We start from the raw sequence: 144179 nt of genomic DNA, 5'->3' as shown, positions 1-144179 counted from the left end.
TGGATGAGCATCTGGTCACGGGATGAAGACATCTCAGAGCCCCAGAGCATCCTGGCTGCTGAGAGAACGCTAGCATGTGTACAGAATGGACTTCTAGAAAAGATAACACTAAAGGTGAAGAACGAGCTCAAGGAGACCTCCAAGGCCACCTGCAAACCTGGGGCCTTTGGGCTGCCCATCCCCATGGCCCATCTGGATGGCCAAACCATGTGCTATTGGGCTCTGACCAGGTGCGGTTGCTGGCACACCTGCTGGGAGAGAAGTGGGTGGGCCCCGTGCCTCCAGCCACGACTGCCAGACTTGAAGGATGGCCAGGGGGAGCAAAACGATTAGAATTAAAAAGCAGGGGCGCCTGGGTGGCTCAGTTGGTTAAGCAACTGCCTTCAGCTCAGGTCATGATCCTGGAGTCCCAGGATCGAGTCCCGCATCGGGCTCCCTGCTCGGCAGGGAGTCTGCTTCTCCCTCTGGCCCTCCTCCCTCTCATGCTCTCTGTCTCTCATTCTTTCTCTCAAATAAATAAAATTTAAAAAAGAATTAAAAAGCAGACACTATTCGCTTACCTTCCTCCACTGTGCAACACTAGGACTCTGGTTTCTCTGTCTGATAAAGATTCCCCTCTGTCCCGGGGCGGGGTGGGGGGGTGACGGGGTGGGGGTGCTGCGTGACACATCATCTGCCTCTAGTCTCATGGCTGCTCTTAATTCCCATGGCTCACAAGTGCGTTTCAAGAGCCCCGAATAAACCTGCTGCCATCAAGGAAGGAAGGAAGGAAATAAATTACATGTATGAATAGCTTCAAGTTTATTTTCTATTTGTTTTCTTAATTATTCCCTTTATTGATATCTTTCATATTTATGTCAAATATTCTGTTTGTCTACTATCGTACATACATAATCTGTACACTCACCTATATGTACATACTACATGTATAAATATATATAAACACGAATGCACCCACATAATGTATGTATACATCATATATATGGCAGTGAACCTACGTTGCTAATATTTTCCATTGTTGAAATTGCTTTTAACCTTTTTCATGGTGCTTTTCATATTATACTGACTTGCTGACCATTAGTTGCCTTTTTTTTTTTTTAAGATTTTATTTATTTATTTATTTGAGAGAGCGAGAATGAGAGACAGAGAGCATGAGAGGGGGGAGGGCCAGAGGGAGAAGCAGACTCCCTGCCGAGCAGGGAGCCCGATGCGGGACTCGATCCCGGGACTCCAGGATCATGACCTGAGCCGAAGGCAGTCGCTTAACCAACTGAGCCACCCAGGCGCCCCCATTAGTTGCTTTTGATCATACTTTAATCTCCAGTCTTTAAAATATTCCCAACATTTTATCAAACTTTTCTTTTTTTTTTTTTTAAGATTTTATTTATTTATTTTTTGAGAGAGAATGAGAGACAGAGAGCAGGAGAGGGAGGAGGGTCAGAGGGAGAAGCAGACTCCCCGCCGAGCAGGGAGCCCGATGTGGGACTCGATCCCGGGACTCCAGGATCATGACCTGAGCCGAAGGCAGTTGCTTAACCAACTGAGCCACCCAGGCGCCCTCAAACTTTTCTGATGTCTAACATTTCAATAATATATTCTTTCTACTAAAAGATTGTATACTTAGCAACATAACAAAAATATTGCTCCTTTATATATGTTTTGTTGCCCATGGTTGACAGTTTGTGAATAGTCTTCCAATTTTTTCATGTTATATACAAATGATTTATTTTCTTCTTTAAAAAAACTTGTGTGTATAGTATTGCAATTTTAAGATCCCTGTCTTTCTTTTCCTTTATATTATTTGTTTTATGAGACTTGGAGCCTTACAAGTCATTCCCACACACAGAAGTGGTTCTTAAAGAGTCTCCTGTGTTGGCTTTGCTATTTAAATTAAATGAACTGATTTTTGTGTGTACCAGTAAATGGAGCCAGTTGTCCCAGGACCATTTATTGAAAAATTCATTTCTCATTGATCTGCATAGCTTTATCACACAGCCAGTTTCCATGTGTTTGTGATTCTGTGTCTGCATTCTCTTCCCTGTTCCTTTATTGGCCTATCCCTGGACCAGTACAATACTTTCATAATTACTAAGACATAATTATTTAATAATTACCATGTTGATGCCTGGTAAAATATGTCTTAATTTTGTTCCTCTTCTCCAGAAGTGCCTTGATTCTTCTTGGCGTTTTGTTCTTCAGCTTATCTTAATGCCATTAAAATAATGTCTTTGGGGATTTTATTGGGATTACACTGAAGCCATAATTTTAATTGGCACGTTTGCTATATTGAGTGTTCCCATGCATGCCTATGGTGTCTTTTTGCATTTATAAAGGTATTCCTTAATACCTTCCCCTAAATACCTGATTTCTTCACAATACATATTCATTTTAGATTAATTCCTAGCTATTTAATATTTTTGATGCAATTGTAAAATTTTCACTTTTTTTAATACACAATGTTGCTGATGAATACACGATGAATAGGCAATGTTGATACACAATGTTACATTAGTTTCAAGTATACAACATAGTGATTGGATAAGTCTATATGTTACGCTGTGCTCATCCCAAGTGTAGCTATCATCTGTCACCATACAGCACTATTCCAATACCATTGACTATATTCTCTGTGCTGTACCTTTTATTCCTGTGCCTTACTCATTGTATAACTGGAAGCCTGTATCTCCCACTCCCCTTCACCCATTTTGCCCATTCCCCCAACCCTTTCCCCTCTGGCAACCATCAATTCTCTGTATGAGTCTGTTTCTGCTTTTTTTTTTTTTTTCATTTTTCCGTTTTTGTTTTTTAGATTCCACATAAAAGTGAAATACGGTATTTTTCTTTCTCTGACTTATTTCACTTGGCATAATACCCTCTAGGTCCATCCATGTTGTTGCAAATGGCAAGATCTCATACTCTTTTTTTTTTTTTTTAATAGCAGAGTAATGTTCCATTTGTATGTGTGTAATATATATATCACATCTTTATTGATGGACAATTGGGTTGCTTCCCTATTGGCTACTGTAAATAATGCTGCAATAAACAGAGGTAAAAGTTTCACTTTTTAGAGGCGCTTGGGTGGCTCAGTTGGTTAAGCGACTGCCTTCGGCTCAGGTCATGATTCCGGAGTCCTGGGATTGAGCCCCACATCGGGCTCCCTGCTCCTCGGGGAGCCTGCTTCTCTCTCTCCCTCTGCCTGCCCCTCCCCCTGCCTGTGCTCGCTCGCTCTCTGTCTGTGTCAAATAAATAAATAAAATCTTAAAAAAAAAAGTTTCACTTTTTAAACATTGTAAATTTTTTTGTTAGTTGCTCACACATTGATAGACACTACACACATATATTTTACAGTAATGTTGCTAAACTCTGGTGCCTGGGTGGCTCAGTCGGTTAAGCATCTGCCTTCGGCTCAGGTCATGATCCCAGGATCCTGGGAGCAAGTCCCACATCTGCTTCTCCCTTTTCCCCTCCTTTCACTAGTTCTCTTAATCAATCTCTCTTAAATAAATGATCTTTTAAAAGATAAAAGCATAGAAATAAAAATACCCTCAAGATTTTACCTGGATTCTTGAGTTTTCTAAAAGACAATTACGGGGGTGCCTGGGTGGCTCAGTCGTTAAGCGTCTGCCTTCGGCTCAGGTCGTGATCCCAGGGTCCTGGGATCGAGCCCCACATCGGGCTCCCTGCACTGCGGGGAAGCCTGCTTCTCCCTCTCCCCCTCCCCCTCCCCCTGCTTGTGTTCCCTCTCTCGCTGTCTCTCTCTCTGTCAAATAAATAAATAAAATCTTAAAAAAAAAAGACAATTACGTTTTTGCAGATGATACCTTCGTTTCCTTTCAGTGGTTAAGACGTTTTCAGCATCACCTTACTGAGCTGGTTCCAGCCTCTATAACTGAGCTGTCAGGCTGTCACCACCCTAACCCACTGACCAATCATAGCATCACTAAAGCAGAACAATTAGATATTGTGTGTACACTCATTTGATGTTTTTTGGACATTGCATCACCTCTGAATTGTTCTTGCAAAATTTGGATCTGAATTCAACAAACCTTGGCAGCTACCTTTTAGTTGATAGCAAATACATGGAGTAGAGGGGGAATAAGCTAAATAAAATAAAAATATTGCCTTAAAATAGTGTTTGTCTTCGTTACTTTTTTTTTTGTCACCCCCTTAAATTTTTCACCTAGGGTGAGTCCCTCCTTTTCCTCCGCCTGGTCCCAGCTCTGCAACTCAGCACAGAGATCAGAGCTGGAACTATGGCTCGAGAGCAGTGATTCTGGACACATCAGAAGCTTTTTTTTAAATTGTAATACCTTGAGTTTGGTTGGGTTGGGCTGAGAACTCTGATATGTTCTGCCCATTGCTCCTGGTAAATTCATTCACATAGAGGCTGAAAACAGATCTGCATTTCCTTTTCTTTTTTTTTTTTACCCAAGATTTTATTTATTTGACAGAGAAACAGTGAGAAAGGGAACACAGCACGGGGAGGGGCAGAGGGAGAAGTAGGCTCTCACTGACTAAGGAGCCCGATGCAGGACCCGATCCCAGGACCCTGGGATCATGACCTGGGCCTAAGGCAGACGCTTAACGACTGAGTCACCCAGGCGCCCAACAGATCTGCATTTCTAACCCCGGTCTTCCAGATCTCATAAATCCCAGGTAGGCATCTTAGTTAATTATTCATCAAGCAGACTTTTTATGAGCTCTCACTAGATGGGAGGCACTGAGTTAGAAGCCTAGATGCAAAGATCCCTTTTGGCGTCCCCACCATCAGAGAACTCACAGTCCAGAGAACAAAGACAATGTGGACTGAGGATTTCCTCCATGTGGATGGCTGTGTCCAATCAAGGAATAAAATAAAGATTTTCCTGGCAGAGGGATGGTTTGGCGTTACTGGCGCCTGCCCTGGGACTTGCTGAGGGTCATCTTCACCCAGCCTCCCAGAAATTGCTCGCTGGATGTGTATTTGGGGTTTTCCAGCAGGTCTCTTGTGAAGACTATATTGCTGGGCTTTTTGCCCTTTTATCCTGGTTGCATGTTATTCTAATAGCCCCAGGTCCTGCCTCCACAAAGATAAGACAGATCTATGATGTGAGTAAAAAGAAGCCTGGAGGGGCGCCTGGGTGGCTCAGTTGGTTAAGCGACTGCCTTCGGCTCAGGTCATGATCCTGGAGTCCCGGGATCGAGTCCCGCATCGGGCTCCCTGCTCGGCAGGGAGTCTGCTTCTCCCTCTGACCCTCCCTCCTCTCATGTACTCACTCTCTCTCATTCTCTCTCTCTCTCAAATAAATAAATAAATAAATCTTAAAAAAAAAAAAAAACTTAAAAAAAAAAAAAAAAGAAGCCTGGAGAACAGGTATCCATCATGGAAGGAGACCTTTCCTGGAGGCTTGGGTCCTGGGATCTTGCCCAGAGTCAGGCTCCCTCTCAGTGGGGAGCCTGCTTCTCCCTCTCTCTCTGCCTCTTCCACCACACCCCCTCCCCCCACTTGCACTCACTCTCTCTCATGCTCTCTCTCACTCTCTCAAATAAATAAAATCTTTAAGAAAAAAAAAAGAAAATGCTCTTTGTTCAAAACAAAGGTTTTCCTTAATGAGCAAAACAAACACCTGGATTGTAGCAATTTTCCAGGCAACATTAACTAGATTAATTTGTTGTGAAAATGTAAAAGAATTAGAATACTATAAATAGATTTTGTAAAAAAAAAAAAATTCACTTGTTAATTTGTTAACTTAGGACACACTGAAAAGCAAATTGCTCTCACTCCTCAGGTCACCAGGCCTCCTCATTCCTCTCCAGCATGACCATTTCTAAGTGTTTACTGTACCTTCCAGAAAAATCCTATTCATATACATATACAAGCCTAAACACCGTTTTATGTTGCTTTGGTTAATTATACAATATGAGCATGCTATATGCAGTGTTCTGCACTTTGCTTTTTACACTTAGCTGTGTCTAGAGGGTTTTTTTCATATCCACATTATAGATCCATTTTGTCTATTGCTTTTCTTAAAAAAAGATTATTGATTTATTTTAGAGAGAGAAAGAGAGCACGGGGAAGGGCAGAGGGAGAGGGAAAGAGAGAATTCTCAAGCAGACTCCCCACTGAGCACGGAGCCAGATGTGAGGCTTGATCCCAGGACCCTGAGATCATGACCTGAGCCGAAATCCAGAGTCTGCTACTTAACTGACTGAGCCACCACAGGCACCCCTCATCTATTGCTTTTAGTAGTCATTGCTTCTTCAGTGTAAAACCTGAGATATATTTGATTAATATCAGTTTTTGTGGAGAACCAGTAGTATATTCCTTTCTTGGTTTGTAAAGATTTTTCTTTTAGGATTGCAAAGAAATTATACTAAATTACTGTACCTTTCCCATGAGAAATGGAAATAATAAATACAATATTATAGGTAATTATGGGGAATAAAAGGGTCCAAAAACTATTTCTCAGTAGTTGGAAAACACAAATCCACTATGCTTCCTGGGATCAGAACATCCCAAGAATTGTGATTATACAATATTCCAAGTATTGTTTTGACCACTGCACATGGGAATAATTGACCTCCATTCAAAGTTTTTTCTGATTTTGAGACGGATGATGCCAGATATGCACTAAGATGTAAGAAGAGACTTAAAATTTACACAGTGGGGGATCTGTAGGAAAGCAGGGCTTCAGAGAGCAAGAAAAAGGGATTGGCTTGGAGTTTTTTTTAAAAAAAGATTTTATTTATTTAATTTATCAGATAGAGATAGAGAGCACGCACACAGGCAAGGGGAGCTGCAAGCAGAGGGAGAAGCAGGCTCCCCACTGAGCAAGAAGCCCAATGCGGGGCTCGATCCCAGGACCCAGAATCTTGACCTGAGTTGAAGGCAGATGGTTAACCGACTGAGCCACCCAGGCGCCCATGGCTTGGAGTTTTTATTGTGGTAGGGGTGTGGGGCCAGGGTGGGGTTCCCTGACCAGGAATGGATTTGCATGGTTTGAACATCCTGCCTGCACCAAAAGGGGGAGCAGCTGGGCTTTCATATCAGAGTGCCGAGTTGTGGGGCCAAGGGGAAAGAGGGAGGAGTGAGGGTGAAAAGCTGTCAGCAAACACTTATAAAATGGAATCAGACTCTCATTGTTCACCCCTGATATTTATGTGTTGGTTTGATGTATCATATTTCATTTCAATGAATTTGAGCTTGTTTAAATAAGCCATTATGTTCTGTTTGGGGCAGGCATTTTTTGTCCCATTGGGAGATGAATGTTCCATCAAATGCCATATCGAGGAGCCCAGCATTGTGTATTCGGAGACGTGGAATGAGTCCTCAGACACGATTAGGAATGTCTGGAACTCCGGGGGATGAGGAGTATTCCAGTGAGTCTTGTATTCTGCCCTTAGTATATGCAGAGATGTGTGTACCCATGACTAATATTTTGTGTATCTGTGAGGTAAGAGTTCCTTACCTAAAGGGGAAAACTTTAGGAAATTTCCCTAGAGTCTGTAAAAATGTGTGTTTTGGGCTGATTGTTGGTCAGGGCCCCCAGTGCTAAGAGACTGCCTGAAGTTCCATAAATTATACTGACCCTTGGGTCCTGTCATTTATCAGGACCATCCTGGTAAAGAAATGAAAAGCATCAAAGCTCCACTGAGTTCATCATAGTATGACAGTGGTCCATACACTATAGGAACTCCCACTGCTATTCACTCAGGTAATTCCAAGAAGCTTCCCAACTACCCAAGGGTTCTAGGAATTCAGGGACCTCCTTCAGTACCACAGCATATGGCTAAGGATTGAGAAGACGGAAGGCCCCCCCGCGCCACCCCCCGCCGGAAGGCCATGCCAGAGGTTCCAAGTTGGGCTCCATCCAGTAGCAAGCAGGCCTTGGGAGCCATGCCAGCCTGGTGGGGGTGCTGAGCCCAAAATCCAAGGCATACTGAGCAGTTGGGTATGGAGGGTTATAGACTGAGGGACTATAGGAGCCTCTGTTTCCAGGGAGATCCCTGCACATGGCTAATGGCAATGGCATAAAGCTAAGCAGGTCTTGCATCAGGAGCTCAGGGCCAATCTATGGTCACCTTCATGGTCCAGAAATCCAAGAAGCATGAGAGGAAGTTGCCGAAGCCTCTATAGTAAAGATGTCTCTGGTGGTACTAATAGGAATGTCTAATGTATTCCAATTTAGAGAAATATTAGAGCCTTTTCTTAGAGGCGCCCCATCAAAGGTGGGCTGATTTGTAAGGGGCAAGGACTTAATTTAATTTTAATTTATTCCACATCAATTTAGAGGAACCGTGCCTTTTCAGGATATTTTAGGGCAATGTATGTTACACTCATGGGAATTTAGGCAGGATAGCAGTTCTGATGGTTAAGACGAGGCATAGCTCTTTCGACCTCTATTTTATGTTCAGTAACATTACTAAGATTTAAGGGGCATCTTGATTAAATTATTGGGATCCTTGGGTATGACTAATTTGAAGCTCAGCACTGATTAAGCTCATGAAAATTTTATAAAAGGTACATTTTGGCAGATGCCTAACTTAAAACTACATCCAGGTGGTAGAGGCCAAAAGCCAATCAGTGCCCTTTAATCTTTTTTTGTTGTATGAATTCTTTTAGTAAATTTTGAATTTCTAATTGGGTCAAATTACAGACCTCTGCTCCAGTTTTTCTTCCCTTCCAGTGAATTCAGCTCACTTTTTTCTTCCTTCCTGCCTTCCTGCCTTCCTTCCCTCTTTCCATCTCTCTCTCCTTCCTTCTTTCCCTCCCTCCCTCCCTTCCTCTTCTCCTTTCTTTTTTCCTTCTTTCCTCCCTATATCCCTCCATTTCCCCCCCTCCTTTATTCTTTTTTTTTCGATTTGAGGACACTGGACATTTGAGGACATTGGATATACTTCATGAGATGGTCCTCTCTTCCCTGCTCATATTTATAAGTTTTTCACTCAGAAAACCTCAAATTTGTATGATCAAAATTTAAGTCCCCCATGGCTATGCTTGGCTTCTAGAGTTTAAGGACCCTGGGCTTAGGGGCGCCTGGGTGGCTCCGTCGTTAAGCGTCTGCCTTCACTCAGGTCATGATCCCAGGGTCCTGGGATCGAGCCCCACACATCAAGCCCTGCACGGGGCTCTCTGCTCAGCAGGGAGTCTGCTTCTCCCTCTCTCTCTCTGCCCACCCCTCCCCGCCAGCTTGCGCTCGCTCTCTCTTGCTCTCTCTCTCTTTCTTGCTTTTTATCTCAAATAAATAAATAAAAGTCTTAAAAAGAAAAAAAGGACCGTGGGTTTAATTAAGGCTAGTGTGCCTTCCTATGCCACAAGGGGTGCCTTGGGTGTTTTGCCTTGTAACCTTGAAGATTAGGATCTTTGTTTTGACTAAGACAAAGGCAGCAGTGGCAGAAGCAGCAAAAACGTTTTATAGAGTCTTTTTTTTTTATAATCTTTTTTTTTTTTTAAGATTTTATTTATTTATTCATGAGAGACACAGAGAGAGAGGCAGAGGGAGAAGCAGGCTCCCAAGGAGCAGAGAGCCCGATGCGGGACTCGATCCCAGGACCCTGGGATCATGACCTGAGCCGAAGGCAGTCGCTTAACCAACTGAGCCACCCAGGCACCCCGTTTTATAGAGTCTTAGTGAGCTATCTGCTTTGGGAGCATGGAGCTCAGTAATTCAAATCTTCATATAACGATGGTTATTTACATAGTGACCGCCCTGGCCCCACACATGTGCCTGCTCAGCATCCGGGATATCATGGAGGGAGCGTCTTTACCGGGAGTGCTCTACGGAACAGGAGCCAATATCTAGTGAGACATTCAACCAATCAGTCACAGGTTAGAGACTTTCCCCTGAAACTACACGGGTCACAGCTGATGCCAGAATCTAGACACACAATTCATTCTAAGACCTGCAGATGGGTCGAGACTGAGACACATGACCCAGAGCCGCATTACAGAAGAGCTCAATCCTTACTTTTTTTTTTTTTTTTAAGATTTTATTTATTTGTATGACAGAGAGAGACACAGCGAGAGAGGGAACACAAGCAGGGGGAGTGGGAGACGGAGAAGCAGGCTTCCCGCGGAGCAGGGAGCCCGATGCGGGGCTCGATCCCAGGACCCCGGGATCATGACCTGAGCCGAAGGCAGACGCTTAACGACTGAGCCACCCAGGTGCCCCTCAATCCTTACTTTTATCCCTAAACGCCAATGATTATGAAAACATCTGACACAGGACAGTTAAATCTAGAAGTGGGCCTCAATAAAACCCAGAAAATGCAGCACAGAAGAAAGTTCGTGCCTGCCTCTAACAACAGAGCCAGTGGTTACAAGCCAAAGGAAGAGGAGACGTTGCTGGTCCTGGCGCTCGGTATCTCCATGATCCTGCTCCCAACACCAACTGTTGGGACCCGCTTGCATAGCTATGCTGGACCCCCACCCAAAATTTGGTTCAGGGTTCGCCTGGCTGGCTCAGTTGGTAGAGCATGTGACTCTTGATCTCTTGATTTCGGGGTCGTGAGTTTGAGCCCCATGCTGGCCATAGAGCTTACCTAAAAAATTTTTCTTTCAAACGTCAATGCTGATAATGCCCCCTCCCCACACACAACCCGGATGAGTATGAAAAGGTTTATTCCTCACATAATGAGGCTGTATGAGAGGAGGAGGCAGGCCACCAGAGTAGGTCCCCAAATGACTCCAGGAAATAGGAAGAAGAGACCAGCGAGGGGTGTTATGAAACTTGGATTTCCCACCTCATTTCAGCGTCTTCAACCCGCTTCTGCAGGGGCCCGGTGTAGCTTCGGAGCTGCTTCCCGTGGCCGGCTGCAGCTTGCTCCACGGGCGTCAGGGGGTGGCCCCGGTGGCCGCAGGACACCTTGCACTGCGGACACAGCAGCTCCAGGTCCTTCTCACGGACCAGGGCCAGAGCCTGACTGTGCCGCTCGCACGGGGCTTTCTCCTCCCGCAGCCTCCTCCTTGCTCCTCCCGGCGGGAAGCCACGCCACAAGAGCAGTCATGTGACCTAACTGCATGGCCCTCTTTTTTTTTTTTAAAGATTTTATTTTTTATCTGAGAGAGTGAGAATGAGAGAGAGAGCGCACATGAGAGGGGGGAGGGTCAGAGGGAGAAGCAGGCTCCCTGCCGAGCAGGGAGCCCGATGCGGGACTCGATCCCGGGACTCCGGGATCATGACCTGAGCCGAAGGCAGTCGCTTAACCAACTGAGCCACCCAGGTGCCCCTGCATGTCCCTCTTGAGGTTCCTGTCGGGACGGTGGTGGAGGCCCACGGGACAGGGGAGGATGTCCTGTGGGTCTTCCCGGCACTGGTGGATGCAGGAGCCACAGAAGCTGTGCCCACAGTCCGTGGTCACTGGGTCTCTCAGGGAATCCAGGCAGACGGGGCAGCGGGCCTCGGCTTGGAGCTCAGCCGGGGAGGTTGCAAAGGGCATTGTGTACTCAGGGTTTCTAGGTGAGGAGATTCCCTTTAGTAAGTGTGATCCAAGTGGAACTAGGAAAGGTGAGAAACTGATGTCTCCTCAGTGTTCACTTTCCTGAAGAAAGCCTGAAGTCTTCTAGGGTCCCAGGAAGCCAGAACCCCACAAGCCTGTTTCTGCTTCCCTTCCTTCAGCTCTAGAAGAAGCTGCCAGGAGGAGGCAACCACGGATCCCCTAGCTCCGGATCACCTTGACTCAAATTCATCTTGGCTTCTCAGTCCTCTTTGTCAGGAGAGAGACACAGCTTCAAGAAGTGATGGAATTTGATGACCATGGAGAGAATCTCAGACTGTGGGATACTTGACAGAACAACTGACCCGATTTCTTCAACATAAAATAGCAAGGGATAAAATGTATCTACATAAAAATAATGACAGGCATGTATATCAGTGACAAAGATTTACCTAATTTATTTTCCTGGTGCAAATACATATACTCTAAAAGAAACAAACAAAAATACTGATAAGTCAGGTGGGATAGTGGAAATCTCCTTATTTAAAAAACTCTTAATTATTGGGGCGCCTGGGTGGCTCAGTGCTTAAGCAACTGCCTTCGGCTCAGGTCATGATCCTGGAGTCCCGGGATTGAGTCCCACATCGGGCTCCCTGCTCGGCTGGGGGTCTGCTTTTCCCTCTGACTCTCTTCCCTCTCATGCTCGCTGTCTCTCATTCTCTCTCTCTCAAATAAATAAATAAAATCTTAAAAAAAAAAACAAAACCCCCCCCCAAAACCCCTCTTAATTATTAATGACATTATGACCTTGCTAGTAAAAAGAGGTTCTGCCCATTAGACATCACAATGCAGGATTTATTTATTTTTTAAAAGATTTTATTTATTTATTTGACAGAGAGAGAGCACATGCTCAAGCAGGGGAGGGGCAGAGGGAGCAGGCTCCCCGCTGAGCAGGGAGCCCAATGTGGGGCTCGATCCCAGGACCCCAGGATCATGACCTGAGCCAAAGGCAGACGCTTAACCGACTGAGCCACCCAGGTGCCCCACAATGCAGGATTTATACAGAAACTAATATGTGGTCTGGGGTTTCCTTCATAATATTGAGGGACAGATGGATTTGGGACATAATTTTATAGGTAGATACATAGGGTTTATTGTACTATGTTCTCTACTTTTTTATATACTTAAAATATTGTCTAGGGGTGCCTGGGTGGCTCAGTCATTTAAGCATCTGCCTTCCACTTGGGTCATGATCTTAGGGTCCTGGGAATGAGCCTCACATCGGCTTCCTGCTCGGAGGGATGTTACATCTCCAAGGCCCACGTGGTGCCTCCCCCACAATCAACACAGCACTGAGAGCATCTCCTCTTCCTGTGAATCAGTCGCATCTTGCCGATCCTCAGAACGCCGCACATCACAACCTCTCTGTTTACCACCAAGCTCTTCATCTGTTTCCTTTTATCCTCATAATCCTCTAGGGAGTTTCCTTTCCTTGTGCTGTTGGACAGATTCCAGATGCAATCAGCATCAGAGAAATGACAGGCCCCTGATGACGTTTCCCATCTTCCTCTCTGCATCTTCTGCACAGGGGCGTGGGCCGGGCATGGAGGGTGGGGAAGATTTGACTCACTGTCCCATGTTCCCACTTCCTACTACTTCTCCAGTGAAACCCCCTTAATTTAATCAGCGGTCTGATTTCTGGGTCCATTGAGAACTTTGAAGAGACTTCATCTTCTCTTTCTCAAGCAGGCAGATGCAGGGCTTGCCTTCGCTTGTTCTTTCCCAGGCAGTTTTAATCCTTCTCAGGCAGTTTTTAATTCCTTCTGCTCTTTAAAGAAGGTGTTTGCGGTGTGAGTCCTTGCCTGTTTTCTGGATTCACAAACTCATTCTATCCTCACACCTAGCCGATGAGCTCCTGGGAGCAACATCTCCCCTTCCCCTGCTCCTTCTGGAGGTGGGGGCTTTGGAGAGGTGTTGGGAAGGTGGGGGAGGGGCTGATGCCCGGATAGTGCCAAAGGCGCTATAGGAGCAGACCTCGCTAGGTGGACCTAATCAGGATTTTGCTCTGAAAGGCTTGGGCATAGAGATTAAATAAGTCCTCCTGGGTGACTCTGGCATTTTGTAATATCTTTGGTAATCTCATCCGCACCACGTTTTTCCAGCTACTGCCTATGACAACCTACCCCTTCAGACTGAGTATCTGTCAGTATGTTGTCATTAATATGTACAACATCTACCTGACATCCTATTCACTGACAGCTCATTCACTCGTTCAACAAACTTGTTGAGTGCTCACTATGCGTGGACTCTGACCAGCCATCTGGAACCCAAGGATAACCGAACATTTCCCACCAGCAAGGAGCTACAGTGCAGATGGGAGAGAGATGAGCCACAGAATGAAGGTTCTGTCTCTTCTTCATGAGGATGGCCAACTCCTGAGAGGAGAGCATAAGGATTTTCCTTTGTCAAAGGGACAAATGCCTGGACTATAGAACCAGCTGCTGTTATGGTTTTCAAGAAGTAAAGTGATATCCTGTGTATGATAAAAAAGTCTCACATGGCAGAATGGAGTAATTTCCCACCTCTATTTGCCTTTCTAGAGTTATTTGCTGTTAATGGCTTCTTGTTGAAACTTCCCATTAATCTCTGCTTATACAAGAAAAGTTATATGAGTAAGAGTATATATGTATACAACAATCCCTTTGTTTATCTCCAAAACAAGAGTAACCTATGTATTCTATTCTACAATTGCCCATTTGTCATTTATTATTTATTTTTATTTATTTATTTATTTATTTATATTTTTTATTTTTTTAAAGATTTTATTTATTTATTTGAGAGAGAGAGAATGAGAGACAGAGAGCACGAGAGGGAAGAGGGCAGAGGGAGAAGCAGACCCCCTGCTGAGCAGGGAGCCTGATGCGGGACTCGATTCCGGGACTCCAGGATCATGACCTGAGCCGAAGGCCGTCGCTTAACCAACTGAGCCACCCAGGCGCCCTATTTATTTATTTTTAAAGATTTTATTTATTTATTTGAGAGAGAATGAGATAGAGAGAGAGCATGAGAGGGGGGAGGGTCAGAGGGAGAAGCAGACTCCCTGCCGAGCAGGGAGCCCGATGCGGGACTTGATCCTGGGACTCCAGGATCATGACCTGAGCTGAAGACAGTTGCTTAACCAACTGAGCCACCCAGGTGCCACCCATTTGTCATTTATTTTTGTCCTATATCACCATATATACTTCACGCTACTTTAAAATATGTTGCCAAGGGACATGCCTGGGTGGCTCAGTCAATTAAGCATCTGCCTTCAGCTCAGGTCATGATGCCAGGGTCCTGGGATCGAGCCCCACATCGGGCTCCCTGCTCACTGGGAAGCCTGCTTGTCCTTCTCCTGCTCCCCCTGCTTGTGCTCTCTCTGTCTGTCAAATAAATAAAATCTTTAAAAAAATTTTTAAATAGAAAATATGTTGCCAAATTTAAGGAAGTTTGAATGGGAAATATTATAAATAAGATGGGTATTTTTTGAAGAACCTGTAGGCTCTCCATTCTTCAAGATTAGTGTTTCCCACAGTATATATGGCCCTCTGGTTTGTTCCTCAAGAATAGCTCTCATCTGTTTAATTATTAACCATGCAATATGCACTGTGTGAAGTGCTTCATCTAAACATCTAATTGAATTTCCTCTTCACATCTGAGAGATAGTGACTATTACTTCCCATTTAAAGAAGTGGAAAATGATCGCTAGTATGGGTAATTCATCCAAAGTCACAGAATCCCTTCTCTGCGTTCCCACAGCACCTTTTATATTCTTTCGTATAGGATTGGGATTTTTCATATTGGGATTTTTTATTGTATTGGCAACTAAATCGGCAATTTTATATTTAAGATTACACCCCAAATTAATACTGTAATTCTGTTAGATTTTTTTCAAAGAATATATAACTTTTGTATTTAAGAAAAACTTTAAGCTATATTTAAATTTTTAAAATTTATTTTTATTATGGTAAAAAACACATAACATTAAATTTACCATTGTAAACATTTTAAAATGTACAGTTCAGTTGTAGTAAATATATTCACATAGTTGTGCAATGGGTCTCTAGTATTTTTTCATTTTGCAACATTGAAACTCTACATCCAATAAACACTAATTCCCCATCCTTCCTCCCCTTAGCCCTTGGTAACCACCTTTCTACTTTCTGTTTCTACGATTCTGTAATTTTGACTGTATATTTCATATGAGTGGAATCATAAAATATTTGTTCTTCTGTAACTGACTTCCTTTGCTTTAGCATGACATCCTCGAGATTCATCCATGCTGTAGCACGTGAAGGAATTTCTGTTTTGGACCTGTGCATCTGGAGATGCATTAGAAATCCGAGCGGATGCTTCCATTAGATGTTGCATACAGAAGACTGATGGTACAGAAACGGGACAAGCTGCAGAAAAATTTTGAGCCATCAGCACAAAGGTGTCTTAAATAGTGCTAAGAAGTGATGATACTTAGGGAGAGAAGTTAAAGATATAAAAAGAGGGCTCTCCAGACAATGCCTAAAGAAATACAAATTAATGAGTGGACAGATACTGACACTTAGTGGCAATCAGGGAAAACAACTAATTCAAATGCACATTTCTCCCATCAGATTAACAAAAATTGAAAAAGATCCTAAAAATCCAGTTGGCAAGAATTGTGAGAAAAATCATAAACTGTCAGTAGAAATGCTATGGGTTCAGACTTTCTTCTTTAAACTTTTTAAAAATGGAAGTAAAATGTCCATGCAGTTAAAAGTTTACTTTGGGTACATGCAACATGACGGACTTAATACAGCAATTGTTAATATTTCTCAATAGAAATTCTCAGGACATTTGACTCAGTAATTCAATTTCTAAGATTTATAGAAATACTACAGAGAGGGTTGCATAAGCTGCCATTAATAACAGACTACTTAGGGGCTCCTGGGTGGCTTAGTCGTTAAGCGTCTGCCTTCGGCTCAGGTCATGATCCCAGGGTCCTGGGATCGAGACCCGCATCGGGCTCCCTGCTCAACGGGAAGCCTGCTTCTCCCTCTCCCACTCCCCCTGCTTGTGTTCCCTCTCTCGCTGTGTCTCTCTCTGTCAAATCAATAAATAAAATCTTAAAGAAAAAATAAAAAGAAAATCCACATATAACTTTTGCCTCCCCTAAAACTTACCAATAGACTACTGTTGATGAGAAGCCTTACCGACAATATAAAGAGTAGATTGATTAATGTAGATTTTGTAGGTTATATGTATTATATACCATATTCTTACAATAAAGTAAGCTAGAGAAAATGTTAAGAAAATCATAAGGAAGAGAAAATACATTTAGAGTGCCTTATTGTATTTATTGAAAAAAAATTCACATACATAAGCATAGCATAATGTGTAGGCTTGTCGAATCGTTATGCTGTACACCTGAAACTAATGTGTCAACTATACTTCAAAAAAAAAAATCCATGTGTAAGTGGACCCACGAGTTCAAACCCATGTTGTTCAAGGGCCAACTGTATACTGCATAAAAATTAATTTAAATTTATTTTATATTGGTCCCTGATTTTTATTTACGGGGCTTCACGTATTATTTTTTTTAATTTTAGATTTTTAAAAATATTTATTTATTTTCTTCAGAGAGAGAGAGAGAGCAGAAGGAGGGGCAGAGGGAGAGGGAGAGGGAGAGGGAAAGAATCTTGAGCAGACTCCTTGCTGGGCATGGAAGCCTATGCAGGGCTCGATCTCACACCCTGAGATCATGACCTGAGATGAAATCAAGAGTCAGATGCTCAACTGACTGAGCCACCCAGGCGCCTCACTGGTCTTAATTATATACAGTATTGGTGTACTATATATATATATAATACACAGTCTATTGGTATCCTTTTCCAGAATGTCCCATACTTGGAATCATACAGTATGTAACCTTCTCAGAAATGACTGCCTTCACTCAGTAATATGCATTTAAGATTCCTCCGTGTCTCTTCATAGCTCGGTAGCTCACTTCTTCTTAGCACTGAATAATATTCCATTCTCCAGATGTATCACAATTTATTTACCCATGCACCTACTGAAGGACATCTTGGTTACTTCCAAACATTAGCAATTGTGAATAAAGCTGCTGTAAACATGTGTGTACAGGTTTTTGTGTGGACGTCAGTTTTCAACTCCTTTGGGTAAAATACCAAAGAGTATGCTTGCTGGACTGTATGCTAAGAGTAAGTTTAATTTTGTAAAAAGCCAGAAGTCAAAAAATTTGATATCAGAAAAAATGACGGTTTTACTTTAATGTACTAAGAACACTTAACATGAGATCTACCCTCTTAACCAATTGTTGGGTGCACAATACTGTTTTGGTAAGGTAGACATAACGTTGTACAGCAGATCTCTTTAGAACTTACTCATTTTGCATAGCTGAAGCTTTATACTCATCGAGGAATAACTCCACATTTCTCCCTCCTCCCAGCCCCTGGAAACCGCCATTCTACTCCCTGCTCTTATGAGTTTGTCTATTTTAGATACTTCTTTTTTTTTTTTTAAAGATTTTATTTATTTATTTGACAGAGAGAGACACAGCAAGAGAGGGAATATAAGCAGGGGAGGTGGGAGAGGGAGAAGCAGGCTTCCCGCCGAGCAGGGAGCCCGATGCGGGGCTCGATCCCAGGACCTGGGATCATGACCTGAGCCGAAGGCAGACACTTAACGGCTGAGCCACCCAGGTGCCCCTAGATACTTCTTATATATGGGATCATGTAATACTTGTTTTTTTGCAACTGGCTTATTTCACTTAGCTTGACATCCTCATGGTTCATCCTGTTGTCAAAGATGGCAGAATTTCCTTCTTCTTTTTCTTCTTCTTTAAGGCTCAATAATTTCCACTGTGTGTACCCACATTTTCCTTACCCATCTATCCATTGATGGTTATTTCTACATCTTGGGTGTTACTACAATTCCATAATGGCTGCAACAAACTGATTTTTAAGGTGATTCTCAGAGTAGACTGAAAGCATAATTCCAAGGATGAATTTAAGTGAAGCCAACAAGACTTTGGGGATTGAGAGGTGTTGGGGAAGTTTACCTGAAAAGAATGACGTGAAACAAATCAAGCTATGGTACCAAAAGCCCATTTTCTGAAGGTAAGCACTTTGTAATAGGTGATATGGCTCAGAGGTTTAGGATCTGGATTCTGGCACCAGACTCTCTCTACCGCTTATTGGCAATATAACTCTGGGACCTTCACATCCCATTCTTTACCTCAGTTTGCTAAGCTATAAATTACAAAGTAAACTAGCATTTATCTCACAGGAGTTGACGTGAAGATTACATTAAATACAAGAGCACTAGACACAGCAGCATTTTTATCACCCAGGGGTAAGACCCTGAATATCTACATTGACACTTCCCGGTGGGTTGTTTGGCATCTCCAGGGGCTATGTGGATATTGTAGGGTTGTTATGTGTCATTTGGGCGCACTGCCCATTACATCTAGAAATCCTGAGATAGATGGATATAGATACATGTTTGATGTAGGCACAAGTGTTGGTAATGGTAGAGATGTAGGTACAGGTAGAGATACGGATGTACATGTACTTTAAGTGGCACAGATCAAGAAACTCCAAGAGCATGTTGAATGAGCTTGCCAGAGGTTAGAATTGATCAGGTGAGGAGGCCCATGAGGCAGCTGTTTCGTTTTCAAACAAGCCTGATCTTTTTCTTTTTTTTAGAGACTTTTTTTTTTAATTTAAAGATTTTATTTATTTGTCAGAGAAAGAGTGAGAGAGAGAGCGCACAAGCGGGGGGAGCGGCAGGCAGAGGGAGAAGCAGGCTCCTCGCTGAGCAAATGTGTGACCCCGGGATCATGACCTGAGCCAAAGGCAGACGCTTAACAACTGAGCCACTCAGGTGTCCCCAAGCCAGCCTGATCTTCTAAAGCCACGGTGGCAGTTGGGACCATTGTACAGTGGAACTTGAGTGAATGGTGGCTGCACCGTTGTCCTAAGGGAGTAACAAGGAATGAGTTCACTCCCAGCCATAGTCACCACAAATGACAATCTTGAGCTCTAGAGGGTCAGAAGTCCCTCAAGTGAATATTTAAATTTGATGTGCTTCTAATCAAAAGTTTCTAAGAACTCTGATGAACTGATACTGAAGTCTCTGTGGAAAAGTAATTGTCCAAGAAACATCAAGAGAATTCTAAACAAAAAAGATCAGGGACAGATGGTAGACTTCCTGTAGTTGACATCAACTTGTTATAAAAACTTATTATTGGCCTAAGAATAGATATACCATTGAAACAAATTGAAAAGCCCAGAAAACACATCTATTCTTATTTAGGACACAAACTCACCATTTCCACTGTTATGTCTTCAGTACAAGCTACCTAATTTCTTGCTTAAAATACTGCACTAACTTCCTATTGGCCTCCTCACTTCCATTTCTGCCTTCTTACCATCTGTCCTACACACTACAGGAATGATCATTTTTAAAAAGCTTATCAAATCATGTCACTTTTCTACTTAAAACTCTGATGGTTGCTAAGTGCACAAATGTTCAGTTATACTTGGCATTGCCAAGTTTTAAAACAAAACTGTTCTTTTTTAAAGATTTATTTATTTATTTTAGAGAAAGAGAGAGGGTGGGGGAGGGGCAGAGGGAGACGGAGAGAGAGCAGACTCTGGGCTGAACACAGAACGCTACTCGGGCCTTAATCTCGTGACTGTGAGATCATGACCTGAGCTGAAATCAAGAGGCAGACGTTTAACTGACTGAGCCACCCAGGTGCCCCTAAAACAACATTTACAAAGTTGTTGAACCAATTCGCTCTCCCTTTTTCCAGCTATATTGCCTCTTCTCTGTGTTCTCAGAGGAACTGTGCCTTTGTCTAAACTGTATCAACACACCTATGGATCTAGATACTGATGACATTTTTTCTGTGAGTCTACATTTGAAAATATATTCCAGTATTGCATCAAGAAAAGGAATAAATGAATGATACTATCTCCTTTTAAAAGTGATGTTTATTTTTCCTTTTTAATAAATTGAACAAATATTTTAAAAATGCAATAATAACTTCTTTTTTAAAAGATTTTATTTATTTATTTGAGATGGAGAGAGAGAGCTCGCATGAGTGGGGGGAGGGGCAAGGGAGAGGGAGAAGCAGACTCCCCAATGATCAGGGAGCCCGAGGTGGGGCTCAATCCCAGGATGCCAGAAGCATGACCTGAGCTGAAGGTAGCCAAAAGCAGCCTATTAACTGAGCCACCCAGGCACCCGCTTGATGAAGTATCACAAAGAGAACATTCCCCCTGTAAACATTTCCCCTATCGAAAAATAGAATCTCTGGGCCCCAGAAGCCCCCTCGTGTCTATTCTCAAACATTACCCCTACACTCCTCCCCCAAAGAAAACCAACTGTTCTAACTTCTCACACTACAGATTAATTTTGCATATTTTTGACCTTTATACAAAGAAAATTTATGCATTATGTTCTCGCTTCTACAACTCATTATGTGTGGGAGATTCTTACAGACTTTTGTGTTTAACAGTTCACTTTTCTTGCTGAATGGTAGCCCATTATCTGGACAGACATCTGGGTTGTTTCTCTGCTTGTTTATTAAGAATAATATTACTACATGGGCACCTGGGTAGTGCAGTCGGTTAAGCATCTGACTCTTGGTTTCAGCTCAGGTCATGATTTCAGGGTGCTGGGATTGAGCCCCAAGTCAGGCTCCCCCCTCAGCTTGGATTTTCTCTCCCTCTCCCTCTGCCCCTCCCCACTGCTCTCTAAAATAAAAATAAAATAAATAAATCTAAAAAAATTATTACCAAAAATAATAATAACATTACTACAATAATTCTTGTACATGTGTTTTGATGGACATTAGTAAACATTTCCATTGGTTAAATACCTAGAGTGGAATCCCCGAGTCATAGGGTATGTCCACATTCAACTTAGCAGGTTGTACCAAAAAGGTTCTCAAGGTGATTGTAACAATATCTATTCCCATCTGCAAGGAGGGGTCTGTTTTTGACAAAGCTTCCCAGAAGATTCTTTTCTGAAGACCAATTTGGGAAACATGGTTCTCACTGTCCTTTACGTGGAGTGTGGGGTGAGGCCATAAGAAGATGACTAGAGCTAGCAAGGGCCTCCTTCTTACCTGGCATCCAGGTTAGTCCTCACCATAACCTGCCACTTGCTGAAGAACAGACTGAGGGTCAAAGACATTAAGTTAACCCAACATTACATGCCTTAAAAACACATCTCAGGAATGTAGCACTTTAATCTACATAGACATTCAACACCTATTTAGTGAGGACCTACTATGAGGTACATTGTGACAATGTACAAAGAAATGGGAAATACCACCTGGGTTAAGTGTCACCACCACCAAATATAAACATGGAGAAATGACTATTCTGGAATGTCAGAGAAGACCTCCCATGGGAAGTGTAACCTGACAAGGGCAGGGGTGGTGATATGGGCAGGTTTGTATTTTGGCTAGAGAGTGGGGAACAGATTAGCAGGCTTGGGTCAGCTTTTATACGAGAGCTCAGTGGTTGCAGTGAGATCTGAGAAAAGAAAGGGGTTCCTAGGCTGGTGGATGCGCAGTAAAGAACTAAGCTTGCCCAAAGAAAGTCCTTTGCTTCTGACTCCTGGGAGGTAACCTCTAAATCTTTCTGATGATTGGAGCCTTAATCATGTGGGGCTGAAGCTGTAATGGGTGAAGTATCAGTGGTCACTCATATACGCCAGGGGATGCGGGTGTTTGGTCATTTTTGGTCATGTGTGTTCATGATGTGCATGTTTTGTCTGTATTCAGATCCAGTAAGAGTAGTCTTGTTTTCGTCTTTATCCGTCAGAGTCACAGAGTGGCCCTGTCTGATGTTGCTGTTCTGTGAAGCTATTTCTGTTCAAAGGAAACAGCCAGACCTAGCTGAGAGTGCTAGACCAGCTCCCATAATGCCAGTGGGGGCCGGGGGGCTTGGAGGGGCATTTCCCTGTCCAGTTACCACACTCCTGAAGCTCACACAACAGAGAAGGAGAAGCATATATCCTCTGCTGAATACCAGCCCGTGGGGACAGAAAACAGTTGGAGAGCCACTGATAGGGAGGGAAGAGGGTGTTGAGGGGAAGCCCCAGGGTCCACAGGCACGGAAGACCAGAAAAGGAAAGCAAATGTGAAGCAGCCATTGAGAGAGCACAGAGACTGGTGGACAAAGTTCAGTTCCCAAGTCTGCAGGTAATAAAGTGGTCAATGGATTTGGAAAGACAACCATCATGAAGAACCATTTGAGTAGGAAGGCAGGATTGAAAGCTTGATGATGTTAAACGTTGTTTTTTTAAATGTAGGCTCCATACCCAATGTGGGACTTGAACTCAGGACCCTGAGATCAAGAGTTGCGTGCTCTACTGACTGAGCCCACCAGGTGCCCCTGAAACCTTGATGATGGAGATTGATTGTAGGGAGTTCGACTGATAGCTGGAACTCTCAGAGCCACCCATCCTCCTAGGAGGCCACCAATCCTCAGAGAACTCACCCCCTCCTAGGAGGCCACCCCCTCCTTCTGGATTGTGCCCTCAAAATGTCCCGGGGAATGACCGCCAGCAGGGATTTAGAGACCAATTAAGTGAGGGACCTTATCTTGAAAAATGAACTAGAAATGTATTTCTAATTGTGTGAACACTGGGAGGGAACGTCTCGCCTGCTGTGTTCAACATGTAACACTGATTTGTTGTTTTGGTAAAAGACAAGAAACTGGAAGAAATGACACTTAGAGAATTCAAAAGGTTATATGTGACCCCCTGTTACTGCATACCAGTGGTTCTGAATATACAGTCTCCTGACCAACATCATTAGCACCACTTGGGAGCTTACTAAAAATGCAGCTTCTAGAAAGAAAGAAAGAAAGGAAGGAAGGAAGGAAGGAAGGAAGGAAGGAAGGAAGGAAGGAAGGAAAAAAAGAAAGAAAGAAAGAAAGAAAGAAAGAAAGAAAGAAAGAAAGGAAGGAAGGAAGGAAGGAAGGAAGGAGGAAGGAAGGAAGGAAGAAGAGGAAAGAAAAGAAAGAATGAAAGAAAGAAAGAAAGAAAGAAAGAAAAGAAAGAAGGAAGGAGGAAGGAAGGAAGAAGAGGAAAGAAAAAAAGAAAAAGAAAGAAAGAAAAGAAAGGAAGTAAGGAAGGGAGGAGGAAGGAAGGAAGAAGAGGAAAGAAAAGAAAGAAAGAAAAGAAGGAAGGAAGGAAGGAAGGAAGGAAGGAAGGACGGAAGGAAAGAAGGAAGGAAGAAAGGAAGGGAGAAATGCAGCTTCTTGCTCCTTCTCCCCAAGAAATTACTGAATCAGAAACCCTGGGGGTGGGGCCAAGCAATCTGTGTATTAATAAGCACTCCCATTAATTCTGATGCCTGTTAAAATTTAAAAGTGCTGTACTTTCTACTTGCTCTCTCTCACTTGTGAGGCCACAGTTAGCACGTATGTCCTGAAGATTCTTAACTCTGCAGCTCTAGTTCAGATAGTTCTCTCAAGCCCTGAGCCAGGATCCAATTGCCTTTTGGTATTTCTAGATGCTTCTTCCCAAATCATCAATACTTAGCTCTGCCTCTCATTGAATTCAATTTCTCCCAAGCGTGTTAAATTTACACCGTTCCCTATTTTAGTGAGTGGTTCCTCCATCCACAATGGTCCAAACTACTTTTCCTCAATTCTATTTCATATCCAAATCAGGGCGACAGCGGCTCTCGCCTGGATCACTGTTCTGTTTTCCTAACTGACCCATTTATTGCTCCCCTGCCCCTCTCCCACCATCATTCTGTTCTCTGTCATGCACTGTTCTTTTCCTTTTTTTCCAATAAAAAAAATATTTTTGAGGGGCACCTGGGTGGCTCAGTCGGTTAAGCATCTGCCTTCGGCTCAGGTCACGATCCCAGAGTCCTGGGATCGAGCCCTCCATCGGGCTCCCTGCTCGATGGGAAGCCTGCTTCTCCCTCTCCCACTCCCCCGGCTTGTGTTCCTGCTCTCGCTAACTCTCTCTCTGTTTCAAATAAATAAATAAAATCTTAAAAAAAAAAGATCTCTCTGCATTTTAGAGATCAGATTATGGAGTTGGGTGGATGAGGTAGGGTAAAATGCAGGTGTCAGATTGGATGGTTAGGAGGCTCTTGCTAGAAATCGTGGTGTCCTGAAGCAGGGTGCTGGAATGAGATTAGATGGGGACGTCGACTGAGATGGGGAAATGATGGGATCTGGGGGGAGGGGAAGGAGCCCCGGTCGCCAGTCACTGAAATAACAAGCACCAGGTGAGAGCAGGATTGAATGGCAAGGGAACTTCAGTTTTTTAATATAATGAGTGTTTGGTGCCATTAAAAAAGGGAAATGTCTTGTTTACAGTTGGATCATGTGTACATTCAATCAAATTTCAAAATTTGACAGGAAAATGTCAAATCAGATGTACTGATTTGACATTTAGGGAAGAAGTTTAAAGTAAAAGCACTGACTTGAGACCCTTTAAAAGAGATAAAGTAGTTGAAGTCTTGAGTGGCTGACATTTGACAGAGTCGATCGAGAATAAGGCCTCTGAGTTCTTTGATGTGCATTTATTTCCTTGCTCTTAACTCTGAAAAATAACTCCATTCTAGAATACTCAGTTTTCAGAGAGTTCTCTCTCTCGGTGTGCAAGCAGGGCACTGGGGGTAGAGGTGGGGAGGGACTTAGTTTCTCTTTTAACACAGGATTCTCCTCTCTTTTTTGTGGGTATCATTTCCTTTATCATTGTATGGGGCTTCATTCAGATAGAATCATTCGATAGGGTGGGGAAAGAATTGTTTGCTTTGAATATATTAGGGGAGGCAAAACTTATCCTCAACCGAACTTGGTTTTCAGCTGGGAGTTTTTAAACAAAAAGAGACGGGGCGCCTCGGTGGCTCAGTCAGTTAAGCATCTGACTTCAGCTCAGGTCCTGATCTCTGGGTCCTGGGATTGAGCCTGGAGTCAGGCTCCCTGCTCAGCGGGGAGTCTGCTTGCCCCTCTGCCCCCTCCCCTCCTTCACCCACCCCTTGCTCTCTCTCAAATAAATAAATAAAATCTTTAAAGTTTTTTTAATTTATTCATTTGAGAGAGAGAGAGAGCACGATCAGGGGTGGGGTGGGGGGAAACAGAGGGAGAGGGAGAAGCAGACTCCCCGCTGAGCAGGGAGCCAGATGACCTGGGGCTGGAGATCCCAGGACCTGGAGATCATGACCCAAGCTAAAGGCAGACGCTTAACCGTCTGAGCCACCCAGGCACCTCAATAAATAAAGTGTTATAAAAAAATAAACAAAAAGATTAGTAAGAGAAAAACAGTTTATTAAAGCATGCTGCATCCTGCTAGTTGGAGAAACCTAAAGGAAAAGTAAACATGGTGGCTTAAATTCCAGCTGATGTGGTATCTTCAACAAAGAACAGTTCATTTGTAGAGAAATGAGAGCACAAAAGAAAGTAGTTTGAGGTTTCCTAGGGTTGCAATATGTGGGAAGTTAAGTATGGAAGGGAATTAATGGAGTAGAGTTTGTTTGCAGATTCCTCTAGTGTCCTCTTTGAGCTGATAAGCATCTGTCTCAGTAAAAGAATTTATATACCATCTTTAGGCAGAGAAAAGGAGCCCTTCTGGATTTGTGACTTCTTAATTGTCTTCAGCTCAAAATAACTTTTATGTCAAGGAGGCATATTTTGGGGTGACATATTCTAGCTTCCTTCAGATGCAATTTCCAGATGAAAGGTTCTCAAGCTTTAGGATGCACTGGAATCACCTGATAGGCTTTTAATAACACAGGCTGATTTCTGTAGCAGCTGCTTTTAGGCAAACAGGCTTGGGCGATGGAATGCAGAAACGGCCCAGAGTGACCCAACTGGCTGAATACAGGCAGGCCCATCAAGCGACCCACCTCAAAATAGCCACAGGCCCTAACCTGACCGATGGGCTACTTACAACTAGGCAGTTATCAAAAAAGGAAGATTCCATTCATTCCCCCCACCACCTCTTCATCTTCCCCCTTTAAAAACAGCCCCACCCACTGCCTCGTTCCAGATGACTCTCCTCTGCTGTCCTGCCCGCCACTCCCTTGTGGTGCATTCAATAAATTTCTCTGTTCTGCCTCGGGTGGATTCTTTCACCTCCTGCCACCAGTTTCCACCTGATCATCACCCCACATTTGGGGGCCCTCATCTGACTGGGAGAGACACCCCATTTAGACGTCACAATTCCTGCGCTCCACAGGAGCCTGATTCATTTCTGATTCATTAAGTTTGAGGTGGGGCTCAAGAATTTGTATTTTTCATAAATTCCTTTGTGGCTGTAATCATCCAGACAGTATGGTACTGGCACAAAAACAGACACATAGATCAATGGAACAGAATACAGAGCCCAGAAATGGACCCTCAACTCTATGGTCAACTCATCTTTGACAAAGCAGGAAAAAACGTCCAATGGAAAAAAGACAGTCTCTTCAACAAATGGTGTTGGGAAAATTGGACAGTCGCATGCAGAAGAATGAAACCGGACCATTTCCTTACATCACACACAAAAATAGACTCAAAATGGATGAAAGACCTAAAGACAAGAATCCATCAAAATCCTTGAGAACACAGGCAGTAACCTCTTTGATCTCAGCCGCAGCAACTTCTTCCTGGACACATCACCAAAGGCAAGGGAAGCAAGGGCAAAAATGAATTACTGGGACTTCATCAAGATAAAAAGCTTGTGCACAGCAAAAGAAATAGTTGACAAAACGAAAAGACAACCGACAGAATGGGAGAAGATATTTGCAAATGACATATCAGATAAAGGGCTAGTATCCAAAATCTATAAAGAACTTATCAAACTCAACACCCAAAGAACAAATAATCCAATCAAGAAATGGGCAGAAGACATGAACAGACATTTCTGCAAAGAAGACATCCAAATGGCCAACAGACACATGAAAAAGTGCTCAGTATCACTTGGCATCAGGGAAATCCAAATCAAAACCTCAATGAGATACCACCTCACACCAGTCAGAATGGCTAAAATTAACAAGCCAGGAAACGACAGATATTGGAGGGGAAGCAGAGAAAGGGGAACCCTCCTACACTGTTGGTGGGAATGCAAGCTGGTACAGCCACTCTGGAAAACAGTATGGAGGTTCCTCAAAAAGTTGAAAATAGAGCTACCGTACAACCCAGCAATTGCACTACTGGGTGTTTACCCCAAAGATACAAATGTAGTGATCTGAAGGGGCACATGCACCCCAAAGTTTATAGCAGCAATGTCCACAATAGCCAAACTACGGAAAGAGCCTAGATGTCCATCAACAGATGAATGGATAAAGAAGGTGTGGTATATATATACAATGGAATAATATGAAGCCATCAAAAAAATGAAATCTTGCCATTTGCAATGACATGGATGGAACTAGAGGGTATTATGCTAAGTGAAATAAGTCAGTCAGAGAGACAATTATCATACGATCTCGCTGATATGTGGAATTTGAAAACAAGGCAGAGAGGGGAAAAAATGAAACAAGATGAAACCAGAGAGGGAGACAAACCATAAGAGACTCTTAATCTCAGGAAACAAACTGAGGGTTGCTGGAGTGGTGGGGGGTGGGAGGGATGGGGTGGCTGGGTGATGGACATTGGGGAGGGTATGTGCTATGGTGAGCACTGTGAATTGTGTAAGACTGATGAATCACAGACCTGTACCCCTGAAACAAATAATACATTATGTATTAATACATTATATTTTTTTAATAAAAAAAATAAAAAAAATAAATTCCTTTGTGGTCCTGATGCTGTTGTTCCAGAGAGCACACTTTGAGAATCACTGTCGCAGACCACAGCTTGAAGATCTACATTGTGTCTTCTTCACACTTTCATCCCCCACTCCACTAGGAATTTTTTTAGAGGGGGGAGGGACAGGGGGAGAGGGAGATAGAGAATCCCAAGCAGACTCCCTGCTGAATTCAGAGCCCATGGGGCCCTATCCCACAATCCTCAGATCATGACCTGATCTGAAATCAGGAGCTGGACACTCAACCAGCTGAGCCAGCAGGCACCCTGAGTGTGAGAGAGAATCTTAAGCAGGCTCCACGCCTAGCACGGAGCCCAGCTTGGGGCTCAATCTCATGACCCTGAGATCATGACCTGAGCCAAAATCAAGAGTCAGACACTTAACTGACTGAGCCACCCAGGCATCCCCAGGATTGTTCTTATTACTTTCATCAAAGATCCAGGTTTCCAAACCCATCCAGGTTTACTGCTTCCTCTTGGTCTGTTTAATGTTAGGAGACAATTCTCTGTGGGTCTTTTGGGTTTCTGCAGATCTTGTGAGCAGAGCTACTGACTGCCTTTTGGTTCTGGACTATCTTTTCAAGGGTGTGTGCAGGAGAAAGTGCTTAGGAAGACAGATATAGAATTGCCCTCCAGAGAGGGAGGTATGATTGCTGTACGATATAATAAAGATGATATAATAAAGATGATCACCCTGTGGGGTGAAGTTTGGGCAGGTTTGCTTGCAGCCTATTAGAGAAGACTGGGAGGTTCCTTGAAGTTGAACCTGAGGTCCTTTGACTAACATGCAAATTCACTGTGTGCACATCATTCATCTAGGTCCACCCCATGGGATGGGGGAATAAGGGGCAAAGGGACACCGATGCTAATGTAAAACTTAGCATGAATAAGAATGTACTTTATGTCTGATCCAAGGTGATGGTGTCTTCTGCGGGCATCCATGAAAGAGGGGCAGGCTAAATTGTTAGCTCAAAAATAAGGTGAAATCTCAGATCCTTCATAGTTTTTTTTTTTTTAATCTTCATAGATCTTAAAATGTACACCCTCAAAGGTTTTACATTGAACATTTAAAAAGGTTTACTCCCAGGGCTCCTGGCTGGCTTAGTTGGTAGAGCATGCAACTCTTGATATTGGGGTCATGAGTTCGAGCCTCACATTGGGTGTAGAGTCTACTTAAAAAAAAAAAACAGTTTATTCCTTTAGGGCTTGATTTTTAAATGTCCTTCACCAATGAAAGGAAGCAGGGTGTCATGGAGAAATGGCTAATTCTAGATGGGTATCAGGGAAGGGCAAGATAAGACTGAAGTCTCTTGTGTCAGAGCAAGACTAGTTATTATTATTATTTTTTAAAGATTTTATTTATTTATTTGACAGAGAGACAGAGAGCACAAGCAGGGGGAACGGCAGGCAGAGGCAGAGGGAGAAGCAGGCTCCCCACTGAGCAGGGAGCCTGACGCGGGGCTCGATCCCATGACCCTGGGATCATGACCCGAGCCGAAGGCAGACACTCAACCATCTGAGCCACCCAGGCGCCCCAGAGCAAGACTAGTTATAAGGACACAAAGTCAGTGTAAAGGGGCTCAACTGGCCAAATGTGGAAGACTTTGAGACTCAGAAAGAAAAGTAATGGATTATAACACATTAGATAGAAAAACAATTCATGAATCCAAAGGGTTACTTTAAAGAGGTAGGGGGAGAGTCTGGGAAGTTAAATAAACTCTTCTTTTATTTTATTTTTAAAGGTTTATTTATTTATTTGACAGAGAGAGTCACAGTGAGAGAGGGAACACAAGCAGGGGGAGTGGGAGAGGGAGAAGCAGGCTTCCCGTGGAGCAGGGAGCCTGATGCAGGGCTTGATCCCAGGACCCTGGGATCATGACCTGAGCCGAAGGCAGATGCTTAACGACTGAGCCACCCAGGCGCCCCTAAACTTTTCTTTAGAGAAGAATGCCAGCAAGTAAGTGTAGAAGCACAGAAGTTAGAGCGCAGCCATTTGCTGTGCACAATGTGATCACTGATTTAAGCAAGAATCATCACTGGTTAAAGCCTTTCGGGAAACGTTTTTAGGGAAAGGGTATCCCCATTCCACAAACTATTTTTTATTTTATTTTATTTTATTTTATTTTATTTTTTAAAGATTTTATTTATTTATTTGACCGAGAGAGACACAGTGAGAGAGGGAACACAAGTGTGGGGAGTGGGGGAGGGAGAAGCAGGCCTCCCCCCGAGCAGGGAGCCCGATGCGGGGGTCGATCCCAGGACCCCGGGATCATGACCTGAGCCGAAGGCAGACGATTAACGACTGAGCCACCCAGGCACCACTATTTTTTTTTAAGACTTTATTTATTTGTCTCAGAGAGAGAGAGAAAGAACACAAGCAGGGGAAGTGGCAGGCCGAGGGAGAAGCAGGCTCCCCACTAAGCAGGGACCCTGGTGTGGGGCTCGATCCCAGGACCCTGGGATCATGACCTGAGCTGAAGGCAGAGGCTTAACTGACTGAACCACTGAAGTGTCCATCGACAAACTACTTTTTTTTTTTTTTTAAGATTTTTATTTATTTTTTGACAGGGAGAGAGACAGCGAGAGAGGGAACACAAGCAGGGAGAGCGGGAGAGGGAGAAGCAGGCTCCCTGCTCAGCAGGGAGCCCGATGCAGGGCTCGATCCCAGGACCCCGGGATCATGACCTGAGCCGAAGGCAGACATTAAATGACTGAGACACCCAGGCATCCCCACAAACTACTTTTAATTATGAAGGGAAAGGGATCTTTATCATGGAGACATTTGCAGACACCACCTGAACCAAGTGATCAAACTGACCTTGTGTGTCTGCCAGCTATGTAATATTCTGCCAAAGAAGTTTAACCTGAATCTAATCATGAGGCAACAATTAGGCTAATCTGGAATGTGGAACATTCAACGGGACGATTGGCCTGGGTCTTCATAAAAATCACGAGAAAAGGAGCACCTGGCTGGCTCAGTTGGTTAAGCATCTGACTCTTTCAGCTCAGGTCATGATCTCAGGATCATGAGATCGAGCCCCATGTCTGGCTCAGCACTGGGCATGGAATCTGCTTAAGATTCTCTCTCTCTGGGGCACCTGGGTGGCTCAGTCGTTAAGCGACTGCCTTCGGCTCAGGTCACGATCCCAGGGTCCTGGGATCGAGCCCCGCATCGGGCTCCCTGCTCCGCGGGAAGCCTGCTTCTCCTTCTCCCACTCCCCCTGCTTGTGTTCCCTCTCTCGCTGTGTCTCTCTCTGTCAAATAAATAAAAATAAAATCTTTTAAAATAAAAAAAAAAAGATTCTCTCTTTCCCTCAGCCCCTCCCCTCCTGTGCATGTACACACGTGCGTGTGCTCTCTAAAAAAAGAGTCATGAGAAAAAAAGGGAGGGAGGACAGGACAGACAAGAGCACCATTCTAGATTAAAGATAATTTAGGGGGTGATGAGGACTTTCATTATCTCGATGATGCTGATGCTTTCACAGCTTATGCATGTCAGTACCCATGAAATCGTGCACATTGGTTTGAAGCTTATTGTTTGTCGATTATACCTCAATAAACTTGTTTTTAAAAAAGTCAAGAATTGGGGCCCCTGGGTGGCTCAGTTGGTTAAATGTCTGCCTTCAGCTCGGGTCATGATCTCAGGGTCCTGGGATTGAGCCCTACATCAGGCTCTCTGCACAGCGGGGAATCTGCCTCTCCCTCTCCCTCTGATCTTACCCCTCCTCTGTGCTCTCTCGCTGTCTGTCTCAAATAAGTAAATAAAATCTTAAAAAAAAAAAAAAAGCCAAGGAAACTTTTCTTGATTAAAAAAGACTGAAGCAAAATGACAATGTATAAACATTAATTAAAATCTGAATTCTGAAGATAAATTTGAAGATAGCTTTGGCATACTTGGAGAAATTGATATGTATTAATTAAATCATATTTCTTAATCACAATAATGGTATTGTGATTCTATAGGAGACATTTCTTATTTTTAGGATGTTAAAGCTTAAATATTTAGTGGAAAAGTGTCATGGTGTCTGAAACTTATTTTTTTTTTTTTTTTCTGAAACTTATTTTTAAATGCTTTGGCAAGTGGCGGCTGGGTGGCTCAGTCAGTTTAATGTCTGCCTTCAGCTCAGGTCATGATCTCAGGGTCCTGGGTTTGAGTCCCAAGTCAAGTGCCCTGCTCAGCAGGGAGTCTGCTTCTCCCTCTGCCCCTTTGCTAGAGCTCTCTCTCTCTCAAATAAATAAATAAAATATTTAAAAAAAATGATTTAGCAAAACTAACAGATAAAATAGTTATATAGAGAAAAATAAAGCAATATGGCAAACATGTTCATTGGACAATCTAAGTGATTGGTTTATCGGTGTTAATTGTACTATTCTTTTATTTTTTCTGTAAGTTTGATATTAAAAAAAAAGTGTAGAAAAATAGGAGTGTCTGCACCTAGAGAGATGGATTGGTGAAATTAGGTGAAATAGTGGGTTGGAACAGGTTCAGAGACAGCCACTTAAAAAACAATTTTACCCGTTGGTATTGTATATATATTATCTTCTACAAAAAACTAATGAAGAAATCTTTTTAAATTACACAGAACAATCTCCTTCCTATCTTTGCTCCCACTCTTCTCAAAATCAGAATATTGGAAAAGTGTTTACAACATGTCATGTCTGTGGATTGAGTAAAAATATGCCTAAGTTCTAGGCACTTCCATCAGTCTATAAAGTATAACATAATTAAAAAAAGAAGTGTGATTTTGGGGTCAATAATTGCTAAATTGTCTTTATGCTCTGAGTTTGTTTATAATCTACTACTTTCCTTACCTATTTGCTTATTGTGGGACACAGATCTAATGCTAATATCATTTATAGATTAACTATTTTGTACCTATTACCAGAGTAATATACACGCTCTTTTGTTGTGAACAACATCACTGCGACTTTTGTCTTACATTTATTTGGCAAAAGAAGAAACTGAGGTTCAGAGGAATTAAGTAACTTTTCTTTGAGACACCTAGTTAGTAACTAACAGAGCCAAGATCACACTGATGCAGGCTGTCCGGGTCTCAGGACCCGGAGGGCTGTCTTGCAGGACCAGCCAAGAGGATGCTTAGCTTCACGCAGGATAGAAATCAAGTGCAAGCAGAGAGGAAGTGAGAGCAGAGTTTATTAAAGACATAGAGAGGGTGGGGCAGCTGGTTAAGCCTCTGCCTTCGGCTCAGGTCATGATCCCGGGGTCCTGGGATCAAGTCCCGCATTGGGCTCCTTGCTCAGCGGGGAGCCTGCTTCTCCCTCTGCCACACACTCTCTCTCTCAAATAAATAAATAAAATCATAAAAAAAAAAAAATTCTGTCTCTCTCCCTGTGCCCCCTTGCCCCTCTTTCCTCTGAAAAATAAATAAAAATAAAATCTTAAAAAAAAAAGACATAGTGTGTAGATACCGACAGTGTCCAAGAGACTTGGAGAGACAGTCTCGTCTTTTGCTTGTTTATTGAGGGCTGTGGTCTGGCGCACGTTTCTCAGTAATCCAGGAACAAAAACGAGTGTTTAGGTGTCCTCCATGAATCACTCATGCCCTGGAGCCTGGGGTCTTGATGAGTCAGTGGTCTGGGAAAACATTCATGATGACCCTGCTCGGCCACCCCTTGGATGTTATGTATTGTGCTGGAAGACTCCAAAGAAATCATTAACTCCTTCACCTTTACAAGGAGAACATACATTATCTGTTCTCTAAGGCATGTGTAAGGCCTGGGGTGTGGGTCCTAGCAAAAATAGAAGCAGGAAAAGCAGAAAAAAAACAATTTTTCATGGGGTCCCTGTAGATTCCCTGAGGCTCAAGCTCATTCCGTTTCTCCTTTATGTGGCTTGTTTCTAATCTTTCCATTTGATAAATACTGCTTGCATGGAAATCTTATAAATCATGATTTTCCTCTCTGACTTTCTTTGGGGAGAGTATTCTCAAATCAGGAATTGCCAGGTCAAGGGGTTAAAAAAAAGTTACAGACCTGTAAGCATTTTGAAAGAGAGAAACTGGTGGCAGCACAGAGAAGTGAGTTGCATCCCTGTGGCCCCAAGAAGCCATCCTGAGTCTCCCTTTCCCCTTTAGTTTATGGTAGACAGTTCTTTCTACAATACAGAATTCTTGTGAAGCTTCCGTGGTGTATCTCAGTAAAGCATAGAGCACAGGGTCCCTAACATAGTACCTAACAAAGTACCCAGTACGTGTTTTTTTTTTTTTTTTAAAGATTTTATTTATTTATTTGAGAGAGAGAGAATGAGAGACAGAGAGCATGAGAGGGGGGAGGGTCAGAAGGAGAAGCAGACCCCCTGCCGAGCAGGGAGCCCGATGCGGGACTCGATCCTGGGACTCCAGGATCATGACCCGAGCCGAAAGCAGTCGCTTAACCAACTGAACCATCCAGGCGCCCATGTGGTGGTTTTTATTTGAAAATGAAAAGGTAGGAAAATACTAGAGGAAACACTGATGTAGCAGGGAGGATATCCTTTCTCCAAAAACTTTCTTTTTCTACCATCAATATATTTTCCATTTGGGCTTTTGCTCAAAGTTGACTCAAAAAAGTGAAATATCATTGCTGATATGGGAAAGTTTTTTTTTTTTTTAGATTTATGTATTTATTTACTTGAGAGAGAGAGAGAGCGAGAGAGCACGTGAGCACACATGCAAGGAAGTGGGGTGGGGAGGGGGTGGGCAGAGGGAGAGGGACTAGTGGACCCCTCAATGAGCCCGAAGCCCGACTTGGGGCTGGATCCCAGGACCCTGACATCAAGACCTGAGACACAATCAAGAGTTGTCGGAGGCTTCACCAAGTGAGCCACCCAGGTGCCCCAATATGGGAACATTTCTAAGACCGTATGTTAAGTGAACAAAAGTGTTCGGGAAGTTGCTGAACACTTGTGCTCTCTGTAGTTTAAAAGAAGGAATGCACATCTACCTAAATGCGCACACACCGCTTCCAGGAAAGACCAAGGGCTGGAAACTTTACAGCTCTATGATCTTGGACACCTGCTGCAGTGGCCACTAGAGGACTGAATATCCCCACATTATTTCTGATGTATGTGAAGTTTTAGAACCATATGTCAGTGTGATTGTTCAAGTTTTCCAGCAGATGGTGCTAGATGCCATTCAGTGCACAGTTCTGAAGGGCGGGATTTGGGTTCCAGATGAAAAGCAAAGCCTTATCCTGTCTGCTGAATGGATGGTCATCCACACAGAAACAGGGCAAAATCTGCGTTGCTTTTCCTCTCCCTGAATGGTCAGATGTCTGGTTTCCACGCTGGCTATTGTGTCTGTGTTCCAGGAGTCTAATGTTCAAGCAAAGGGAGCACTTATAGTCTGCTGAGTGGAGGGCCAAATGAATGGGCTGATAAAGAGATGACCGGGTCTGTGAAGAAGATGGAGGCAAAGCACAGGGCTGAAGGTCAACTATTCAGCGGTTACCAGTCAGGTGTCAACTAAAAAGAGTTTTTGTTTGAGATTACCCCATTTCAACACATCTGAATGTTTTTGAAAACCACACACTCTGCTTCCCCTAGTGCAAAACTGGGATACATCCCCCAAACAAATCGGCTTCTACCCCTCCCTTTCCATTACCTGCCAGAACTTCTCCCCTCCCCCTGACTCTCCACGGAGGCCCCAGGAAAGGACACTTCCTACAGGGTTTTGAAGGGGACTTGGACTGACTCCAACCTTTACAGTGACTGGGAGGTTGGTTCTTCTCATGAGGAAGAGAAAACGCGTCAGTACTGCATGGAAGTGAAGGGTCTTCAATCCTGGGCGGGTGGTCCCAGCAGCAGCCCCCGGGCGGGTCACAAAGGTGTTAAGAGCTGCTCTTCATGAGCAGAGCTGCAAACTGGGGCAGAACCGGCTAGGTGAGCACGGTGGCCACAGGTGAGCAGGGCCTCAGGAAGGTTTCCGGGCCTGCACGGATGACTGCGCAGCCGCCAGCTGGGGTTGGGAGTGGGGTGTCCTGGCGAGGGCACTTCGCAACAGTCTCAGGGTGCAGGGGAGGATTCCTCAGTCACCCGAGTAACAGGGAGTGCAGGTCCCCGGGCCCCCACCCTCCGCGGGTTCTGGAATTCCTCCTCCATGGCCCACGGATCTCATGTGCTGGGATCACGTAGGCCAGACCGGACTCAGACTCACCCTGGGTGGGAGTTGGGGTCACAGGGATCCAGACTTTATCCGAAGACTAAGACAGAAATGCCTCATTCCACTGCATTCCTTCTAGGAAGGAAGGAACTTGAGGGCTCTGACAGCCTCTGATGGTTGAAGCGACCTAATCAGGGGGACCTGGGAAGCTTTATGTGCACATTGAGGGTTTGTGGAGAGAAAGATTAGATCGACCTTTAAAAAACCACTTGGCTTGCAGGGTGGATACTTTCGTCTGATCCAGAGGGGATGCAGTTCTGGAAAAGCAGGGAGGGCTGTTCTATCTGTGGGGGTGACCATGACCCCACATCTCTGTGTCCCCTGCTGGACTGGACAAGGAGTAAGGGTGGGATGTGGGGGGGGGGGATGGTGGTAGTGTGAGCTGCTCCTGAGTGGTGACTCCCCCCACTTTGGGCTCTTTTCCTTGTTGCTAAATATTATACCTGAAGATAGCTGTAGATACAAATACATTATTATGTGAACATCCTTTTTATTATTTTACAGTATTTTAATCATGTTGTGAGACCCTGGACAAATTATAACCACCTAGAATCTTGTTTTCTCTTCTATACAACTGAGGCAATAATAGTACTACTTCCTAAGTCATTTTGTCTCCTAAGTAGGAGCATATGGGAGTGAATTAATCAAACACTTAGTGAATTAAGTACTCAGTGAATTAAGTATTTAATAAGAATGCATGGAAAGTGTTCAGGGAATGGCAAGGAGGCCAGAATGCTGGAGCAGAGACAACCAGAGATAGAGAATTTAGGAGGTGAAGACAAAAATGCGGAGGGTCCCATAGGTCAACTTTCCTGAGTCAAGTGGAAAACCACTGGAAGATTTGGAGCAGAGGGATGACATGATCCATTCATAGTTTACCAGGAACATCAGTTACTGTGTTGAAAATAGATGGAAAATAGAAAAATGGAAGGGGTGCCTGGGTGGCTCAGTCAGTTGAGTCTGCCTTCAGCTCAAGTCATGATCCCAGAGTCCTGGGACGGAGCCCTGGGTCAGGTTGCTGCTCAGTGGGGAGTCTGCTTCTCTCTCTGCCTCTGCCTCTGCCCCTGCTTGTGCTCTCTCTCTCAAGTAAATAAATAAAAAATCTTAAAAAAAAAAAAAAGAAAAATGGAAGATTCAGGGGAACCGTTAGAAGTTACTTCAGTAATTGGGGCCAGAAATGATGGTGGCTCAGAGCAGGCGGGTGGTTGTGGGAGGGATAAGAAGTGATCGATTTCTGGGTCCATTTTGGCAAGAAAGGCTACAGGACTTGGTGATCCTGGGACATAAAAGAAGGATCACAGATAGCATGAATATGTTTAGCCTGAGTAACTGCTAAAATGGAGGAAGCATTAACAGAAAGGAAGGCTGCAGCAGGAGGGGGGTTGCATAGGAATAGCAGGAGCTCTGTTGAACAGATTTAAGGTGGCCATGCCTATTTGATGCAGGAGTGGAGAAGTCAAGGAATGGTTGATACATGTATCGAAAGTTAGGGAAGAGGGGCGCCTGGGTGGCTCAGTTGGTTAAGCGTCTGCCTTCAGCTCAGGTCATGATCCCAGGGTCCTGGGATGGAGCCCCGCATCGGGCTCCCTGCTCTGCAGGAAGCCTGCTTCTGCCTCTCTCTCTGCCCCTGCTTGTGTTCCCTCTCTCGCTGTGTCTCTCTGTCAAACAAATAAATAAAATCTTAAAAAAAAAAAAAAAAGAAAGTTAGGGAAGAGATCCAAGCTAGAGGTGAAATAACAAATGACTTTTTAGGATAAGGATATCCCATGCAATATTTCAAATGTAACAGTTTGTCCTGCATTTTTGTTTGCTAAATCTGGCGACCCTCATGGTGTACTTGAGAGGTAGTCATTAGGTGCTTCTAGCAAAAGACTCCAAGAAATGGCCAGAAAGGAAAGAGAGTTGGTGGTCTGAAAACCAGGACAAGAAAGAGTTTCAGGAAGAGAGTCACCAGCTATGTCAAATGCTGCTGATGGATCAAGTGTGTTCAGGACAGAAAATGACTATTGATTTGAGCCAAGTAGATATCATTGGTCAATTTTTAAAAAGGGGTCTTCATGGATTTGGCACTGAGTAAACATGCTTTTTAATGGATTCAAGAGAGAAATGGAAAATAGAGAAAACTTTCACAAGTTGTTTTCTTTCTTCAAGTAGGCTCCATGCTGGGCGTGGAGCCCAACACAGGGCTCAAACTCATGACCATGAGATCAAGACCTGAGCTGAGGTTAAGAGTCTGACACTTAATTGACTGAGCCACCCAGGTGCCCTGCGCAAGGAGTTTTTTTGTCAAAAAACCAGAGGAATTAGATGAGACTGGGAGGAGTGAAATCTAGAGAGGATTTCCTTTGGGGATGGGAGCAATGACCCCACATTTGTATGCTGATAGGATGATGTAACAGAAACAAAAACTGATACAAGAGGAGCGGGAATAACCAAAGGGAGTGAGTGAATAGGGAGGAGATGCCCCAATGAGAATGTTTTACATACTGTGTACATACATTATATATAAAAATAGAAACCTTCTCCCCGTGCAGACAATGCCCTCATTCCTTGAGAGATACAAAAAGAGGCCAATATGGGTTACCTTTGCTCTAGGATTTTGGCCTCTCAGGTCCTGACAGGCTTGTTTGCTCTCCAGTGACTTCCATCAGCAGTTTTGTGTATTTGGTCCACATATTCAACGGAAGAGTTAGAACAAAAAATTTCAAACATATTCAAAAATAGATGGATTAGTAAATGAACTGCCATGTACCCATTATTTAGCTTCAATAATTGCCAACTCTTTGGTCATCTTCTGTCATCCATATCCCACCCTCTGTCCTCCTTTTCCTTCTAATTATATTGAAGCAAATTCCAGACAACATTCCCCATCTGTCACTTCACGTGTATATATTTGAGCTTTATCTTTAAAAGATAGGGACTGTCTTTTTAAAAAAATTATATTATCATCATCATCACCACACACATACAAAATTAATTAATTCTTTATTTTAATCACATATTCAGTCAGTGTTCATATTTGCATGCTTTTCTTGTTGCCCAGGTAATTTAAAAAAAAATTTTTTTTTTTTTAAAGATTTTTATTTATTTATTTGAGAGAGAGAGAATGAGAGAGAGAGAGCATGAGAGGGAGGAGGGTCAGAGGGAGAAGCAGACTCCCTGCCGAGCAGGGAGCCCGACGCGGGACTCGATCCCGGGACTCCAGGATCATGACCTGAGCCGAAGGCAGTCGCTTAACCAACTGAGCCACCCAGGCGCCCCCAGGTAATTTTTTTTTAATCTTTTAAAGATTATATATTTATTTGAGAGAGCACAAGCAGGGTGGGAAGGGGGAAGGAGGCAGAGGGAGGGGGAGAAGCAGGCTCCCCGCTGAGCAGGGAGCCCAACGTGGGGCTCAATCCCAGGACCTTGGGATCATGACCTGAGCCGAAGGCAGCCACTTAACTGACTGCACCACCCAGGTCCCCTGTACCAGGGAATTTTGAGTAACAAAGCATTCTGATTCACAAGACTATTGCAGGCCATATTCATTATCAGATCAGAAGTATATGGAACATGAACCAAAGCTCGTCAGCAGGTCAGTGTGAAATACTTTTCTTCAGTGGGATTCCTCATCCCTCCTGCCCACAGCCAGGTGACAAATCAGGATTAGTGGGACCAGATCCACAATTGGGGAGGTGGGAGAATCACCCTGGTTGAAAAGCCTCATGTATAGTTTCTGTGGTCCTTTCAGAGGACATACCTAATTACAAGATCGCCATACTCAACAAAGCCAAAGCTACAGTATTCCCACCAGGTATTTGTAGTGTATTTTTAGTTCCTCCCAGTCCCAATGCAATTTACCAATTAGAGGTCATTTTTGTCATAAGCAGTGTTGACTGGCGACATAGATGACAGGCCACCTTCTGAGGTAGCTCATGGAACAGCCAGGACGTTAGTTAGTTGACTGAAGATCGAATATGTATACATAATAGGAAAGAGTTTTATCTTTTACCAAAAATAGCTGTTTGAGGGATAATTGACATAAAAGTAACTATAGGTTTTTGTAGGGTAAAATTTGGTAAATTTTGACATGTATGCATCCATGAATCCATCACTACATTCAAGAGAGTGACTATATATCCACAAATCAATGTTAAATATTTTCTTAATGCTCCTTTACAATCCTTCTCTACACTATAAAACCACCCCACCCCATCCCCAAACAACCACTCACTTGTACTGTTACTATAGATTAGCTTGCATTTTCTAGAATTTATATAAAATAATACAATATATACTTTTTTGGAGTGAAGAGGAAGGTGTGTCCAGTGGGAAGGTCTCACTCAGCATAATTAGAGATCTTCTGTGTGTCACAATTAATAGTTCATTCCTTTTTATTGCTGAATAGTATTCCATTTTGAGGGTATACCACAATTTTTTGATCCATTCACCCATTTGTTGGCCATTTGAGTTGTTTTTAGTTGTGGCTGTTACTTTTCTTGTTGTTACTGTTTGATTTTACCATGTATTTGCTTGAAACAAAATGCAAATAATATCAATACACTTCTATATTTCCTACTGCATTTCTTTTTTTTTTAATTAAAAAATTGTATTTACTTCGAAGCATTCAGGATTTACTACTCCCCCCACTGCACCAGGCAAAGTTAGTGGCTGTTGAAAATAGACACCAGGACAGGGCTATCTAAAGACACATGAGGTAGTGTGTTAACTATACAAAAAAAAAAGACACTGTACAGTTTATTTTATTTATTTATTTATTTATTTAAAGATTTTATTTATTTATTTGACAGAGAGAGAGATAGTGAGAGCAGGAACACAAGCAGGGGGAGTGGGAGAAGGAGAAGCATGGTTCCTGCCGAACAGGGAGCCGGATGTGGGGCTCAATCCCAGGACCCTGGGATCATGACCTGAGCCGAAGGCAGACACTTAATGACTGAGCCACCCAGGCACCCCAACACTGTACAGTTTAAAAACAAATCTTACACAGCCTTATATTTCAATTTTTTTCTTTAAAAGGAGTGAGTTGTGTACAGGGGGGTTAAATGCTTGATAGACAAGAAAAAAAACTGCTCGAGAACCAACTTATTCATCATCATCATCTTCGTCTTCCTCCTCCTTCTCTTTGTCTTTCTTGTCTCCCTGGTCTTCCTTCTTTGTCTTGTTTTTTTCAGTCTGGATGACTCCCTTTTTTCCGCCTCAGACTTCCCTTGAGCGCCGTGTGCAGCGATATCCTTCTCATTTTTTCCCTCAGCTGAGTGGCCTTATTTTCGTAAGGCTGCTGGTCATCTGCAGCGGTGCTGTTCCACGTCTCTCCTAGTTTCTTTGCAACATCACCAATGGATAGGCCCGGATGTTCTCCTTTGACTTTTGGCCGATACTCAGAACAAAACAAGGAAAAGGCGGAAGGAGGCCTCTTGGGTGCACTGGGATTCTCGAACTTCTTTTTTGTTTCCCCTGTAGGGGGCATATAAGTTTTCATTTTTCTTTCATAATGGGCCTTGTCCGCCTTTGCCATGTCTTCAAATTTTCCTTTTTCTCTTTGGCAGACGTGGTCTTCCACCTCTCCAAGCACTTCTTAGAGGACTCTGAGAGGTGGACAGAAGCATCCAGGTGCTTGTTCTTGTGCTCCTCTCTGCAAGTTTGCACAAAAGAATGCATAGGATGACCTGTTGCCTCTTCGCTTCTTAGGACCTCCTCTGCCTGTGTTTAATTGTTTTCCTCAGAGAGGCAGAGTCACCAGTGCCCGCCCGGCTCTCACTTGCCCTGGCACCATCTCTGTGGAGCTCAGTGTACTGCAATCAAATTCCATCACTTCTTTTTTTTTTTTTATTATGTTATGTTAATCACCATACATTACATCATTAGTTTTTGATGTAGTGTTCCATGATTCATTGTTTGTGTATAACACCCAGTGCTCCATGCAGTACATGCCCTCTTTAATACCCATCACCAGGCTAACCCATCCTCCCAACCCCAAATTCCATCACTTCTTGAAGCTGTGTCTCTCTCCTGACAAAGAGGACTGAGAAGCCAAGATGAATTTGAGTCAAGGTGATCCGGAGCTAGGGGATCCGTGGTTGCCTCCTCCTGGCAGCTTCTTCTAGAGCTGAAGGAAGGGAAGCAGAAACAGGCTTGTGGGGTTCTGGCTTCCTGGGACCCTAGAAGACTTCAGGCTTTCTTCAGGAAAGTGAACACTGAGGAGACATCAGTTTCTCACCTTTCCTAGTTCCACTTGGATCACACTTACTAAAGGGAGTCTCCTCACCCAGAAACCCTGAGTACACAATGCCCTTTGCAGCCTCCCCAGGCTGAGCTCCAAGCCGAGGCCCGCTGCCCCGTCTGCCTGGATTCCCTGAGAGACCCAGTGACCACGGACTGTGGGCACAGCTTCTGTGGCTCCTGCATCCACCAGTGCCGGGAAGACCCACAGGACATCCTCCCCTGTCCCGTGGGCCTCCACCACCGTCCCGACAGGAACCTCAAGAGGGACATGCAGGGGCGCCTGGGTGGCTCAGTTGGTTGAGCGACTGCCTTCGGCTCAGGTCATGATCCTGGAGTCCCGGGATCGAGTCCCGCATCGGGCTCCCTGCTCGGCGGGGAGCCTGCTTCTCCCTCTGACCCTCCTCCCTCTCATGCTCTCTGTCTCTCATTCTCTCTCTCTCAAATAAATAAATCTTAAAAAAATAAAATAAAAAGATAAAATAGGGATGCCTGGGTGGCTCAGTCATTAAGCATCTGCCTTCGGCTCAGGTCATGATCCTGGAGTCCCGGGATCGAGTCCCGCATCGGGCTCCCTGCTGGGCAGGGAGCCTGCTTCTCCCTCTGACCCTCCCCCCTCTCATGTGCGCTCTCTCTCTCATTCTCACTCTCTCAGATAAAAAATAAAATCTTTAAAAAAAAAAAAGAGGGCCATGCAGTTAGGTCACATGACTGCTCTTGTGGCGTGGCTTCCTGCCGGGAGGAGCAAGGAGGAGGCTGCGGGAGGAGAAAGCCCCGTGCGAGCGGCACAGTCAGGCTCTGGCCCTGGTCCGTGAGAAGGACCTGGAGCTGCTGTGTCCGCAGTGCAAGGTGTCCTGCGGCCACCGGGGCCACCCCCTGACGCCCGTGGAGCAAGCTGCAGCCGGCCACGGGAAGCAGCTCCGAAGCTACACCGGGCCCCTGCAGAAGCGGGTTGAAGACGCTGAGAGGGGGGTTAATCTCGAAATTATCTGAATTTCAAATGAAGGTAAAAATTCAAAGGGGGAAATAACATTCTGACTTTAAATAATTTGAGTTTTCTTAGGCTAAAAAATTTAAAAAAAGTTTTCTTAAAGAGAAAGGAATTCTTTTCAAATTACAGATTGAAGAGAAAGCCATTCAGGAGAAACTGAAGGAGAACCAAGTAAAATTCTCAGAGTGTGTGAGCTCACTAAAAACGTTCCTGTTTGAAATAGCAGAAAGGTGTGTAGTCAGAACAGGAGTTGGTCACAAGTATTGAAAGTATCTATAATTGGGGTGCCTGGGTGGCTCAGTCGGTCGCGTCTGCCTCCCACTCAGGTCATGATCCCAGGGTCCTGGGATTGAGTCCTGCTTCAGGCTCCCTGCTCAACTATGAGTCTGCTTCTCCCTCTCCCTCCACCCCTCCCATTCCTTTCCCCCTCCCCTCTCTCATGCTTTCTCCCTCTCTTCTCAAATAAATAAATAATCCCCCCAAAAAAGAAAGTAGGGGCACCTGGGTAGCTCAGTCGTTAAGCTTTTGCTTTTGGCTCAGGTCATGATCCCAGGGTTCTGGGATGGAGCCCCATGTCGGGCTGCCTGCTCAGTGGGAAGCCTGTTTCTCCCTCTCCCACTCCCCCTGCTTGTGTTCCCTCTCTCGCTTGTCTCTCTCTGTCAAATAAATAAATAAAATCTTAAAAAAAAAATAAAAGAAAGAAAGTAAGTAACTATAACAGGTACAAAAACCTAAACACTCCAGACTTCTTTTCATATAAATTCAAGAAAAAATGGGCACCTGGGTGGCTCAGTCGTTAAGCGGCTCCCTTCGACTCAGGTCATGATCCCCGGGTCCTGGGATCAAGCCCTGCATCGGGCTCCCTGCTCAGCGGAGAGCCTGCTTGTCCCTCTCCCTCTGTCTGCTGCTCTCCCTGCTGGTGCTCTCTCTGTCAAATAAATAAAATCTTTTAAAAAATTCAAGAAAAAATATATTGGTTCTCCTGAACAATATTTTAACCTACAGAAAATAATCTATTGAAGGTCAGTTTGACACTAGATATTGAAACTGCTCACCCCAGTCTTATTATCTCAGAAGATAGAAAAAGTGCAACATTAGGAGAGGTGAAAACAAACTTTTCTTACAATCTCAGCAACCTTACTTTTTTTCCAGCAGTCCTGAGTTTTCAGAGAGTTGTTTCTGGCAGATATTATTGGCAGGTGGAAGTAAGAGGCAATGGTCAATGGGCCGTAGCTGTCTGTAAGGAATCTTTTCCTAGAAATGCAATGACTTCCCTATCCCCAAAAGATGGATGATAGCAAATCAGTTCTGTCTGGTCCAATAAATTCCATTTGACATTTTCCTGGACTATGAGTTGGGGAAGGTTTAATTTGAATAACAGGTCTCATATCTATACTTAGACTGATACATTTAGAAAAAACCTTAGGACTTCTTTCTTTCTTTTTTTTTTTCTTTTTAATTTAGGGCTTATTTCTATATTGGACCTACTTTAGACCTTACAATATAGTAACTCGTAAAGAACCACCTAGGGACCTTTGTAGGCTGGTATTTTTCTCTCTGTTATTCACGCATGCCACTTGGAATATTAATTATATAATTACTAATTGTTGGGATGATATGATGTCAAGGATTCTGGTAATTTGGGCTTTGGTTGTGGGTGGTTTTCACCTTTTTTAAAGTGATTCTGTATTCACAGGAAATTGCAAAGATAGTGCAGTGTGTTGTGTTAACACCTAGAAGATAGTCATCTTTCATGGAGAGATGGTGCCTCTCTTTCACTAACTACAACTTATTACTTAGTGGGACTACTTCACAGAAATGGTGCGGGAAACAAATGCAAAGTGCTTTTGTAGTTTCAAAGTAAAATATATAAAAATTACGGGTCTCGGGGTGCCTGGCTGGCTCAGTCAGTAGAACATGTGACTTGATCTCAGGGGTGGGAGTTCAAGGCACATGTTGGGGGTAGAGTTTACTTAATTAAAAAAAGTGTTTTTTTTTAAATTACAAGTTTTTTCTTACATTTTCTCTTCAAATTTTTGTAAATGCACTTCCAACATTTATAATTTTCCTATGTATTCTCCATTTCTAGAAATTCACCAGTTGATTAAATCAATTATAAATTCCATGCTTTACAATATATTGAAGAAAATGGTCCTTTACTTTCCAAATTGTTATACTTGGAAAAGCCATTTTATTTTATTTCATTTCATTTCATTTTATTTCATTTTTTTTTGGAGAAACCCATTTAATGCCAGAAAGTTTTAGGGCACTTTTGCAGAAACTGGTGTGTATAGACCCTACTTTATTAACCAGTGGCCAGGATTACAGCCTAAGCAAATTTATAATACTCTAAGGTACAAAAAGGACCACAGTCGATTTTTCATTTTGTCTTTGTTTATACAAGGTATTTACAGATTTCTATTTGTTTTGCTTTTGTCTTGCAGGTTTGAAAACCATGTTCATATATAACCTCAAAACACCACATGCTTGTGTTGTAGTACATTATGTTAAACTTTCATTTTAGAAAATACTTATATTTGGAGACCTTTATGTGTATTGTTTACAAATCTTGGTAATAAAGAGTTTTATTTTGTGGGGTGCCTGGGTGACTCAGTCTGTTGGGCTTGGGACTCTTGACTGAGGCTTGGGCAGTGATCTTGGGTCATGGGATCGAGGCCATCCCCCCCCCCCCCACGTTCTGGCTCTGTGCTCAGCATGGCATCTGCTTGTCCTGCTTGTCCCTTGGCAATCCCCCAACCCCACTCATGCTCCCTCTGTCTAAAATAAATGAAATCTTCATGGAAAAATTTCATTTTGTATATCTGTAATTTTTGTCTACAATGTGAGAAAGATGCTCAGAGTTCTGGGGAACCTCTTTCACTGAAGTAGGAGGAACCCATACATCGATCAGGACAGCCTGTAGTGGTTGTCAGCTGCTTAGCAAGACAAAATCTAGTACTTTTTTATGTAAAGTGCAGTGAGGGTCAGCAGGGCACTGCTCCAGTACTCCACCCAGTAATCTAACTCCATCACGCATGTGCTGTCAGCACTGGGTCACTGCAACTAAAAAAAGAGCATTAAAATGGCACACTGAGGCTGAAAAACCAACAGCAGGAAGTGACACACATTTTCAGTTATTCCATTTTCTAAAATTAATTGCAAGGCCCCACTTATCTGCAAGGTGGCTGGAAAGAATACATTAATATGAGGTGAAAAGCTATCATTTGCCACAATTCTTGAATCTAATTAGACATTAGTGAAATTCACATTAATAATAAGTGCTAGAATTTGCTAGAATTAAAACTCTCCAATTAGAACTTGTAAATAGATTGACATAGACATTGCTAATAGCTTTGGCTCAATTTGACAGCAGTTATTCAATAACTTCACCCACATCAGAGATACTTCTTTTAAAGTAAAATAAGAATTAAAAGACTCTTCAGTTGACACTTTTTCAATGATTTCATAAGTGATCTGGCAGCAAAGTCACTTGAATACTAGTCTTTGTTTATTTACTTTTCTTTGCTTATTCACTCTGTTCTTGGCCTTGAAATTGACAAGAATCAACTGTGACTCTACACGAGTTTTCTGCTTGCCAGGACTCATGAACAGGGACATTCCCCCATTAAAATTCTGTGGTTTTGAAGTTGGGGGGAGTGAGGAGGAGGGCATAAAACAGGGGCCCTAAGCAAGGGAGGTGGGAAGGCAGTGACACAGTTTAAAGCTAATGCCCATGGGACTTGCTGTTGCCTTGATTGGTTGGGGTTAAGGAATTAGAGAATTCAAACATGCTTCCAAGGATTTCTACATTTGCTATTAGTCACATGGAGAGTCCACCACTGAGACGTGGAGATGAATAGTATTCTGATGTGGCAGAGGAAGTTGGTGGTAAATCAAGTGAAATTTTTTTTCACATTTGAGGGAAAATATTTTCAAAGACCCTGAGGTAGGACAGAGTGTGAGTGGTTAGAACCAAGGCAGTGGGGAATTGCTGTTCTTCAATCTTGTATTTCCAGCTCCTATGATGGTGCCTGGTTACTAATAATTGCTCAATGAATATTTGTGATATTTGTTTTTATTTCAAATGATCTCTATGGCCAATGTGGGGCTAGAATTCATGACCCCGAGATCAAGACTCACATGCTCTACCAACTGAGCTAGCCAGGAACCCCTATTTGTATTTGTTAGGTAATTAGTTAATTATGGAATATACAAACCTTATACACCAAAATCATGGTACATTGCACACCTTGCTAACTGATTTTGTCTCCCTGGTGTGGCTTATTAGTCCAACATTCCCTCCTCTTTACTTCAAGGGTTGACTCAGCTCTCAGCTGTCATTACAACAAAGAAACAGTAAAATCATCACTTCTACCAATCACTGCCACCTCCCATCTCCAGTGTAGATCTTATTTATCCAAAGGAGAATATATTTACTGTGTGAGAAAAAAAAATGAACCCTTATAAAAACATAATTCTTGGGAGTAATAGGTAAACTCCATATGATGCACTGAGGAGGACCTGACATCACATATGGAAATAGTATTCCTGCCTAAAATGCTTAACCTGGATCTAAAGAAGAATTCATTAGATAGTTCCAATTGTGGGACAGTTTGCAAAATAAGTAGCTTGAATTCTTCAAAAATGTCAATATTATGAAAGATAAAGAAAGGCTGAGAACTCTTCCCAATTAAAAGAGAATAAAAAGACAAGGCAACTAAATACAATTTGTGATCCTATATTGGGTCCTGGATCAGGAAAAACAAATTTATACAGAGCATTATTGGGATAACTCAGGAAATGTGACTAGGAACTCTATATTCAATTATAATATAACAGATTGTATCAGTGCTGAATTTCTCACATGGTAACTGCATTGTGGTTAAATAAGAGTACACCTTATTCTTAGGGCATAATCTATTAAAGCATTTATCCTCTCCAATGGTTTACAAAAGAAAAATAAAGCTCTGTATAAACAGAGCGATAAAGAAATGGGGCAAAATAAAAGCAGGCCCATCTAAATGAAGAGTATATTATGGTCACTAGACTCCTCTTGTAACATTTCTGTGGGTGGAAATCATCCAAAAATGAAAAATATTGGGATGCCCGGGTGGCTCAGTCAGTTAAGTGTCTGCTTTCGGCTCAGGTCGTGATCCCAGTGTACTGGGATCAAGCCCAGCATCATTGGGCTCCTTGTTCAGCAGGGAGCCTGCTTCTCCCTCTGCCTGCCACTCCCCCTGCTTGTGCTCTCTCTCTCCCTCCCTCTGACAAATAAATAAATAAAATCTTAAAAAAAAAAGACAAAATGAAAAATATCCATCTTTCCTTTAACATGGGAAATACTTTCTTTTCAAAGACAATTGTAAAGGACAGGTAGGATATTAGGAATTAACACTGTGGCATATATACTATCTGTGCATTGCTAGATCTTGAAAACAACATGCCATATGCCTTCTTATTTCTTCTGTGTTCATGTTGAGATTTCTGGTTTTTAAAATTTTTTTTTTAACATTTTATTTACTTATTCTAGAGAGAGTGAGAGAGAGTATGAGCAGGGAGGGGGGGCAGAAGGAGAGGGAGAAGCAGGCTCCCGGCTGATCAGGGAGCCCTAGGTGGGGCTTGATCCCAGGACCCGGGGATCATGACCTGAGCCAAAGGCTGACACTTAACTGACTGAGCCACGCAGGCACCCAAGACTTCTGTTTTAATGACAAATAACAACTTGGTTTCCATAAAACCTAAAATTGTTGGTTTTCCATTCTTGCTTATAGTTTTGAATACTCTATTGGTGTGCAAAATTCGTCGTAATTTAGAAAATTTCAGTGAAACAGTTTTTGGCTCTGCCAACTATGCATGAGTGCCATAAATAAGCATGTATAATATTTAATACTTTAAAAAAGATAAAACAAAAGCAAAAATAAACAAGTGGGACTATATCAAACTAAAAAAAGCTTCTGTATAGCAAAGGAAACCATCAACAAAATGAAAAGCAACCTACTGAATGGGAAAAAACATTTGCAAATCATATATCTGATAAGAGGTTAATATCTAAAATATATAATGAAGTCACACAACTCAATCTGATTTAAAAAATGGGCAGAGGAACTGAATAGACATGTTTCAAAGAAGATATCCAAATGGCCAACAGGTACATGAAAAAATGCTCAACATCAATAATCATCAGGGAAATGCAATTCGAAACCACGATGAGATTTGTACACCTGGGAAGCTCAGTCGGTTAAGTGTCTGACTCTTGGTTTCTGCTCAGGTCGCGATCTCAGGGTGGTGAGACTGAGCCCCGAGACAGACTCCACACCCAGCACAGAGTCTGCTTAAGACTTTTTCTCCCTCTCCCCCCTTCCTCCCCTCCCTACTCTCTCTCAAATAAATAAATCTTTTTTAAGATTTTATTTATTTGTCAGAGAGAGAGAGAGAGAGAGTGCCAGCACAAGCAGGGAGAGTGTCAGGCAGAGGGAGAAGCAGGCTCCCTGCTGAGCAGGGAGCCCAATGCAGGGCTCGATCCCAGGGATCATGACCCTGGGATCATGACCTGAGCCGAAGGCAGACCCTTAACCAACTGAGCCACCCATGCGTCCCTAAATAAATAAATCTTTTCAAAAAAACCAAACAAGCCACAGTGAGGTATCACCTCACACCTATTAGTAGAATGGTTATCAAAAAGACAAGAGATAACAAGTTTTGGTGAGGATGTGGAGTAAAGAGAACCATGTGCACTGTTGGTGGGAATGTAAATTGCTGCAGCCACCATGGAAAACAGTATGGAGGTTCCTCCCCAAATTAAAAATAACCATGTGATCTAGTAATTATACTTCTGGGTATTTATTTACTTGAAGGAAATGAAATCACAATCTTGAGGAGACATCTGCATTACCACTTTCATTGTAACATGATTTACAATAGCCAACACATGGAAACAACCTAAGTGTCCATCAACAGGTAAATGGACATATATTACATAATACACACACACACACATAATGAAATATTCAGCCAAAAAAGGGGGAAGGAAATCCTGCCATTTGCAACAACATGGATAGATTTTGAGGGCATTATACTTAATGAAATATGTCAGACAGGGCTCACCTGGGTGGCTCAGTAGGTTAAGTGTCTGCCTTTGGCTCAGGTGATGATCCTAGGGTCCTGGGATTGAGCCCCGCATCGGGCTCCCTGCTCAGCAGGGAGTCTGCTTCTCCCTCTCTCTCTGCCCCTCCTGCCCCTGCTGTGCTTTCTCTCTCTGTCAAATAAATAAAATCTTAAAAATGAAATATGTCAGACAAAGACAAATACTGTATGATATCACTTATTTGTGAGAATCTAAACAAAACAAAACAAAAACAAACAACCCCCCCCCCCCTAGATACAGACAACAGACTGGTAGTTGCCAGAGGTGGGAGGGGTGGGCAAAATGGATAAATGTGATCAAAAGGTACAACCTTCCAGTAATAAGATAAACAAGTCCTGGGATGTACTATATAGTACGATGACTATAGTTAACTGTATTGTATGTTTGAAAGTTACTAAACCAGTAAATCTTAAAAGTTCTCATCTCACACACACACATTTGTAACTATGTGTACTGATGGATGTTGACTAAAACTGACTGTGTTAATCACTTTGCAATATATAAACATATCAAATCATTACGTTGTACACGTAAAATGAGTACAATGTTAAATACCAATTATATCTTCATAAAAAGATAAATATAAAAAGGATAAGCCCAAGTTAAGTTGTAAAAAAAAAAAAAGCAAACCCATGACATTATATATATAAGGTCATCCCATCTCATTTATATATATATATGTATATGTGTAACCTCAGGCTTATGCTCCTTGGGAAGGAAATGCCTCCAGGGGGCTCCACCGGAAGGGCTCTTCATTGCCCCTGTGGGTGGGGGTGGGGGGCAGGATCCATGGTAGCTGTGCTTTTGGATTCTGAGTAAGACTTGCCTGGGCTGCAACCCCTCTCCATCTCTTAACCTCTTTGGTCCTCAATTTTCCCATCTCTGAATTGGGAACCATAATTACTGTGAGGGCTATGTGAAATGAAGAAACATGTTTAGTTAGAGCAAGGACACGTGTCATTTATTTCAGGTCACAGGCTGAGCTTCCTCCAGCACCCTGTATTCCCAGAGCAGTTTCGTTCCCTGCCTCTGCCTCACGGTCCACTACGGAGAACCACAGTCACTGTGTGGATGAAGGCCCTAAGATTGCATCGACCTTAGGTGAGGGCCAGTCACCCACCACCCAGCAAAGACCCATGACCTCCAGGACTTACTCCCCCAGGCAGCTGTGAAAGACATGGTGGGGCTGGGCGCCTGGTGGGAAGTGCTGAGTGGAGGTGCGGGCCTCAGAACAGGGCATGCGCGTGCGGCAAAAGAAGGAGTTGGTTGTTGGCTCCAACAACGTAAGGAATTACGGACAGAGGAACTAATGGGCCTGGCTTTCTCACCTTGGCTCCACTTATGAAAAAGGCAGTTTAGGCAACATGAGCGTCCATGGCACAGGCTCAGCCTCTGAGGGTTCTTAGGAGCTGCAGACCTGCAACCTGCTGCCTGCAGAACGCTCCACAATCCTTGTGCTGCATAGTGCTGGATGGGACAGACTGCGAGGAGAGGATGTCACTCGGGACCTGAATTACATCTCCGGGGAGGGAATGACTTGGCCTCGTTTAGCCTTTCAGATTTCAGTCTCCTCATCAGCAAAAATGGGATTAGGGAGGATTGCAAAGGCACAAGGGAGATTATGTGTATTAATACAGCCTGCTTCCCTTTCTCTTTTTCGCCGCCATCCTGCTCTGCATGGCTGACTGCTTCTCGCCATGTCTTCTCACAAGACTTTCAGAATCAAGCGATTCCTGGCCAAGAAACAAAAGCAGAATCGTCCCACTCCCTAGTGGATTCGGATGAAAACTGGTAATAAAATCAGGTACAACTCCAAGAGGAGGCACTGGAGAAGAACAAAGCTGGGTCTATAAGGCGTCACACATCATGAGATGACACACTTAACTGGCACACATATTTAATGAAGCTGCGTGAAGATCATGTGTTCTATCATTCTGTAAACATCCTTCCTACCTGGCCATAGACTTGTCTTATCGTGGAAATGAGTTTTCTCTGTGACTATGCCTCTGCACCGGTAGGTTCGTTCAGTAATAAATCCGAGGCCTTTCGGCTCTAAAAAACAAACAAACAAACAAACAAACAAACAAACAAATAAAACACCACAGCCCGCTCCGCCTGGTCTGGTTGAATCACAGGAGATCCCTTCCCCACCAACAGCATCTTCGAACTTCTAACACCCGTAGCCTGGCCCTGCCTTTCCTCCACGGGGGAGGAGCCAACAGTCTCGTGGGCGGGGCCCTAACAGCTCCACCCTCCAAGTGGTGTATATATGCAGTGGTCTCACTCTGATATGCCCAGTCACTTCAGGCACCTCTCAGTGAGACTTGTGTTCGCGGCAAGCCGGCCGTCCAGAGTCACCTGCCCCAGGTAAGCAGGGAGTTGGGACGATGTGGGGCTGGGGAGAGGGGGCTGGAGAGTGGTACGCACGAGCTGTGATCTCCTGCTCTGTGCAGGGCTGAAAATCGCACCCTGCAAGGGAATCCCATCTTGAGTTTGGTTTCTTTTAAAAGACGTGTCGGTTCTTTTTTTTTTTTTTTAAAGATGTGTCGGTTCTTAAGGTTACCAGTCCCTCAGTAAGCCTAGTCCTAAGTCACCTAAAAGTACAGATAGTCAGTTCTTGTCCTGTCCTATCCTAGGGGTCAGAAAACAGGGAGACTGTCTCTGTGTGTGACAACCTCCTAGAAAAGGGAAGGCAGGTGACAGCTGTGGAGAGCTTGGAGGTAGGAGAAGCTGGAGCTGATGGAAGGATATGGCCCTCCAGATGGGAGCAGCAGTCCTGTAGGAGAGGGTCAGGATTAGATCTGAGGGCGTGGAGAGCAGATGGGTGGAGGCCCAAATGGGTGCTGATGGACTCAGCAGTCGGAGACAGGTTCTGAGGGTCCTGAGTATGGAAAGTCTCAGATATCATTAGTTACCATTGGTCACCTTCTATGTGCCAGGCCTGCTGCTAGGAACCTTTTCTCCTTCTCTGTAAATGCTCTCTGACTTTTAAAAGGTCTTGTGGTATCCTTCTGGCTCCACTACCCTCCATGTGTAGTCTTTCAAATCTCTGCCAATCTCATGAGATGCAAAGAACAATCTGTCTTGTTTTTCATTCTCATGTCTCTGCATTATTAAAATGATCTGCTTCAATTTCATGATTGGCCATTTGTTTATCTCCTTTACCCATTTTTATATCCAGATTATTCATATGTTTGTTTGGATTACTTGGTATAAGAGCTATTTATATGTTTGAAAAAAAAATTATTACCAGCACCCCCCAGAAACATTTCTAATGTTTTTCCCAATCACTAGCCTGTCCCTCCTCCCCAAATATTTGCATTGTGCTGAGGTCTAACACCATGAAGTCATTTTTCCTATACACAATCTGTATTTTGTGCTTGGCTTTTTTTTTCACACATCTCTGTGATTCATCCAAGTTTTGGGGTGAAGAATACTTAGCACCTTCCCATTGCTAATTAATGTTCCACTGTATGAATACACCACAATTCATTCATGCATTCGAATGTCAGACGTTGGAATTATTTCAAGTTTAGACTTGTGAAAAATGTTGTCATGAATCTTCATGTATGCCTTTTGGTGCACATATTTTGAAGCCCTTCTGGCTCATATTTCTGATGGTTATACAGCCTGAGTAGAATAACTGGGTCTTAAGATATGTGTGTGTTCCAAGTTGGTTGATAATGCAAAACAGTTTTCTCAAGTGGTGGTACCAACTTACATGCTCACCTCCAGTGTATGGGTGTTTCAGTGAGAGCACAGATCACTAAGACTTTATATCTTAATATTTTGAAATTCATTTTGGGGTCTCTGGCAATTAAGCAGAGATTGTCTTAAACCCATCAGGGTTTGGGGTGATTAAATCAATGGACTTTTTAAAATTTATTTTTTATTTTTATTTTTATTTTTTTAAAAGATTTTATTTATTTATTTGAGAGAGAGAATGAGAGAGAGCACATGAGAGGGGGGAGGGTCAGAGAGAGAAGCAGACTCCCTGCGGAGCAGGGAGCCCGATGCGGGACTCGATCCAGGGACTCCAGGATCATGACCTGAGCCGAAGGCAGTCGCTTAACCAACTGAGTCACCCAGGCGCCCAAATCAATGAACTTTTTAAGGGGTATCCCATTTATGACTCTTCTAGTATGTAACACTTCACTGATACCAATTTAAAGTGTGGAGCATTTACCAGGACACATCCTCTACTGGGTGCCCTTAAGTCCAAGTTTGTTCCCTCAACCCTGAGAGTTGGCCTCAGCTTTTCAGCCTTTATTTCAGAATCAATAACTGGTACTAAGGGAAAACTCCATGCGCTCTTCTAGGGATCTTGTCCCTACCAATCCTTACTAGCTGGTATCTCATCAATTACTTTGGAGGGTAGTTGTGTATGTGTGTGTTTCTTAGTATTTTCTCACATTGAATTTCCTGATCTCCATTTTCATTCTATGCATCTTGTCGAAATCACAGCTTTCTGACTTGGCAGCATCCTCAGAGTAAATCTAATCTAGCCCAAACCACTTTTATGTACACAGTTGGATGTATCCTGCAGTTGAGATGCTTAAGTGAAAAGTAAATTTTGACATACTATGAATTCAGTGTTGTGGTTTAAGAAATATCTGTGGTTTAAACCAAAAAATACCAGGTTCTTTTATTGGATCTTTGAAAAGATTGAACTGATTGAAGTCAGGACTTGTATCCTTATTTACTTGATTCTCTTAGAGATGAGGATGTTAGCTACTTCTGCCAGATCCCCCAGATAACAAATAAGGGGAAATCCTACCCAAGGTGGAGGCTCAATTTGCAAAGACTTTAACTTTCTGCAGTGTTATGCGGCCCCCTGTGGTTGATGTGGGTGTAGGTAGAATCCTGGGAGTGGAGAGAAGAATTGGTGGCTGTCTCAAATGTGGCAGTGAGCAGGGCCACAAAACAAATGGTAATTTTTTTTACATGAAACAGTATTTTCTCCTCTCCAGGGATGAAGAGGCACTTTAAAGTTGTGTCTACATTTTGACCAAGAGAATTGCATAACTTGGCTTCACATCCTCTGAGCTGCCAAGGGCAGCTGGCTGCCCAACTAACCTGTGATCACCTGTAGCTTCCCTGGGCACCTGTCTTTGTGCCTGAGGCCATTTGCCTCATAGGAATGAAACGTTCAAGACAGGAAGAACAGCGAGATCTGAGAGTGTGTCTGAGGCTTCTCAGTGGAAAGAGCCTTCAGAGCTCAGCTCCTGAAGAAAACCCACGTCAGTGCAGTCCTTCATTTACATCCCCACGGCAGTCTCGGCAGCCCTGGCAGGACTCCAGGCAGAAGCCAACTGTCCCATCTGTCTGGATTACCTCAGAGACCCCGTCACCACCGAATGTGGGCACAACTTCTGTCGCTGCTGCATCCAGCAGTCCTGGGCTGATCGCAAGGACAGGCTCCCGTGCCCCGTGTGCCGTCACACGTGCCGAGAGAGGCACTTGAGGAGCAACACCCAGCTGGGAAGGATGATTGACATTGCCAAGCTCCTCCACGTCACCAGGAGCAAGAAGAGGAGGCCGGAAGAGAGGCACTGCTGTGAGAAGCACAACCAGGTCCTGACCCTCTTCTGCGAGGAGGACCTTGAGGTGGTGTGTCCCAAGTGCACGCAGCCCCCTGGCCACCAGGGCCACCAGGTGAGGCCCCTGGAGGAGGCCGCCTCTCATCACAGGCAGAGGCTCAGCCGTTACATCAGGCCCCTGAAGAAGCGGGTGGCAGACGTTCCGAAACTAGTAGCCACCCAAGAGAGAGAGAACTCTCAGAGCTGAGAGAGAAGGTGCAGTACCAGAGACAGAAAGTAACCTCTGAGTTTGAGCACCTGCACGAGCGCGTAGACCGTGAGCAAGAGGCTGTTCTCTCACGGCTCGCTGAGGAAGAGAGGGACCTTCAGCAGAAAGTCTGCGCGAACAGCACGGCGCGGCGTCCTCAGAGCACGTTTCCACCCTCCCGCGCCTACCGAGCAAGGTGGCAGAGAGGAGCGCGGCATTGGGGATCGGGAGCGCCCGCGACAGGTGCGAAAGCCTGAAGCCCCCCAGCTCCCTGTTCTTTCCAGTTAAGGAGGGAAGAATGCAGTCTTCCTCCGCAGGACTTGGCTCTGGAGAAAACTGTCCAGAAGTTTAGACGGGAAGTTACTCTGGATCCCGACACAGCACACCCGCATCTGCTTGCCTCCGAGGGCAAAAAGTCTGTGACGTTTGTGAGGAAAAAGCCCGGCGTCCCTCAGAACCCGAGGAGACTGCTGATGGATGCGGTGGTCCTGGGCTCCGAGGGCCTCGATGGCGGCCGGCATTCCTGGGGGGTGCAGGTGGGGGGCAAGCGTGAGTGGGCCGCGGGGCTTTGCCGGGGCTCCCTTTCCAGGAAGGCCAGGCGGCCCCCGTCAGGCCGGAGCAGACGCGGGACAGTTCGGCGGCAGGACGGCGCCTGTGTCGTGAAGGAAAAGCCCAGAGGGGTTGGCGTTTGTCTGCGCCGTGAGTTGCGTGAGGTTTCCTTTTACAGTTTGAACGACAGGTCTCACATCCGTTCTTTCATGGGTACGTTTTCTGAAGTCCCGAAGCCTCACTTCTGTGTGGGGCGCGACTCTACACCTCTTACGACCTGTGCAGGGAGAGACTGTGAAGGATGAGCTGAGCCTTGGCTTCCTTTTCTGTCCGCGATTTATGGACGGTGGGCACAATCTTGTACAACTATCAGTGAATCTAGCACCAGAATTTGTTTTAATTTTTTTTCTTTTTTCTTTTTTTTATTCTCATGTTAATCCCCATACATTACATCATTAGTTCTAGATGAAGTGTTCCATGATTCATTGTTTGTGCACAACACCCAGTGCTCCATGCAGAATGTGCCCTCCTCAATACCCACCACCAGGCTAACCCATCCTCCCACCCCCCTCCCCTCTAGAACCCTGTTTGTTTTTCAGAGTCCATCGTCTCTCATGGTTCGTCTACCCCTCCGATTTCCCCAACACCAGAATTTGTTTTAAATGCTTATTTGACTTAAACACATGGGAAAAGTTTTTCTCATTTTGATTTCTTCTGTTTTTTGTTTTGTTTTGTTTCAATAGCAACAGGGGTGTTGTGGAAACTAACAGAGATGTGGAGATGAACTGTTTCTGGAATTCTAAGATCAGAGTATATATATTATAATTTTATGGCCCCAATAGATTTTTGTACATTTACATATTTACATTTACATATATTACAAACTTTGTATATTTATGATATACATAAGTACCTTTTATACTTCAGGTAGGCAAAAAGACAATTGTAGGGAGACGATTCTTAGTGGTTCTGTCATGTTTCTGCATGGGAATAAGGCACTGACTGCTGCACATTATATGTTCAAGGATGTTTTTATGGGGAACAGCTTTGGAAGATAGAGATGGTGTCTCCATCCAGACTATATGAGTAATAAACCTCTTCATATCTTTCTGGTGTGTGTGCTGTCATCAGTCCTTACAGCGAACAAAATTTTCGGTGAGGGTCCACCCTAGCCATACAACCTGGTCTTAACAATGGTGTCTGAGCAGACTTATGGAAATGCTGACTAATATCCTCAGGGGGTTTTCTCCTCTTTCTTTCTTTGACTCTGCTGCCCAAAGCATTCAAGCACTTTGAGCATTTATGCCTTTACTTGCAAATCAGCCCATCTTTAATGGGGTCTCCTCCAAGAAAAGGTTCTAGAATCCAAGTCAGAAAGAAGGAAGGAAAGACTGGAATCAGGGGAAGGAAAAGAAACAAACAGAACAGAGGTCCACAATTTGAACTAATTGGCAAGTCAAAATTTACTATAAGAATCTATAGAACAGGTGCCTGGGTTGCTCAGTTAAATGGTTGCCTTCGGCTTGGGTCGTGATCCCAGGGTCCTGGGATTGAGCCTGCATCAGACTTCCTCTGCCCCTCCCCACCCCATGTGCTCTCTCTCCTTCGCTCACTCTCTGTCTGAAATAAATGAATAAAATCTTAAAAAAAAAAAAAAGAATCTATAGAACAAACAAAAGAGTGAGGTTCTATTTTATGCCTCCATAACCTAGATGTTGATTTAGTGGGATCCCAATAAATTCAAACATGGTACCCCCTATAATGTTAAAGATGCTACTAGAAACAAAATAGACATCAAAGAGGTATGCTTCATCTTAGCTAACAGAACAGTTGCCTTGCCTAAATTCCCCATGGTCACAGTACACATTCTCCTAAAATGCCCAAGAGAAGGCATGGATGAGCTGACCCAGTGAGTCATAAATTAAAATTAAATCATTGACACAAATTGGCTTCACAAAATGGACCCCAGTGAATGTCCCACCCCCAATAGATAATATGACTAAACATTAGTTAAAACAGGGCATTCAAGAATTGAAATACAGGGCGCCTGGGTGGCTCAGTTGGTTAAGCGACTGCCTTCGGCTCAGGTCATGATCCTGGAGTCCCCGGATCGAGTCCCGCATCGGGCTCCCTGCTCGGCAGGGAGTCTGCTTCTCCCTCTGACTCTCCTCCCTCTCATGCTCTTTCTATCTCATTCTCTCTCTCAAATAAATAAATAAAATCTTAAAAAAAAAAAAAAAGAATTGAAATACATTATTGAAGATCTATGTAGAGTAGAGGTTATCCCTAGTGCTTCACTGTTTAACAGACAAATGTTGCCTATCTTTAACTTAAAAAGAATGGATAGCATCTCACAGTGAATTACTACAACTTTAAGGCTGTGGTCCCACTCAATGTTGTCATAATTGCTAATTCCATCCAATCAACAACTAGTAAATATCTGGCTATTATAGATTTGGTCAGTATATTAGATTTAGGGTTTATTTCAACAGCTTCTCAGCCATAACTTTCCTTCACTTCCAAAAGGATATCATACACCTCTACCCAGCAATTCTAGCTACCTCAATAGTTTTGTCTTGGCATACAATCTTTTTTTTCTTTTTAAGATTTTATTTATTTGACAGAGAGAGACACAGTGAGAGAAGGAACACAAGTAGGGGGAACAGCAAAGGGAGAGGGAGAAGCAGGCTTCCCACAGAACAAAAAGCCTGATGCAGGGGCTCTATCCCAGGACCCGGATCATGACCTGAGCCAAAGGCAGATGCTTAATGACCGAGCCACCCAGGTGCCCCTGGCATACAATCTTTGAGGCAAGACTTTTACTACATTCACCTTTCTCTAAACCATAAATTATTTACATTTATGACATACTCCTCCAGAGATCTCTGACTACAATCTTGGTTAATTTCCTGAAAGTTACCTGGTAACCCTGGGGGCACCTCTATCCCTGACACTGTCAAGAAATAGCTATTGACAGGGGTGCCTGAGTGGCGCAGATGGTTGGGCATCCAACTGATGGTTTTGGCTAAGGTCTCAGGGTCATGGGATCCAGCCCCACATTGGGCTCTGCATTCAGCCCCAGTCTGCTTGAGATTCTCTCTCCCTTTCCCTGTGCCCCTCCTGCTCATGCTCTCTCTCTCTCTCTAAAATAAATAAAATCTTGGGGCACCTGGGTGCCTCAGTCATTAAGCGTCTGCCTTTGGCTCCGGTCATGATCCCAGGGTCCTGGAATCGAGCTCCGCATCAGGCTCTTTGCTCTGCGGGAAGCCTGCTTCTCCCTCTCTCACTCCCCCTACTTGTGTTCCCTCTCTCACTGTCTCTCTCTCTCTGTCAAATAAATAAATAAAAATCTTAAAAAAAAAAAAATCTTAAAAAAAAAAAGGAAAAGAAATAGCTATTGACCCTCTCAAAAACCCACAACATGAAAACAAGCCCAACATCTTTTAGGTTTTTTTGGGTTCTGGAGGTAACTTATTCCTCATTTATAAATTTTGCTTAAGTCCATTTATGTTACTTGCAAATCAGCCCACCTTTAAGGGGGCTACTTCCAAGGAAGGGCTCTAGAATCTGTCTAAATAAGAATATATCAAGCATTCCTATTAGTGCCCCCAGAGACATCATTGTAGATGATGCTTCCTGGGACTCTGGACCAGCATGATGGCCATAAGTTGCCCCTGGGCTCTCAATGCAAGATCCTTAGCTCTATGCTGTAAGCCATTGTTAGGCACATACAGGCAATCCAACTTAGAATTTTTCAACTTTATGATGGCATGAAAGAATGATACACATTCAACAGAAACTTGTACTTTTAGGGCACCTGGGTGGCTCAGTTGGTTAAGTGATTGAATCTTGGTTTCAGCTCAGGTCGTGATCTCAGGGTCATGAGATTGAGCCCTGCATGAGGCTCTGTGCTTAATGTGGAGTCCACTTGGGATTCTCTCTCCCTCTCCCTCTGCTCCTCCCCCTTGTTCTCCCCCTCTCTTTATTTATTTAAAGATTTTATTTATTTATTTGACAGAGGCACAGCAAGAGAGGAAACACAAGCAGGGGGAGTGGGAGAGGGAGAAGCAGGTTTCCTGCAGAGCAGGGAACCCGATGCGGAGTTCAATCCCAGGACCCTGGGATCATGACCTGAGCCAAAGGCAGACACTTAATGACTGAGCCACCCAGGCGCCCCCTCCCTCTCTCTTTAAAATAAATAAATAAATCTTAAAAAAAAAAAAGAAACCTACACTTTGAATTTTGAATTTTGATCTTTTCCTGGGCTACCAACATGTGGTATGATACTCTCTCATGATGCTGGGCTGTGGCAGCAAGCTGTAACTCCCAGTCAGCCATGTGACCATGAGGGTAAACAACCAATATATTTATAACCATAGTTTTTCACTTTCAGTACAGTATTCAATGAGATATTCAACACTTTAGTATGAAATAAGCTTTGTGTTATGATTTTTCCCAACTGTAGGCTAATATAAGTGTTCCGAGAATATTTTGAGGAGACTAGGCTAAGCTATGGTGTTTGGTAGGTTATTTTGCAATATTATTATATTTTTATTTTTTGATGGATTTATTGAAAAATAACCCCATCATAAGTCATGGAAGATCTGTACTGAGACCTCCTTGAAATAGAGGCTCTCATAGGTCCTAAGTCTAAACCTTCAATACTCATCTGTCCAGTATGCTTTGGATCATGGGTACAGCACCATGCTCACTCAGCATAGCTACTGAGGCCTTGCTACAGGATGGAGCCACACTTGGGCCCTCTAGCATATCCCCCCTGCCTTCCTTGTTCTCAGTCCCTTACCATATGCCATGGTGTGAAGGAGGGACATGTAAGTGCATGGTGCAAGACAGTCGGTTTTTGTTCCTCTTTTTCTGTAGTTATCTATGTATTAGTGTGCTTGGGCTACTGTAACAAAATACTATAGACTGGGTGGCTGAAACAACAGAAGCTTATTTTCTCACAGTTCTTTATTTTCTCACATAATTCTGTCCACAGCAATCTAACATTTTGTCATTCCCCATTTCTCATGGGGAACATGAGGGTATCTATGATAAATCCTGTGAAATTCTAAATAAAATTTTTATAAGAATAAAAAAGTACAGCTTTTCACGGGGGGAAGAGCAAGATGGCAGAGGAGTAGGAGACCTAAATTTTGTCTGGTCCCAGGAATTCAGCTAGATAGGTACCAAACCATTCAGAACACCTACAAACTCAATAGGAGATCGAAGAAAAGAATAGCAGCAACTCTATGAACAGAAAGGTGACCGCTTTCTGGAAGGTAGGATGTGTGGAGAAGTGAATCTGAGGCGATATTTGGGAAGATAGACTGCGGGGATGGGGAGCCGGCTACCAGCAAGTGATAGAGCAGTGGAGCACAAAATCAGAACTTGTTTGAAGTCTGCTCCGCTGAGGGATGTCACTCCAGTGGCTAAGCAGGAGGGTGAAACCCTCGCTGGGACAGTGTGGTCTCAGGACCCTTGGGGTCACAGAGAGATCGGGGGTGCCTTAGTGCAGCAGAGCTCCCAGGTATGGTAGCGGGGAAGCCGGCTGCAGAGACGGAGCCGAGGAGTGGGCTCTCAGCTCGGGGTTGCCATAAATTGAGATCCAGTGCACAGTTGGGCCACTCCTCTTTGAGCAGGGACCCAAAAAGTGGCAGATCTGGGGAGACTCCCCTTCCTACCCCGGGAGGAGTGGTGTGGAAGTGCACTGCAGGAGTCTGCTGGGTTTGGAGACTCCAAACAGAGTCCTGTGCCAGAGATAAAAATGCCTGGCCACAGGCCGGGTGAGCACGGAATACGGCTGGAGACCGGGGAGACGGGAGTGATTGACTGCTTTTCTCTGGGAGTGCACTGGAGAGTGGGGCTCTGAGCTCTTGGCTCCTCTGGGGTGGAGATTGGGAGGCCGCCATTTTCACTCTCATCCTCCAAAGCTGTACCGAAAGCTTTCAGGAAACAAAAACTGTGGAGAGCAAACCCGAGCAGATTACCTAGCCTGGCCCCTGACAAGGGTGGGGCAATTCTGCCTCCAGCAAAGACATTTGAGAATCACTGCAACAGGACTCTCTCCCAGAAGGTCAGCAAGAACATCCAGCAAAGACCAAGTTTACCCATCAATGAGAACTGCAGAACTCCAGCACTAGAATACAGCACACAGAATTCATGGCTTTTTTCTCATGATTCTTTAGTCTTTCAAAGTTAATTTTTAAAATTTTCTTTATTTTTTCTTTTTCTATTTTTTTTAGTTGAAATTTTCTTCTTTCCTTTTTCAACAAACATCAATTCCTTTTTAAAAATATTTTTTAATTTTCATTTTTACAGTCATATTCTATCCATTCATTGTATTTAACCTTGTTATATATATATGTATAGATATAAGATTTTCTTTCTTTAAAATTTTGGGATACAGTTTCTTCTAACAGACCAAAATATACCCTAAATCTAGTGTATGACGTCCTAGTCTCCTACCTGATCACATTGTCTCTCTCTTTTTAAAAAATTTTTTCATTTTTTTTAACCAACTTCTTATCTTATCAACTCCTTTTTAAAAATCTTTTTAAATTTTCATCTTTACAGTCATACTCCATCCCTTCATTGCATTTACCCTTATTTTTGTATATATGTAAGTTTTTTTCTTCCTTTAAAATTTTGGAAGGCAATTTATTCTAAGAAACCAAAATACACCCAAAATCTAGTGTGTGGCTCTGTTCTTTTCACCAACCTGATCATATTCTTCTTTTTTTTTTCCCTTTCTTTCCCTCCCCCAGTTTCGGGTCTCTTCTGATTGGTTTCGTGTCTATTTTTCTGGGGTCCTTGTTACCCTTTTAGCATTTTATTCTCTCATTCATCTATTCTCCTCTGGACAAAATGGCAAGATGGAAAAACTCACCTCAAAAAAAAAGAACAAGAGGCAGTATCAATTGCCAGGGACCAAATCAGTACAGACATTAGTAAGATATCGGAACTAGAGTTCAGAAAGACGATTATACAGATACTAGCTGGGCTTGAAAAAAGCATAGAAGATACTAAAGAATCCTTTTCTGGAGAAATAAAAAAACTAAAATCTAGCCAAGTTGAAATCAAAAAGGCTATTAATGAGGTGCAATAAAAAAATGGAGGCTCAAACTGCTAGGATAAATGAGGCAGAAGAGAGAATTAGTGATATAGAAGACCAAATGATGGAGAATAAAGAAGCTGAGAAAAAGAGAGATAAACAACTACTGGATCACAAGGGGAGAATTCGAGAGGTAAGTGATACCATAAAGTGAAACAACATTAGAATAATTGGGATCCCAGAAGAAGAAGAAAGAGAGAGAGAGAGGGGTAGAAGGTATATTGAAGCAAATTATAGCAGAGAATTTCCCTAATTTGGGGAAGAAAACAGGCATCAAAATCCAGGAGGCAGAGAGAACCCCCCTCAAAATCAATAGAAATAGGTCAACACCCTGACGTTTAAGAGTAAAACTCACAAGTCTCAGAGACAAAGAGAAAACCCTGACAGCAGCTCAGGACAAGAAGTCTGTAACCTGTAACCTGAACTGATGTACAGCATCAATAAAGATGAAAATTAAAAAAGATTTTTAAAAAGGAGTTGATAAGATAAGAAGTTGGTTGAAAAAAAAATGAAAAAATTTAAAAAAAAGAGAGAGAGAATGTGATCAGGCAGGAGACTAGGACATCATACACTAGATTTAGGGTATATTTTGGTCTGTTAGAAGAAAAGAAAAAAAAAAAAAGAAAGAAAAAAAAGAAAAAGAAAAAAAAGAAAAAAAGAAAAAGGAAAAAAAAAGGACCCAAATAAAACATGAGATTGGCAGCAGACCTATCCACAGTGACCTGGCAGGCCAGAAAGGACTGGCATGATATATTCAGAGCACTAAATGAGAAAAATATGCAGCCAAGAATACTATATCCAGCTATGCTGTCATTGAAAATAGGAGAAAAAAAAAAAAAAAAAAAAAAGAAAATAGAAGGAGAGATAAAAACTTCCAGGATAAACAAAAACTAAAAGAATATGCGAACACCAAACCAGCCCTACAAGAAATATTGAAAGGGCTCATCTAAGCAAAGAAAGAGCCTAAAAGTAACATAGACCAGAAAGGAACAGAGACAAAATACAGTAACAGTCACCTTACAGGCAATACAATGGCACTAAATTCATATCTTTCAATAGTTACCCTGAATGTGAATGGGCTAAGTGCCCCAATCAAAAGACACAGGGTATCAGATTGGATAAAAAAAACAAGACCCATCAATATTCTGTCTGCAAGAGACTCATTTTAGACACAAAGACACCTCCAGATTGGAAGTGAGTGGGTGGAAAACCATTTACCATGCTAATGGACACCAAAAGAAAGCTGGGGTGGCAATCCTTATATCAGACAAATTAGATTTTAAACCAAAGACTATAAGAGATGAGGAAGGATACTACATCATCCTTAAAGGGTCTATCCAACAAGAAGATCTAACAATTGTAAATATCTATGCCCCTAACATGGGAGCAGCCAATTATATAAGCCAATTAATAACAAAATCAAAGAAACACATTGACAACAATACAATAATAGCAGGGGGCTTTAACACGCCCCTCACTCAAATGGACAGATCATCTAAGCAAAAGATGAACAAGGAAATAAAGGCTTTAAATGACACACTGGACCAGATGGACTTCACAGATATATTCAGAATATTCCATCCCAAAGCAACAGAATACACATTCTTCTCTAGTGCCCATGGAACATTCTCGCAAATAGATCACATCCTGGGTCACAAATCAGGTCTCAACTGGTACCAAAAGACTGGAATCATTCCCTGCATATTTTTGGATGACAATGCTTTGAAACTAGAACTCAATCACAAGAGGAAAGTTGGAAAGAACTCAAATACATGGAGGCTAAAGAGCATCCTACTAAAGAATGAATGGGTCAACCAGGAAATTAAAGAAGAATTAAAAAAATTCATGTAAACAAATGAAAATGAAAACACAACTGTTCAAAATCTTTGGGATGCAGCAAAGGTGGTCCTAAGAGGAAAGTTTACAGCAGTACAAGCCTTTCTCAAGAAACAAGAAAGGTCTCAAATACACAACCTAACCCTACACCTAAAGGAGCTGGAGAAAGAACAGCAAATAAAGCCTACACCCAGCAGGAGAAGAGAAATCATAAAGATCAGAGAAATCAATGAAATAGAAACCAAAAGAACAGTAGAACAGATCAAGGAAACTAGGAGCTGGTTCTTTGAAAGAATTAACAAGATTGATAAACCCGTGGCCAGACTTATCAGAAAGAAAAGAGAAAGGACCCAAATAAATAAAATCATGAATGAAAGAGGAGAGATCACAACCAATAGCAAAGAAATACAAACAATTATAAGAACATATTATGAGCAGGGGCGCCTGGGTGGCTCAGTCGTTAAGCGTCTGCCTTCGGCTCAGGTCATGATCCCAGGGTCCTGGGATCGAGCCCCGCATCGGGCTCCCTGCTCAGCGGAGAGCCTGCTTCTCCATCTCCCACTCCCTCTGCTTGTGTTCCCTCTCTAGCTGTCTCTCTCTGTGTGTCAAATAAATAAATAAAATCTTTAAAGTTTAAAAAAAAAAAAAAAAGAACATATTATGAGCAACTATATGGCAGCAAATTAGACAATCTGGAAGAAATGGATGCATTCCTAGAGATGTATCAACTACCAAAACTGAACCAGGAAGAAATAGAAAACCTGAACAGACCCATAACCACTAAGGAAATTGAAGCAGTTATCAAAAGGGGCGCCTGGGTGGCTCAGATGGTTAAGTGTCTGCCTTCGGCTCAGGTCATGATCCCAGGGTCCTGGGATCGAGTCCCACATCGGGCTCTCGGCTCAGCGGGGAGCCTGCTTCTCCCTCTGACCCTCTCCCCTCTCATGCTGTTTCTCTCTCGCTCGCTCTCTAAAAAATAAAAAAAAATAAAAATAAAAAAAATAATAATGAAGCAGTTATCAAAAATCTCCCAACAAACAAGAGCCCAGGGCCAGATGGCTTCCCACAGGAATTCTACCAAACATTTAATGAAGAATTAATACGTATTCTTCCGAAACTGTTCCAAAAAAATAGAAATGGAAGGAAAACTTCCAAACTCATTTTATGAGGCCAGCATTACCTTGATCCCCAAACCAGACAAAGACCCCATCAAAAAGGAGAATTACAGGGGCGCCTGGGTGGCTCAGTCGTTAAGTGTCTGCCTTCAGCTCAAGTCATGATCCCAGGGTGCTGGGATCGAGCCCTGCATCAGGCTCCCTGCTCTGTGGGAAGCCTGCTTCTCCCTCTCCCACTCCCCCTGCTTGTGTTCCCTCTCTCACTGTCAAATAAATAAATAAAATCTTAAAAAAAAAAAAAGGAGAATTACAGACCAATATCCCTGATGAACATGGATGCAAAAATTCTCACTAAAATACTAGCCAATACTAGCCTACATTAAAAGGATTATTCACCGTGACCAAGTGGGATTTATTCCTGGGCTACAAGGTTGGTTCAACATGCATAAATCAATCAATGTGATACAATACATTAATAAAAGAAAGAACAAGAACCATATGATCCTCTCAATAGATGCAGAAAAAGCATTTGACAAAGTACAACATCCTTTCTTGATTAAAACTCTTCACAGTGTAGGGATAGAGGGTACATACCTCAATATCATAAAAGCCATCTATGAAAAAGCCCACAGTGAATATCATTCTCAATGGGGAAAAACTGAGAACTTCTCCCCTAAGGTCAGGAACACGGCAGGGATGTCCACTATCACCACTGCTGGTCAACATAGTACTAGAAGTCCTAGCCTCAGCAATCAGACAACAAAAAGGAATAAAAGGCATCTGAATCTGCAAAGAAGAAGTCTAACTCTCACTCTTTGCAGATGATATGATACTTTATGTGGAAAACCAAAAGTCTCCACCCCAAAACTGCTAGAACTCATACAGGAATTCAGTAAAGTGGCAGGATATAAAATCAATGTACAGAAATCATTTGCATTTCTATACACCAACAACAAGACAGAAGAAAGAGAATTTTTTTTTTTAAGATTTTATTTATTTAGTTTTGAGAGAGAGAGAATGAGAGAGAACACATGAGAGGGGGAGGGTCAAAGGGAGAAGCAGACTCCCTGCCGAGCAGGGAGCCCGATGTGGGACTCGATCCAGAGACTCCAGGATCATGACCTGAGCTGAAGGCAGTCGCTTAACCAACTGAGCCACCCAGGCGCCCCAGAAGAAAGAGAAATTAAGGAGTCAATCCCATTTACAATTGGATCCAAACATAAGATACCTAGGAATAAATCTAACCGTAGAGGCAAAGATTCTGTACTCAGAAAACTATAAAATACTCTTGAAAGAAATTGAGGAAGACACAGAGAAATGGAAAAAAGTTCCATGCTCATGGATTGGAAGAACAAATATTGTTAAAATGTCAATGCTACCTAGGGCAATCTACACATTTAATGCAATCCCTATCAAAATACCATCAACTTTTTTCACAGAGCTGGAACAAATAATCCTAAAATTTGTATGGAACCAGAAAAGACCCCAAATAGCCAGAGGAGTGTTGAAAAAGAAAACCAAAACTGGTGGCATCACAATTCCAGACTTCAAGCTCTATTACAAAGCTGTCATCATCAAGACAGTATGGTACTGGCACAAAAACAGACACATAGATCAATGGAACAGAATACAGAGCCCAGAAATGGACCCTCAACTCTAGGGTCAAATAATCTTCGACAAAGTAGGAAAGAATTTCCGATGGCAAAAAGACAGTCTCTTCAACAAATGGTGTTGGGAGAATTGGACAGTCCCATGCAGAAGAATGAAACTGGACCATTTCCTTACACCACACACAAAAATAGACTCAAAATGGATGAAACACCTAAATGTGAGAGCAATCTCTTTGACCTCAGCCACAGCAACTTCTTCCTAGAAACATCGCCAAAGGCAACGGAAGCAAGGGCAAAAATGAACTATTGGGACTTCATCAAGATAAAAAGCTTTTGCATAGCAAAGGAAACAGTCAACAAAACCAAAAGAGAACTGACAGAATGGAAGAAGATATTTGTAAATGACATATCAGAGAAAGGGCTAGTATCCAAAATCTATAGAGAACTTATTAAACTCAACACCCAAAGAACAAATAATCCAATCAAGAAATGGGCAGAAGACATGAACAGACATTTTTCCAAAGAAGACATCCAAATGGCTAACAGACACATGAAAAAGTGCTCAATATCGCTCAGCATCAGGGAAATCCAAATCAAAACCTCAATGAGATACCACCTCACACCAGTCAGAATGGCTAAAATTAACAAGTCAGGAAACCACAGATGTTGGTGAGGATGTGGAGAAAGGGGAACCCTCCTACACTGTTGATGGGAATGCAAGCTGGTGCAGCCTCTCTGGAAAACAGTATGGAGGTTCCTCAAAAAGTTAAAAATAGAGCTACCCTACGACCCAGCAATTGCACTACTGGGTATTTACCCCCAAAATACAAATGTAGTGATCCGCAGGGGCACATGCACTCCAATGTTTACAGCAACAATGTGCACAATAGCCAAATTATGGAAAGAGCCTAGATGTCCATCAATGGATGAATGAATAAAGAAGGTGTGGTATATATATACAATGGAATATTATGCAGCCATCAAAAAAAAAAAAGAAATCTTGCCATTTGGAATGACATGGATGGAACTAGAGGGTATTATGCTAAGCGAAATAAGTCAATCAGAGAAATATAAGTATCATATGATCTCACTGATATGACGAATTTGAGAAACAAGACAGATGATTATAGGGGAAGGGAGGGAAAAATGAAACAAGATGAAACCAGAGAGGGCGACAAACCATAAGAGACTCTTAATCTCAGGAGACAAACTGAGGGTTGCTGGAGTGGTGGGGGGTGGAGGGATGGGGTGGCTGGGTGATAGACATTGGGGAGGGTATGTGCTATGGTGAGCACTGTGAATTGTGTAAGACTGATGAATCACAGACCTGTACCCCTGAAACAAATAATACATTATATGTTAATAAATTAAAAAAAAAGAATAAAAAAGTACACTACTGGTTCTACAAAATCTACCATAATTATAATCTATCACGTTTGGCTTTACATTGAAGACACAGTATATGCTTAAAAAAAAAAAGTAACCTAGTCTATGTAGGTGGATATGAAATGTCTCTAGGTATATTTAAGCTTAAAAAAAACCCATGTACAGAACACTACACATAGCATGTTCATATTGTAAAAATAAAGAAAAAAGATTTTCTGCTCTTTCTTTTTTTTTTTTTTTTTTAAAGATTTTATTTATTTATTTGACAGAGACACAGCGAGAGAGGGAACACAAGCAGGGGGGGTGGGAGAGGGAGAAGCAGGCTTCCCGCTGAGCAGGGAGCCCGATGCGGAACTCGATCCTGGGACTCCAGGATCATGACCTGAGCCAAAGGCAGACGCTTAACGACTGAGCCACCCAGGCGCCCGATTTTCTGCTTTTTCATATGTGGATATAAATGGATGTTTCGCAAAGATACAGGAGAAACAAGAACGGTAATATTTGAGGGGTGCCAGAAGCCCTGGTGGCCTGGGATGGGAAAGCAATTTGCTTTTGAGTGCACTGTACTTAACAAGTAAATTTTTTACTGAATTCATTTATATTTTTCATTTTAAAAAGTTCACAACAAATAAACCTATATGATATTCATTGCAAAATTGCTAGGTTTAGTTTTGCCGCTTAAGGAAAAGCCTTTCTTATTCCTGAATAGACAGCCATCCACATCGAAGAAATCCACAAAACATATAGCTACATCTCTCCGATTCTCTGGACTGTCAGTTCTCTGATGGTGGGGACTCCAGAAGGGATCTTTGCAATCCAGGCTTCCGGTTTAGTGCCTCATATATAGTGAGAGCTCATAAAAAGTCTCATGCATGAGTTATTAGTCGAGACGCTAGCTGGGATTTATGAGACCAGGGTTAGAAATGCAGATCTCACAGTTTTCAGTCTTTGTGTGAATCAGTCACCAGGAGCAATGGGTAGAACATATCAAGAGTTTTCTGTCTGTTCAAACCAAAACACTTTGCTTCATATTAAGCACATAGGACAGCCTCGATCTGCTGCTATCTCCATGCTCCTCTCTTGAGTATGAATGCAGTGTGATAGAGGATGTAACTGTCTGGTGGGCCCTGTTCTGCCTGGAAGCCTTGAGATGAAGAACCAAAGATGTCAACTGAGAAAAGAGCCAGGAAAGAAACTTGGGAATCACCCACTTCTAAGAGGGCCGAGGGGAAAAGTAACCTGTTAAACAGACTGAGAAGGTACAGTCTGAGACCAAATTGCAGGATACAAGATCAGTGCTCAAATACTTAGAAATCAGTTATATTTCTATGCACTAGCAATGAACAATTCTGCAGAGCAATTAAAGAAATAGTTCCAGTTATAGTAGCCTTACAAAGAATAGGGGCGCCTGGGTGGCTCAGTCAGTTAAGCATCTGACTCTTGGTTTCAGCTCGGGTCCTAATCTCGTGGGTCATGAGATGGAGCCCTGTGTCAGGCTTCCCGCTTAGCAGGAAGTCTGCTTGGGGATTCGCTTCCTCTGAGCCTCCTCCCACTTGCATGTGTGTGCTCTCTCTCTCTTTCTCAAATAAATAAATAAATCTTGAAAAAAAAAATACGCAGGAATAAATTTAACCAAGGAGATTCAAAATTTGTACAGTGAAAACTATAAAATACTGCTGAAAGAAATTACCAAAGATAAGTGGAAGTATATCTGATGTTCATGGATTGGGAGCCTGAATATTGTTAAGATAGTAATACTGCCCAAAGCAATATATGGGTTCAGTGCAATCCTTGTCAAAACCCCAATGGCCTTTTTGCCAAAGTGGAAAATCTTAGAATTTATATGGTATTGCAAGAGCCCCCTAATATATTGCCAAAATGATATTGAAAAAGAACAAAATAGGAAGCAAAATACAGGATAAAGATGTTGTTTGTCAAATTTGACCAGGCTATGCTGCTATAATATGTAAGCCCCGACATCTCAATGGCTTAACACCACAAAGTTTCTGTCTTGTTCTTGCGTTGTCCAAGACTGAAGCTGTGGCTCCACTGAGTGAGTCTAGGATCCATACCCTCTGACCTTGTGACACCACAATCAGAGAGTTGTTTTAGAGAGGTCAAGAGAGCACCATGACCTGTTTCCAAGGAGGATGGTGACTTGCTCCCAAGATTACAGTATGGAAAAGTAAGGGAGGAGATGTAACTGTACAGATTAGAGATCCTTACAAACACTAGTCAGGTGATCAAGGCTCATATCATCAGTGATGTGTCATGTTGATAGCAAGTACCCTTGATATGATATGATAAGAATGGCACTTCAGCTCTATGGTCTTCCCTAAATCCACCACTCTAGTCCAACCATGGGAACATAAAACGAACTGAAATTGAGGTACATTCCCCCAAAAGACCTGCTACAATATTCCTCAAAACAGTCTAAGAGAGTCTAAGAAACTCACAGACCAGAGGAACCTAAGGTTACATGATGATTAAATAATGTGGTATCATAGATGGGATCCTGGAACAGAAAAAGGACAGTAGGGAAAAACTCATAAAAACTGAATAAAATGTGGAGTTTAATTAATAATGTATCAATATTGGTTCATTAGTTGTGACAAAGGTACTACAGTAATATAGGGAAACTGAGTATGGAGTATATGAGTACTCTTTGTAGTATCTGTGCAACTTGGCTGGATATCTAAAACTATGCAAAAACAAAAAAGTTATTTAAATATATGAAAGGGAGAGAGCATTGTGATGGCCTGTGGCTCTTACATGCCAAGCAGGAAATAGCATTCATCGTGTCTGCACTTACTTTGTTGGCTAGAACTAGTAACATGGCCCCACTTATTTGCAAGTAACATGGCCCTACTTATTTGTCATCTTGCAGGTAGACTACCACACCCTGTGAAAGAAGAAGAGAAAGAAAAAGGAAAGGAAGGAAGAAGATAGCCGGTGGGGAGTTCCACATATGGAGTGCACCCAGTCTGGCCAGACTGGGGGTGGGTTACAGAAAACCAACAAACCAACCAACCACCCTGGGTCTTTTAAGAATGCAAAGATTTCTAGCCCACAGGACAACTCTGCGCCTCAAACCCCCCTCCAACTCCTACTGCTTCAGGTGCTGCGGGGGGCATCAGCTCCTAAGAGTCTGGAATACCAGTGGTGGCTAGCCAAGCCATGATTGGCAGCAGCCAGCAGGGGCTTCTGGGCCTCGGCTCCCAGTGCAACAGAAGGAGGAGGTTAATCTTGGTTTTGGAGACTACCAGCAAGACGAGGTGCCAGAAAGATGGAAAGATACAAGGTGTGAACAGAAAAGCTGTCCTCTTCTCCCAAGACCCAGCACCTGGGGAGCTGGCCATGCAGGGTCAGCTGGATGAGCACAGTGTTCCTGAGAGGGCATGTCGGTCATCCTGCAGACCTCTCACTGAGGTATGGCTACCCGAGCTGTTCCTGTTTCCTCATAGACCCAATGACAACTGTCCCATACAACTGCTGTCGCTCTTTCATCCACCATTACCAGCAGAAGCTAAATGCTTCCTCTCCCTGCCTTATCTGCCCCTCACTCTGCCCACCCAATCCCCAGCAGATCACTGAAATTGCCAAGCAACTGCAAATCAGAAATCGCACAAGGAAGAGGCAGGAAGAGAAATACTATCAGTTTCCCACCCTTTTTTGTGTGAAGGACCTAGAGCATTTGCGTCTGCAGTGCAGTCTCCCACTGGGCCCACCTTTTCCATTGAACAAGAAAGAAAGAAAAAGCACTATAGCCATGTAAAGGAGAAAAACGTTAAAGCTACAGAAGAGAGTCGATTAGAGAGAAAGATTAAGCTCTGGTTTTGAGCAATGGATGCTCTTATTGGAAAGTGAATGGGCTGCAGCCTAGAAAGTCGTAAAGTATAAAGAATAGGATACCAGACACAAATTAAATGAAAACAGAACTTTCAGATCATGCTTTCATACTCAAATCTCTAATAAATGAGATAGCAGATTTACAATTACTAATTAATATTAAAAGTACCCACAACAGCGTGCCCATTTCGGCAGCACATATACTAAAACTGGAATGATACAGAGATTAGCATGGCCCCTGTGCAAGGATGACAGGGAAATTCGTGAAACGTTCCATATCGTGTGTAGTTCCCCAGTGTCCTGCCACTCTTTGAGGATTAGCACACACACACACACACACACAAGCATCCACAACAGGTATTAAATGATACCAACTCCAGGGCTTTTTCATTTTAATTAAAGAATGATGATTACAGACTTTTGTCACATTATGGCTCAGAAAACATTATCAATTCAAGATAAATCTGATTCTAGATCCTAAAACAGCACAAGCTGATCTTACCGTCTTTAGGGAGAGAAGACATTGGGATTTCAAAAGACGCCACAGAATTACAATCCCAAAATAGATCCTGTCAGGCTGGCATTACTAGGTGGAAGAGATGGAAGATGAAACCAAACAGGATATGAGTTGCTAAGAACCCCAGGAAAAGGAGGAAGATGCTGTCACAACAGGATTTAGGCTATAGAATCCAGCTACAGAACTGGGGTACCTTTGCTGCAGTAGCTACAGTAGTTACAGGGACAATTCTTTTTCTGCTAAAAGTAAAACCCAGCAGGACTAGCATTTTTCTGAACTATGAAATTGACACTGTTTAATTTTATAATTTGAATGCCTGGTCTCGTATCTGTTCAAGTGATATTTTACCAAAAGACTTGTACCTTATGTCATACTGGGTGTGATTCATAACCTCTTACAATCTGTACAAGTAATAGATTATGAACAAGGAACTATTTAAAAACTATTGTGCATTCTGCTTTAGTATCTTAATGTACCTATTTAGGAGAGAAACTACACGCTGTATAACTCAACCAGCTCATATAGTCTTTACAATTCTGAATCTGTCTTTACCACTTATAAGTGAAAGAAAGATTTTTGTGTGTGTGATTTTTTTAAGTGACATCTTTAAGGTGTGGAAAGGACAAAACGTGTCAACTTGTTTGACTTGAATGAAAATACTTCTCAAAAGTGATAATGAAATGCTTACAAAAGTAAAACGGGCACCTGGATGGCTCAGATGGTTAAGCATCTGCCTTTGGCTCAGGTCATGACCTCCAGATCCTGGGATCGAGTCCCATGTTGGGCTCCCAGCTCAGAGGGGAGTCTCCCTCTGCTTCTCCCCCTGCTTGTGCTCTCTCTGCCTCTGTATCTCTCTCAAATGAATAACTAAAAAAAAAAACAAAAAAAAAACTTTCAAAAAAAATAAAACTGAGGGAATTCATTGCCATTCTTATACTACAAGGAATGGTAATCAAAGTTCTTCAGGTCAAGTCAGAAATGTATCTACACAACGAAATGAAGTACATCAAAAATGGAATAAATGAAGGTAATAGTTGTAAAAGATGACTGCTGCTTATAGCAATAATAGTAACAATGTATTAATCTGTTTCTAGCATATATAATAGTGAAATATATGACCCTAAAAGCACAAAGAATTAATGAGAAGTTGATAATATACTTTTATAAGGGCTATCTCTTTCCCTTCCTGAAAAGGAAGTGGTATATTATTTGAAGATGACCCCAGATTATTTTATTTATTTATTTATTTATTATTTTTTTAAATTTAATTTTATCACATTATGCTAGTCACCATACATCATTAGTGTTTTTTTTTTTTTTAAAGATTTTATTTATTTATTCGACAGAGACACAGCAAGAGAGGGAACACAAGAAGGGGGAGTGGGAGAGGGGGAAGCAGACTTCCCGCTGAGCAGGGAGCATGATGCAGGGCTTGATCCCAGGACCCTGGGATCATGACCTGAGCCAAAGGCAGATGCTTAATGACTGAGTCACCCAGGTGCCCCTACATCATTAGTTTTTGATGTAGTGATCCAAGATTCATTGTTTTCGTGTAACAACCAGTGCTCCATGCAATATGTGCCCTCCTTAATACCCATCAGCGGACACCCTATCCCCCCAGCCCCCTCCACTCTAAAATCCTCAGTTTGTTTCTCAGAGTCCATAGTCTCTCATGGTTCATCTTCCCCTCTGATTTCCCCCCTTCATTTTTCCCTTCCTTCTCCTAATGTCCTCTATGCTATTCCTTATGTTCCACAAATAAGTGAAACCATTTGATAATTGACTTTCTCTGCTTGACTTATTTCACTTAGGATAATCTCCTCCAGTCCCATCCATGTTGATGTAAAAGTTGGGCATTCATCCTTTCTGATGGCTGAGTAATATTCCATTGGATATGTTGACCACATCTTCTTTATCCATTCATCTGTTGAAGTGCATCTTGGCTCTTTCCACAGTTTGGCTATTGCGGACATGGCTGCTATGAACACTGGGGTGCATATGGCCCTTCTTTTCACTACATCTATGTCTTTGGGGTAAATACCCAGTAGTGCAATTGCTGGGTCATAGGGTAGCTCTATTTTTAATTTTCTGAGGTACCTCCACACTGTTTTCCAAAGTGGCTGTACCAACTTGCATTCCCACCAACAGTGTAAGAGGGTTCCCCTTTCTCCACAACCTCTCCAACATTTGTTGTTTCTTGCCTTGTCAATTTTTGCTGTTCTAACTGGTATAAGGTGGTATCTCAGTATGGTTTTGATTTGAATTTCCCTGATGGCTAACGATGATGAACATTTTTTCATGTGTCTGTTAGCCATTTGTATGTCTTCTTCAGAGAAGTGTCTGTTCATGTCTTCTGCCCATGTTTTGACTTGATTATTTGTTTTTTGGGTGTTGAGTTTGAGAAGTTCTTTATAGATCATGGATACCAACCCTTTATCTGTAGTGTCATTTGCAAATATCTTCTCCCATTCTGTGGGTTGCCTCTTTGTTTTGTTGACTGTTTTCTTTGCTGTGCAGAAGCTTTTTATCTTGATGAAGTCCCAAAAGTTCATTTTTGCTTTTGTTTCACTAGCCTTTGGAGATGTATCTTGAAAGAAGTTGCTGTGGCCGATGTCAAAGAGGTTACTGCCTATGTTCTCCTCTAGGATTTTGATGGATTCCTGTCTCACATTGAGGTCTTTCATCCATTTTGAATTTATCTTTGTGTATGGTGTTGGGGAATGGTCGAGTTTCATTCTTCTGCATGTGGCTGTCCAATTTTCCCAGCGCCATTTATTGAAGAGACTGTCTTTTTTCCATTGCATATTTTTTCCTGCTTTGTTGAAGATTATTTGACCATAGAGTTGAGGGTCCTTATCTGGGCTCTCTATTCTGTTCCATTGATCTATATGTCTGTTTTTGTGCCAGTACCATGCTGTCTTGGTGATCACAGCTTTGTAATATAGCTTGAAATTGGGCAATGTGATGCCCTCAGCTTTGTTTTTCTTTTTCAACATTTCCTTGGAGATTCGGGGTCTTTTCTGATTCCATACTAATTTTAGAATTGTTTGTTCCAGCACTTTGAAAAATGTCATTGGAATTTTGATCAGGATGGCATTGAAGTTATAGATTGCTCTAGGTAGCATAGACATTTTAATAATGTTTATTCTTCCGATCCATGAGCATGGAATGTTTTTCCATCTTTTTGTGTTTTCTTCAATTTCTTTTATGAGTGTTCTGTAGTTCCCAGAGTATAGATCATTTACCTCTTTGGTTACGTTTATTCTGAGGTATCTTATGGCTGTGGGTCCTATTGTAAATGGAATCATTTTTCTAATTTCTCTTTCTACAGTTGCATTGTTAGTGTATAAGAAAGCAACTGATTTCTGTGCATTGATTTTATATCCTGCCATATTACTGAATTGCTGTATGAGTTTTAGTAATTTGGGGGTGGAGTCTTTTGGGTTTTCCACATAAAGTATCATGTCATCTGCGAAGAGAGAGTTTGACTTCTTTGCCAATTTGAATACCTTTTATTTCTTTTTGTTGTCTGATTGCTGTGGCTAGGACTTCTAGTACTATGTTGAACAATAGTGGCGAGAGTGGGCATCCTTGTCGTGTTCCTGATCTTAAGGGAAAGGCTCTCAGCTTTTCCCCATTGAGGATGATATTCACTGTGGCTTTTTCATAGTTGGATTTCATGAACTTGAGGAATGTTCCCTCTATCCCTATACTCTGAAGAGTTTTAATCAGGAAAGGATGTTGTATTTTGTCAAATACTTTTTCTGCATCAACTGAGAGGACCGTATGGTTCTTCTCTCCCCTCTTATTAATGTGTTCTATCACATTGATTTGCAAATGTTGAACCATCTTTGCATCCTGGGGATAAATCCCACTTGGTCATGGTGGATGATCCTTTTAATGTATTGTTGGATCCTATTAGCTAGGATTTTGTTGAGGATTTTGGAATCCATATTCATCAGGGATATCGGTCTGAAATTATCCTTTTTGATGGGATCTTTGCCTGGTTTGGGGATTAAGGTAATGCTGGCCTCATAGAATGAGTCTGGAAGCTTTCCTCCTGTTTCTATTTTTTGAAACAGCTTCAGGAGAATAGGTATTATTTCTTCTTTGAATGTTTGGTAGAATTCCCCAGGGAATCCATCAGGCCCTGGACTCTTGTTTTTTTGGGAGGTTTCTGATCACTGCTTCAATCTCATTACTGGTTATTGGCGTATTCAGGTTGTCAATTTCTTCCTGTTTCAGTTTAGGGAGTTTATAGGTTCCCAGGAAGGCATCCATTTCATCCAGGTTGCTCAGTTTATTGGCATATGGTTGTTGATAATAACTTTTAATAATTGTTTCTATTTCCTTGGTGTTAGTCGTGATATCTCTCCTTTCATTCATAATTTTATTAATTTGGGTCCTTTCTCTTTTCTTTTGGATACGTCTGGCCAGTGGTTTATCGATCTTATTAATTCTTTCAAAGAACCAGCTTCTAGTTTCGTTGATCTGCTCTACTGTGTTTCTGGTTTCTAATTCATTGATCTCTGCTCTAATCTTAATTATTTCTCTTCTAATGTGTGGCATAGGCATCGTTTGTTGCTTTTTCTCCAGTTCTTTAAGGTGTAGAGTTAGTTGGTGAATTTGGGATTTTTCTATTTTTTTGAGTGAGGCTTGGATGGCTATGTATTTCCCCCTTAGGACCACCTTTGCAGTATCCCATAGGTTTTGGACTGATGTGTTTTCATTCTCATTGGTTTCCATGAATTGTTTAAGTTCTTCTTTGATTTCCTGGTTGACCCAAACATTCTTGAGCAGAGTGGTCTTTAGCTTCCAAGTGTTTGAATTTCTGCCAATTTTTTTCTTGTGATTGAGTTCCAGTTTTAAGGCATTATGGTCTGAGAATATGCAGGGAATAATCTCAATCTTTTGGTATCGGTTGAGACCTGATTTGTGACCCAGTATGTGGTCTATTCTGGAGAAAGTTCCATGTGTGCTCCAGAAGAATGAGTATTCCATTGTTTTAGGGTGGAATGTCCTGTATATATCTATGAGGTCCATCTGGTCCAGTGTGTCATTCAAAGCTCTTGTTTCTTTGTTGATTTTCTGCTTAGATGATCTGTCTACTGCTGAGTGTGGAGTATTGAGGTCTCCTACAATTAACGTATTGTTATCGATATGACTATTTTGGTTAACAGCTGGCTTATGTAGATGGCTGCTCCCATGTTGGGGGCATAGATATTTACAATTGTTAGATCTTCTTGTTGGATAGACCCTTTAAGAATGATATAATGTCCTTCTGTGTCTCTAACTACAGACTTTAGTTTAAAATCTAATTTGTCTGATATAAGAATAGCTACCCCAGCTTTCTTTTCAGGTCAGTTGGCATGGAAGATGGACCTCCATCCCTTCCCTTTCAGTCTGGATGTATTTTTAGGTTCATAATGAGTCTCTTGTAGACAGCATATGGACGGGTCCTGTCTTTTTATCCAATCTGCAACCCTGTGCCGTTTTATGGGAGCATTTAGGCCGTTCATGTTGAGAGTGATTATTAAAAGATATGAATTAATGGTCATCATGTTGCCTGTGAAGACCTTGTTTTTGTAGATTGTCCCAGTAAATTTCTTTTCTAGATCATTCTTGGGGTCTTTCTCCTTTTAGAGAATGCCCCTTAATATTTCTTGCAGGGCCGGCTTAGTGGTCACATATTCTTTCAGTTTCTGCCCGTCTTGGAAGCTGCATCTCTCCATCCATTCTAAATGACAGCCATGCCGGATAAAGGATTCTTGGCTGCATGTTCTTCTCGTTTAGTATCCTAAATATGTCTTGCCAGGCTTTCTGGCTTGCCAGGTCTCTGTGGATAAATCTGACATTATTCTGATGTTCCTCCCTCTGTATGTAAGGAATCTCTTCCCCCTAACTGCCCTTAAGATGGTTTCCTTGGTTCTAAGATTTGTGAGTATTACTATTATATGCCAGGGTGTTGGCCTGTTTTCCTTGATCTTGGTAGGGGTCCTCTCTGCCTCTAGGACACGAATGTTTGTTTCATCCCCCAGAATAGGGAAGTTCTCAGCTACAATTTGCTCAAATATATCTTCTAGTCCTCTCTCTCTCTCCACCCCTTAGGGATTCCAATAATTCTGACATTGGAACGTTTCATGGTGTCACTTATTTCTCTGATTCTATTTTCATGGATTCTTGAGTTGTTTTTCCCTGGCCTCCTCTTTACCCCTTTTTTCTATTAATTGGTCTTCTAGGTCACTAATTCATTCTTCTGCCACACTTACCCAGCTGTTAGATTATCTAGATTAGATTGGATTTTACTGATAGCATTTTTAAGTCTGCCAATTCAGCTTTCATTTTTGCCCTTAGAGACTGTACGTTGCCATTAATTGATTTCTCCATTCTAGCTATTGTCTCCACAATTGCTAGCGTGAATTCCGTCTCTGACATCTTGGTTATTATCTGAATCCATTTGTAAATCTGTGGCATAAGTCAGAGTCTCTGAGTCTTTCCTATTTTGGGGGTTCCTCCTCCTAGTCATTCTGTTGAGGGGTAGTTGAGGGAATGTATAGAGTCCAAATTATTGACCAGAACCGAATCAAGATGCGCCTGTTTTTCTAGGGACCTTAGGGTTGTTGGCCTCTTGTTTTCCCAGCCTGTCGTCTGGGGGATGTGCCTACTAAGCTGTTACTCAGGCAACCCTGTTTTGGCAGAGTTGTCCTGCCCCCTGTGGCGGGGGATGGGCTCAGTGAAAACCAGCTTTTTGGGGCTTTTGTTCTCTGGCAACATTCCCTGGTGGCTTTCTGTGTCTCTTCCGTGAGTCAGAGCAGAAGAGACCGTTTCCAACCCTCTGCCTTAGAGCAGAGAGATCAGTCTGTTCTTCAGTGAGCTCTCCAGGCCACTCTATCTCCACTTCTATCTGTGCTGCTAAAAAATTCAGCGTCCTGGGTGTGCACCCCTCAGTAGTGCTCCCAGTCCTCACCTCCAGGTTGGGGCACATCTCTGCCCTTTGTGCTTCTAAAACTGCCAGCCACTCCCAGTTCACATGTGTGGCCCCGCTGCTCCCGGATTTTGTCCAGGGGCTGCCCTAAAGTCCTTTCCCCACAGGTACTGGTCTGCAAGTCTGTGCCTGTCCCCAGTGCTCACTGGTGGTGTAGGATCCCCATGGTCAGGCTCCCTCCTGCTGCTCTTTATCCTCCAATATCTGCCCGCAGAATCGAAGCTTCTTGCTTCATACCTCGAAACCAGCCGCCTGCCGTATTTTATATGTAGAGATCCAGATCTATCTTCTTACATCTCAGGCTGATTCTGTGGGTGTTCAGAGTGGTCTGGTAGATATCCAGCTCAATTCTGGGGACTGGTTGGAATAGGGTCCCCTACTCCTCCGCCACCTTTCCCCCCCCTCCGACCCCAGATTATTTAAAAATGTGTACTGTAAACCATAGGGAGAACAGATTAAAGCTAAATCAAGCAAAAGAAAATAATAAAAACTATTATTCTTATTTTTTTGAAAATTGCAAATAAAAAGTTTAATTTCAGAAACTGAGTTCACTATTTATAAAAACACTAAAACATATTCAATGCAAATCCAGATTAATAATAGGTAATTTTTTTTTTTTTTAACAAAACAACTTTTCTAAAAGGTCATATGCCAATGAGTGGCTTGTTTCATCCAGATTATTTCATTGGTTTGAAATAAGAAAACAAACCCTTTTCTAGATGTTGAAACAAAAATTCTAAAGACAGATCATGGTTAAAAGAATGACAACTGAAGCTTCATTCTGCTGTCCTTGGGATTCTAAAACACTCCAGTGATGGCTGAATCTTCCTTATTACATATATATTAAGAAAAATTTAAACACCTAAGGCTATTCTTACAACTGCAAAATAACAATCTCCTCCCTGTTAATGAAGCATCTCTTCTAAAAAGAATTTTATACATAATTTGATCAAATTGGGGTCAGTGGGGTCAGTGGTTCCTAGTGTCAAAACAGTAGGTCTCAGGCTCAAGGTGTCCTCAGCAGGACTGCTGTAAATGGGCCCCTGGCACACGGGTTCATCAGCAGGTGTCTGGGGATCAAGGTCGGGGCCTCTGTGTGAGTCGACCACATAAAACCTGAAGTCAGAAGCACAGCCCCGGAACGCTCTCTTTACCAAATCACTAGATAGCGGACATTCCAGGACACATCTAGGTTTAGTTTCATCTTCAAATGCCACACCTCTGTTGCAGTAAACAGTTATGTTCCAGAATATTCTCTGTACTTGACATACTTTAGAGCCTGTAGTTATAAACTGCTCAGCCAGGATGGCTTGAACTCCACCTTCTATTTACAGATTTCATTAAACAGCCACAAAAGCTGTTCTGTTGAATTAAAGCAGTTTTTAACTAAAATACAGTACCTGATTTGTGGTTTTTACATAATGGAATAAAAAGCCTACAGAATAAAATTATTTATATCTCCTCTGCCATTCTAGTAAAACAAATTATTAATCCCTAACTTTAAAAAAACTTTACAGTTATGAATGAAACCCTAATCATATTTAATAATTGGCAAGCCAGGCTCTTCCCAGCAGGCCTGTGGGAAGCCCGCGGTGATACCAGGCTTGCAGGACTGGGAGTAAAGCACCTGGGTGGCTCAGTTGGTTAAGTGTCTGCCTTCCACTCGGGTCGATCTCAGGGTCCTGGGATCAAGCCCCACATTGGGCTCTCTGCTCAGCGGAGAGTCTGCTTCTCCAACTCTTTCTCCCTCTGTCCTCGCTCTCTTAAATAAATAATCTTTTTTAAAAAAGTTATTATTTTTTAAAAACTATTTTGAATAATATATCAATAAAGCTGAAAGGGATCAATAAAGGTGAAAATTAGAAACAATGGGAGAACATCAACAACCCAAAGCTGATTTTTTGAAAAGATAAAATCAAGAGGTGATAAATTAGTAACTGGCACAAATAGACCAGCTTAGTTTGGGATTTCAAATGCATGCCCTTTCCATTATTCTGCTGCCTTACTTTGGGTGATGGGGACAGTTTAGAAAGGGGACAATTGGGAACAAGCCTGATGATGTAGGGGAAATGGGCAAAAGATTATTATAGAGATGATTTCATGGGGCACCATGTTGGTGGAGGAATATTAAGGAACCAGAAACTGGCAGAGACAGAGCAGGGCAGAGGTGCTGGAAGAACACTATTGATTTTTCAATCAAGAAATTCTTACGATTCTATGCTTTTGAATTGTGGCTGGTTTTCTCAGCTAAAGAAGCCACTGAGCTTGGCTTTAGAGAAGAATGAAGGGGGAAAGGCTGAGCTGTGACTGGCTGCTGGGTTTGGGACTCCTCCGATTGCTCATTGCAATTACTGTTAATGGGCAAAGGCTTAATTGTATTTCAAAAGCCACCACTTGTGAGGTGTACCACTGAAATGCAAAGCAAGACAGTTTTGTTTTTTTGTCTTTTCTGCTTGGAATGAGACATCAATGTTTTATTCATAATGAACTCACACACTAAACCTAGAATGTGACTACTTACCACTCCCACTGATCCAAGCACCACTTTCTCTCTCCTGGATTATTCCAATAGCCTCCTAATTTGTCTTCTTGGTTCTAAACTTGCTCCCTACAGGCTATCCTCAACAGAGCAGCCAGAGTGATCCTTTTGAAACATAAATGTGCTGCTTTTCTGCTCAAAACACACCAATGACTTCCCATCTCATTTAGTGGCCCTTAGAATCTTCTCTCAGACAACATACTATTCGGGCCCCTGCTGCTTCTTGATCTTATTTCCTATTATTCTCCCACTTATTTACTGTGTCCTAGCCACTCTGAATTCCTTGCTATTCCTACAGGCCAGTTACAATCTTTCCTTATGGCTTTGCACCTGCTATTCCTTCTGCTGTCAAATAAAAAAAATCTTTAAAATAAAATGCATCAGGGCGCCTGGGTGGCTCAGTTGGTTAAGCGACTGCCTTCGGCTCAGGTCATGATCCTGGAGTCCCGGAATCGAGTCCCGCATCGGGCTCCCTGCTCGGCAGGGAGTCTGCTTCTCCCTCTGACCCTCCTCCCTCTCATTCTCTGTCTCAAATAAATAAATAAAATCTTAAAAAAATAAAATAAAATAAAATAAAATGCATCAACAGAAACAATGTGGTAAAGCATGACTTTTATCAATACTGTATACAGAGTTAGTCAGTTTCCCTAATTAGGAAATCACATCCAAGGATTGTCAGGTGGCATTCTAACGGGAAACTCAAGCTCCAAGTGCTACAACATCACTTCTGTTTTCTTAGTCTTTTTTTTTTTTTTTTAGGTCTCAGCATTTTTTTTTTTTTAAGATTTTATTTATTTATTTGATGGAGAGAGAGACAACGAGAGCAGGAACAGAAGCAGGGGGAGTGGGAGAGGGAGAAGCAGGCTTCCCGTGGAGCAGGGAGCCCGATGTGGGGCTTGATCCCAGGGTCCCGGGATCATGACCTAAGCCGAAGGCAGACGCTAACAACTGAGCCACCCAGGCGCCCCAGCATTTTACTTAAACAACAACAACAACAACAACAACAGATTTTAGGGGCACCTGGGTGGCTCAGTTGGTTGGGCGACTGCCTTCGGCTCAGGTCATGATCCCGGAGTCCTGGGATCAAGTCTCATGTCGGGCTCCTGGCTCAGCGGAGAGCCTGCTTCTCCCCCTGACCCTCTCCCCTCTCATGCTGTTTCTCTCTCTTGCTCTCTAATAAGTAAATAAATAAAATCTTAAAGAAACAAGATTTTATTTATTTGAGAGAGAGAGATTACAAGCTGGGGGAGCAGCAGAGGGAGAGGGAGAAGCAGACTCCCCTCTGAGCAGAGAGCCCAACGAGGGGCTCAATCCCAGGACCCTAGGATTATGACCTGAGTCGAAGGCAGACAATTAACTGAGTGAGCCACCCAGGCACCCTCTAGAACACATTTGAAATAGTCATTTACTTAGCAGGCAGACTCTTTACATTCATATAGCCTTGTTGGTAAACCGAGTGTTCCCAGCATTCTGTTTAGGTGTTCTGAGCTTGCACCAAAGGTTCACTTGAAGCAAACACAATTCCATAAAGGCAGGATTCATCTAACATTATACTTACTGTGAGGTCACCAGTGTCCTTAAAATCAATGGCCAGACAGTTTTGGAGTTCCAGCCTCATATTTTTTATCAGGTACAGGCTACAGGGTTCCCTAGCATTATTGTCCTATCCATGCAAGTGTGTGAATAACTCAAATTTCTCAGTCAATTCACATTATGTCCAATACCACTAATTTCATCAAAGTCACCTCATTTTTTTACAACCATTATAATCCATTAGTTTAATTATAGCCTCAGACTTTATGATAGAGATTAAGATAACTGAGGCAATGTTGTAGCACTTGCAGCTTGAGTTTCCCATTAGAATGCCACCTGACCATCCTTGGATGTGAATTCCTGGTAAGGGAAACTAACTCTGTATACAGTATTGATTAAAAGTCATGCTTTAGCACATTGTTTCTGTTGATACATTTCATTTTATTTTAAAGATTTCATTTATTTATTTGACGGAGAGAGAGAGAGAGAGAGAGCCAGAGAGCACAAGCAGGGGGAATGGCAGAGGGAGAGGGAGAAAACAGGCTCCCACTGAGCAAGGAGCCTGATGTGGGGCTCAATCCCAGGACCCTGGGATCATGACCTGAGCTGAAGACAGATGCTTAACCGACTGAGCCACCCAGGCACCCTCTGTTGATAGATTTTAAAACACATTTCAGACATCATAACGGTTTATTTTGCAACAAAAAAATGCTAAAAATAAGACATGAACAGACACTTCTCCAAAGAAGACATACTTAACAGACACATGAAAAAATGTTCATCATTAGACATCAGGGAAATTCAAATCAAAACCACATTGAGATACCACCTTACACCAGTTAGAATGGCAAAAATTAACAAGAAACAACAAATGTTGGAGAGGTTGTGGAGAAAGGGAACCCTCTTACACTGCTGGTGGGAATGCAAGTTGGTACAGCCACTTTGGAAAACAGTGTGGAGGTACCTCAGAAAATTAAAAATAGAGCTACCCTATGACCCAGCAATTGCACTACTGGGTATTTACCCCAAAGACACAGATGTAGTGAAAAGGGGCACATGCACCCCAATGTTCATAGCAGCCATGTCCACAACAGCCAAACTGTGGAAAGAGCCGAGATGCCCTTCAACAGATGAATGGATAAAGAAGATGTGGTCCACATATCCAATGGAATATTACTCAGCCATCAGAAAGGATGAATACCCACCTTTTACATCAACATGGATGGGACTGGAGGAGATTATCCTAAGTGAAATACGTCAAGCAGAGAAAGTCAATTATCAAATGGTTTCACTTATTTGTGGAACATAAGGAATAGCATAGAGGACATTAGGAGAAGGAAGGGAAAAATGAAGGGTGGGAATCAGAGGGGGAAGACAAACCATGAGACACTATGGACTCCAAGAAAGAAACTGAAGGTTATAGAGGGGAGGGGGCTGGGAGGATAGGTTGGTCCAGCGATGGGTATTGAGGAGGGCACATATTGCATGGAGCCCTGCGTGTTATATGCAAACAATGAATCATGGAACACTACATCAAAAACTAATGATGTACTGTATGGTGACAAACATAATAAAAATATACTAAAAATATATAATAGTAAATTATTTCAAAACCAGAAACTGATAAACTTTTAAAGATCAGGATAGACTAGAGATACTTTCAGATTTGAAAGTCTTGGAAGGGGTGCCTGGTTGTCTCGGTCAGTGGAGCATGCAACTCCATCTTGAGGTTGTGAGTTTAAGCCGTATGTTGGGTATGGAGATCACTTAAAAATAAAATCTTTTGGGCGCCTGGGTGGTTCAGTTGGTTAAGCAACTGCCTTTGGCTCAGGTAACGATCTTGGAGTCCCTGGATCGAGTCCTGCATCGGGCTCCCTGCTCAGCAGGGAGTCTGCTTCTCCCTCTGACCCTCCCCCCTCTCATGTGCTTGCTCTCTCTCATTCTCTCTCTCTCAAATAAATAAATAAAATCTTTAAAAAAATAAAATCTTTTTTCAAAAATATTTTATTTATTTATTTGACAGAGAGAGAGCACAAGCAGGGGGAATGGCAGGCAGGGGAAGAGGTTGCTGCCTGTGTTCTCCTCTAGGATTTTGATGGAGTCCTGTCTCACATTTAGGTGTTTCATCCATTTTGAGTCTATTTTTGTGTGTAAGGAAATGGTCCAGTTTCATTCTTCTGCATGTGGCTGTCCAATTTTCCCAACACCATTTGTTCAAGAGACTGTTTTTCCATTGGCCAATCTTTCCTGCTTTGTCCAAGATTAGTTGACCATAGAGTGGAGGGTCCATTTCTGGGCTCTCTATTCTGTTCCACTGATCTCTGTCTTTGTGCCGGTACCATACTGTCTGGATTGCAGCTTTGTAATAGAGCTTGAAGTCCGGAATTGTGATGGCACCAGCTTTGTTCTTCCTTTTCAACATTCCTCTGGCTATTTGGGGTATTTTCTGGTTCCATACAAATTTTAGGATTATTTGTTCCAGCTCTGTGAAAAAAGTTGATGATATTTTGATAGGGATTGCATTGAATGTGTACATTGCCCTAGGTAGCATAGACATTTTAACAATATTTGTTCTTCCAATCCCTGATCATGGAACATTTTTCCATTTCTTTGTGTCTTCCTCAATTTCTTTCATGAGTGTGCTATAGTTTTCTGAGTACAGATCCTTTGCCTCTGGTTAGGTTTATTCCTAAGTATCTTATGGTTTGGGGTGCAACTGTAAATGGGATCAATCCTTAATTTTTCTTTCTTCTGTCTCATTATAACCACATTTAAAAAAAAAAATAAACTATACCCTCAATGTGGGGCTCAAACTCACAACCTGAGATCAAGAGTTGCATGCGGTACTGTCTGAGCCAGCCAAGTACCCTATAACCACATTTTATAGAAACTGCTGAAACTAAGATAAAATCATTCTGGTTGTTTAAAGGAAAAACTAAAACTAAAACAAAACAAAAACAAAAAGCTAACAACAAAAACCACAACAGAACTGTTGAGACTAGATTCACTGGCTTAGTTTTGTCCACTACCTGAAACAAACAAAAAAATTAAGTTTTACAGTAATTCATCGTTCAGAATCTGTTACTGTACAGATTTTGAGAGGTTTTGAGTCAGTTCCAGTATAGAAATAAGGCCAAAGTGTTTCTGTAAAGTAATAGTTAAAAATATAGAGAAGGGATCTATCACTCAAATTGTAAAAGGAAACCTCACACAATTCACAGTCTAAAAAAATGCCAATCTTTCTAGGTATTACTTTTGGCAGAAGATTAGTTTTTTTAGGACCCAATGCAATAAAATTACTCTGACTACATCGTCCAACACCCCATAATCCATCCTGTGCTAAAACTGGTTGATTCTGATTCTTTCTCCTTCTGGGAAGAGAGTCTTTACAGACACCCATGATCCATTCAGGCTTGTCTTTTACTTCCACCTCCCAATACTGCCTGCCAGAATTATAACCCCTAGAACCCAGAACAGCTGGGCAGAGATAAAACCTCCTTGGGTTATGAGGTAAGTTATGCCTTTTATTTCCATATTGCACAGTTTTTCTATCTTCTGAGACAATAAGCTTACGATGTGCTGTTTCAGGATCTAGAATTATATGCACTTGAAATCTGTTGATAATTTTATTTAGGCCAGAATATTGTGGAGCAAGATGGTAACCATATTCCTTTAACTGGAATGAAAAAGGTTCAGGGGACTTTAAGGTTTTATATCTATGGTAGATACTTTCAACACCTGTCAGTAATTCCAGCTCTGACTTCATATGTTTGCCCTCTATCTCCTTTGATAGATGTTTTAATGTGGAAAGATGATTTGAAAATGTGGTTAGATTTTCACTTAGCTTTGTTAAAATATCCATTTCTTCATCTCGTAATTGCCGTAGAACAATCTCTTGCTCATTTTTGAGAAACAACAAAATTTGCTCAAATTCAGACTTTATTTCCTCTCTCCTACATTGTATCTTCTTTTTCAGTTCCAATGATTTTCTGCTTTGCATAGTTATCACCTTTTCAACTTGTTCTACTCTCTCCTTCCATGGTTCAATGCAATTATGCAATCTTTTCCTATGATAGGCAGCAGCCTTCTCTATGGGCCAAATATAGTGATCCCGGTGATCAGTGGAGAAACTACACTGTGGGCATAAAACTTCTAGGTCCTTCTGACAGAAAAAGGTCAAAATCTGATCATGTTTTTCACACATAAGCTTCTCTTCCTTCCTCTTCCTCTTGCTTCTTCTTATCTGTAGTAGCTTAGCAATTTCAATCAGATTGCCCAGCTGGGGATTGTTCACAAATTTCCTTTCTGAAGAGCAGTAATGGCAAAAGGGGCAGGGGAAAGTATCATTTAGATCCTTCCAGAACATACTGATGCAGGAGAGACAGAAGTTATGCCCACAGTTGATGGTCACTGGCTCTTTCAAGTAGTCCAGACAGATGGGACAGCTAGCCCCTGTTTGGAGGTCTGCCAGGGCTGTCACAAACTCCATTGAGCCCTGAACAAAGGTGGTGGGTAAGATAGTATGTCCTTTAGTAAAGCCTGGCTCTCTACCACACAAGACCCAGAGGACAGTGGATGATATCCTCCCAGACCTTGAAAACTGACCCACTTTCAGTTTCACTAGATTGGCATGTTGATGAGAGCCTATACAAACCTGTTTATTTCTCTGCCCCTTAGCTCTAGAGTCTGTTGCCAAGAATACTCCACAGGCTGTAGTCTTTGCATACTAGAACATATCTGCTGGGCTGCTGTTCTTCCCACTCAATGATGTAGAGTCAGACATGATGACTTTCCTGTTCAAGCAAGTAGCTGTAGGTCCAAGATTAGGAATCTTTCCTATGGGTGAGAAAAAACATTAAGTTAAAAATATGATACCACAGGTGGCGCCTGGGTGGCTCAGTCGTTAAGCGTCTGCCTTTAGCTCAGGTCATGATCCCAGGGTCCTGGGATTGAGCCCCGCATCGGGCTCCCTGCTCCTCGGGAGGCCTGCTTCTCCCTCTGTCTGCTGCTCCCCCTGCTTGTGCTCTCTCTCTCTGTGACAAATAAATAAATAAAATCTTTAAAAAAAAATGATACCACAATCACCAATGTATTAAAACATTCACACAAGACTCATCAATAAATGCTAAAATCATTGTGTAGAAGTTCTTGAAAAAACAGGAATTCATAGTTATAAAGATTCACTCATCTCACACAGTTCAACAACAACAAAACCTATAAGATATCCTTGCAAAAAAGTATTCCATCTCAAGCCAATCATAAGAAAGCAAGTAGTCTAACTTAAATTATGGAGCATTCTACAAGTATGTGTTCTTCAAAATGTAAATGTCATGAAAAACAAACACAAAGTTTCAGAAATATAACAGACAAATATAATGTGCAATACCTGACTGAATTTGGGATCTTAAAATTAAAAGATAAACAACTAAAAGAACATTTCTGGGGCAAATGGGAGAATTTTAGTTATGGACTACATATCATATCAGTATTAAATTGTGTTTATCATATTAATTTATCATAGGTAAGAGGTAAAACATCCTTGTTCTTAGGCAATATATACTTTGGGGGGTGGGGACACCATATTGATGGCTGCAACTTTCAGAAGGCTCAATAATTTTAAGATGTGTGGCAAAAAGTTAAAAATTGGTGCATCTAAGCAAAACGCTTATCTAAGTATATCGCGCATCCTTTCAATTTTTTCTATAGGTTTGAAATGTTTGAAATAAACAGGGAGAGGGGAGCCTGGGTGGCTCAGCTGGTTAAGCGTCTGCCTTTGATCTCAGGGTCCTGAGATGGAGCCCCATGTCGGGCTCCCTTCCTCTGCTATTCCCCTGCTTGTACTTATCTTAAAAATCTTAAAAAAAAAAAAGTGAGGGAGAAAATTTCCTGGCTTGTTTTTAAGACACCCAGCACACCCAATTTTAAGCAAATCAAATTCCTCCAAGTTTGTGAGCCATTTTACCATCAGTACAGTATTCTCCCTTTCTTGCCATACTAAGACACTTTCTCCACTTTTGTACTTCCTCTCTCCTCCCTCATAATCCAAAGACAGTGAGAACAGAAATATAAGCATGGTTTTGACATCTGAAATTGGTTTTGTCCTGGTGACCTAGCAAGTTCTTTCACTACAGACTTACTCTTCCTACAAGCAGAATAGGAAAAATGTAATAATTCTAGAAAGCCTCCATTTTTAAATTATTCCCAAACTCAAGGACTGACTCAGTGTCTTGGGCCTGCAGAAGCAACAGCTATCACAGCAACATGCTATGGAAGGCAGTGTTTCACAACGTAAGGACTAAAGGTAAAAGTCTATTAGGTTTGGGGCACCTGGGTGGCCCAGTTGGTTAAGCGTCTGCCTTCACCCTGCTCAGCAGGGAGCCTGCATCTCCCTCTGCCTGCCTCTCTCCCTCCCTTTGTCTCTCTTGCTCGCTCTCTTTCTGACAAATAAATAAATAAAATCTTAAAAAAAAAAAAAAGAAGTCTATTAGGTTTGAATCCTGGTTCAGCTACTTAGTGTATACATCTGGAAAACCCATGTAACTTTTTTGAATCTCCTTTCTTTGACCTATAAAATGGGGACTATAACCCTTTTTATTTATTGATTTATTTAATTTTTAAAAAATATTTTATTTATTTATTTAGACACAGAGAGAGAGAGCACAAGCAGGGGGCAATGGCAGGCAGAGCGAGAGGGAGAAGCAGGTTCTCCGCCGAGTGGGGAGCCCAATGCAGGCCTCTATCCCAGGACTCTGGGATTATGACCTGAGTCAAAGGCAGATGCTTAACTGACTGAGCCACCCAGGCACCCCTATAACCCCTTTTTAAATAAGGAGATCACATAAATGGCAGCCAACATGTCCACTGTTCTTGGCCAATAAGTGATTTTATTAAATATTTTATTTCTTAAGTTATCTCCACACCCAACGTGGGGCTCGAACCTACAACCTTGAGATTGGAAGTTACACGCTCCATCGACTGAGCCAGCCAGGTGCCGCAGCTTTCTATTTCACATGTGTTTGAATCTGGATCCAAATATGGCCCACATATTACATTTACTTATTAGCACCCTTAAATACCTTTCAATCTAGAATAGTGTCTTCTGCCTCTACCTTTGTCCTGGTGGTCTATCCTAAGTTCTACATTTTACCTACTGCTTCTTGATATATAATTTAACTTATCCCTCATACCTTCACTTCTTAAACTTATTAAATCTTTCCTCTCATTTAAACCTGTCAGTAACTCACCAAAAGTCAAGACAAAGTACTCCCCTTAGCTTACCATTCAGAGCCCTTCATACCTCAGTATCTTCATCTTCATCTGGCTATGGTCCCCTAAAGTAGTTGGTCTTTATTTTTTTAAAACAGAGATGTTGGGGCGCCTGGGTGTCTCAGTCATTAAGCGACTGCCTTCGGCTCAGGTCATGATCCCAGGGTCCTGGGATCGAGCCCTGCATCGGGCTCCCTGCTCAGCCAAGAGCTTGCTTCTCCCTCTCCCCCTCCCCCTGCTTGTGTTCCCTTTCTTGCTGTCTCTCTCTGTCAAATAAATAAATAAAATCTTAAAAAATTAAAAAAAAATAAAGATGTTATGTTCTCCTTCCTGCACAAACCACTCACTGCTTACATTACCTTTTCCTCCCTTCTTTCCATGGGACTCAGTTATGCTTCTTTGGGAGAGTCTGACCAAGACAAATTTTCTCTAGGATGGTTTATTATGTGTCAGGCACTAAGCTAAGGGTCTTTCATGTAGTCGCTGATTCAATTAAACTCTCCAAACAACCCTATAAATTAGGAGATATTATCCTCAATTAGAGCTGTAAAAAATGAATCTACAATAATTTGAGTACACTCATACAACACTGCATTAATTGGCATGATACTCAATCACCAAACTGTACTGTCCCTTCTTTGTTCTCCCACAGCATCCTATGCATCCCTCTACATCTATTTCAAAGCAACTTATATTTTTCTTTCTTTCTTTTTTTTTAAAGATTTTACTTATTTGACAGAGAGAGAGAGAGAGATCACAAGTAGGCAGACAGGCAGGCAGGCAGAGGGAGAGGGAGAAGCAGGCTTCCTGCTGAGCACGGAGCCCCATGCAGGGCTCCATCCCAGGACCCTGGGATCATGACCTGAGCCGAAGGCAGAAGCTTAACCGACTGAGCCACCAGGCGCCCCAATTTTTCATATTTGATATAGTCACAGCTCTTTGCATTTGATAACATATTCCAAACATTTTTAGGAGGAAAGACAGGGATTTATTGATTCTAGCACTGTAACAGCAAAAACATAACACAAATTGAGAGGCAGCAATACCTGATAGAACTGGGTCTTCATCCAACTCTGCCACTTAACTAGCTATATACCCTTGGTCAAATTAATTTCTCTGAGCTTCAGCTTTCTTTTCATAAAGTGAGAAATAATACTCTCTCACACTGTAATTATTAAACAAAAAAATAAAATTAAGGCACACGTCACAGTGCCTACCATTTAACACAGGTACAATAAAAAGTATTAGAAGATATCTCATAAAATCTCAAAGGCTCTTAGAAATCTAGCTGAAATCACATACTACATTACACATACAGGCACACCTTATGTTATCGTGCTTCACCTGATTGTACTTTTCAGATACTGAGTTTGTTTTTTTTTTGTTTTGTGTAACAAACTGTAGGTTCAAGACTTCAGTGAAGGAAGTAACTGCAGTTCTGGTGGAAATAGCAAGAGAACTAGAGTTAGCAGTGAAGCCTGAAGATGGGACTGAATTGTTGCAATCTCATGATCAAACTTGAATTGATGACGAATTAGTTGTGGCTTAGGGACAAGAAGAAAAAAGTGGTTTCTTGAGATGGAATCTACTCCTGGTAAAGATGCTCTGAAGATTGTTGAAATGGCAACAAGGATTTAGAATATACCATAAACTCAGTTGACAAAGCAGCAGCAAGGTTTGAGGACAGACTCCCAATTTTGAAAGAATTTCTACTGTGGCTAAAATGCTATCAAACAGCATCACATGCAACAGAGAAATCATACATGAAAGGAAGAGTCAATCAAAGTGGCAATCTCTGTTGTCTCATTTTAAGAAATTGCCACGGCCACCCCAACCTTCAGCTACCACCACCCTGATCAGTCAGCAGCCATCAAATAGAAGCAAGATCTCCACCAGCAAAAAGATTACAACACATCGAAAGCTCAAATAATGGTTAGCATTTTTAGCAATAAATTATTTTTTTAATTAAAGTATGCACATTGATTTTTTTAGACATAAGGCTATTTATTGCACACTTAATAGACTAAAGTATAGGGTAAACATAACTTTTATATGCACTGGGAAACAAAATTCGTTTGACTTACTTTATGACAGTGGTCTGGAACTGATCCCACAGTTCTCTGAGCTGTGTGTGTGTGTGTAGGCACTTACATATAAAAAGTACTGGGGCGCCTGGGCGGCTCAGTCGTTAAGCGTCTGCCTTCAGCTCGGGTCGTGATCCCGGGGTCCTGGGACTGAGTCCCGCGTCGGGCTCCCTGCTCGGTGGGAGGCGTGCTTCTCCCTCTCCCACTCCCCCTGCTTGTGTTCCTGCTCTCGCTCTCTCTGTCAGATAAATAAATAAAATCTTTAAAAAAAAAAAAAGTACTGGGCGCCTGGGTGGCTCAGATGGTTAAGCGTCTGCCTTCGGCTCAGGTCATGATCTCAGGGTCCTGGGATCGAGTCCCGCATCGGGCTCCCTGCTGCTTGGGAGCCTGCTTCTCCCTCTGCCTCTCTCTCTCATGAATAAATAAATAAAATCTTAAAAAAAAAAAAAGTACTGATACTAAATCTCAAAGTTGCTATGTCTCATATAGTTGCTAAGTCCTTCATGGCTGGTAAAGGCATTAACTTTCACCAGGCTCCGTATAATGTGATGTAGGAAATTTTCTTACACAAATTTTGGAGGCACAAGAGAGGAGTTTCAAAATTTTAAAATACACCTTTAATTTTATGTTAAAATACATTCAACTTGTAATGAATTCCAGTAACACAGAACTACAAAATAAAAGCATAGTCTCTACTCTTTTTACTTGCCCACATTATGTTATCATAGCTAATGACTAAGGCTTCAGTGACTTCCAATTCCTGTTTAATACTTCCAAAATGGAGGGTGCCTGAGTGGCTCAGTCGGTTAAGTGTCTGCCTTCGGCTCAGGTCATGATCCCAGGATACTGGGATCGAATCCCACATCAGGCTCCTTGCTCAGTGGGGAGCCTGCTTCTTCTCCCTCTGCCTGCTGTTCCCCCTGCTTGTGTTCACTCTCTTGCTCTCTAGGTAATAAATAAATAAAATCTTAAAAAAAAAATACTTTCAAAATGAGTACTTTAAGTTTTATTTATTTAAGTAATTTCTACACCCCACGTGGGGCTCAAATTCACAACCCCCAGATCAAGAATCGCAGGCTCCTCAGACGGAGCCAGCCAGGCACCCCCAAGACGGGTACTTCTGAGTATGCTAAACAAGATGTGGAGTGCGTAGGGTTTGGGGTGAGGCTGCATAGAATGGTCAGAGATTAGAAAACTGGGGCTGAAGGAAGTTTTAAGACTCTTGCCCAATGTAACAGTAAATTGCAAAGCATAATGGGAAAACAAAAATCAAGAAAAAATACAAAACTTTTAAAAAAGTATGTGCATAAAAAGGACTCAGTCGGGTTCAAGGAACATAAAATAGGTACTCACTGCAGGCATCATCGTGTCCCACTTATTCCAAGTGCACACCCTGGTCCGTTTTCCCTACTTTTCAGAATAAAGCCATTAACAGACTATAAAGTTAACAGAACCAGTTTCGTAGGCACTGCTACCACCCTAGTTAAACTATCCATTTCTCTCTTCCCACGATTGTATGAGCCCCTTTTCTACTCCATAATGGTGCCTCCAACCAATTCCCTAACTGCAGCTATATTGATCTTTCCAAATACAAGTATAATCCTTTTATCTTCCACTTAAAACATTCCACTAGTCCTTGATTACTTTAAGGAAGTAGCTCTCAAACCTTAGATTGCAGCATGATTACCCATACATACATCTTGGTAAAAGACTACTGGGCCAAATTCCCAGTTTCTGATTCAGTTGGTGTGTTGTATTTCTAAGTTCCCAGGTGATGTTGCTGGTCAAGGGACCATAGTTTGTGAACCACTGCTTTAAGAAAAATAAAGCTTTTGGGGCACCTGGGTGGCTCAGTTGGTTAAGCGACTGCCTTCGGCTCGGGTCATGATCCTGGAGTCCCGGGATCGAGTCCCGCATCGGGCTCCCTGCTCGTCAGGGAGTCTGCTTCTCTCTCTGACCCTCCCCCCTCTCGTGTGCTCTCTGTCTCTCTCATTCTCTCTGTCTCAAATAAATAAATAAAATCTTTAAAAAAAAAAAAAATAAAGAAAAATAAAGCTTTAAAGACCCATCAAGATCTGGTCCTAGCTTGTTTGCCTAGCTCCCCACCGAATCATACATCATAGTTCTGATTTGATTTTACAACTGTTTTTGCAATTCCTTAGCTGGTATGCCCGACTCTTTCTGCCCGACCGTAAGCTTCTTGGTGGGAGTGTGTCTCCCGCTTTATTCTTATCCTTGGGCACCCATTTATATTATAATGGGTGCTCAAACAGTATTAAATGAATAAACAGAACCTGTGGTAGATTCCTAGCTCTCAGTTTCAACCACTATCACCTTGAATAACTCTTAACATGCCTGAGCTACACCAGCTCATCTGCAAAGTTGTAATGGTAATTCCTAATTGTATAACCTTTGTGAGGGTTAAAAGATGTTTCAGTTGGCCAGGAGGTGTAGGCAATGTGGAGTAGTGGGTTCTCCAATGGTGGCTACCACTCCATTCTCTTCCCACCTATCCTCCCTCCTCTCTTCCACCAAACACAGACAGTAATCTTTGGCGATCACCTAGCAATTCCACAATTCTCGTTCAAACCAAAATCTTCTTGAGAATTTAATTAACGCAGGCCCACCACTCCCATTCTGTATCCCACAGGTCTGAGACTAAGAAGCTGTAGTGTTCACAAGACCCTCACCGCAGATAAGGAGACCCAGTCTTGGACCAGCTGCGACCCCGAGGTCTGGCGCCCGGTAGATGCTGAGGAAGCCCCTGCTCGGCTGAGCCTCACGACACCCCACTCGGCTTACCTGGAACCGATGCCTCACTCAGCCCCTCTCGGGCCAGGAACGCTGTGTCCCCGGAGCCTGACTCAGGGAAGAACCGAGACGCCCAAGTCGCAGAGCGGCGGGCTCTCGCCGGAAGCGCACCCGTGGCCCTTGCGGCGATTGGCTGTCCCTCCGGAAGTGGGTGGGTAATCGCCTGCACATGCTCAGTGACCCCGAGGGGCCGGGGAGACGCGGAGGCGCTCTGGAGCGTAGCCGCGGCTCTTTCCTTCCTTCGGTCACCAAGCCGCTGTTGTCATCAATGACCTTGTCGCGGTGGCAACCTTTTACGTAGCCTTACAGTTGTTACTCCTACGCGCAGTTTGAGGATCAAAGTAAGATTGCAGGTTGGGTTTAAAAAGAACACCTTCCTCCTCTCAGACACTGAGGGAAGGGAGCGTCCTGGGTCACTTTGGGATCTAGGTGAGGAGATAGTAAGCTTTGGAAATGAACGAGAAACGGTCACCGCGATGGATCAATTTGCATCTCAGTGGGTTAGTGGGTGGGTCTGCCCCACCCGGTAGAACTATGCCCCAGCTCAACTCGGGCTCACCCGAGGCTCCTCTGTTCATGGTGAAATTCAAGGGATGAATTTGAGTTCCTTGGACAAGTGTTTAAGTCTGAAGGAAGAGCCAGTGAGAAGGCTGGTAATTCTAAAGAACCTGGTAAAGGAAGGATCAGCCACCCTTGGCTGGCACCTCAAGGGGAAGTAGGAAGGGGTAATCCCCACGCGCAATGTGGGCCTTGAACTCCTGGCCCAGAGATGCTCTACGGACTGAACCACCCAGGCACCCCTGCCAATGAAGCATTTTAAACCCCTAACATGACATAATAAAATTTGAATTTTAAAAGGATGATTGGCTACGATTCAGGGACTTAAGAGATCTGGGAAGTGGTGAGTCAACGGTGGGAAGTAAAATACAGGTGTGAATTAGAGATTCCTCACCAGATATTGTTAGTTGTGCTTCCTAAGTCTTTTGAATTGCTGGTGGCAACAGCTTCCCCTCTTTTCCTTTGTTCTTTTACTGTGGGGTGAGTGTATGGTTTTAATTTAAATACCGTGAGATACAAAATTTGTCATTTCCTATCACAGTTCATGACATAAAAAATTACTTATGACAGGAAACCCCATCAGTATGACACTGAAATCCTGGCCATGCTTTGTAGGGTGCATCATAATCCAACCAGATGGGGTCAGCCTACCTGCTGTAGGCTAATTAAGGAGTTGACTGTTACGCATTGGATTCTTCTTCTGAACTCATTGCTTTTAAGAATTATTACCATTTGACATCCAACAAGACTAGTTCAGAAGCCGTCTGGCCTTCACCTTAGTCCTCTTGTGTAACAACTGAAACTCTTCCTAGTTTATCAGTGATCTAGTTTCTCAGCCAAGGATTATTTTTCATGTTTGTTACTCTCTGAGATGCTTTGTAATCCTGGTCTCTGGCTGCTCTATCTTGTTTTAGCAAGTTGCTGTTCCTCTCCCTGCCCTTTATGCAAATAAGTAAAGGCCTGCAAGGGCACATGGCAAAGTTTTCATATGTAGTATGAAACATATATATATGTATGTGCATATGTATGGGTACACACACGTGTATTTATGTGCTTCTGCATGTAGAGAGGAAAAAGAGTGATGGTTAAGGTCTGGCTTTGGAACCAGGCTCCCAGGAATTGAAAACCAAGCACTGCTCTGTAAACCTTTGGCAGGTTATCTTTTTGTACCTGGTTTTCATCTAGTAAACAGAAAAAGGGGGTGGGGCAGTAACAATATGTAGAGAAGAAGATGGAGTCACTCATGTCAAGTAGGGGCCTGTGTCAAGCAATGACACAAACAGTTAGGGGTACTGCAGCTACCAGATATCACTGAGACCAGCAGCAGTTGATGACACCCCAGAACTGGTAAGCAGAAGCAAAGGAGGTCTGCAGGGGCCCAAGACTAAATTCCTTCCAAGGGGAGGATTTGGGCAGCAAACTGTTAAACTCTTCAGACATGACCCCTCTCTGTCTGACCACTGAAAAAAGGCAGCTGCCACCAAAGTCTCCGCCCGGCTGATCTTGGAACAGAACTGAGATCCTTCGCTGCTTGAAGAAGCAGTTAAGTGCCCAGAGCTGACTGGGACCAGACCCAGGCCTTACCTCAACTGCGTGCCCACAGACTGACGTCCTGTGTGGTTTGTTAACTTCCTACCTTCTGTGTTATCTTGTTTGTTGTGTGACTTGTGTACAGCTTTGTGTGCCGTGTAAGTAGACAAGTTAATCACATGGTGAAATGTCATTGAGTTTGGAATCCTGAGCCTGCTTTATAATTATGTTAACCCTGCTTTATGACTGAATAAAGCAGACATTATGGAAAGACACAGCTCACGTGTGCGCCTTCACAGCATGATCATGACACAGTACAACTTGTTGGGAGTACTACACGAGATTTTATGAGCTAAAGCACTGGGGTCTGACCTGGCAAATGTGGTGTTCAAACACACACACGCTAGCTATAAATTCATCTGAAAAGGCTTATTTCTGTTTCCCTGAGAGCAGAAATGAGACTTGGGGGCAGCAGGTATAAGTGGTCCATTTTGTTTTCTATCATTTGTAAAGCTTTTTTTTTTCTTTGACTGAACTAAATGGCTTTATTGGGGAAAGCCTGGATTACAATGCACTTCAGAGTTGGCATTGGCGCCCTTCGTCTTGCCAAAGGTGGCCCCAACATTGACAAAGTGCCAGTCGTATTGCATCCGCCGCTTTGCTTGGCCTGTCTTCTTTTTCTCCTGCTTGGCCACCTCCTTGGGAGTCTGCCCTCTTACTTTCCCAGCATGGGCCAGAACTGTGGACTGTACCTCCAAGTGTGGGACTGGCTACTTCCAGGGTGGTCAGAGCCTCCACTCCACACTGACCGAGGGTAGCCTCAGCCTCTAGGGACAGGCCTGCCAGGAGATCGATTTGATCTTCTGGAGTGATACCCTCCAGAGAGGCTACATGAGCCTTAATCTGGGCGACAGTCTCCTGGCCAGTCACCTCCAGGGTGTGTCGCTCTTGGGCGCGGAAAGAGCTGCACGTCCACATGACTGAACTGCGTCAGCCGCAGCCGCTACCTTGAAGATGGAGTTGAGAAAGAGCTGTATCATTTGTAAAGCTTAAAAAACAAAAACAAAAACAAAAACAACCAAAACAAAACCCCAAACTAAACTAAAATCTATGGGCCTTTTTCCTTTCTAAAGAGAAAAAGCCAAGCCCCTTTGATACAATTAGTTTTAGAATAGTTTGAAATATTCTGCTTAAAGATAAAAGGAAGAATTTTTTTTATGCAGGTGCTCTTTTTCCCTTTAAAAAATAGTTAAAGCAAAGAGAGTGATTTCCAAGTTTCCTTAAAAGGAGAGAAGGGAAGTTGAGGAGGAATTAATCCAAACTGTTGAATTAAGTATGAATCACACATACAGACACACAGGCTACGGAAGCTGAAGTAGTAATCACTACAGAGGCGGCAAAAATCTACACACCAGAAAATTTGCTCCAATTTTCAGCTGCAGGTCAGAAAACTATTTTGTATTCCATGTTATTACAAAATATGTGGCTTTGATCATTTAAAACTCCTCTTATATCCTAATACTTAAGAGCACATTTTGGAAGACACTTGGATTTGTATTCCAACTGTGTCAGTTTACTAGCTGTGTGATTTTAGTTTACTCTCATTTTCTAAGTTTCAGTTTCCTCATCTAAAAATGGGTGGGCGCCTGTGTGGCTCAGTTAGTTAAGTGTCTCCCTTCGGCTCAGATCTCTCCTGCTTGTGCTTTCTCTCTCTGTCACATAAAGAGATAGATAGATAGATGATAGATAGATAGATAAAAATGGGCAAAATAATGCTTAATTCAATAGGTTTATACGGAAACTACTTTGCAAAAGGCTGAGCCCCTTCTTTTCTCCCTCCCTCCCTCCATTCCCTTCCTTTTTAGCAAGTGCACTTTTATTTTTAATTTTTTTAAGGATTTATTTATTTTTAGAGAGAGAAAACGTGCATCAGAGGGGTGGGGCAGAGGAAGAGGGACGGAGAGAGAAGCTTAAATAGATTCCTCACCAAGAGGGGAGCCTGATGGCAGGGCTCAATCCACAATCCTGAGATCACTTCCTGAGCTGAAATCATCAAGAGTCCAATGCTTAACTGACTGAGCCACTGTGGTGCCCCTCAAGTGTACTTTTTAAATTAAACAGTAAACCTAAGTAATATATATATTTTTTTCTTTAGAGAGAGGGGAGGCAAGTAGGAGGTAGAGAGAGAGGGAATCTTATGCAGGCTTCAGGCCCACTGCAGAGCTTGATCTCACGACCCTGAGATCATGACCTGAGCTGAAATCAAGAGTCGTACGCTTAACCAACTGAGCCACCCAGTCGCCCCCCCCAAATAATAATTTTTAAAAAGAGGCTCAGGCACACTAAAAACAGAACTCCAAAAATCACAACATGGACAATAACAATCATCCACAATCTCATTAGAGGGAAGGGTATTTTAACAGAAAACATCCTGCTTTTTTTTTCTTTTAATCATATTGCAAGTTTGGACCTCTTTTATTTTTCAAGACTAATATTATTAAAAGTTCTTACCAAATGCTAAAGAATTAGAAATATTTTTGTTTTGGTTTACTTGTTGTATTTGAACTTTCCATGATACTTATGCCTCAGTTTATACAAGTCATACTTAGTTAAGCATAACTATTTTGAGTTATGAAACACAAAAATTTTGTTATCACCTCACTGGAAGAAAAAATAGTATGGAAATTAACATATTAACACATGCTCCTACGCCATGTTACATTAAAAATAGAAAAATTGAGAAATGGATGGGCGCCTGGGTGGCTCAGTTGGTTAAGCGACTGCCTTCGGCTCAGGTCATGATCCTGGAGTCCCGGGATCGAGTCCCGCCTCGGGCTCCCTGCTCGGCGGGGAGTCTGCTTCTCCTTTTGACCCTCCCCCATCTCATGCGTGCCCGCTCTGTCTGTCTCTCTCTCAAATAAATAAATAAAATCTTTAAAAAAAAAAAGAAAAACTGAGAAATGGATACATCCCAAAATAGTCTTTGCTTTTACCCATTACCAAGTTAAAAACTTTTGAGAACATTCTATAGCCACTTACTACATAGCAAGTAACACAAAACAGTTGATACAAGGTATTATGAGAACTTGCAAAAACTTAGTTTTGTAATACTCCCAAACGTGTGGTGAGGAGTGGCATAGGTAGTTCTTGTGGATTCTCAGTGTACAATCAAATAACAAACTTCCAAAAAAAAAAAAAACAAAAAAACCCCCCAAACTTCCAGATGAGGTTGAGGATTTTTCAGAGCCTCAAATCAACCTCACCACCACTTACCAAGACTCCTTGGAATCCAATTATGATTTTATAGTAGGATGAGAGCTTAGATGTAAGAAGATGCCAAGGCCAGATCCAGTGTTCTTTCCATGAACATTCTGGCCGGGTGGAAGCCAAGAGTGGAAAATGGGATACAGACCTAAAGTTTACAGAGTGAGGTCATTTTGGGAAGTGAGAACAAAGGGAAGACACAAAGCCTGGAACTCAAGACTCCAATATGCTAAAATAAGGTTCTTCTTACTGAACTAGAATTACTCACTGTTTCCCTTTGCTTCAGGCTGTAACATGGCTCAGTTGATCCTATCTTTATTTAAAAATGTGATATCTTGTTCATCATGCATTTTGGGGTGTTTTTATTTTTCTCAAAAATGGTATTGAACTATTATCTTGTTTAGTGAGGTTTTGAGCACACCCTTAAATTTGGTGTCCACATATTCTAGTCCTGGCCCTGGGAAGGAGTAAAAACAGTGCAGGAATGGACCAAAGACTGCACTGATTTCAGAGTTTGGAAGGAACTGAGCCAAGAGACAAGGATCAACACTTAAAACTCTTATTTGGTCCACCACTCGCTGTCTGCTCCACTTCACTGACTCACCTCTTGGCCCCAAATTGGGGTGGCACCATTACTTCTGATCCCCTCAACCATCTTGATTAAACTATGTAAAATCTATTTTCCTTTGTGTTCTGAAAATGTTAGAAATTACAAAGAACTTTTAGTAGAAACTTTTATAGAAAAATAATAAAACAAACTCCAAATCACAGGGAAAGTAAAGTTTAAAGTGTTTACAGTACACGTATTTGACACTCCTCTGGTCTCCGCCTCCATTATCATCAGTGAATAAATTCGGCTCCATTGTCACGGATTTGTTCTGGTATGCCACTTTCAGTGTACACGTGACTAGTTGTTGAGCTTTTATAGATTTTGAGAGAATCTTTGCCCTTACTCTGAAAATCCTGAATTAAGTAAAAATCTGCAGTGGCAGGGTATAAACAAAGGATGTATAGTCTTAAATGCCTCAATTAAAAGGAACAAAAAATGAAAATAAAGACAAGTATCAGAAGTGTTTTTACCATGCTGTGCTCAACACTTTGAACATTTCTTTCTTTTTTTTTTTTTTTTTAAGATTTTATTTATTCATTTGAGACACAGAGATAGAGAGAAAGAGAGCATGAGCAGGGGGAGAGGCAAAGGCAGAGGGAGAAGCAGGCTCCCGGCTGAGCCAGGAGCCCAATGTGGGGCTCGATCCCAGGACCCTGGGATCATGACCCGAGCCGAAGGCAGACACTTAACCATCTGAGCCACGCAGGTGCCCCAACACTTTGAACACTTCTTACACAAAATAAGGACAACTAGACACTTGAATGTTTATTGAAAACTTATTGCAGTTGTATGAGCAGAAATCTACAACCATTTAATTACCTTACAATGGTATGGCTGGTTTTTAACTTTGTGAACTTGAGTCTGAAAAAGTGTTGGCTTGTATTCAATGAGATGTATCTGAACTGTATATTGTTTTTCTTTTTTTGGTATAAAATATATAAACAAGTACATGTTTTAATTATAAATGTAACTAATAATAGCTTCTGTTTCTACTGAAATGCACTTGCGTAAAGGAATTACAATTTGTCCGGAAAATTATTTAGAATTTCCCCAAAGTACCCAATTTAAATGAGGTTACCATATTTCATAAAACATCTTTTGTGTTTAAAGTTAATTACAGTGCTTTATAGAAACACTTTCCATCCCAAGAGACACCATTAATAAACTATGAAAGGGAGATAAACTCTGTGATTTCAGAATTTCTATCTCAAATTCTTTATAGTATACCAATCCGACCTTTTATTTTATCAAAATAAGGGTTAATGGTTTACGGTTTCTTCCACTCTATAATGTTTACAAAGCAAAATTTTTAATCAAGAAAAGAATTTATAAACTTCATACCTGGAATTAACTTGGTCAAATAATAACTTTATGGCAATGAGCTATCTGTCTTTTAATAAATACAAATTAAGAGTGAACTTAACAACTTGGGAAGACCTAACGTTGGGAAGGAAATAAAACATTGGCTTCTTATAATTACATGATGAGAGATAGATTCAGAAATGAACATCTTAGTATTTCAAACTTTCTTTTATGACTTTATGGATATTTTTCAAAATAAAAAAATACTTTCATACACATTAAAGCCTCTAATATAAAATTGCTAGCAATTAATAGCTTCTTTCTTAGTCTCTCCATATAAATAATCAATGAACCAATTAATGTATCCCTATTCTGTAAAGCCGAATGGTCAAAGCGTTTGATTAGAGATTTAGCATTTTTGGGAAAAAAAAAAAATCACTCAAACATATAAATACTTATTTTAATACTTTTGGAGAATTATAGAACTATGAAAGAAAAATTTTAATTCTTGTACTTTTTATTATTAGAGAGTTCTAACACATTAAAAAGTATTTTTCTTTTTAATTCCTCTAAGAATTGTAATATGCAGAAAAAGATGAGAGATTTTTGTTATGCAAGCAAATAATTGTGCTTCAGACTGGAATTGCTTTTGAATTTATGTTATTTTTCCCTCTAAAGGGAAACCAGGAAGAAGGGAACCCTGTAAAACTAATAAACCATCCCAGGTGTTTTCAAATGATTCCCTTTCATACAGGAACTTGTAAGCAATCACACTATGGTGTGGGTGGGTATCTTTCCTTCACTTCTCTTCTGGCAGACCAGGTGCGGTTATCTAGAGAAGGTCTACACTGGGAAGGCAAAAGGAGAAAGAAACATAATAAGAAATGCTATCCAGCAGACCAATTTACCCATGCTTAATTTTTTTAATAGATAATGAGTTATGAAAATTTACCAAGGTTTTTCAGCACTGAGAGCAATTTTATATTTTCTTACCTTTCAATATAGAAACAGCACCTCTATTTCTTCAAGTCTGAATTTATGTTATTAAAGAGTTTTTTTTCATTTATTTATTTTTCACCTAATAATCTCTTTTTGCTCAGTGACCCACATTAGCAGTCTCGGCTATTTTTCCCAGGATCCTGGGATTGAGCCCCACTTCAGGCTCCTTGCTCAGCAGGAAGCCTGCTTCTCCCTTTCCCCCTCCCCCTGCTTGTGTTCCCTCTCTGTGTCTCTCTTTGTCAAATAAATAAGTAAAATCTTTTAAAGAAAAAAAAAGAAATCTTTTAATGTTATGAAACTATTTAATAATTAGTACTTAGCAATAGGTTTTAAATATATGGTAGGGCAACATATAACTAATTTTTTAAAGAGAAAAATGGATCTTTTACAGGAAGATAATCATTGGTATCAAGGTTTCCCTAGGCAATTTGTTTTGGCCTCCTTCTGAAGACATGAAGGCAGCCTCTCGGTTCATTTTTGGAAGCTTCCATGTCCTTAACATTTTACTTCCCTGACAGTCACGGTGAGGTGTCAACTACAATGAATTTAGCAGTAAAAAAAAATGCAGGTATGCCTCTTCTAGAAATCACCTCAGACTGCCTAAATTTAGAAGATAAAAATGAGATGGGTTTCTTGCTTGTCAGATTAGCAAAAGTTAAAAACATTGATAACACCCAGTGTTGGCAAGTGTGTGGAATAAGGATTCTCACAACTTGCTATTGGAAATGTAAGGTGGTGTAGCTTTTCTACAGAGCAATTTACTACTAGGTATCCATGTTTAAAATATGCACAGCCCAGAAGCACCCGGCTGGCTCAGTTGGTAAAGCAAACAATTCCTGATCTCTTGGGGGTCATGAGTTCAAGCCCCACGGTGGGCGTAGAGCTTACTTAAAAGACAAAAAAATGCATAGCCTAGAGGGTTCTTAAATGATGGTATAAGGAGCTCTGTGACCCTTCCTTCTAATGAAACAAACTTAGCTGGTGAAAATAAAATTTTTTTAAAAGTTTATTTATTTATTTATAAACTCTACACCCAACGTGGGGCTTGAACTCACAACCCTGAGATCAAGAGTCGTATGTTCTTCTGACTGAGCCTGCCAGGTACCCCTGAAGTTTTCTTTAAGAAAGTATTTAAAGGGGTGCCTGGGTGGCTCAGTTGGTTAAGCACTGGACTCTTGATCTCAGCTCAGGTCCTGATCTAGAGTTGTGATTTCAAGCCCCACATTGGGTTCCACATTGAGCACGGAGACTAGTTGAAAAAAAAGTTTTTAAAGTCTCTGGAAATTGTCTGAGGGAATACAGCAAATGGAGAAACATTGATTCAAGTGCTGTAAATGAAATGTTTGTGTGCCCCCAAAATTCATATATTGAAACCTAATTGGCAATGTGATGGTATTTGGAGGTGGGGCCTTTGGAAAGTGAGTAAGCCATGAGGGTAGAGCCTTCATGGCTGTGATAAGCGCCCTTATAAAGTAGAATCCAGAGAGCTCCTTAGCCCCTTCCACCATGTGAGAAGACAGATATCTGTGAACCAGCCTCTGGAATGTTGTTCATAAGCCACCTAGTCTATGGTATTTTGTTAAAGTACCCTGAACAGACTAAGACACCAAAAAAATCCACTAATGACAAAAACTGGAAATGGTAAATAAAAAGGCTAATATAATAACTCTACATATAAATATATACTTCTTCTCCCTCCTTCTCTCAGCCTTAAAGGACCTAAAATTGTAGAAAGTAATAATTTTAACAAACTTGTATGTGTAACATATATAGATGTAATGTGTATAACTATAGTGAAATTAAAAAAAGAGAGAGAATACAGCTATATAGGTATTTCTGTATATCATGGACTTAAAAAGAGTATAATCTGAAGTAGATTCCTATAAATTCATATATTGTTTAAGTCCTAGAGCAACCACTAAGAGAGTAAAATAGCAGATACACGGTTGACCCTTGAACAACATGGGTTTGAATTACATAGGTCCACTTACACACGGATTCTTTTTTGATATGGTACTATAAATGTATTTTCTTTTCCTTATTATTTTCTTTTTTTAAAAAAGATTTTAATTTATTTATGAGAGAGAGACAGAGAGCAGGGTGGGGTGGGGGGAAGAGCAGAGGGAGAGGGATAAGCAGACTCTGCACTGAGTTGTGGATCCTGACGTGGGTCTCAATCTCACGATCATGAGATCATCACCTAAGCCAACACCAAGAGCCAGATGTTCAACCAACTGAGCCACCCAGGTGCCCCTTATGATTTTCTTAATAACATTTGTTTTTATATAGCTTACCTTATTGTAAGAATACAGTATATAATACATATAATATACAAAATATACATTAATCAACTGTGTTTATATTATCAGAAAGGCTTCCCATCAATAGGAGGCTATTAAGTTTTGGGGGAATCAGAAGTTATACAAGAATTTTTGACTACACAGGGGGTCAGTGCTAATAACCTCCATGTTGTTCAAGTGTCAACTGTATATCCAACTATATCAATAATAACAATAAATGTGAATTTGGGTAGCTTGGCTGGCTCAGTTGGTAGAGCATGTGATTCTTGATCTCAGGATCATGAGTTCAAGCCCCATGTTGGGTGTGGCGCCTACTTAAAAAAAAAAAAAGTGAATCACTGAACGATCCATTCCAAAGGCAGATCTTGTCAGACTGAGTAAAACAAAACAAACATGATCCAACTGTATAAAAGACACACATATATTCCAAAGTCAAATAAGTTGTAAGTAAAAGGATAGAAAAAGACATGCAAACAGCAACCATAAGACAGCTGCAGTCAATGTACTAATGACAAATCAAACAGACTCTAAGACAAAAATAGTTACTAGAGAAAAAGACATTTCATAATGATAAAAGGAGTCAACTGAGGAAGATATAAGAACTATGAACATATACGTACCTAACCACAGAGCCCCCAAAATACATGGAAGCAAAACTGACAGAATTAAAAGGAGAAACAGATGATTCAACAATAGGATGAAGTTAGAAATCAACGGCAAATAAATTTGAAAAATTCACAAATATGTGGGAATAAACCACACGCTGCTGAACAACCAATGGATCTAAAAAGAAATCACAAAGGAAGTAAGCAAATACTCTGAGATGAATATGAAAACTTACAGGATGTAGCTAAAGTAATGCTTAGACGGAAATTTAGAACTCCAAAAATCTGTATTAAAAGAGAAGACAGATCTCACTCACTATGGTAACATTTCACCTTAACATACTAGAAAAAGAAGAGCAAATGAAACCTAAAGCAAGCAGAAAAAAGTAAGGATTAAAATAGAAATAAATGAAATAGAGAATGGAAAAACTATAAGGAAAAAGAATAAACCCAAAGTTGGTCCCTTGAAGACATCAACAAAATTGATGAATCTTATCTAGACTGACTAAGAATAAAGAAAAATTCAAATTACTAAACTCAGAAATGAAAGTGAAAACATCACTATTGACCTTACAGAAACATTTTTTTTTTTAAAGATTTTATTTATTTATTTGACAGAGAGAGACACAGTGAGAGCGGGAACACAAGCAAGGGGAGTGGGAGAAGGAGAAGCAGGCTTCCCGCTGAGCAGGGAGCCCGATGTGGGGCTCGATCCCAGGACCCTGGGCCCATGACCTGAGCCGAAGGCAGACGCTTAACGACTGAGCCACCCAGGTGCCCCCTTACAGAAACATTTTTAAAAGATTATAAGGAAATACTCTGAAAAACTGTGTACCAAAAAATTAGATAACTTAGATGAAATGAACAAGTTCCTAAATTGATACAAGGTACCAAAATTGCTGAAGAATTAATTTAAACATTTTTTTTTTTTAAAGTACACTCTACACCCAATGTGGGGCTTGAACTCAAGACCCCGAGATCAAGAGTCACATTTCTACTGACTGAGCCCGCCAGGCGCCCCAGAAATAAAAAATCTGAATAGGCCTATAACAATAAAAATGAATGCATTAGCAATTTAAAAAACTTCCCACAAAGAAAAGCCCTAGGTATGATTTCACTCTTATGTGGAATTTAAGAAATAAAACAGATGAATATAGGGGAAGGGGGGAAAAAAAGCCAAAAACAGAGAGGGAAGAAAACCATGAGAGACTCTTAACTATGGGAAACAAACTGAGGGTTGCTGGAGGGGAGGTGGGTGGGGAATAGGGTAACTGGGTGATGGGCATTAAGGAGGGCACTTGCAGTAATGAGCACTGGGTGTTGTATCCAACTGATGAATCACTGGATTCTACCTCTGAAACTAATAATACAGTATATGTTAATTAAATTAAACTTAAATAAAAAATTTAAGAAAAAAAAAGGGAAAAAAGAAAAGCCCTAGGCCAGATGGCTCCACTGGTGAATGTTACCAAATATTTAATATTTTAATGTCACACATGATTTCAATAGACTAAAAGACAAAAATGCATGATAATCTCAACAAATAAAGAGGAAAAAAACCAGTTATAACTCAATACTCCTCTTTCATGATACAAAAACTTTCAACAAACTAGGAATTAAAGGGAACTTCTTCAAGCTAATAAAGGACATATTCAAAGATCCACAGTTAACATACTTAATGATGAGAGACTGAATGCCTTCCATCAAAATCAAATAAAGACAAAGATGACTATTCTCATCACTTCTATACAACATTGTACTAGAGATTCTAATTAGGGCAATTAGGCAAGGCAAGGAAATAAAAGACATCCAGATTAGAAAGGAGGAAGTAGGGGCGCCTGGCTGACTCAGTCAGTAGAGCATGCCACTCTTGATCTTGGGGTTTTGAGTTCAAGCCCCAAGTTGGATGTAGAGATAATGTAAAAATAAAATGTTAAAAAAAAAAAAAAAGGAAGATGTAGAAGTATCTATTTGCTGATGACATGAGCTTACACATAACAGATCCTAAGGAACCTACTAAAAATTATGAGAATGAGCCCAAAATTTCACCAAGTTTACAATATATAGGATCAATAAACAAAAATCAAATTGTATTTCTATATATTAGCAATGAACAATTAAAAAATGAAATTAAGAAAATTCCATTTACAATGGCATCAAAAGAATAAAATACTTAGGAATAAACTAAACAAAACAAGTGAAGGGGTGCCTGGCTGGCTCAGTCAGGAGAATGTGTGACTCTTGATCTCAGGGTTATGAGTTGGAGCCCCAGATTGGGTGTGGAGATTACCAAAAAAAACTAAATAAACTTTAAGAAACAAACTAAGTGTAAAACTCATATTCTAAAAACTACAAAACATGGTTGAAAAAAATTAAAGTAAATTTGACTAGATGGAAATATATCCCATGTTCTTGAGTTGGAAAACTTAATTGTCAAGATGGCAATATTTTCAATATTGATCTATAGATTCAACACAATCCTTTCCAAATCCCAGCTGGCTCTTTGCAGAAATTGACAAGCAGATCTTAAAATTTATACAGAAATTCAAGAGAACCAGAATAACCAAAGAAAACCTTGAAGAACTACAAAGTTGGAGGACTCACGCATCCTTATTTAAAAGCTTGCTCTAGGGGTGCCTGGGTGGCTCAAATGGCTAAGCGTCTGCCTTCGGCTCGGGTTGTGATCTCCAGATCCGGGGATAGAGCCCCATGTTGGGCTCCCAGCTCAGCAGGGAGTCTGCTTCTCCCTTTCCCTCTGCCTCTCCCTCCACCTCTCTCAAATGAATAAATAAAAAGTTTAAAAAATGAAAAAATAAAAATATAAAAGCTTGCTATAGGGCACCTGGGTGGCTCAGTCAGTTAAAGCATCTGCCTCTGGCTCAGGTGGTGATCCCAGGGTCCTGAGATCCAGCCCCGTGTTGGGCTCCTTGCTCAGTAGGGAGCCTGCTTCTCCCTCTCCTGCTGCCCCCCACTCATGCTTGCTCTCCCTCTCTCTCTCTAGTGCTCTCTCCCTGTCAAGTAAATAAATAAAATCTTAAAAAAAAAAAAAAACTTGCTATAATACTACAATAATCAAGAAAGAACAGTATTAGCATAAGGAATGACATATAGATCAATGAAATAGAACTGAGAGTCCAGAAATAAACCCTTGCATTTATGGTCAATTAATTTTCAACAATAGTGCCCACATAATTAAATGGGGGGAAAAGAATAGTGTTTTCAAACAAATGGTGCTAGAGCTGGATAACCACACAAATAGGAGGTTGGACCTCCCTCTCTCCTTACATCGTATATAAAATTAACTCAAAATGGATCATAGCCAGGGGCTCCAGGCTGGCTCAGTTAGTAGAACATGTGACTCTTGATCTTAGAGTAGTGAGTTCGAGCCCCATGTTGGGGTAAAGTTTACTTAAAAAATAAATAAATAAAAATAAGAATTTTTAAAAAATGGATCAAGCCATAAATATAAGTGATAAAACTACAAAACTTAGAAGAAAACAGAGGTGTAAATTATATTTGTAACCTTGGATTAGTCAGTGTTTTTTTTTAAGATTTATTTATTTACTTATTTATTTGAGAGAGAGAATGAGAGAGAGCATCAGAGGGGGGAGGGTCAGAGGGAGAAACAAACTGCCCACTGAGCAAGGGAGTGGGACTCGAGGGACTCGAGGATCATGACCTGAGCCAAAGGCAGTCACTTAACCAACTGAGCCACCCAGCCGCCCTAGTCAGTGGTTTTAAAACATGATGCCTAAAGCACAAGGCACCAAAGGAAAAATAGACAAATCAGACTCTAACAAAAATAACAAGAATAACACCCAGAAAGTCAAAAGACAACTAAAAGAATGGAAGAAAATAATTGCAAATAAAGTCCTTGTATTCAAAATATAAAGAATTCTTACAACTCACCAGTAAAAAGACAAATAAGACAACTGGAAAATAGGCAAAGAATTTGAAAAGACATTTCTCCAAAGAAGATAGACAAATGGCCAGTAAGTATATGAAAACGTCAACATCATGAGTCATTAGGGAAATGCAAATCAAAATCACAATGAGATACAGTAGTCCCCTCTTATCCCGAGGGATGTATTCCAAGGCCCCCAGTGAATACCTGAAACCATGGATAGTGCCAAGCCCTACATATACTACGTTTTTTCTATTCATACATACCTATGATAAAATTTAACTTATAAATCAGGAACAGTAAGAGATTAACAATAACTAATAACAAAATAGAATAATTATAATAACTATAATAAAAGTTATGTGAATGTGGTCTCTCTTTCAAAATATCTTATTATACTATACTCACCCTTTCCTGTAGTAATGTGAGATGATACAATGTCTGCGTGATGAAATGAAGTGAGGGGAATGACTTAGGCACTGTGATATGGTGTTAGGTAACTACTGACCTTCTGAAGACAGGTCAGGAGGATCATCTGCTTCTGAACCACAGTTCACTGCAGGTAACAGAAATCATGGACAACAACATCATGGATAAGGGGGGTCGGAGGGACCTACTGTACCAACCTCTAAGATGGTTATAATAAAAAGTGTTGGTGAGGATGTGGAGAAATTGGAACCCTTATATACTGCTGGTAGGAATGTAAAATGCTGCAACCACTATGGAAAATAGTTTGGCGGTTCCTCAATAAGTTAAATATAGAATAACCATATAACCCAGCAATTTCACTCTTAGGTATATACCCAAGAGAACTGAAAACATCTGTTCAAACAAAAATTTATAAACTAGGGGCACCTGGCTGGCTCAGTCAGTAGAGCATGCAAGTCTTGATCTTGGGGTCATGAGTTCAAGCCCCATGTTGGGTGTAGAGATTATAAATAAATAAACTTAAAAAAATTATAAACGAATGTTCAGAGAAGAATGATCCCTAATAACCAAATAGTGAAAATAATAATGACTGGATAAACAAAATGTGATTTTTCTATACAGTTTTATTTCGTCATTACAAAAGAATGAAGTACTGATATCTGCTACTATATGGATGGGTCTTGAAAACATTAAGCTAAGTGAAATAAGCAGACCATAAAAGAAAAAAATTTTAAGAAAATTTATATAAAATGTCCAGAATAGGCAAATCTGTAGGGAGAGAAAGTAGTTTAGTAGTTGTCTAGGATCAGAGAGCTGGGGAGAAATGGGGAGTGCCTGCTAATGTGTATGAATACTTCTTTATGGGGTGATAAAAATGGCCTCAAATCAATTATCGTGATGTTGCACAACTACTTAAATATAGTAAAACCCATTAAACTGTACAACTTAAATGAGTAAATTATACATTATGTGAATATCTCAAAAAATTAAAAAATATGCATGTCCTAGTGATTCTACTTTTAGAAATGTTTTGTAAGTAAATGCACAAGTGTTTAAAGATGAGTGCATACATGTTCATTGCACCATTCAAAATAGCATAAATAAATAAATATCCATCAATAGCCAAGTTAAATAAATTAAAGCTGTTCATACAATGAAACTGAAGAGTCATTCAAGATGACTGTCTTCCAGGGTGCCTGTCTGGCTCATTTGGTAGAGCTTGCAACTCTTGATCTTGGGGTTGTTAAGTCTGAGCCCCATGCTGGGTGTAGAGATTACTTAAAAAAAGACTACCTCCAGATCTACAGATAAATAAATCTAAGCTTAGCAACCTCAAGAGGCAAGGTAATAAATGCATTACACATGTGTTTAAATTATATGTGTGTATATTTATACATAATTTTTGTATATATAAAAATGTTACTATTAGAGAAAAAAATGAGTACATATAAAGGTGAAAGCTCTAACACAATTTCCCTTTCTTTCTACGATTTTATTTATTTGAGAGAGAGCGGGGTGGGGGGGGGGAAGAGGGAGAAGTAGGCTCCTCCCTGCACAGGGAACACAATACAGGGCTCGACCCCAGGACCCCAGGACCATGACCTGAGCTGAAGATGATACTTAACCAACTGAGCCACCCAGGTGCCCCATTTTTCTTTTAAGATTTTATTTTTAAGTAATCTCCACACCCAATGTGGGGCTTGAACTCACAGCCCTGAGGTCCAGTCGCATGTTCTACCGACTGAGCCAGCCAGGAGCCCCTACAATTACACTATAATGAAACATGAAACCTAAAGAACTCCAAAGTCCCTTCCCAAAGTTCCTTGGGCCAGGGTAATGAGAGATGTTATATATGGCACACACACAAAAGTGAAGTGACATTTGACCAAAATCTTCTTGATTGAGTAGGAATAAACTAGGTGAAGAGAAGGGCTAGAACATCCTAGATCCTATGTCCAGGGAAATGTGTGAAAGCTCTGAAGTGAAAAAAGGACATACTTGAAAAACTCACAGACACAGCCGGTGAGTCAGGTCAGATAAGGTTGGAGAGAGAGAAGTGCTTGATTATGCACTGTTTTGTGGGCTACATTAAGAATTTTATTTTGGGAAGAAAATAAAAGAATTTTATTTTGGGGCACCCAGGCTGGCTCAGTCAGTGGAGCATGAGACTCTTGATCTTGGGGTTGTAAGTTCAAGCCCCGTGCTGGGTGTAGAGATTACCTAAAAATATTAAAAAAAAATTTTTTTTTATAATTTTAATCCTAACAGTAATGAGAAATCACTAAAGGGTCTTGAGTGGTATGAAGCTATAAATATGAAGAATGGATAAAAGAGAAGCAAAAGTAGGTATGAGGAGGCTGGTGTAAGGCAGACAGCAGTGAGGCTTGGGTGGTGTGAACTAGAGATGAAATAAGTCTGGAACAGGGAGACTGAATATACAAATGGACAATGGCCAGACCATAAAACAGAACTCTGACCTGCAAACTCTATAGCAACCAGTCAAGGAAGCCAAACCATAACCTGTGTAGCAATTGGCCTCAAATGGTCAAGATTTGCTCAGTAACTACCAGGTTCTCTAATTTTGCCCCTTCTGTCCTCTGATTCCAATTCAGGACTAAGGAAAGAAAGCCATATATGCACCCCGAACCAATCACATAGGAAGCCCTACTTCTAGGTAGCCCAACTCCAACTTCCCCATACCAACAACTTCCAATCAGATCATACCCCAAAGCTTTCCCTTTTTTCACTACAAAACTTTCCAACTCCCTTGCCTATCTCTTGTCCTCAGCCAAAAACAAATGACAGTAGCTGACTCCCTTGCTCCAGCAAGCTCTGAAAAATAGGCTTTACTTGTTCTCATTTGGATGGTCTTCTCCACCCCCTACCCCCCGCACCCCCGCCCCAGAGTATTATCAGTTAGTGTAAAGAGGTGATTGAGGTCAAAGGAATGGTTGAAACACATTGTGTTTTTTTGTTTTTTATTTGACAGAGAGAGACACAGCGAGAGAGGGAACACAAGCAGGGGGAGAGGGAGAAGCAGGCTTCCTGCCGAGCATGGAGCCCGATGCGGGGCTCGATCCAGGACCCTGGGATCATGACCTGAGCCGAAGGCAGACGCTTAACGACTGAGCCACCCAGGCGCCCCAACACATTGTGTTTTTTTAACTACACTTCATTTAAAATAAAAAACTAAAATAGGGGTGCCTGGGTGCCTTCGGTTCAGGTCATGATCCCAGAGTCCTGGGATCGAGCCCCACATAAGGCTCCCTGCTCAGCAGGGAGCCTGCTTCTCCCTCTCTGTCTGATCTTCCCCTGCTTGTGCGCGCTCTCTCTCTCAAATAAATAAATCTTAAAAAAAAAAGTAAAACAAATAAAATGCTGAAACCTAAAAAAAAAAAGAATGGTTGAAACAGAGTAGAAGATGGTAGAGGAAAACTGTAACTTGCAAGCCTTTTAGGATTAAGCCTGCCTAGGAGCCAGAGGGTTAGCTGAGAATTTAGCAGAAAAGTAGTAGCGTCAGAAATTTAAGGTCAGGGATTTTTGCAGACTGAGTAGTCAGTTGTCCAATTCTGCTGAGAAATAAAAAGAATAAAAAAACCTTAATTTAGAAAGCTGAAGGTGACTGATGGCTATTTTATTTTATTTTAAAGATTTATTTATTTACTTCAGAGAGAGACAATCTCGAGCAAGACTCTGTGCTGAGTTCGGAGGCTGAAGGCGGGGCTCGATCCCAGGACCCTGAGATCCTGACCTGAGCAGAAATCAAGAGTCAGCCAGTCAGCCACTTCACCGACTGAGCTGCCCAGGTACCCCCATGGCTATTTTAAAAGAAGGTATAAGACAGATTAGAGTGGATTGAGGTGTGAATGGAAAATAATGGATCAGACAGGATGCCTGGCTGGGTCAGTCAATAAGAGCATACAACTCTTGATCTCGGGTCGTGATGAAGGATAGTTGGAAGGCAGGCAGGCCAGCAGTGACAAGGCTCTCCCTAACCCTAAAAGGAAACCACACTTAAAAGGATTTTACACCACCCTGGAAGGAGCCCTCCACCCTTTCCCATGTGACAAAAACCTGGTTGGACGACGCAGCCAAGGAGCCCATAAAAACCTTTAGACTTAGAAATTCTGCTGGCAACTCTCTCGGGTCCCCTCCCTTCTCAGGAGCTTTGTACTACCACTTTACTATCACTCAACAAACTTGCTTTGCTGCCTACCAGTCCATCTGGTCTACCTCTTCATTCTTCGAAGCGGCATGACCAAGAGCCGTGCACCATGAACACTGACAGAGAAAAAAACAGTGAGTTCGAGCATCGTGTTAGGTGTAGCGTTTACTTAAAAAAAAAAAAAAAGGTAACAAAAATATTAAAAAAGAAAAAAGAAAATGTGGATCAAAAATGAGGAGTACAAAAGACTGGCTTGAGACCATTCACTGAGAAGTGCATGGGTGTGTGTGTTGTTTTAGTATGTAGTCTTATCAGCATTTATTTTATTTTTTTAAGGATTTTATTTATTTATTTGTGAGAGAGAGAGTGCAAGCACAAGCAGGGGAAGCGGCAGGCAGAGGGAGAAGCAGGCTCCCTGCTCAGTCCCATGCGGACTTGATCCCAGGACCTGAGCCAAAGGCAAACGCTTAACCGATTGAGCCACCCTAGGCCTCACTCTTATCAATGTTTAAACCTGTATGTTGATACATAATCCATAGAGAAAGGAGAAGGAAGAAAATGTTTTAAGTGGCAGTTTCAGATTCCTGACAAAGTGGGAAGGGATGGGCAGGACCTACAACACAAATGAAGGAATGGCCATGCTTTCCATGGCAGCAGGAGGGCAGAAGAAGATGGGGGTGAGCAGGGTGGGAAGTGGATTAGATGGGATTCTAGTTTGGTGCTGGGAAGTTGAGGGATACACCCTTTGATGACTTCTCTTTTCTTTTTTTAAGATTTTATTTATTTATTTGACATTGAGAGACACAGCGAGAGAGGGAACACAAGCAGGGGGAGTGGGAGAGGGAGAAGCAGGGAGCCCGATGTGGGACTCGATCCCAGGACCCTGGGATCATGACCTGAGCCGAAGGCAGATGCTTAATGACTGAGCCACCCAGACACCCCAGTGACTTCTCTTTTCTTTGTAATATAAGAGGCAAGGCCATCTGCTGAAAATGCAAAGGAGAAAGGCCTAAAACTAGAGGTGAGTAGAACTTGCTTGCTGGATGGTGAGTGGGAGATGATGAATTTAAAAGTGGTTCCAGTCTGACTTCTGTATTCTCCAGCAGCAGGAACATGCCTGGATGAAGACTTCAGGATTCTTCCAGAACAATGTGATGAAGACAGAGCAACAGGGTGACCTACAATGTTGGCAGCAATTATGGAAATAATGAATTATAAAATCTTAGCGGGAGGAAGTAAAGACTCGCGAGGACCAGTGGGTCTGGAGAAGGATGGTCAGCCCTTTGGAAGGCCTGATGAATTTGGATTAGCCGCTACTCAAGAGTTCAGTTTGTCAGTTAATGTTAGGAAATAAAGCTTAAAATGTGTGTTAGGGTCTCATTGTAGTAAGTCTTAAATGCTAAGATAATAACTCAAAGATTCACTTCATTTCTGTTAGCAACATTTCTGGAATGCCTGCTATATTCGGGACACTTTCATCGGCTAACGATGCAAAGATCAATACAACCCACTGCTGAGAGGTTCGCTAAGCCACTCCATGGTACTGCTGCCTCTGGATCCATTTTGTGTGGCCAAGTGGCCTGCAGGGGCCTTGCATGACACCAGCCCCTCCGGCAAGCTCCTGTGGTGAGCAGCCGCAGAGCCACCCGCAAAGAAGCAAAGAAATATAAGTTCTCGGTATCACTTCCCCAACAGCCCTTGTGATCAAATCTCCCTTGCCTTCCAGGGCCTGTATATATTACGTACCCCTTAGATAAGAACCCTTGTGGGGCAACCCCCCCACCCCCCACCTCTTTTGGTTTGAATTGACCGGATCAGACCCCAGCCCAGGAACCCCAAAGCACTCCACCCAGTCCCTAATAAAGGCATGTGCCTCTCTAGGTCTGCATTCTCCCTTGACCTCCCCAGGTGGCCCCTCCAGGCATGCCCTGTTCTTCCTCCAGGACCTATGAGTAATACATTTCTCTATTACAGTTTACTTATTGGCCAGCTTTTGAACTAAGGCTCACCAGGCTCATTGTTCTGTACTAGGTGCTCCACTTAACAAATGTTAATGTAACAAAGCAGAACACCCACCCTCTGCCTTCAGGGAATTTACAGCATGCTGGGAAGGGAGGAGTACAGCCAGTTAAGGTGCTACAATGCAGTGAGTCAAGTTCTTTGTGACAGATTATACAAACAGGTTGAGAGAAAATGTAGACATCTAATACAATTGGTAGGGGTATCAAACTCTGGGACGGTTTCTTGAAGGATGAATTAATAGCGAGGAAAAGAGTCAGGTAAGGACACTGCAGGCAGAAGTATACTTTGAGGAACAGCAAGAGGTGAAGAATAGACTAACTTTAAAGTGATGTTAATAATAGTAAAGAGCTACTATCGATTTAGCAGTTACCATGTGCTAGGTAGGATATGACAAAGTTAATACCATTACTAGCTCCATCTTACAGGTCTGGAAGTGGAGGGGTTCTTAAGGAGGACGAGTGACTTACCAAGGACCACCAGTGAGTGAGCTTGTGGTCAGAGCTCGAATCCACAATGGCTGGTGTTAATTCTTTCTTATCCCCTCTAGGAGAGGGAAGGGGAGAAGAGGTAGCAGATGATGCTGGAGAGGCATATTTTGTAAGGTCTTGTTTCTTAAGTTATGGGAGTTCTCACTGTCCCAAAGGCTACAGGGACAGTTAAGAATTTTAATCAAGATGTGACATGGTCGGATTTTCAGTTTAGGAAGAATCGCATGATAAAAAAAAAAAAAAAAGGCTTTTCCCGAACTGGAACTGGAGGCTGGAGTGATCAGTTAAGGAGCTGAAGTCCTGCTGGAGAGCTATAACAGGTACTAAGAGAATGAAATGATAGGCCTGGGAAACCAACTAGAACTGAGTATTAGAGCCCCGGCAGCTCAGAAATTTACACTGAGGGACACCTGGGTGGCTCAGTGGGTTAAGTGTCTGCCTCCAGCTCAGGTCATGATCCCAGGGTGCTGGGATCGAGTCCTGCACTGGGCTTCCTGCTTAGCGGGGAGTCTGCTTCTCCCTCTCCCCCTGCTTGTGCTCTCTCTCTCTCTCTCAAATAAATAAATAAAACCTTTAAAAAAATTTTTAAAAATTTACATTGTGAAGGTAAAATGTGTATTTCTTAGCACAGTTTGATACATAGTAAACATATAATATATGATAGCTCTACAGTTATTCTCCAAATTCTGAGAACACAGGAGACATATCTGAGCGGGAGGAATTGAAGAGTTTACTTTTAAGTGTGCATTCATTCACTCATCAAATATTCTGTGGAGCTTACCACAGTCACTGGGCATATAGTTGTGATCAAAGCAAAGTCTGTTCTTACAGAACTTACATTCTAATGAAGAGGGGCAGATACTAAACAATAACAAGGTAAATATGTTATATCAGATGGCAGGTGTCATGGAGAAAAATAAACCAGGAAAAGGGAAATAGGAGGTATCCCAGGTAGGATGAGGTACTTTTTTTTACATGAGTTTATTTTTGTATTGCTTATTTATTTTTTTAATTTTTAAAAATGTTCTAAAGATTTATTTATTTGTTTGGGAGACAGAGAAAGAGAGAGCCGGCAGGGGGAAGAGGGGCAGAGGGAAAGAGAAACTTAAGCAGACTCACACAGAGCACAGAGCCCGACGTGGGGCTCAATCTCACGACCCTAAGATCACGACCTGAGCAGAAATCAAGAGTTAGGCGCTTAACTGACTGTGCCACCTAGGCACCCTGGTATTGAACTTGAAGTGACTCAGAACAGCTAAGGTGATTCCAAGGAGGCAAGTGGACATCCCGTACAGGTACCGAAAGGAGTAGTGATTCATCTCTGAGATAAATAATCTAAAGGGAGCATGGTATCATCACCAAAACCAAGGAAAATCTATTCACTGTTTGACCCATAGCAAGATAACAGACCAGAATCAAAATGTGTTCACTGGATTGAGAAGTCACTGGAGATCTTTCCCAGAACGCAGTGGGGAGCAGACAGTAAGAAAGGAAACAGGCACCTTTTCAAGAAATTTGACTATGCAGAGAAGAACATGGGCTAGTCCCTAGAGAGCACTATGGGGTCAGTGGTGAACGTGTTTTCCTCTTTTTAAAAGATGAAACAGATCAGTTGTGACATATTGAACAATCTGAGGAAGAAAGGGAGTGATTGTTAGATCAAGGTTCTTGAGGTGCAGAGAGATTAACCACGCCCAGGAGAGGAATCTCTTAAAAGACTACAAAGGGAAAATATAAGTATAGCATATGTAAATGTAGTTTGAGTGAGTCTGATTTTAAAGCTTGATGATCTCCATTTTCTCTGGGAAGAGAAATTATCTCTTGTCGTGAGTGGGAAAAGGTTAAGAAGTTCGAGGAAACTGGAGGTCATTAGAGGTTTAAATGTAGGTGAATGGGGATCAGAGGTGCCTAAAAGTAAGTAGAAGAGTTTTTCCCAGGGGCACCTGGCTGGCTCAGTCGGAAGAGCATGGGACTCTTGATCTTGAGGTTGTGAGTTCAAGCCCCACACTGAGTGTAGAGGTTACTAAAAAATAAATAAATAAAAAAACTTGAGAGTTTTTCTCAGAAAGTCCTGCTAATGTTGAAGATAAAATGCTCCACAAAAGTAGAGATTCTGTGCTTTAGAGAGTTGGCTTTCACAGTTCAGCCAGAGGCAGCATGGAATGAGAAGGGCCGAGACAATAAATAGGACAATTACAGAAAGAATTGGCAGGCAGGGCTAGAGGACTGGTCAAAAGAGTCAGAAGCCCACAACTTCGAGGGGGTAAGAATAAGGCAGAGAATAGAGAACATATAAGTACTTAACGTTCTGAATGGTAATCAAGAGTGTCAAGAGAAGATTAGCTGGTCTCAATTTGAACTAATGTATTAAAATGTACCTTTACCAGGGTGCCTGGGTGGCTCAGTCAGTTAAGCATCTGACTCTTGGTTTCGGCTCAGGTTGGGATCTCAGGGTCATGAGATCAAACCCCTCACCCGCCCTGCCTTGGTGCTCAGTGTGGAGTCGCTTGAGATTCTTTCCCCCTCCCTCCTCCTCAGGCCTCCTTCCCCACCCTCCCACCCCTGTTCATGAGCTCTTTTGCTAAAATAAACAAAATCTTTTTTAAAAATTAAAAAAAAAATAAATCTACTTTACCAGAAACCTTTTAATAGCCATTGCCTCTGGGAAATGAAAAGGGGCCAAAGGTTAGACTGGGAGACTTTTTACTTTTTACATTTTTTCATACTGTTAGGAAAAGATTTTACACCATGAACATATGTCACAATCATTAAAAAGCTAGAGAGGGGTGCCTGGCTGGCTCAGTTGGTGGAGCACATGACTCTTGATCTCATGAGTTCAAGCCCCATGTTGGGTGTAGAGATAACTTAAACAAAAAAAAAATGAGAGTATGTTTTAACAGGTTATGTAGTTATCTGGAGTATGTATGTATGTATGTATGTATTTATTTTAAAGATTTTATTTATTTATTTGAGACAGAGAGAGAGAGAACACGAGCTGGGGTTAAGAGCAGAGGGAAAGGGAGGAGCAGATCCCAAGACCCTGGGATCATGACCTGAGCTGTAGGTAGATCCTTAACCAAATGAGCTGCCCAGGTGCCCCTAGAGTACATATTTATAAAGAAAAGCATTGATACAGTGAGATTTTATGGCTGAAAGAGGAAAATTAGAATCTAAGGATCCTACCTCATTTTCCACTCTAAAACTCTCAAATTAGCCTGTAAACTTGGATTTCCTGACACCCTCTCTCTTGTTTTCCTCCACTCTAATTCACTTAGGGCTCAACGTGATGCCAACATATTTCAGCAAGAGAAAACAGTTATCAAGAGAATGAATTTTAGGGGCGCCTGGGTGGCTCAGTTGGTTAAACGTCTGCCTTTGGCTCCAGTCCTGATCCCGGAGTCCTGGGATTGAGCCCACATCGGGCTCCACGCTCAGCGGGGAGCCTGCTTCTCCCTCTCCCTCTGCCTGCCACTCTGCCTACTTGTGCTCTCTCTCTCTGTCAAATAAATCACTAAAATCTTTAAGAAAAAAAGAGAGAGAATGAAATTTACACAGCATAGATTTCTCTAACTCAGTTGTACAGGTTGGGAAATGTCACTGAGGATCATGGAGGAGGACTCTAGGAGCTGGTAAAAGTTACATAGTAATGATAACAGGGCATTCTTATTAAGGGAGCTAAAAGTCTAAGCTATTTGGAAGGTTAATCTGGACAATTTCCAAAGTCAACTGTTTACCTTATCTATCCTTTTCCAGTTTTACATGACCCTAGCTGAATCAAATAACAATGTGTGATTTTTATCTAAAACATGCAGAAAACAGGGGCGCCTGGCTGGCTCAGTCAGTAGAGCATGTGACTCTTGATCTTGGGGTCGTGAGTTCAAGCCCCACGCTGGGCGTAAACCTTACATAAAAAACACTTAATAAATAAACAAACAAACATAAAACATGCAAAATACAGAGGCGGATAAATGAAAGGGGGATTCTGCCTTAGAGTTTCACTACCTAGGTCTATAGTGATTTAGCCAGCCGCCAAGTTGTTGTGTTGCAGGACATACAAAAAAGTGTGCAAGTATTTAGGACAATGAGGATTATGCTTTCACATCTGAAGGTAGCATTTGTTATTAGAGCACTCGTTGAGCAAGATCTTGGAAAATTATCTTAATATTTATTCCACACAGTTCTTATGCTATCACTGGATTTCAAAATGGGAGTTTTATATATTCTTTGAAGAACCTATTAACTGGAATGCAGGACTAGGCTAAACAGAGATGAGAAAATCGATGCTGTAAGCTGAGCAGGCCTTTACAGCAATCAGCCAAATTTTGTAAAGGATTGCTTTTATTAAATGGTTTACAAGGCTTTTATTTAGATTTTCCTTTGATTTACAAATCTGGTTTATAGATCAAAGTTTTCCTTAACTTTGCCAATTCAAATTTCACTACTCTATCTTGTTTACTTGCGACCCTAGTTTTTAGGGCAGGTGGTTTGCGGAGAGAGCTGATACCACCGGTGGCTACCTGAGGGCTTTGCTTTGCTTTACGTAAGGTATCTTTCTCGGTATATGCAGGAATTCCCTTGCTACTGCCAACTGCCCCCTCTCCTCTTTGTTATTTGTGGAGGCGTGCTGGGAAAGTCTTGAACTTCTCCACTCCTCCGAAGCACAGATTTTACCGCTATTTATATGTGGGACTGAAATGCATTATTGACATATGCCAAAGGATTTTTTAGCATCGAAAACGTTTCAGCCCCTGTTAATTGGCTTCTCAGGAATTTCTTACTGTATTTTTCTGGATTTTTCCACCAAACCTATTTTTCTTATTTTGATAGCAAAGGGTAATTTGTTACAGATACAGGTGTAGAGAACTTGGCTTTTTGTCTTAGCCCTCTTGATAAATGATTCCTGAATTGCTCCTTCATTTAATGTCCCACTATGGGACTTTCACCAGGTTTGAAAAGCATGTATTCAACAAGAGGCGTGGCAACCATTCTCCTTGAATGAATGGTGCCATAAACACAAGAGTCTACAGACCAACTGAATAAGCTAATTCAGCAATTGCCTATGTATGCTAACCAGCTGAGGGATATTTCAATGGCATTTTTTTAAAGGATGATATATTTTATAAGAATTAAAGAGCTTAAAATAATTACAATGGAATGCCAAGTCACTTATTTTTTAGTATGAAGAAATACACACTTGGGCAGTGTTTGAAGTTAATTGGTTCAAGCAGTATTACTGGTAGTGGTAGTGGATAAAATCATTGGCCTTTCAATATGTAAATAAAAAAAAGAGAGAGAGAGAGGAAAGGAGCAAAATTCTATTTAGAATTTATCCTTAAAGATGCAACAACCATCAAGACCAATTCTATGAGTAAGGCTGGAAAACTGCCATGGTATTAATATTAAATTGTTTTTATACATTAAAAGAAATATTGTCAAGAAAAACTATTTTAATAAATTATTTAAATACAGAGAATGGTACATCATTTATATGGTGTCATTGAGCAAATATGTCCAAATGCTTTCAAGGACACAGTGGTCTTAGTGGGAAATGTGCTTGTTCTGGATAGCATACAGAGCTATTCAGTGTTTTTCAAAACACATGTTTAAAGATACTGTTTTGTTTGTCAGTATGCATCCCTTGAACTGGTATCACCTTAAAGGTATTATCATATTACAAAATATAAATGGACCTTCTTTGATATATCTCATCTGGAACATTGCCTAGATGTAGTAAAACAATTTTCTATCAGAAATACCTCAGGGGAAAGGCACCCGTGAATGGAGAGGCACACATCTTCTCTGAATGCAGTTGTGTCTGTGCAATTTTCTTCTCATTGCCAAATTAGCTGAGAAAAAAAAAGGGAAATATTAGGAGCATTTTTCAGAAAATGAACTGTTGTTTAATTGGGAGAATGTGAAGGGACATTTTGCATCCAAACTATGTTGTGATTATTTGCTACCTGTTCAGATGTGATTGTGACATAAAAATTAATGTGATGCAAAAACACGAAATATATTCCTAACAGCTCATGTTTATAGCAGGATCTATTAGTAGTAACCTCCTCCTTCCACATGACTTCTTCCTAAATGCTCTTGGACCTTTCATCTTACGTAATGAATCAATCACAGATATTTTATAAGAACATTGTCCAAGGTGTTCTGTAGTTCAGAAAAGTTTGATTAGCAATTGCTATAAACTGTAAGAAGGGGTCAGCTGTTTTCTGAATTGCTGATTTGCACATTCTCTCTTATTTATGTACAAGGACAAACTGGGGGACGTCATTTGAAATAACCTCAGTGATCAAACTTCTGATTAACTAAAAGGGAGAGACTGAATTTTTAACCAGTTATGCACCCTTTTCTGCTCCAAATGGAGAAGTATATCACCAACTGAATAATATAATGTATTTGGAATAAATATTACCACCTTTCTATTTAAATGTGGGTTTGCCTTTTCCTGAGTCAGAAAACCTAATTTTTTTTACTTGCCAGTGCTTTGAAATCTTAGATATCTGGTTTTGAAGTAAAAGCACATTAGAATGACTGCTTACTAATTCTTGTTGGTTAAGAACAACACAACACAGATCATCTTTGAAAAATGTGTCAAACCAATTAATATTATCTTGACCATAAATACTTTTGACATTTTTGGCTGTATTAGCACAATAATACTAAAAATTGCATTTTTAAAGTAAGACATGTAATTATATAACTAGAAATAACAGCTTTCATAACTGTTTTAAGATTTCATCTGCATTTTGTCACATGATTTTTCTGTTGTTAATTCAAATTGTTAACATTGCCCCACTCCAGCCAGCAACATGTTCTTCTAATCAACCGCTTTGGATTTTGGATTTGTATTTTGGATATCCGTAAAAGTTTGTTGACCTCTGTAATGAATAGACCAAACAGTTCCATTTCTTTTTTACTTATAAGGGCAACGTATCTAAAATAGCTAAGGAATCAATTTTCTTTGAATTTAGGAAAAACAGTGGCAAAATATTTATCATCATTTAAAAACCCACCTACTTTTTAAAACATTCAAATAATAGACCTAACAGGAGAGATAACATACTCCTGAAATCCTACACGCTTACCAATACCTCTGAACACACCTAAGTGATTTTGAGCAGGACCATGATCATGCTCCCCACCCAAGGGCCCAAACAGGCAGAACCAAGTTACTCGGTACACATGTATCAAAGTCCTACCTGGTCTCTGTCCGTTGATAAGAAGAAGACCCATCGCGAAAAGCAGAAACGCAAAAAGAAATTGTTGCAACCTCATTTTTCTGCCGCACTAAAGCAGAGCAACAGATCTCAACGTAAACCAGTCTTGGAATAGTCTGTGCGGTGTCTGCGTGTCTCCGCTCACATTCTACTGACGAACCTCAGACAACTGCCAGAAAGGTTAATGATCACATCAGACAAGGTTACTGGTGCTGTGGTCGAGCCTCCCTCGGTCGCAAACCCCTCCTCCCCTCCTCCCCCTCCCCCACCCCCGGCACTCCCCTTTATTTCCATAAGCAAATATTGGTGAAATAAACCATTCAAGCGTGCGGTAACTTAGTGGCAGTCTACTGGGGAAGCGCCTAGGAGAGACTGACTTAAATTCAATCTGGAGGTGGAGAGATATGTAAAACAAGGCAGGGCTCGGCCCCCTCCCCTCACCATTTGCATCTGTTTAAACTTTGCATTGCCCATATTGGTCCCACATGCAGAAACCAATGGAAATGACAGGAAGTCTCTCTTTTGTCCTCTTCAGAAGGAATTCTGCAGCTCTGACTTAAGACTCCCAAATACTTTGTGGCAGAACATGTGCTGAAATGCTTTCTCTTTACCAAACCCACTGCCAAGTGGTGCCTATTTATTCCAGATCTCTAAATTGCTTAATCTCTGCGGGTTTCTATCAATATCAACATTCCTGGGGGTTTAGAGTGTTCTGAAACTTTCAGAAATGTTTATATTTTTATTTGCAAAGTGCAATTTAAAAAGTAATGGGGATCACTTTCATCTGCAATACCATCCAGGATTTTTTAAAAAGGAAGTTCAGGAAAGCCACAAACTCATGAAATCTGTGTTCTGTTAAAAAAAAAGTATGTGTAGTGGAATACCGGGCTAACATATCACAGACACAGAAATGAGACGTGGAGAAAAGAGTTCTCAGTTCATCTCCCACTGAATTTGGAAGACGCGGGAACAGCCTAGTGTTGTCGCTCGCACACCTGCACTGAGCTCTTTTATAAGCATTTCCTTGTCATATGTAGCTGTTATAAATGGAAATCGCTCTACTTACTATAAAGTGAACCAAAAGGATAGTATAGATACACTCTGGAATACAAGTGGAACCAAAATACCAAATCTAAAGCGTGCGCAACTTGTTATAAGTGGCAAGGCATTCCAGTGCATTTTCTTTCTCTAGGTTCAGGTAGTTGATACACAGCCTTGGGCTTTCGGAGATTTGAAATCAATGCATAATTCGTCCTAATGTTACAAGTCACTCTGTAAAATTCCTTGCCTGCCTAGTTATGCATCCACTTTATAACAGGCAATAGCATACAGAGATTCTTCAAATCACTTAAAATCCAAAGACTATTTGCCCATTGGGTGACTGGAAACATAGTGTTAAAGGATACTACATTCCTGTGCTGTATGTGTACATCGCTCCACAAAATCAATGGAATACAGGAGTTTGGACTCATGACATAAAAATGCACCGGGAAGGGGTGCCAAGATGGCTCAGTCGGTTAAGCATCTGCCTTCAGCTCAGGTCATGATCCCAGGGTCCTGGGATCCATCCCTGCATCTGGCTCCCTGTTCAGCGGGGAGCCTGCTTCTCCCCCCCTCTCTCTCTTTCTCAAGTAAATAAAATCTTAAAAAAAAAAATGCATTGGGGAGTCTGGCTGACTCAGTCAGAAGAGCTGTGACTCTTGATCTTGGGATCATGAGCTCGAGCCCCACACTGTGTGTGGAGATTACTTGAAAATAAATAAACTTTTAAAAAGTAGTAAAAAATAAAAAATAAAAGTGCATCATGAATAACAAAGGGTTTGTTCAAATTGTCACTTCCCCTTCAAACTTCTAGTGTAGCATATTAGAAAACAACAAGCTAACAAAATGGAGTGTTAAATCAAGCAAACCAACAGGAGACCAATATAGATTTTGACAATATAAGTTCAGGCCACCTTTAAGTATATTCAAAGGTAGAATAGTGAGTTTTCTTTAGGATAAAATAGTGACTACCACAGACTGCATATATCGATTAAAATTGTTTATATTTCATTACCAGATGATAAACAATGAACTCCTAGAATATGGCCAACAAAAGCCACGCACTGTGGAAGATATAGTTATATGACATCTCCATCCATCAGGATACAATGAAGTGTTGTATTTCTCATATAGCTACTTTGGGGCGTCAGGCTGGCTCAAGTAGGTAGAGCATGGGACTCTTGATCTCAGGGTTGTAAGGTCAAGCCCCATACTGTGTGTAGAGATTACTTAAAAAAAAAAAAACAACTCTGTCATGTAACTATTTTGAACATCAATTTTCTTATTTTAAAAAATTTATATAAAATACCAGGTTTTCTACCTGTAAGAGTTATAAGATAATGTATTACATTTACAAAACTTAAGACATTATTTATTTATATATTTAAATAGTATTCTTTCCAAAACAACTTAAGGAAGAAGATGATGGTGGTGATGGTTATATTTAAGCAGTTGTTTTGGGTTATGCAGCAATAAAGTGTTATAAAGTCGATGGGCAAACTGAAATGCTAGACATTGAAGGACAATGACATGTGACCCAGCATTTTTAAGGAATGTGGGTCACCAATGGTGGTAAATCATTCATGTTAGTATTGAATAACCAGACATGGAGAAATCTCAGTAGCAAAATGATTAGTGAAAACAATGCAAATGGCTCTGCAAACAGTGCTTGTAGCTGGCAACTAGATGAAAAGGATGAATCATCTTTGTTTATGTGAACAGAAACCCCACTTCCACCCCACCTACAGCACAGGTTAGGCTCCTTTGAGTGAGCAAAGCACTGTCCTTCTGGGCCAGGTACCAGACTAAGTGCATTACTTATATTACTTTACTTAGTCCTCCCCGAAACACTTTGAAGTACTACTCCCTGTTTATTGGATGAGAAAATTATCAACTAAAGAGGATGTGGTCTCCAAGGCTACACAATTGGGAAGAGGAATAGAAGGAATTCAAAGTTCATGAACTGAGCTCTCAGCCATTTTGCTTTCTTCCCCCCTTAGGCCCAAAGCCTGGTTCTTATGTTAATGGCCTCTTGAAGACATTACAAAAGTAAGGATAAGTTAGGAACATACTTCTTGGATTGAATAGTGTCCCCCCAAAATTCATGCCAACCTGGAATCTCAGAATGTGACCTTGTTTGGAAAGAGGGTCTTTGCACATGTAAGTAGTTAAGACTGAGATTGTACTGGAGTGGGCTCTAAATCCAACATGACTGGAGTCCTTATAAGAAAAAGGAGAGACGACAGGAACACACAGGGACACACAGGGAGAAGGCCATGTTGCAGCAGAGGCAGAGATTGGATTTATGTTGCTATAAGCCTAGGAACACCAAGGATTGCCAGCAACCACCAAAAGTTAGGAGAGAGGCATAGAACATATTCTCCCTCTGATCCCCCAAGAAGGAATCAAATGTGCTGACACTTCGGTTTTGGACTTCTGGCTCTTGAATGGTGAGATAATAAATTTCTATTGTTTTGAGCCATCCAGTTGGTGGTACTTTGTTATAGATGCCTTAGGGAACCAGGGTGCCTGGGTGGCTCAGTCGGTTAAGTGGTCGACTCTTGATTTCGGCTCAGGTCAGGATCACAGGCTCCTGAGATGGAGCCCAGCTTTGGGCTCCACGTTCAGTGGGGAGTCTGCTCAAGTTTCTCTCTTTCTCCCTCTACCCCTCCCCCCCACTCTCTTTCTGTCTCTCTAAAATAAATATATAAATCTTAAAAAAAAAAAAGAACTATAGAAGCCCTAGGAAACCAATACACTTATCTATATTCATATATTCTATGAGCAGATGTATGGTCTGTATGATTCCACCAAAAACATACTTATTTTTATAGTGGCATGCTATGTATGCCAAGTATTTAACAAAAGTTATTTTTTTTAGACATCATACTCTGATGATTTACGTTTCATCTCCATTTTACAGATGAGAAAACAAACTCAGAATTCAGTGATCTGCTCCAGATCAAATTAAATAGCTAATAGCAAAGCCAAGGTGAGGCCTGTGTCTATCTAGTCCTGGATCTCTCACTCCTTTGATTTTGATCCTGTGCCTTCATGTGTCCTAAGAGTTCCTGCCCCCTCTATCTTGCCTTCTTTTCCACTTGCATCTTCATATTTCCTTCTCTCTCTCTTTCTCTCCCTACGAATTTATGTTACTCTCTCTAACATAAAAATTCTCTCCCCGCCCAATTTCATTCATCTCCCATTCAGCCAGAAGTCTGAAATAAAGAATCCACCCTGATTGTTTTACTCTCTCACCACCTTCTCATTGTACATCTTCCTGATATCAGACTCCAATTTTCACCACAGCACTGCAACTTGTGTGTTTCACGTAAAATCATTCAACTTTCAAATAGGGCTTTTTCTGTGAAAACTTTCATCCACCCAAATTAGGATGGATTACTCTGTGCTAGCATTTTCCTCTTTCCTTATTTTTCTCATGCTGTAGGTGTCTTTTCTTTGGAAAGACCAGCTCTGTGCATCCCGGTGTTAACTTAATTGAAGTCCTACTCATTGTTTAGGGTTTAATTCAATTATTCAAGATCAGTCCAACAAATATTTTTTGATTAATTAAATTACCACTAGGTTCTGGGCTCCAGTTCTAGATATGAGGGATAAAATGAAGAATCAGACATAGTCCCCACTCTTAAATTTAATGCTTATTAAATTTTATCTAATTTCATTTAACTTTTAAAAATAAATTCATTAGGTCTCCTCCGTAAGCATTTTCTGATTCCTGCCAACTGAAAGTGATTTCAGTTCTCTTCTGGGGATCTGGAAAATTTCCTTTAGTTATCATAGCCTTTTCACCACCGTAGCACTTAATGCCTCCCTTGTGGGCCATAGTACATTCATCCTGGTCTGACAGTTTCTTGAAGACATATGAATGTCTGCAGAAATAAAAACTCCTTGAGTGGAGAGACTTGTTCTTTCACCTTTTGATGTCTTCTCCAGAACCTAGAAATATTAAATATAGAAGTCATGAGATATTAAAAAAATAAATAAAGGGGTGAGAATTTAAAACCAGTATGGCTCCAGAGTGAATACTGGAATAAAGAACATGAAAATGTGAAAAATATCCACCTGGAAAAGGTGAAAAGAAAAAGAAATGAAACAAGTTCAGGAATTAATTAGAGCAATACTAGAATGGTAGTTTATGGAGATTGATCTAGATAAAGATAGAACAAGGTGTCTTTCAAGTCTGAAAAGCTGTGTTCTGTAACTATAGTCCTATAACCTATAGAGTGTTAACTCCTTGAGGGTAGGAAATTTTGTCTGTTTTCTTCATTGCTGTGTCTTCATTATATAGCTTATTGTTTTTTTTTTTTTTCTTTTTTTAAAAGTAGGCTCCGCACTCAACTTGGGTGGGGCTTGAACTCACCGCCAGAGGATCAAGAGTTGCATGCTCGGCCTACTGAGCCAACCAGGCACCCCATTTAACTTATTGTTAAATAAATGAATTAGTAAAATTCCTCTCTAAGTGTCCTAGTGTAGTAAAGCAGATCTTAATAGTATCAGCGTCTGCTCTTGATTCCTGGTTAACCACCTGTCTCTCTTTGTGGTGGAATTAGCTCCTGCCCACGGATGGAAACATTTAAAACCAATCCTGGTGGAGACAGACTATGGCTTCAATGAGAGTTTATCTTCCCACGAGTGTTTCCTCTTGGATTCCTGGTTGCTTGGATGGTGTTGACTACTTTTCCTAATACCTTGCCTAGATTTCAGCTATTTCATCCTAGTTTTCCTTTTTTTCCACTTCTCTGCTTTCTGATTCTTGCTGGATTTTGGACCAATTTGTTGATTGACATCTGGTTTTGCTATACATTTTTCTTTTGACCTTAAGTTCCATTTTAACCACTTCTGAGTCTAGATCAATCCCACCATGCTTTTTGTTTTCATTCCCCACATTTGTTCTCCTGGGCCTCCCTTAATTATTTACTGCCATTCTTGGGCCCCAAATTAACAGTGAAGAGGAGTTAACAACCAAAATTATAGAAAAACAAAATCATATATTAAATAAAAAAATTTTCATTTGAAAATTTGTGTGACCAAAATTGGCATTCTCCCTACTTAGAGGAAATGGTGAATTAGACATGTTGAACATATCAAATGTATTAATTTAGAATATCGAGTGTGGCAAAACATGTATTCAGTACAATGCTCACTCAAACATTTTCCCAGGATCTTCTTGGGCATATGTGTTGCTTGAAAAAACATTACTGATCATAAATGCTGCATCAAGCTAATATCTGAGCCAAAATATATATTTTCACAAGAAACCATAAGTTCAAACAAAAACAAAAACAAAAACATAACCAGAAACAAAAAAAACCACACACACTTTTGAGAGTACAGATATCTTCCTAATCCTCATATGCCTGGCAAACCAGAAAAAAGTAACATGGTCATGGATGTAGAAGACTCTCAATTATATCATGTACAAAAGTAATAGAGGTGGCAACATGTCTGGAACATCCAGATAGCCCCCTACATTATTATGGTGATTCTTATTTACTGGGTTAAAGTGGTTGACCAAATGGCATCCAGAGGACATTTGTTATTATGGTACATAATAAAGGATATTGGTGATCTTTACATATTTTTCTTTTTTTTTTTTTAATTTTTTTTAATTTTTATTTTAAAGATTTTATTTATTTATTTGAGAGAGAGAATGAGATAGAGCACATGAGAGGGGGGAGGGTCAGAGGGAGAAGCAGACCCCCCGCCGAGCAAGGAGCCCGATATGGGACTCGATCCCAGGACTCCAGGATCATGACCTGAGCCGCAGGCAGTCGCTTAACCAACTGAGCCACCCAGGCGCCCTTTACATATTTTTCTGACGAAAACCAAATTAGGTAAAAATTATTTAATTGACATAGAAGAGATCCCACTTAGTAGAATTTCTTTCTTAAAAAAAAAATAAGTAAGGGGTGCCTGGGTGGCTCAGTCAGGTAAGCGTCAGAGTTTGGCTCAGGTCATGATCTTGGGGTCCTGAGATCAAGCCCCACATCCGGCTCCAGCTCAGTGGGGTGTCTGCTTCTCCCTCTCCCTCTGATCCTCCTCCCTCTCTCTCTCTCTAATAAATAAATACAATCTTAACAAAAAAGAAATTAAAAAAATAAATAAAAAAGTAAGACATTTTGGGCTTATCTTCTCTACCCCTACTTTTAACCTTGCTTATATGCTCATTTTTATAAAAAATGTCTCAGGAATTTTCATAGTAACTCCTAAGCAACAGTTACTGTTTATTGGATGCATTATATATATGATATAAAACTGCTAGTAAACCTTGTGTTAGAATTCTTTAAGGGTGTATTTAAGACTTTGAGATTATGGAATTTTGAAAGTTTTTTGAACCCTAAAGCTTGAGTGGTCTAAAGTGCAACATTAAACTGACAGATTAGAAACTTGGCTTGTGATAATTTTGCTCAACACCAAAAAAATGAAGATAGTTTGGTGTCATGGAAATAGCATGACCGTGGGAGACAGGCAACTTGAAGTTTTAGTCCTGGTTCCTGTCACTAAGTCATATGGTTTTGGCCAAGTTTTATGTCAGATCCTTCATTTAAAAAGTGCGGCATTTAGACTTTAAATTGACAGAATCTTAAGTTCTCTGAAACCCCAGCTTTTGGCTCTACTTTAATTTCCTTTGGCTGAAAATTTAAGAGGGTTCATTAATTTATTTAATAAACATAAAATGAACACTTCACCTATGCAGCGATTTTGTTGCAGTTTATGAGAAAGAAAAAATGTAAGCCCAGAGCATCCATGTCTCAAATAGAACAGTAGGGTGGTATCATACTAATTGATGTGTGGTTGACAAAGTACAGAAATTTTTGTTGATCAATTTCCAAGTATTTTATCCTTTCAACCCTGACCCTTATTTCACTCCCTAGGAGTATGCTGCAAAATATCATTTTTCTTTCTCAGAGAATCCAGTCCAATTAATGTTATCCCAGGATGCTCAGCCCAGTTGTTTAGCACTGCCACACTTTGCCTGACTGTCTTCCCGATAACCCGTCCAGAATAATTTCCAGCTCCCTTACTACGCGAAGTGCCCACATGGGCTATTTGATAAGAATGTTGGATACGGTTCTCTGTCGTGCCTCTTGCCCTGACTGGAATGGGTATTTTATTGTTTATATTATGTTGTGACTTCTGCATTCCCCAAACTTGGCACCTGAACTGGAAATGTTTGTGATCAATCACTCAATTACTGTGACCGTTTTAGATTTGTTGAGCCCATATTACCCCCCCCCCACACCAATATGTAAACCAGTTTATGTGCTTTTGAAGTTTGATAAAAGTCCTGGAAAGAGATCTAGGAGGAATGTTAGAAATGAAGTCCAAAAAAAGGAAAGAAAGAAAGAAATGAAGTCCAATCTGCTCTCTTTCTCTCAGTGAGAAAACTGGCATCCAATGGCTTGCCGAAACCAAAGCAAGTTAATGACAGAACAAACATGCCCCGGTTACGGTTCTTGTTAGAAGCAAGTTTAACGGGAAAGATCCTTTCTGTATCCCCTGCTATATGCCAAGCATTGTAGGAACTTTACTTGAATTAACTGACTTAATCTTCATAACAACCCTCTTCTGCTCAACGTAGGTATAGAGGAATGAGATGGTTTTCCAAGGTTATACAGAGAGTCAACAACACACCTAGCATTTCCAGGCAGGGACACCACAGAGTTGCTGTTCTCAGTTGCTAACTACTTCTCCACAGATGCAGGAGTAAAACAATCCTTATCATATGTTAAACTTGGTGAAGTTTCCCTAAGTATTTACAGTGAAAATAATTTTGTATTTTTAATAAAGCTTTATTTGCATGTTATGTCTTATTAACGCACTTGTCTTCCAGTGAACAAATCATCCTGGATTTCTGACTCTGCTAAACTCCTGGTCAAATGTTATTTTTAGAAATATAATGGTTAGAGAGTTATAGAATATGTAAGCATGTACTTAAAGAAATTTAATTATTTAGGTTAGGCTAGTACTTTCTCATGAATACTTTAAAACATCCAATTCCTCTATAAGACAAGCACAAAAAGCTGTTACAGGATGAATACAAATTCTCTATAAAAGACTGGTATACTAACTTGGTAAGAAGTAAACTAGATGAATAATTATAGGTGTGTCCTTTTATTTCTGCACCCTTTCTTACTGAGATCAGAACTTCACTGTGAAGTTAACTTCTTTTTAAAATCGTGTAAGCCAGCACATACGGATCCAATTACTTAATTGTCTGCAGAGTTGTAATGACAGTCACTTCTACTGATTTCAGCCAGTCTGCCAAATCTCTAGAAACAAACTGAGGAATGGCTTCTCTAACTTGACCCTTTGTCCTTTTTGGAAGAAGCCAATCAGCAGCAGATGCAGTTTGTGTGTGTTGTGTGTGTGTGAAGGAAAAATGTTTATGGCAATCTGGTCATTTGAAAAGGAAAAGACTAAAGTGTGAAGTAAAAGGGAAGAATGGGAAGATGTAACGAGAGAAAGAGCAGAGGCACCAGGACAAAGAGGAGGCTAAAAGGAGAGAGCTTGACTGTGAAGGAATTTCGGTTCAGTCTGTATTTGTTTAGTTCTAGGAAAATCTGTTTTGCAAATGTAGTTACCATACAACATGATTGCTCTTGGTAAAATGTAACCCAAAAGCCATAGCAAGTTAAATGGATTTAAGGATGTTATGGAGCTGGAGTTACAATCTCATGGAAACAATTTTAAGTTTTTAAATTACTTTGCTAGTCATCTAATCACACCTCAACAAGAGAGGCAGAGAGGGTTGTTAACATATCAATGTTTCCTCCTGATTGTAGCAGAGGACAATGGAGTGTTATTTTCTTTAAAACCTCGCTTAAAAAAAATAAAATTGACAAAGGTGATTGACCTCTTCACTTTGTTTTCTGCTGAATCCCTGTTCTGTTTCTCAGATTCCTTTTTAGTTTCATTTTTTTTTAATCATTTCATTTCAATCAATAAAATGGGGGGGGAATCTCAAGGCAGAATTACTAAAGAGTTGGCTTTCTCTTCTATCTTTCTGGAGACCATTTACTTTTAATGATTTCTCAATGCTACCTACAGATTAAAAATGAAGTATGGATAACACTAGGTGTGGTTTGCATAAACTATCTCTCAAACTGTCATGAAGATCTGTGTTAGCAAATTTTGTCCTGCGCTTACAGTCCCACTATGGTGGATTAGTGAAAGGTAATACGTTTTTTATTCCCACACCAATGATTTTTCCTTCTTCCACCTGGGAGTGAGTGTTGATCAGATTCTAGCCAGCCCCTCTTGAATACACGTAGAGACCTAATATTTTCAACATAAATAGCATTACTAAGTGGTGTTATTCAAATACATAATAGATAGGATGCACTGATGCATAAATAAGAACGCCAACATGACTTCATGGTCTAACTTCAGCTAAAGACTTAACAGCAAATATGCTTTCTAAAGATTTTTATTTTTAAGTAATCTCTACACTCAAAGTGAGGCTCGAACTTACAACCCCAAGATCAAGAGTCCCATGCCTTGGGATGCCTGGGTGGCTCAGGGGGTTAAGCATCTGCCTTTGGCTCAGGTCTTTGCACCTGCTGTCTCCCTTTCTCAGCAATCTCTTCTTCAGAACTTCACATGGATAGTGATGGGGTTTAAGACATTATACCCCAAAATATGTCACCTGGCATACCAAATATCTTAAGCTGAAGGAGTTTGAGAAAATAGCGAAGAAGGAAGTTCACTCTGACCGTTCCCTCTTCCTGTACCTCATGAAATAGGTGATAAAGAGCTTATGTGAGAGGTGCCCTTCCTATACCTAGAGGAAAGGTGCATCCTTATCTCCTAAGTCAGTGGGGCCCCAAGAAAAATCTGAACAAATAGGCCTTCCTAAAATTTCCCCCAGTTTAAACGTAGCTCATACTCTACCCTGTCACATATCTACCTGACTGTCCACTCTTCATCAAACCTAACATAGAAGTACCTGTTTCTTTGGTTCTTCATTTTCTTCAGAAGGCTCCCATGTCATGTAAAACTTACATTAAATAAATTTACATGCTTTTCTCCTGTTACTCTGTCACTTCAATGTTCAGACCCAGCCAGGGACACTAAGAGGGTCAAGGAAAACTTTTTCCTTCTGTAAAATAGCTTTTCCTTGTGCTCTCTGCCACTCCCTTTACTTATATTCTCTCATATTGTCCTGTTTTCTTATCTTTGGCACATTTAATGCAATCTTAAATTTATTTATTCATTCGATGGTCTCTCCCCACTAGAATATAAATTCTTTGAAAGTAGGGATCTTGTCTTCTGTGCTCATTCTATCCGTAGACCTTAGAGGAATGTGTGGTACATAGTAAGTACTCAATATGTACTTGATGGCTAAGGAATGCAAAGACATTCTCTACAGGAGTCCTGCCATCTGCTATTCTGTGTTTACCCTGTCAGTCAGACTTGAACACCCAAGCTTTACCACAGGAACTCCAAAGTGCATTTTTGTTGTGGAGAAGAGGAATTTGAAGACTTTGTTGTCACCGCAGGAAACCCCTTGACTTTTGCTTTAATACTGCATGATAATACCTTCACCTGTGTTCATAAATGTTAACCTTTGTAAGTCCCAAACACCTAACTCCAAGTAGCAAAATAGAAAAAAGTGATGCATGCACTTTATACATGCACTGTCTGCACTATATACAAGGGAACTGATTTATTTTTAGTAATCATAAAGCAAAGAAGGGTTGAAAAATAAAGAACAAACAGAATGTAATTTAACATTTCTTCAAAGAATAGCTGACTTTTGAAGGCCTTTACCAGATTGGGAAATGATATTTTCCAGAATAGATTCCATCTTCTTTGTATGTGCTTTTATATTCTGACCACCCATGCTACAAACCATGTTTATGACTCAACTGCATTAAGTTCAGGGGAAAATGTTTATATTGTAATGTAGTTGGGAAGTTATTTTTCTTACTTTGTGAAAGCATCTAATTTGCACGGCTTCCAGACTAAGGTAAGGGTTAAATCCCGCAAGAGTACTCTGTCACTGTCCACACAGAAGAGAAAATACAGCCCAGAGCTGCCTCATTGTACGCTGAAGACCTGTCTGGTGGATCACAAAATGCCAGACAAAGGGAGTCATTCAAATATACTGTCCACTCCCTTTGTGTCCAGAGAAGCCGAAAACAACCCCCAAGTGACAAAGGTCAGCTCTGGATTAATGACTGGTACATTTAATTTATGCAAATGTATAAAGCTTCAATCTATGTACTCTACAAGTTAGATTAATAGTACCCATTTCAGGGATTTTTGTAAACCCTGAGAAACTAAAACACTTAGGTCTGAAGGAATCGATTACTTTGGTTTCAAAACCATGTCCAGGCTTTCCGATAATAAACCACAGAAGGAGTATCGAAAAGGCCCTTTCATATTATTTTTATTTCCTCTGAAATCTTAGGGTTTAAACACAAGGAAGTATTTGAACTTAATTATTATTTTATCATGTTGGCAAAACTGCTGGTCTCATTCTCCGTGAAAGTTGCCTGCGCTAACAGAAGGGTCGCATATGGGACATATGACAGTAACTTACCTCACTAGCTTGGCACTATGAGTCCTGATCAATAACATCTAAACCTCCTTCGTTATGATTTTGGAATTTTGAGTCCTTGATCTTTATGTACCCTTGTCAAATTTAATAAGGCTTAGAGTATAGAAAAAGTGCAAGGAGCAAGAAAAAAAGGACTCATAATATTACCACTTAGAGGCAGTTGCTATTCATATTTTGGAGTATTCCTTTTTTTGAAAAAAAATTTTTCCCCTATTCTGCTCATTCTCATGTTGCCCTGTATCCTAATGAAAATGTCACTTTACACATTTGATGACTAATTTGTTCTCATTCTGTACTTTAGAGTAATAGCATGGGAATGCTTCTCTGGCTAAATTTTGTCCTGTAATGAATGGCCCTAAAAAAATTGTGCCTGGTTTCTAGATGTTTTCCCTTTTTTTTTTTTTTTAAATGAGAGCTCAGAATAACTTATAAATAAATAAATGATTCATAGAGAAAATAAATATTCTGCTATGAAATTGCATTATTCCAAATTAGGGTAATATGTGATATTTACTTATAGAGAAACAAAAATTTAGGAAAGATTCCCCTCAATTAATGGAGTTCCTTTTGGAAGGCATCCAGATTTTGAGTAGAAAGTACAGTCAAAGGGGGCATCTGGGTGGCTTAGTTGGTTAAGTGGCTGCCTTTGGCTCAGGTCATGATCTCAGGGTCCTGGGATCGAGCTCTGCATGGGGCTCCCTGCTCAGCAGGGAGTCTTCTTCTTCCTGCTCCTCCCCCCTGCTCATGTGCGCACATGCTCTCTCTTTCAGATAAATAAATAAATTCTTGAAAAAAATTTTTAAAAAAGACAGTAAAGGAATAAAGAGAGGACTGTTAATGGTTTCCAGTTAATTAAAATTGGTGCTCAGACTCATAGAAGACCAGCATTCGACTTCTCACTAGTTTCCATTTGTGTATAAAAAATAAAGTTCTGAATTAAATCTTAAATCATGAAACAAGAACCTACTAGACTGACTTTATTTAACTCCACAACATTGCTCAATTGCAAAGCTGTTTCTATTTTTCTTTGTCCTAGCATAAGATAAATGTGTTTTTTTGGTGTAGCTGGTGTTAGTTTCATTCTCATTAAAAGAGATCTTATCAGAATATATTGACTATATACACATATATTTTTTAAAGATTTTATTTATTTATTTGACAGAGAGAGAGAGCAGGAGAGCACAAGCCGGGGGAGCAGCAGAGGGACAGGGAGAAGGAGAGGGAGAAGCAAACTCCCCACCGAGCAAGGAGCCCGATGTGGGGCTCAATCCCAGGACCTTGGGATCATGGCCTGAGCCGATGGCAGATGCTAAACGGACTGGGCCACCCAGGTGCCCCTATATTGACTATATATTGAGATGGACAAGTCAAAAGTACTTAGTGTGTGTGGTGGGTGGGGCATGCGAGGGATGAATTCAGACTTAACTGAATTGCTGGCCTTCTTCTCTGACCATTACTCTTCCCAGCCATTTCTTTCTATGGAATTTACATGTGAAAAGTAATTTTCATATAAACTTAGAAAATTAAAAAAAAATATATATTTTTGAAGATTTTATTTTAATTTAATTTTCTTAGGGATTGAGAGAGAGGGAAGGGGAAGGGCAGAGGGAGAGGGGGAGAGAGAGAATCCTAAACGGGCTCCATGCTAGGGCACGGAGCCCGATTCGGGGCTTAATCTCATGATCCTGAGATCATGACCTGAGCCAAAATCAAGAGTTTGATGCTTAACTGACTGAGCCACCCAGGCGCCCCTGAAGATTTTAAGTATCTCTACACCCAATGTGGGGCTTGAACTCACAATCTGAGATCAAGAGAGTCACATGCTCTACCAACTGAGCCAGCCAGGCACCCTATAAACTTAGAGAATTTTTAGAAAAGATTTTATTTATTTATTTGAGCGAGAGCGAGAGAGATCACAGAGGTTGAGGGAGAGGGAGAAGCAGACTCACTGCTGAGGGGAGAGCCTGACTCGGGGCTCAATCCCAGGACCCTGAGATCACAACCCAAGCCCAAGGCAGACACTTAACTGCCTAAGCCACCCAGTCATCCCATCTTAGAGAATTTTAAAATGATAGGGTGCTTATCACGTTTTAGGCCTAATATGGATCGTATAGATGCAAGAGGAAAAAGAGTTAATCTTATTTCCATTATTTTAAGGTACAGGGAGGAGGTATAGTCAAGACATTCATGCAGGTTTTTTTTTTTTTTTTAATCTTCCCAGAGAGCTCCACCCCCCCACCCCTAGGTGGGGGGAGTTATAGTTACATATAAGGCAAAGAACTAGCTTCCAAAATGTTTATATTGATGTCCTTATTACTTTTTCAGTATTTTCATGGATTGTACTTAAACATATAGGTCTATAATTTCTCTTTAAAATGCTCTTCTAGTCAGTGTAATTGAGTAAAGCATTTTGAAATAAACTTGGCTATTGTCACAAAACGGTCAACAAACATTAACTTTAAAAAAACAGCACAACAAACAACTTTGCACCTCTCTTAACTACTTGAAGTGCTTGTTAAGACCACCTGTACTATTCTGGTCTCAGGTACTTTCAAGAAGCTCAACTCTTTTTTTTTTCCTTTAAAGAGTCTTCACCTCCTCCAAACCATCTGTAATAGCTGTCCTCGGTGGGCACCATAGTTCCCCAATGCTGAGCTGTGGTGTAGAAAATGTTTTATTGGCATCATTTACAGTGACATTTTGTGCATGTGACAGGACACATCATCTGCATATTTCACATGAAAGTGATGGGACGCCGGGGTGACTCGGTCGGTTAAGCATCTGCCTTCGGCTTGGGTCATGATCGTGGGGTCCTGGGATCAAGTCCCGCATCGGGCTACTTGCTTAGCGGGGAGCCTGCTTCTCCCACTACCCCTCCTCCACTTGTGCTCTCTCTCTGACAAATAAATAAAACCTTTAAAAAAAGGGACACCTGGGTGGCTCAGTCGTTAGGTGTGTCTGCCTTTGGCTCAGGTCATGATCCCAGGGTCCTGGGATGGAGCCCTGCATTGAGCTCCCTGCTCAGCGGGAAGCCTGCTTCTCCCTCTCCCACTGCCCCTGTTTGTGTTCCTGCTCTCGCTGTGTCTCTCTCTGTCAAATAAATAAAATCTTAAAAAAAAAAAGAAAATGAAATGTGTTTTTTAAAAGAATGTGAATAACGTCTCATGTATTTTACTATTTCCTTCTCTTTTCATTTATTTTAATTTTTTGATATCCCATTTTATTTCAATAGAGACAGTATAATATAATAGTTAAGAGCCTCATAATCTTCCATTAGAAAAACTGGGTGCAAATTTTAGCTCATGTTAACTGTGTGTTTAAGATTTCTTCTCTGGTAATAGAGACCAAGTCTAGTAGGAAAGGGGTGAAGAATAAATGAAAATGCAGGTCAAGCACTCAGTACAGGGCCTAGCAAACAAAATGCCAGCTTTTATTATTTCTTTTTTTTCCCTTTTTAAGCCATCTCTACACCCAGCGTGGAGCTTGAACTCACGACCCCAAGATCAAGAGTCGTGTGCTCTACTGACTGAGCCAGCTGGGAGCCCTGACTTTCACTACTAATGGCCATTCTACTACACTTTAAATTACATTTAGGTTGAGACAACAATGGCTGGCAAATGACATTCAGTGTGAACACAATCTTGCAAAATGTCCAGTTCTTTCATTCTTGATAACATGATCCACTAATCCCTTCTCCTGCTGCCTGATTCGCCTGTCAGGGTAGGAGATGTGTGAGAAGGAATAGAAGATTTTGTTTGTAACTTTTTTTAAAAAAGATTTTATTTACATATTTGACAGAGAGACAGAGAGAGAGCACAAGCAGGGGGAGCGGCAGGCAGAGGGAGAGGGAGAAGCAGGCTCCCGCTGAGCGGGGAGCCCAATGCGGGACTTGATCCCAGGACCCTGGGAACATGACCTGAGCCAAAGGCAGATGCTCAACCAACTGAGCCACCCAGGAGCCCCTAATTTTTTATTTTTAAATTTTTTTAGTAATCTCTACACCCACCCTGGGGCTCGAACTCACGACCCCAAGATCAAGAGTCACATGCTCTTCTGAGTGAGCCAGCCCGGCGCCCCAGGAACAGAAGATTTTTATTTTTTAGTTTAAAATTAAAAAAAAATTTTAAGTAGGCTCCACGCCCAATGTGGGGCTTGAACTCACAACCCTGAGATCAACAGTCACATGCTCTACTGACTGAGCCAGCCAGGCGCCCCAAAGGGTTGACAATAAAAAGAAGGAACAAAATAGCATCTTTTTTATCCAGTGGCAGAAGCTAGGGGGACATGGCATCACATACTGAATTGCATAACATTAAGCTTTTCATGATTCCCGGGATCCTTAACCATCTTGGTACTTCGACTGCAGTGTAATAATTATCTTTCCAGAGCTCTGACTTTAATCCTCTACCAGAAATGCACTCTGTAT

The 144179-nt window shown here is 41.5% G+C and overlaps 2 protein-coding genes, 1 long non-coding RNA gene, 2 other non-coding genes and 4 pseudogenes across 7 annotated transcripts; 4 read left to right on the top strand and 5 right to left on the bottom strand.

Annotated features, from left to right (window-relative positions):
• LOC135363550 (glutathione S-transferase kappa 1-like) overlaps window positions 1–7348 on the top strand; it is a 7745-nt pseudogene extending 397 nt beyond the window's left edge.
• A 34119-nt stretch (window positions 7349–41467) lies between these two features.
• Window positions 41468–42348, bottom strand: LOC123840936 (high mobility group protein B1-like; annotated as a pseudogene).
• A 10042-nt stretch (window positions 42349–52390) lies between these two features.
• On the top strand, window positions 52391–52592 carry LOC135363035 (large ribosomal subunit protein eL39-like; annotated as a pseudogene).
• Window positions 52593–74164: 21572 nt separating this feature from the next.
• Window positions 74165–74268, top strand: LOC123834981 (U6 spliceosomal RNA). The gene has a single exon (XR_006788555.1). It is a non-coding gene; the product is annotated as a U6 spliceosomal RNA (small nuclear RNA).
• Window positions 74269–86240: 11972 nt separating this feature from the next.
• On the bottom strand, window positions 86241–96877 carry TRIM61 (tripartite motif containing 61). The gene is made up of 2 exons (XM_064585228.1): window positions 94977–96877; window positions 86241–90395 (listed from the first exon to the last, which is right to left on the bottom strand). Exon 2 carries the CDS (start codon window positions 90046–90048, stop codon window positions 88624–88626), a length of 1425 nt encoding a protein of 474 aa, XP_064441298.1. The 5' UTR covers window positions 90049–90395; window positions 94977–96877; the 3' UTR covers window positions 86241–88623.
• A 4-nt stretch (window positions 96878–96881) lies between these two features.
• On the bottom strand, window positions 96882–103230 carry LOC135363669 (ubiquitin-like FUBI-ribosomal protein eS30 fusion protein; annotated as a pseudogene).
• On the top strand, window positions 101148–126314 carry LOC129045968 (uncharacterized). Of its 3 annotated transcripts, none has more exons than XR_010409607.1 (4): window positions 101148–101250; window positions 116891–117027; window positions 118358–118407; window positions 118490–126314. It is a non-coding gene; the product is annotated as an uncharacterized LOC129045968 (long non-coding RNA). The 3 variants fall into 3 exon arrangements; XR_008506512.2 differs by having other exon boundaries at window positions 101159–101250; window positions 116872–117027; window positions 118493–126314; XR_010409606.1 differs by having other exon boundaries at window positions 101159–101250; window positions 116872–117027.
• Window positions 125654–127317, bottom strand: APELA (apelin receptor early endogenous ligand). Its single transcript, XM_045879358.2, has 2 exons — window positions 127108–127317; window positions 125654–125742 (listed from the first exon to the last, which is right to left on the bottom strand). The coding sequence occupies exons 1-2, from the start codon at window positions 127181–127183 to the stop codon at window positions 125654–125656; spliced, it is 165 nt and encodes a 54-aa protein (XP_045735314.1). The 5' UTR covers window positions 127184–127317.
• A 16573-nt stretch (window positions 127318–143890) lies between these two features.
• TRNAN-GUU (transfer RNA asparagine (anticodon GUU)) lies at window positions 143891–143963 on the bottom strand. Its single transcript has one exon. It is a non-coding gene; the product is annotated as a tRNA-Asn (tRNA).
• Window positions 143964–144179: the final 216 nt, after the last annotated feature.

Source organism: Mirounga angustirostris, unplaced genomic scaffold (assembly GCF_029215605.1).
Source record: "Mirounga angustirostris isolate CCGP_5_RB_7025 unplaced genomic scaffold, mMirAng1.0.hap1 SCAF_2, whole genome shotgun sequence".
In the NCBI taxonomy this organism is placed as follows: Eukaryota; Metazoa; Chordata; class Mammalia; order Carnivora; family Phocidae; genus Mirounga; species Mirounga angustirostris.
The sequence above is the reverse complement of the archived record's forward strand: the minus strand, read 5'-3'. Positions and strand labels throughout refer to the sequence as shown.

Coding starts and splice junctions, on each gene's coding strand:
- TRIM61 (XM_064585228.1), bottom strand. CDS start 90,048: ATGGAGTTTGTGACAGCCCTGGCAGACCTCCAAACAGGGGCTAGCTGT.
- APELA (XM_045879358.2), bottom strand. CDS start 127,183: ATGAGGTTGCAACAATTTCTTTTTGCGTTTCTGCTTTTCGCGATGGGT. Junction 125,743..127,107: donor TATCAACGGACAGAGACCAG/GTAGGACTTTGA, acceptor TTTTTTTCTCAG/CTAATTTGGCAATGAGAAGA.